Source organism: Bolinopsis microptera, chromosome 6, assembly GCF_026151205.1.
Source record: "Bolinopsis microptera isolate Bmic1 chromosome 6, MBARI_Bmic_1.0, whole genome shotgun sequence".
Taxonomy (NCBI): domain Eukaryota; kingdom Metazoa; phylum Ctenophora; class Tentaculata; order Lobata; family Bolinopsidae; genus Bolinopsis; species Bolinopsis microptera.
In genome coordinates, this window is record NC_087077.1 from 14,267,786 (window position 1) to 14,391,290 (window position 123,505).

The 123,505-nt window shown below is 39.2% G+C and overlaps 6 protein-coding genes across 7 annotated transcripts; 1 reads left to right on the forward strand and 5 right to left on the reverse strand.

Annotated features, from left to right (window-relative positions):
- Window positions 1–9,550: 9,550 nt before the first annotated feature.
- On the reverse strand, window positions 9,551–72,150 carry LOC134816485 (epidermal growth factor receptor-like). 2 transcript variants are annotated; one of them, XM_063825345.1, is made up of 37 exons: window positions 72,037–72,150; window positions 71,406–71,906; window positions 70,753–70,821; window positions 61,704–61,837; window positions 53,596–53,737; window positions 48,156–48,266; window positions 45,554–45,691; window positions 45,189–45,318; window positions 44,875–44,989; window positions 44,526–44,561; window positions 43,485–43,563; window positions 42,975–43,088; window positions 42,583–42,710; window positions 42,350–42,442; window positions 41,817–41,906; window positions 38,812–38,961; window positions 34,306–34,413; window positions 30,429–30,606; window positions 29,645–29,784; window positions 29,287–29,425; window positions 28,858–29,015; window positions 28,549–28,700; window positions 28,148–28,380; window positions 27,708–27,874; window positions 27,289–27,537; window positions 26,960–27,069; window positions 26,368–26,642; window positions 25,819–25,961; window positions 25,368–25,484; window positions 24,331–24,460; window positions 23,820–24,004; window positions 23,499–23,628; window positions 22,128–22,261; window positions 21,795–21,941; window positions 11,925–12,094; window positions 11,622–11,780; window positions 9,551–11,483 (listed from the first exon to the last, which is right to left on the reverse strand). In XM_063825345.1, the coding sequence occupies exons 1-37, from the start codon at window positions 72,131–72,133 to the stop codon at window positions 11,315–11,317; spliced, it is 5,520 nt and encodes a 1,839-aa protein (XP_063681415.1). In that variant the 5' UTR covers window positions 72,134–72,150; the 3' UTR covers window positions 9,551–11,314. The 2 variants fall into 2 exon arrangements, with proteins under 2 accessions (XP_063681415.1, XP_063681416.1); XM_063825346.1 differs by lacking the exon at window positions 44,526–44,561.
- A 5,693-nt stretch (window positions 72,151–77,843) lies between these two features.
- LOC134816345 (succinyl-CoA:3-ketoacid coenzyme A transferase 1, mitochondrial-like) lies at window positions 77,844–96,950 on the reverse strand. The gene is made up of 14 exons (XM_063825145.1): window positions 96,881–96,950; window positions 95,886–95,985; window positions 89,333–89,422; window positions 88,948–89,084; window positions 88,314–88,463; window positions 87,550–87,717; window positions 80,896–81,003; window positions 80,541–80,652; window positions 80,315–80,397; window positions 79,529–79,650; window positions 79,204–79,331; window positions 78,951–79,066; window positions 78,671–78,772; window positions 77,844–78,489 (listed from the first exon to the last, which is right to left on the reverse strand). The coding sequence occupies exons 1-14, from the start codon at window positions 96,926–96,928 to the stop codon at window positions 78,448–78,450; spliced, it is 1,506 nt and encodes a 501-aa protein (XP_063681215.1). The 5' UTR covers window positions 96,929–96,950; the 3' UTR covers window positions 77,844–78,447.
- LOC134816548 (uncharacterized) lies at window positions 89,670–94,299 on the forward strand. Its single transcript, XM_063825443.1, has 9 exons — window positions 89,670–89,795; window positions 89,939–90,164; window positions 90,349–90,563; window positions 90,742–90,834; window positions 91,057–91,194; window positions 91,381–91,564; window positions 91,849–91,981; window positions 92,345–92,464; window positions 93,887–94,299. Exons 1-9 carry the CDS (start codon window positions 89,672–89,674, stop codon window positions 94,010–94,012), a joined length of 1,359 nt encoding a protein of 452 aa, XP_063681513.1. The 5' UTR covers window positions 89,670–89,671; the 3' UTR covers window positions 94,013–94,299.
- Window positions 96,951–107,020: 10,070 nt separating the features above from the next.
- Window positions 107,021–113,833, reverse strand: LOC134816897 (uncharacterized). Its single transcript, XM_063825901.1, has 4 exons — window positions 113,684–113,833; window positions 111,367–111,465; window positions 110,810–110,969; window positions 107,021–110,651 (listed from the first exon to the last, which is right to left on the reverse strand). Exons 1-4 carry the CDS (start codon window positions 113,831–113,833, stop codon window positions 109,393–109,395), a joined length of 1,668 nt encoding a protein of 555 aa, XP_063681971.1. The 3' UTR covers window positions 107,021–109,392.
- A 2,219-nt stretch (window positions 113,834–116,052) lies between these two features.
- On the reverse strand, window positions 116,053–117,928 carry LOC134816689 (non-structural maintenance of chromosomes element 4 homolog A-like). Its single transcript, XM_063825645.1, has one exon. The coding sequence runs from the start codon at window positions 117,922–117,924 to the stop codon at window positions 116,983–116,985; it is 942 nt and encodes a 313-aa protein (XP_063681715.1). The 5' UTR covers window positions 117,925–117,928; the 3' UTR covers window positions 116,053–116,982.
- Window positions 117,929–119,371: 1,443 nt separating this feature from the next.
- On the reverse strand, window positions 119,372–121,097 carry LOC134816483 (UBX domain-containing protein 11-like). Its single transcript, XM_063825342.1, is given in 2 exon segments — window positions 119,372–120,882; window positions 120,884–121,097. Coding segments are annotated over 2 exon segments (1,236 nt in total). The 5' UTR covers window positions 121,096–121,097; the 3' UTR covers window positions 119,372–119,858.
- Between the last annotated feature and the right edge of the window lie 2,408 nt (window positions 121,098–123,505).

Below are 123,505 nucleotides of genomic sequence, written 5' to 3' on the forward strand. Positions count from 1 at the left end.
TTCTGTTGTTGCAAGAAAATGCAATTGCATTTTCCACTGCAACTCCAGTCGATTCTACCAAGTTGCGACTACCGAAGACAACACCTTCATAGTTGGACCCCTTACTTCCTCTAGGATTGATCTTCCCGGTCAGATACACTACTGAATTAGCAGGTACCGTGACGGACCTGCTACATTTGACCTTACAACGATTTACCAACTTAATCGGTCTATCGATGAACTGTTCCTGGCCGTAAGTAGTTGTTAAAAGTTTTTCCGGGAGATATATGCGTGCCTCAAGCTTCCTTAGTAGGTCGTTTCCTGCTAAGATATCCTCCGAAATTACATCACAGGCCACAAATTTGTGCGTGACTGATGTACCAGCAATTCTGACCTGTAACTCGATCTCCCCTCTCATGGGAATGAGTTTATTAGAAAGGCCAGCAACTCTTATTTGGGAAGGTCTAATGTGTTGCGTCATATTTAAACGGTCAATTAACCGAATATTCACTAAACTAACGCTTGCACCGGTATCTGCTAATACATTGACTGCAATGTCCTGGCAACTACCTCTTACTATTATATCGGGACACTGTGGTTGCACTCTAGAGCATTCCCCTCTGAATACGCCCTGATTTGTCATACAATTGTATGGATCCACCCGGACGCCTGTACAACCACTTTCTAGTTTAAAGAATTGTCAGGAAACCCCGTGTTGCCGGTCTGATGAAAATTACCCCGCTGCATCATGTTCCCACCTCTACTATTCCCCTGATTACGTGCATAATTATGGCCCCGATAATTATTAAAGCTTTTATAGTTTCCCTGATATGCAGGTTGACCATAACGACGAGAATCAGATTGATCTCTTTTAAATGTACCTGTATTTCCATTGTACTGTCGGTTGAATTCTCCCCCGGATCTTCTTCTCGCCCAGCAGTTAGCTCGTACATGTCCGGTCTTGTTGCAATTCCAGCACGTTATGTTCTTGTTACTCCGCCAGCCGTCTCGTCCTCTATCTTGCACTGCTCTGGGTCTTGACGAGTTTCTGTTATCTCCTCGCCACTTGTCCCTATTTTCCCCGGACCCAGATCTCGATCTGTCATCCCCCGCAGGTCTCTGATAAGTAGTCTCTTCTCCCTCCTCACGATTATTTTGCCTTGAAGGCGAGGGGTCGTGGATGGTTGGCTTGTCAGAAAATGTCGTTTGTTTCATAATCGAAGCAACGGGAATTTCTCTTTCGTTTTCATTCATCATCTTCTCAACGCCTTCTATTTTTTCTGCCAATTTCACTGCTTCCTCAAATGAAGCAAAGGTAGCTATATTGAGCTGCTGCATCATATTTTTGCTCCTTACTCCTCGTAAAAGAGCCAAAAGACAATTGTCTTCCGCCACTGTTACATCCAAGTAAGCTACATTCGACTTCGCTCTCAATCGAAAAACGTACTCACCTATATCTTCTCCCTGCCGCTGACGACAGTTAAGCAGTTCGTTCTTCAGTGTGGTAGCTTCGTTGCCATAGATGGCTCGCTTGTAGAGCGCACAAAAAAGCTCAGGATCTTTTTTCTCCCTATCACTCAGCTTGACTGCCCTCAATACCGAATAGGTTTTATCGTCCACACTTTGGAGCAAATGCTCATACAGTAATGGACTTTTTATCCTGGTTATTCTCACGTATGAGAGAAATCTCTCACAGTACATAGAAAAATCTTCTCCTTTTTCAAACCTCTTCAATTTAGCTGCTCGGGATAATTTTGAATTCAAAATTTTCCCTGGTCCGTCAAGATCATTTTCGCTTCCGTTATCCTCCAAATCCGAATCGCCCACTTCCAGCATCTCTTTTTTAATTTTTTTTTCCTGCACTTTGAGCTCTCCCAGTGCGGTTCTGATTTTCTCTCGTTCAGTTTTGATTTTCTCCAACTCCTCTTCTGCTGCAGCCGCTGCTGCAGCCTTTTCTTCCTTGTCACTATCGTTAGTCATCTATGCTCAATTCTCTTCGAGGGTATTGACCAATTGATTAATCAGGCTCCAGTTGATAAAAGGCTCTTTTCCTTTATTTTTTGTTCTGCAAGGTGACAAGGGAAAATACCTTAATTTGAATAAACCGTTTAAGAATTGTAATTACAATATCTCAGAGTTCCTCAAATAATATGTCAATAATTCGAATAGTTCTTTAACTGTGAACTTTAACTGCAAAATCAGTTTTTCTCAAATCAAAAAGTGTAACATCCCTTCAATATCTCCACTCTTAAGTATCCCCCGAAAGTATTAACAATCTCCCACTCTTCCGAGCAATCTATAAACAATTTCCTAAACAATCCTTCCAATAATCATAACAGAGGTGTAAAATTGAACTCTCTGATAACCAAAACAGAGATGTTAAAATAAACTCTCTGCTCGTCCAAAACTCTATGTGCTAAATATTTCCTTAACTATCCTGCTATAGCCAAAACAGAGGTGTAAAATTGAACCCTCTGATAACCAAAACAGAGATGTTAAAATAAACTTTCTGTTTCCCTAAAACTCTCTGCTCTTAACAATATCTTTAACTATCCTCCTTGTAACTAAAACAGAGGTGTTAAACTAAACTCTCTGCACTACCCTGCTGTACTAAATGTCGTACAAAAATATATGCCCTAAAATACTACCCTTAAATACTGGACTATAATACTGTCATGCATATAAACTTAAAATATAAAACCCAACGCCAATCTATATAAGAATCTAAACCGTCCATCGAGTTCCTTGTCATTAGGGCTCCACTTCTCGCGATCTCCTCTGCGCGTCCCTTCGTCTTATCTCTGTATTCTCCTCTCTCCACTTCCTTCTTTTCGGTCCTTTCTATTCATTGTTGTAATAAAGGGTTAGATTATGATCAAAATAGTTATTTTGGAAAATGCCAAAATGACCCTACAACACTTGGCTCTCTGTTCTGGAGATCGATCTGGGCTGATAAAAACAGTTTTAAACTTTTCCGTTGCTCGCAGGTTTCTCGATTTAGCGAGAATCTGATTAACAATTGTTGCACTTGCCGCAGTCACTTTAACTGGTCTCACAGCCTTGCCAGGTTTGAGCTTTCCGACTCTACTAGCTTCGATTCTGGGTTTCTCTCCGATTGCTGAGAACACTTCACTGACCACGGTGCTGAGCTCCTCATTGTCCTGCTCCGATAAACCAAAAATCATCAGATTTTTGTTTCGGTCTTCCTCCTGTACCACAGTTTTCACAGCTTTCTTGATCATTTCAGAACTGACAGGCTTCTGAGATTCTGGACAATTCGCCTGTAATACCGAGCTGAAGGATTTGAATTCAGCCTTGACAGACTCTCCGACTGACGATTTAACTGACGTCTGCAACGATTCCAACTGTTCATTTTTGCAGGCTAGTAGTTCTGACTGCAGCTTAATGATGGTCTCCTGTGTCTCGAACATAAGATGTTTAACTGAGTTTGAGGCCATCTTGTAGTCCGTGGATACGACACCAGTGAACTCCTCTAAATATCTTAATGCATCGTGCAACAAGTCACACGCAGTGTTCTTGGTCATCTTCTTCACGCACGAAGGGGATAGTTGCTTCATTGCTGTGATCTCCATCTCGTACATAGCCTTGCTGAGAAGTTCAACTGAGTCACCCCTTAACATGTTGATCTCCTTTTCACCATACTCGCTGGGCGGGATGGTCATGGTCGTGTAACACGGTGATACACAAACCACTGTAGCTGCACGTTACAATCAACAGAGATAAGCACTAAGATAAGAGAGTAAGAAAAGAGCAACGTATGCAATTAGTGTAATACTGAACTGAAAGTGTAATACTGAACTGAAAGTACAGGTTAAAATATCAAAATTACTCAAAACTCTAAACATCCTGTTACAAAGTAAATTGTGCAAGGAGGAAGACAAATGTATAGACTTTTTATTCTCTTACATAATGAAGACGGATCTGTTTGAGAAGTTTGAGCAGCATCTCATTGACTGTGGACAAGACATTGCTACGATTTTCAGTATGGAAGAACGAGCTTTTTTAGATGCAGTTATCACGACTAGTAGTCTATCTGACGTCAACAAACTAATGAATGAGAACGTGAATATTCTCAAGAAGATGCTTAAACTTGCATAAAATTATCGTCCGGAAGATTTTTGAACTTTAAAGCCAAACGTTGATAGTTATTGATTAGGATTTTGAATATAGAGCTGATGAATAAAGTTTATTTAAAGTTATCTTCGAAAATCTAAACATGTGTTTCATTGTCTACATTATAGTTTAAAATAATACATTATTGTTATAAAATATAACGTCATGTCACGATCGTGCATGATAGCATAAGGTATAACAATGGAGGTGTTTCCATCAAACATCGAATTTATTAGTATTGAGTATTGAGTATTGCGTATTCATTATGCAGTATTCAGTATTCAGTATTCATTCAGTATTCATTCAGTATTCAATCAGTATTCATTCAGTATTCAGGATTCATTCAGTATTCAGTATTCATTCAGTATTCATTCAGTATTCATTCGATATTCGTTCAGTATTCGTTCAGTATTCAGTATTCATTCAGTATTCGTTCAGTATTCAGTATTCATTCAGTATTCGTTCAGTATTTATTCAGTATTCATTCAGTATTCAATCAGTATTCATTCAGTATTCATTCAGTATTTATTCAGTATTCATTCAGTATTTATTCAGTATTCATTCAGTATTTATTCAGTATTCATTCAGTATTCATTCAGTATTCATTCAGTATTCATTCAGTATTCATTCAGTATTCATTCAGTATTCTGTATTTATTCAGTCTTCATTCAGTATTCATTCAGTATTCATTCAGTATTCATTCAGTAATCATTCAGTATTCATTCAGTATTTATTCAGTATTCATTCAGTATTAAATATTCATTCAGTATTCATTCAGTATTCAGTATTCGTTCAGTATTCATTCAGTATTCATTCAGTATTCAGTACTTAGTATACTACCTGATGGAGATCTGATATAATTAAAGAAAGTAGAAAATATATAGACAAGTCTAGATAAGAGATTGAATTGTTGTCAAATACATTACACAGATGTTACGGCTATACAATGACGTATTATTCTTGAGGCTGTAGAGTAACCATTCTGAGAGTGTTCTTTATAAATTAGATTTCATATAAAACAGTCAGTGTTACGTGACCGACTACAGTCAAAAGAATTAAAAACAGTACACTTAACATTAAATTGAATAATAATTAGGTGAAGTAGAGACAAATTTTACGCAACACACAACTGAACGCCAAGTAGTAGTGTAAGATACGTTCCGGGTGTTGTCCAAAACTGTACACTCTAGTTAAATTTAGCTAGCACATAAGTCATTATATCACTTTATCAGTACATTGTACAAAGGTCGCCTCGAACCAGATGTTCATAATGCCGATAGACAACTGATTTAATTATACGTGAACGTGTACACTATACATTTAACGACTTCTGCTGTGTGAAGTGAGCACCACACAATCACAATTAATTAAATGATTCTTTGTGGCAATCGTAGATATCGAAGTGCACACTCAACTACACTCTGCTACTAGAGTAAACAGACATATTCATTGACACTGAATTACTTCACAGAAAACAAAAGAAAAGGAGCATCTGTATGACGGGGTACACTTGTCCACGATACTAGTCAATTTAACAATAGAAGGAAGTTGGCACCTGTTCAATTGATGATTCCAAGCAGAACACCTGCTCGAAGGGATACACTTGTCTACACTACTAGTCAACTTGATCATACTTTTATTCCTATGTACGGTTATACTGTAACATGAGGATGATCGTCGACTCTTTCTACTTGATAGTCAATCAGTAAACCATCCGAGCAGGTGTTCTGCAGGAGCCACCAATTGAACAGATGACACCTTCCTCCTACAATACTAAATGCAAAAGTTATATATATATAGGGAGAAATTATAAAATCTTTCCTTGTATTTTACAAAGCATAGTTGTTGGTGATTAGTGGTGCAGTTGAATTATGTGACCCGAACCTGTAATGTAAAAACACTTCAAGAACCATTAAATCCTTATATGGTATAATTTTACTCAAATTTCATATTATGAAAGCTATAAGCATGTCTTAATGTGTGGAATAATTCTACACTCCTCACGATGCTCTTGATCTAGGAAGAATGCGTTTTGCTGTAGTGTGCCACACTCCACATGAACACATAGCGGGGAAAGCCAAGAGCAAGTCTATTAGCTCAGGATAACAACAATTTCAGGAAAACAACAATTTTATTTAGTATCAATTAAAGCAAACAAAATAATATTTTATATATAACTATCAGGACCTTTATACCAGAAATCTAAGGGGACTTGGAGTAGCAATAGAGTGGCTAGAAGGTACATATACCTTTAACAAAAATACGTCAAAAAGAATCCAGGGTGGTACAGGATCGGAGAGTGCAGACCATGTAGTTTACGCACCCACCCTTGCCTCCTAAATTCTTGGTTGGATAAGCATTTATGCGAACTTGGTCGTTTATACTCCAAGTCCCTGCGTTGTAAAAGTTTATTTGTTTTAAAAAAAAAAAAAAAATTTAACTTCATTCAACAATAAAAATATCAATATAAAAATCAAATAAATTAAACAATCGAATAAATTATCAGTTATAAATTTGATTTGATGAAAAATTTGTGATATAAGATAAATCGTTAAAAACGCCCAAAATAGATCTAGATCTAAGAGCTTTTCAGCTTATAGCACAATCATGATAGTAATAGTAAGTAGGTATGTGCCGCTGCAATTACTGTAATTTAAAATTGCTTGGAGTCCAAGTATCTTTTAAGTCAGCTGCCTGTGATTGTAGTAATAGTGCTTTGGTTCTCAGCTTTATCAGGTTAATGGAAGTTTCTAGGTAATTGCTTGAGGTAAGGATTATTTTTATAAACAATATTCCAAAGCTTGGCTGCATTAAACAAGAAAGTATTAGATTTGTTTAGAAGAATAACCGTTAAACTTGTTGCACGGTTTGAGATGTTGATGGCCTCATAAAGAGAGTATGGGCAGTGATACTTTATAATCTTAGAGAATTCTGAAATACAGTAGTATTTGAATAAGTTTTGAACCGTTAGAATTTTTAGTTTATTAAAAATGGGTTTTGCACGCTCCTTTTCGTAGTGTTTATAGCCTAGTTTTTGCATGCTGTAATTTTGAAAAGGAGTCAAATATATCCAGACATTATAGTGATAAGTTTGACTAGTGGCGTCTTATATATTTTCAGCTGTTTTAATTGAATCAAATTTCTTCCAAAATATTTATAAACAATTCCATTTGTATTCAAATTACAAGTTATTATCTTTAACAGGGCATACAGACGATGTCGGATCACCTTTGGGCCGGCGAAATACAGAGAAACGGCAGGGTCGTCTACGAGAGCGGCCGGTGAACTATTTATTATTTCGTATTTATAATATTTATATAGACATATCGGTGTTTTATTTATATCTAGAGACTGTCCGAATAGAACATGAATCATTAAATATTTCCGAAAAGTATGTTGTAGACATAATATGGTGAAGGTTTGTGGTTACGTTTTAATATGATTAAACTATTGTAGTTTCTTAAATACCTGTAACCGATTAACGTTAGTTATAACGGTTATCGTAACAAAAGCAGTCCTTCGGGGAAGTAGACCAGGCGGGATTCGAACCCACATGTTCCCGCAGAGGAAAGTTACCGTTAACTCACTAGTCTGAGGCCCCAACCGGACTGCTGCATAATCAAAATTACGAGTGTACTTATGGCAGTATAAGTGATTATAAATACCAAGCTCGTTGGACCAGGTGAGCTCCCATGCTTGTGAAACTAAATGTGAATTTGCGTGTGATGTGAGTGTGACTGTAAAATAAAAGATATAAGCATTGGTCTCTTACTTATTAAAGTGCTCGTCTGTTAAGCTAGTTGTCTCATCTCTCACTTTTCCTTGCAAAGAGAAATCTTTAGGAGAAACCGATCCAAACATTATACTTATAGTTGCATGTGACACTGTATCACTTTCTATATTAATATAGAAGCCGCATGAGAGTGCAGTAGTGATTATATATAATAAGCTCCCAAGGCGAGTCACGCGGCCGTTTCCTTACGTCAGCTGACCTCTGGCTCTATATAAATCAACATTACACATCAAGTTATAAGCAATCCACGTGATCAACTTTAACCAATCAGAAGACATACAGCCGCGTGATATGACGCTGAAAACCAATCAAATGGTCATATTTTGCCGGACTGCTGCATAATCACAATTACGAGTGTACTTATGACATTCAAAGTTATCGCGAAAGTCACGTGATTGTTTCCTACATCAGCTGACCTCTAACTCTATATAAACCGACATTACACAGCAAGGCGAGTCACGCGACCGTTTCCCTACGTCAGCTGACCTCTGGCTCTATATAAATCAACATTACACATCAAGTTATAAGCAATCCACGTGATCAACTTTAACCAATCAGAAGACATACAGCCGCGTGATATGACGCTGAAAACCAATCAAATGGTCATATTTTGACTCATGTGACAACTGTGCAGAATAAATAGGATATCGATATTGTACAGCACCCAGATCACTACTAGTATCCGTTGATTCACGATGTCAATCCTTCGCATATCGCCGATCTGCATCTGTGGTTGCGAGAAGCATTATTTGATGCGCGCGCGACCCAGTAGTGCATCGCGCTACAAGAGTATCCGTTAACGATCTTGAAGTTGAAGGGTTGACATCGTCAATCAACATGTTTGGTTACGTGTTACGATCGGTGATACTGATAAGATGAATATGAATACCTGCACTCTCGTCCCTCATGCTCATCTCCAAAGTTTAATGCTTCGACTAATGAGTGTAAGAGAAGAAAAGGTTTGACATCAGATTTTGATTTTTATAAACAAGTGGCGAGTATTATATATGGAGTAGAGCACTTGCAGTTATTTCCTATTTAGGCGACTTATTGGTTTAACAGGCGGGATTCGTTTTAATATTGTTATGTTTCCTAATTAATGTTAGAGCAAAGAAAGCTTAATAAGATAATTTAATTATAATTATAACCCTCTATATTGTAAACTATAAGTATAATTGATAATCTTAATGGTTTTGGACCGGGCCGCATTTTAGCTTGCTTGCTAGTCTATTATATTATTATATTGCTCGCTTCTCTCACGTATACTATACATGACAGTATCTCGAAAAGAGCGCCGTGCATAGGGACAGGTTGCCTCACGTTGTAGGCCCGCCGCGCGGTTGTATCATGACTTTCACCCTGATACTAAGTGAAATGACAATGGGGGTCACGACGTGATACAAGGGACAGGCTCACCAGTCACCGCGTAAGGCCGCTGGCCGCATTGCATAATGCACTATGCAATGAATGTAGCCGGTGAAATGCACAGACACAAGAGCCCCAAGCTCGCAAAGAGATGTATAATAATCGATATCATGACACATAGTGGAACTCTAACTGTAAATTTGTAGATTGCAAGCTGTGCTGACAAGTTACACAACCAATCACTTAAAATAAAGCGGGGTAAAATTGAAAATGCGAGGATTATTTGGTAAATGACATAATTACTATTGCAATAGCAATTCAATAAAAATCAAAATAAAAATTAACTTTAAGAGAAACATCTCAGAAACTTAAAATTAGTGAAACGTCTCGAACCAACTTTATAGTGACGACCATATCAAAAATATCGATTGTTACATTTAATCAGACTACTTTTGATTCACAACGATTAATTTAACACTTTCAATTCCCGGTATGATAATAAATTGGCAGACTCGATGATCGAAGTTTAAAATAATTTGAATCAAGGATCACGACAGTATCTGTACACCTAATCCTAGACTTAAAACTCTCGGCAAGTTGTGCTTACCATTGAGCTTCTCAGTCTTACCCAAACGTATGTACAAAAATATCAAATTATAGTTAGTCACTCCACTCGCGATCATCTAGATGGTTACTAGGTACAGCTAAGTAACTAAGTTATGCCCTGGTTACTTAGTAACGCCCTGGATACAAAGTAACGCCCTGCTTTCTAGTTACTTTCGTTACGTGGTCACTAGTAAAATCGGAGTGAATATCAAAATGGTGAAAAGATTTCAATTATCAAAAGATATGCCAGAAATAAATTACAAGAAAAAAAAGGTACCCTTCTTTCAAGTTTCGGCTGCTCTAAGATCAGTTATTGTGACTGCATAATTATATAATTAGGGTAGCAATATTAGTTGCTTGAAAGAAGAGTTCCAAATAAAGGGTGAAGGTAAGGTGGAAGGCTGATGCCTCTAACCCAACCCTCCATTACAAAATTTCTCTCCACTGACTCCTTCAATATTTACAATAATTTAAAATAAAGCCTTTTATGGACTTGACTACGGGTGGGTATATGATGCTGGTTTGTTTTCGTGAGCGACAGTTGTTCACCAATCATTTTGCAGAATCTAGAAATCAAAACGAATCGGCTGTCGCTGTCCCAAATAAACCAGTTATCACCAATTCCTCCATTGTAGTCGAGTTTATTAATTAACGGGGATGTAAATTCTCAACTGGACTGAAACAGAGCACTCATTAATCAACGGTAAAATACTTTAAGTAATTATAATAGTTAACAGAAAATGAGTTATTACTTACAGCATGAGAATAAATAGATGCTCCGTTTCGTAATTACAACCAACACCATCTGTGACAAATACTATGGGGAAAATAACAGAGAGGATATTATAACAACAAAACTGTGAACATGAAACGGAATAACAATATATTATATGGAAACATGATCGTGTGAGAGAACAGTTAGATTTGAAATTAAAGGAAAATTCAAATGCGGTCCGGGGGCGGATAAAAATAAGTTGGTTACAATATCAAGTTTAAATGTATTAATTAAAGTCTTTTGATTTTATAAGAAAAGTTGTGTCGGCGAATCTTTGGACGACGTATTATTATCATCAACTTCTTTCCACTGGTCCACAAAGAGAAATAAAACATATTGAACGTTAGACAAGAAGTTTAAAACATATAAGAAACGGTCAAGTTCGCTCTCGTTAAATTTAACTCTTTCACGTTTACCACCACTTCAGTGCAACAACTTTGACTTATAATGCTCGATAGTAACGGCAGCAATCCTCTGAGGCACCTCAGCCACTGCAAAGAGCATGCTCGTGGTGTGACGTATCACGCTTATTGCGTGACGTATCACGCAATACATATCGTTATCTCAGATCTCAGGTTGACGACGATCTCCGATTGGATGGTCTAAACTGGACAGATGATCAAAAAGGACACAGTTTCCACGTCCCGTCCACCTTATCTCGGTTACAGGTTCTCTGTAGAGCCTTCGCCCGTGAGGGGCACGCTGACGTCGGACAATGGCTCCTTTAAACTGGAGTAGCCGTCGTCCCGTATCCGGCCAACTCGGGGACTGCTCTGAGCGTTCCTCGGTGGTTTAGGACTGAGGTGTTTGGCGGGGCGAGGTGAGGGTGATCTGGAGAGAGAGGAAGTGTTAGAAATGGTCATCAGCTGGTTGGTGGGCTGAATTTCAACCAATTAATGTGTTAACTTGTTAGTTCATCTACTCAACCATTGTCAGTTAACTTAAACGTAAAACTCGAGAAAATGGTACCTATTGTAAGGGAATTTGTTCTTGTTGTTCTTGCTGGATTGTTTGGAATGTTCTAGAAGGGACTGCGTCAGTTCTCCCTCTAACAAAGTGTCTGCGTTCGAGTACTCTGGTTGTTGTTCGAGGTCTGCGTAGTCACTCCCGTTCCCCATCTTCACATACCTGAGGTAAGGGGAGGTAGTTAAGCGATTGAAGACCGGTTAACCGGTATAATATATATACTTAAGGGTAGATTTTGAGGATTGTGCAGTAAAAGAGGCGTGCACTAAACAAGAATGAAGCTAAAAGTGAAAGTGAAAGACTAACCCTTGGTCCTGGCTCGAGTCTGTGCCATTTCCCTCGTCCACACTGTACTGATCGGGCACCAAGTAATCCTGCACGTAATCGTGTCTGTTCTCTATGACGCTGTTCCGTGCCGTGCTGGGACTCTCCGAGAACACATCGTCTTGGTCTGCTGTTAGCGCCGGATCGTAGTTCTGAAGAGAGACTGGTAAGTTAAAGTGAAACGCAGTTACAAGGAAGCATCTGCTCGTACTTTATTTGAAAATTTGTGCTCAAGGATCGCGTCGGTGGCATCCACCTTGTAATTTTTATGGCGGAAATGATTATATCTTTCAAATTCAACATTAAATCATAAAGTAACCTTTATTTAAGTGATCTCTACTCCACCCACCCACCAACTCTCTAATTTAAAAACCTTTTAACTGAACTCAGCAACTAAACTCTCTCTTGTGCCGGATGTAAAAGAGGTGCTCGATTTAATTACCTTGTAGTTGCTGTAAGGAGTGAGCTTCTTGAAGAAGTTTTTCATAATCATAACTTAGATCTAAACAAAATAGGTGAACAAGTGTAATGTGCTGTGTGGCGTTTCGACTGCTCACAAACTAATTCTAACAATCTTTAGGGGTGACCACAACGTTGATTATTTGAACGTGATTTTATTTCCCAATATGGTCCGCCCAAACTGTACTGAAATTGACTCCATACAAAGTGAAACTAAGAACATTCATACCTCAAATAAAAAAGGGAAAATATACATCGAATAAAAACAGCAGTATAAGTTGTAGTCAGAATCACTTTGACGCCCAGTAGATTCATTACTATTCATATGAACGTTGTACAGTTGAAAGTTGAGACAGTATGGGCTGGGAGCTGGGGCGTGGGCTTGCCCCGCCCAAGCAACATTAAAGATTAAAGTTAGTTAGCTGTAACATAATATTGACATTATTTCAGTGAATTATTGAGATGGAATGGCTGGATTGACGTGCTATGAAACACGCAGCAGCTCAAAAAAAGGGATATCAATCATAAGATAATAAATAAGGACTGGGCCATAAGCTGGATTCCAGACTGGACTGTTGATTAGATTGTAGGCTGAATAGTTTCGCAACAGCTACCAAAACCGAGTAAGGAGTATCTATAGCTAATGTGTAAAATATAATGCACACAAAGAAGCCCATACAGTCGCTTCTCAATGATGTCTGATAACACAAACTTAATCACGTGAGAAAAATCACCAGGCAACCGACCAATCGGAGGACTGGTAACCATGGAGTCCGACCAATCACAAACCGATGTGCTATCAATCTAATCTTGCAGAGCTTGCGTATAAGATGGATTAAAGAGCACGTGATTACCAGAAGAAAGCAGATTGGCTGGCCGCGGACAACACTCGCAGTAGATTGGCGCAGGCGGGACCAGCTTTATATTAGTGTCATACGTGTACCGCTAGAAAACCAATCAATACCTCCTGCCGGGCTAACGCGTCTGAACAGCCAATCAGAAGACAGGAGCAGGCAAATACCAACCAATCAAAATTCTCCAAAACTGAACACCAAGAGCCAATCAGCGGTTAGAAGACATTGGATGGTGACCACTGAGAGGCCAGTATTTGACCGAAGGTGACATGAGAGTCAGTACTCAGTTGCCTGCTTGGTAATATCAGAATATTGCAATATTTTCATTTCAGGCTACCCGCGTGCTCTTGAGGGCTATGATATGTGGGTAGATGAGGTATTATTATCATCTGAGTTCATGAAATCGTTGAAAGATTGATATCAATGAACAAAACAGGCATCCTTTAAACATTCGCCGATTCCCACAAAAATGCGAAACCAATTCGAAACCTGATTGGTCAATTGAAGAAAAAAAAGAGGCCTCTAACTGTTTCCCTTAAATAAAATGACCAGATGATTGAACCTGAGCAAGCTACGAGCGAGACAGTGTGTTTAAATGCTGTGATTGAAGCAAGCGTATTTGATCACGAGATGGTTTAGCGCTCGCCGCACTAATATACTCCCCAATATGGCATAATGGCTTTTAACCAGAGTAACGGTGTAACGGTACCCCTCCATTAGCGATATGTTCAACCCAGGGTATCAGCATTAGCGATATGTTCAATTCAGGGTATCAGCATTAGCGATATGTTCAATTCAGGGTATCAGCATAAGCGATATGTTCAACTCAGGGTATCAACATTAATTATATGTTGAACGTTAGTGATACGTTGAACTTACGTGATATGTTGAACAATATCAATATGTTGAACCCAAGGTATCAACATTCAAAGTTAGCGACATGTTAAACTTAAGGTATTAACAGTTGCTCGGAAACAACAGTAATCGTTCTTCGGAATCCGCAATCAGTCAAACTGTTCGCTATTGATATAGCGCTGTAGTCGTTAAATGTGTGTTACTGTTAGAGAGTACTGCTTAACCCATATCAACCCAACCACTCTAAACATTCGAATTTTTTGATGAAATTTGGTGTCCTGCGTCCTAAGGGGCTATCTTAGATATTGCAACAGTGATTTAAAAAAATTGTGTTTTGCTTATGACATTTTTAACCCGTCCATTTAAAAGGACAGTGAATTCTGTCCCGTCCTTTAAAAAGGACAGTGTTTGGAAAAATTACTTAACGTCCTTTATAAAGGACAGCATTGCAAATAACTGTCATTTTAAAAGGACGGCTTTCAATTTTTACTTTAGCAAGATGCTATCATGTTGTTAAATTTTCAATTTTTATTCATGATTGGATTAAGCATCAATTTTTGATATCATTGAAATACAGAAGTAATTTTCCGCGAAAACATTCAATGAATTGTGGGGTGTTAGGGAGGCTAGAGAGCCAGGGAGGTGTAGTACTGGATTGTGGGGTGTTAGGGAGGTTGCACTGGAGGGAGAGGTAGTACTGGATTGTGGGGTGTTAGGGAGGCTGGAGGGAGAGGTAGTACTGGATTGTGGGGTGTTAGGGAGGCTGGAAGGAGGAGAAGTACTGGATTGTGGGGTGATCGGGAGGCTGGAAGGAGGGGTGGTACTGGATTGTGGGGTGTTAGGGAGGCTGGAAGGAGGGGTGGTACAGGATTTTGGGGTGTTATGAAGGCTAGAAGGCCAGGGAGGGGTGGTAATGGATTGTTGGGTGTTAGGGAAGCTGGAAGGAGGGGTAGTACTGGATTGTGGGGTGTTAGTGAGGCTGGAAGGAGGGGTAGTACTGGATTTTGGGGTGTTATGGAGGCTAGAGGGCCAGGGAGGGGTGGTAATGGATTGTTGGGTGTTAGGGAAGCTGGAAGGAGGGGTAGTACTGGATTGTGGGGTGTTAGGGAAACTGGAAGGAGGGGTAGTACTGGATTGTGGAGTGTTAGGGAGGCTGGAAGGAGGGGTGGTACTGGATTGTGGAGTGTTAGGGAGGCTGGAAGGAGGGGTGGTACAGGATTTTGGGGTGTTATGGAGGCTAGAAGGCCAGGGAGGGGTGGTAATGGATTGTTGGGTGTTAGGGAAGCTGGAAGGAGGGGTAGTACTGGATTGTGGGGTGTTACCGTGTTAGGGAGGCTGGAAGGAGGGGTAGTACTGGATTGTGGGGTGTTAGGGAGGCTGGAAGGAGGGGTATTACTGGATTGTGGGGTGTTAGAGAGGCTGGAAGGAGGGGTGGTAATGAATTGTTGGGTGTTAGGGAGGCTGGAAGGAGGGGTAGTACTGGATTGTGGGGTGTTAGGGAGGCTAGAAGGAGGGGTATTACTGGATTGTGGGGTGTTAGGGAGGCTGGAGGGAGAGGTAGTACTGGATTGTGGGGTGTTAGGGAGGCTGGAAGGAGGGGTATTACTGGATTGTTGGGTGTTAGGGAGGCTGGAAGGAGGGGTAGTACTGGATTGTGGGGTGTTAGAGAGGCTGGAAGGAGGGGTGGTACAGGATTGTGGGGTGTTAGGGAGGCTGGAAGGAGAGGTAGTACTGGATTGTGGGGTGTTAGGGAGGCTGGAAGGAGGAGAAGTACTGGATTGTGGGGTGATCGGGAGGCTGGAAGGAGGGGTAGTACTGGATTGTGGGGTGTTGGGGAGGCTAGAGAGCCAGGGAGGGGTGGTAATGGATTGTTGGGTGTTGGGGAGGCTGGAAGGAGGGGTGGTACTGGATTGTGGGGTGTTAGGGAGGCTGGAAGGAGGGGTGGTACAGGATTTTGGGGTGTTATGGAGGCTAGAAGGCCAGGGAGGGGTGGTAATGGATTGTTGGGTGTTAGGGAAGCTGGAAGGAGGGGTAGTACTGGATTGTGGGGTGTTAAAGAGGCTGGAAGGAGGGGTGGTACAGGATTGTGGGGTGTTAGGGAGGCTGGAAGGAGGGGTAGTACTGGATTGTTGGGTGTTAGGGAGGCTGGAAGGAGGGGTAGTACTGGATTGTGGGGTGTTAGAGAGGCTGGAAGGAGGGGTATTACTGGATTGTGGGGTGTTAGAGAGGCTGGAAGGAGGGGTAGTACTGGATTGTGGGGTGTTAGGGAGGCTGGAAGGAGGGGTATTACTGGATTGTGGGGTGTTAGAGAGGCTGGAAGGAGGGGTATTACTGGATTGTGGGGTGTTAGAGAGGCTGGAAGGAGAGGTAGTACTGGATTGTGGGGTGTGAGGGAGGCTGGAAGGAGGGGTATTACTTGATTGTGGGGTGTTAGGGAGGCTGGAAGGAGGGGTATTACTGGATTGTGGGGTGTTAGGGAAGCTGGAAGGAGGGGTGGTAATGGATTGTGGGGTGTTACCGTGTTAGGGAGGCTGGAAGGAGGGGTAGTACTGGATTGTGGGGTGTTAGAGAGGCTGGAAGGAGGGGTGGTACTGGATTGTGGGGTGTTAGGGAGGCTGGAAGGAGGGGTGGTACAGGATTTTGGGGTGTTATGGAGGCTAGAGGGCCTGGGGGGTGGTAATGGATTGTTGGGTGTTAGGGAGGCTGGAAGGAGGGGTGGTACTGGATTGTGGGTTGTTAGAGAGGCTGGAAGGAGGGGTGGTACTGGATTGTGGGGTGTTATGGAGGCTGGAAGGAGGGGTGGTACAGGATTTTGGGGTGTTATGGAGGCTAGAGGGCCAGGGAGGGGTGGTAATGGATTGTTGGGTGTTAGGGAAGCTGGAAGGAGGGGTAGTACTGGATTGTGGGGTGTTACCGTGTTAGGGAGGCTGGAAGGAGGGGTATTACTGGATTGTGGGGTATTAGGGAGGCTGGAAGGACCGTAAATAATTTATTCCAGTGTATAACGATGGCTTTCCGGTGAAAGCAATTACTGGCCAACCTGTAGCATCACAAGACAGCACCTGCACAAGGCTGTCTTCAACACATGGCTGCACTCGCAGAGTGGAACTCCGCCATCCACTGAGGAGTGGCCACTAGAATACGAGGTGGCCACACCTTAGCTTGTTTGCTGAAGAAGGAAAGCTATCCAGACTTATCAGTTATGCTAAAATATATCACTGTGGTTGAAATGTCCTTTAAAAAGGACATGTCAAACGTAGAATCATGTCATCTCAAATAGGCGTCCTTTTAAAAGGACGCCCTTTAAAAATACTGTCCTTTTAAAAGGACGTAATTTAAAAAGGACAGCGTTCACAGAAACACTGTCCTTTTTAAAGGACACCCAAAATCTACTTCATTTAATTCAATTTAAAGAAAGTCAGTATACCCCATGTCAGGGTTTATTGAATAGACAATCATTGGGGCAATTTAGAGTATCCAAAGTTTTGATTTGCCAGGACTTAAAATTTTTCAAATTTTGCCTGAATTGAGCGACATTTGAAAGTACAATTTTTGACCATGTTTGGCTCTAGCCCATGAATTCTTTGACGGTCTAGATATTTTCAAAACATTGTCAAGTTACCTAGAAGACCTTTTCCCAACTAATACAGAAAACCAAATTAAAAAATATAAATACCTTCCGAAATTACACTGGTATTTAAAAGCCGTCCTTTTAAAAGGCCCATGGGTGAATATGGGTTAAAATAGATGTCCAAACTGTGGAGATCACGAACTTGTAATTTTGTTGTGATAAAGTAAGCTTACAAGACACAGAGATCATGTAACGAGCTTCTTTGCAACAAAACAGAAAGTAAATGGCTGCACATTAAAGTGACAGTGAAAACGATCACGCGTTATTCATGGTGTATTTACATTTCACTATCATATTGAGATCTTATGTAATCTCTGTGCTAAGAAGTGACCTACAACTTTCGAGAAGTTAAATAAATGAACGATAAGTGAAGAAGCTTCAGAAAGCTGGTTCGAATCAAACTAATGCTCACCACAGCAAACTAAGTAAACCCCTCAAGCTAAGTAATAAATCTTATAAATAACATATTCATTATACACGTTCTCACAGAGCAGTGTGCCATTCGCGAGAATGACCACGTGACAAAACGTCATGTGATAATGTTCTGAGACGCTACTTTTACTACTCGGGAGTGGGGGCGAGGAGAATACACATGGCTAATGTTGGGGCATGATTCATTTTTTAGGTAGCACCTTTTATAGTTAGAGGAAACTTTTTAGAGAAATCATGAACTCTTAACTCACGAGCTAGAGTAAGCTTTTTGGAGAGTATCACGACTTATAAGGGTGGTAGGAAGATGTCACATGCAATTGTGACGGAGTGACAGGTTGATATGTTTTGACAAAGAAAATAATGAAATTGTGGATGATCTGGGAATGCTCCTGGTGCAGTCAGTGAATTAAGAGCTCTTTTGGTAGCACTCATAAATGGTATCTCAGCTGAACAATCGGCCTAAAATTCACCCAGTATGTACAGATTGTGATGCTAGGCAACAAGTCAGTGAGATGAGATTAAACTGTACGCTCTGATTTGATGACTTGGTGAGTGTTGTTCAAATCAGAGGTATGCATAATATATTTAAGGGACTTTAGAAATCTAGATTGTAATCTGCAACTGGCTTTAAGTAGGGAGGAGAATTTTCAACTTCACTGAACAGACCGACCATACTGCTTGAGAGCAGGAGAGGGGGGGGGGGGGGGGGGGGGGGGGGGGAGGGGAGAGTGGAGGGGAGGGGGAGGGGGAGGCGTGATCGTTTCCCAGTTTCCATATTCAATATCTATTTTTCAGTAGATCCAGGATAAATGTAAATGATCAACCAGATCTGTTCAAGCAGAAGATAACGATACGTTCTTGCTGATATCAGAGAGAGCAGTATAGAGGGGGGGGGGGGGGAAGATCCCACTTCTGTCGTATTGTTATGAAAGATAGGTATCGTCAAAGCGCTAAATGTCAGGTCACAAAGTTAACGTCACAAAGTGCTAAATGTCAGGTCACAAAGTGCTAAAGTTCACGTCACAAAGTGCTTAATGTTACGTCAAAGTGCTAAATATTACGTCACAAAGTTGAAAGTGCTAAATGTCACGTCACAAAGTGCTAAATGTCAAGTCACCCAACATGCCATACAGTCAGTAGAAGAGATCGATCATGGGTCCTATGTAATAGGACCCATGTATACACAGCCCCAATACTAGACCCCAATATAGGGTTAATAGTAATAAGTACTGGCCATTATGTATGGGGTTTTGTTAAATCAGTTGCTTAGATTACAGGATGTTATTCATACAAAAGAATAGACAAACTAACTGTAGCTGTCATTAAAAATAATCGCAGTGCAGTAACGTGTATTCGGGGTACAAAAGGTGAATTTCCAGCGATGGATAGTATATAGCCGGGCATAAACCCTCAAATAAAAGCAACAACATCCCGTATTAAAGTACACGCTCTAGAATAGCTACCGTATAGGTACTCCAATAGGTACCGGTCACAGAGCCTTGCAACACAACACGGGCCACATTAATCAAACAACAAGAGCGTCTACTTTTAACACAAGTAAACATGTGAGCTGTATTAGAGGTTTAAATGCTGTGTTAGAGATGTTGCCGGAATAAGGAATAATCGGTTATACAACCCTCACTTACTCAGCAAACTTATGAGTACCACAGCTGCGGGAACTTTGAGAATACCGCGTGTACCACAACGGGGTGGCAGTGTGCTCCCAGAAAATAGAGAGAGACAGAGAAAGACAGAGATTGAATTGGTTATAAGAGGGGGTTTGTAAAAAAGGGGGAAAACAGTTGGGAACAGGGGAGTAAGAATTGAAGAGGATTTGATTAAAGTTGCGGTGATTTTGCGATAAATGAGGGTTCATTAAAATTATGAAACGTGGTAAAATTAAAGACTGTGTGAGGTGTTTTACAAATTCCCTGGGTTTTCTATAACCACCAGATGGTATCACATTCAAAAACAAATCCAACTAACGCCACAACAAAAACCATCCAAAATCTACAAACAATCCACGACGAGAAAAAATATGACTCATCAAGATGATCTGGTGGGTCTAAATCAGAAAATGTATGGCCATGGTCACTAGTATGTCACACCAGCTGATGTCTCAGGTGTGCGTCTACAGGGACCAGCTCCTTCATCAAAACTACATTACAACTTGTATTATATACCTTATTACTCGGTTAGGACACATCGTCATCATGCAATGTCCCAGTTACAGTGGACATGTATACAAAATTAGCTGAGGTTACAATCTGCAAGGGTTCTAGATTCAAGGGGCCCGAATTTAGAGGTTTCGAGAGTGAATATGGGGATTTCAAGCTTTGCGGAGGATATATATTCTTTACGGGTGCAGTAGGCGATGAATGCAGTTTTATTAGTCGAAAAGATTGAAGGCAAGACAAGAGATTTAGTAGACTACGAATCGGAGTCACACCTACAATCATACCGACCCAAATAAGGGAGAGAATATTGCACAGACTGATTTGATTGAATAAAGAGGGCAATCAAACTATAAGACGTTGAGTACGGAGGTTATATCAAGTATCGTGCCCACCATTATTTTTAAACAATCAAGGTGGAAAGTTAACTTAAAAAGTCATGATAAACCAGATTAAAGTTTAGGTAAGTTTCATTAATATCATTACCTATACTTTTTGACTACCTAAAACGAAACGCGTGCAAAACCTCTGGCTTAACCGCTAAAGTATTCAGTGTTGATGAAATAAGCAGTCTAACTAAAAGTACAAATAAGGAGTAATGGCGAGGGTGGGGTCAGTCGGTGGGTTAACATATTATACCGCATTTAAATAACTAGTCTGAGAGGAAGGGGGTAGGTAGGTTAATATTCGAGTATAAGGAGGAGTAGGGGTGGGGAAGAGGGGATTAGGAAGAGGGGGAGGAGGAAGAGGGGAGGGGGAAGATTCGGAGTAGGGAGAAAAAATAGTAGGTGGAGACCTCCTTTAATATTCGGGGAATGGCAGTAATTCAAATGATTCCAAATCCATTAAATTTGTTACTTTTAGTCCCTCAAACTATTTCTAAGAAACTCAAATAAAAGAGCAACAGAAAATAACCCCTCCTAAACTCGAACCAAGCAATCAACTGCAATACGTCTGACAAAGACATGGTCTACGTCTCACCTAATCTCAAGATTGCAGCGTCACCTGAACAGTATAATCAACATGCAGCTGACAGAATCGTCCGTCTAGTACCAGACCTGTACAGTCTCTCTCACCTCTCTTTCTCTCACACGCGCTATATTAGCTCCCCCTCCACTCTCCTCGCCACCCATCAAATTAACCCTGAGTCACTCTCGCGTTATTCTAATTTTCGTTAGACTTCTTATTAGCCGGCTGGGCTAGCTGACTGATGTTATTAGCACCCGCGAACAGGGGTTATATACGTGCACTTGGTAATAAACTGGAACAGTTATTTGTGAGCCACGGGGCTCATTATTCTACAGAACTATAACCGTGTCGTCATGTGACTATTCGGTCAGCATATTTCTATTTCTCAGCAAGTAATTTTGACAGCTACCATAATATCATGTTACTATACTTAAAATGTAACTATACTTAAAATGGAGGATCTATAAATTCCACGTACCGGGCTGCTCTCTTGGGGCCGGAGGGAGGAAGTGGCGTCGTAGAGCGCGCGCTGCATCGCCATTGCCCTGTCGTCGTTCTCGTAGTTTCTGTCAACGTCTACGATACCGCTGTCCCGGTATTCTGACGTCACACTCGCGTGGGGTGACTGCAGGGGAGAGGGATTAGTTGGGTTACTTTCTACCAATCATTGGAATGTGAACAGCATGCAAACTAGCACCTCTAATTAGAATCTTAATACAATACCCGTGTTAAACTTAAAGAGAACTGTTTTTATTGAAGTTCTTGTGTCAGAATTGATCACACTAAAACAGATATTTTCTCTGAGACTCACCAGGAACGATCCCTCAGTTGAGGCTCTGTTAGTGTGAGGGGTGTGTACGAATCTGTTGGGCTCCTTCAGGAACTCTTCCATGCTGCACATCAGATCCTCAAAGTTAGGACGAGCTGTAGGCTCCAACACCCAACCTGAGGAATTACCCGATTAACTAATTAATTAACTTAGACGAGCTGTGGGACCAACACCTGGCACACCTTGTTAACCATGGTTACAGAAGTTTGATACTGTAGTGCCGAGCGTGTTGTTAAATTAAATCTGGCTCCAATACTGAACATCTTTATAAAAACCGGCCCAGCTAAAATGTACGTAGAAAATGGGGCAACCGTAGTAATTTTCTGTGATATCTCTTTAATTTTACCACATAATTTATTAATCAGCAAATTAATTATATCGTCTTGGCACTATCCATAAGGCGTTGATATTAGACTAGGACCAAGTCATCATCATTGTCGTGATGGTAAACACAGGTTTGACAGGAGTCGACAATAGTTTGCGGAAATCCAGACCTTATTGAGCCACATTGTATCAAGTCATAGCTTATAAAGGAGTATGATAACATGTAGGCTAACTCTCGTTAGTTACTCATTAACAAGCTCTGTGTTGTTCTGTGTGATTGCACCTCACGACCCACACGCGCTGAGTAGCTAAAAGGGGAGCCACCCATTTTAAACTATTTTTAGCGGATATATCGCCAAAAATAACTATAAGGTCCCCCCCCCCCCCGGCACTAGAAGTTTGCAGAATTACACACTCCACACTTTGAGTAACTGGAGGTTTGTTAGTCGGCGGGAGGAAAGCAGAACACATCTTATGTCATGAGTACTTTTAGATGTGGTGTTAACAGAGGATACGTCATATTTAATGGTCTGACATATCTACAGAGACTTCGAGTATACTCGCTCTGAAACTCTGAAACGCCCAAAACTAGGTACCGGAAAAGCATGAAAAAGTTGGAATCGGACCAAGTTCATATCCAAAAAACGGAAATTTTTACGTTTGTAGCGCAAATTTTATGCCAATTCCAGAAAAAGGAGTAAACAGTTCAAAGTTCAAAGTTTTATTGTGTATACGAGAGTACATCTTAACGACTCTCTTTGACTTTGAAGCCCCTTCCACGTTACCTTGCAAAATCTGTACTGGAATTCAAATTTTATAACGACATCATATTAATATTTGAAATATGAGTAGATGTTTTAATAGGCTTTGATCGAAACTCGAGATAAGTGAGTCTTTAAACTAAGTATGAAAATTTTAAATCATACTTTAAGTACTGATTTGATCACTGATTTAGGCCCTAATTTGAGCAATATTTTCATATAAAAAAGCCCACTTATAAAATAAAGAGCTGGTTATGAGTACACTTACATCTGAGCATGAGAGCGTAAACCTCCAGTGTACATGTTTTGGGTTTGGGTAACCGCTCCCCCATCTCTAGTGATCTGATGAGCTCGGCAGGGGGTTTCGTTCTCCAAGGTAACTGTCCGAATTCTAACACCTGGTAATATTTGTGGCGTGTTGGCTCGAAATCATTTTAAAGGTATAATTTGTCGTGATCTTAACCTGGGTCGAAGAATATTGTCTGATATTCACACTGATAAAATCAAAAATGGTTTATTTTGGATGAGTTAAGGTTCGTGGAAGAGTTTGTATTTTGTAAGTATGAAGGTATGTGTGTTTATATCATACCTCCCAAATGGTAACACCGTAACTCCAAGTGTCACTTCGTGACGTGAACTGACGATACTTCAAACTCTCGATAGCAAGCCATTTGATGGGCAGCTTGCCTCCCTCACTGGTGAACATCTGCTTCTTACTCGACAAACACTTCGCCAACCCGAAATCAGTGATCTTCACGAAAGTCGGGGTTTGTACTGAAAATATTTCCTTGTGTTTGAAATGTGATTGGTAATGCGGCCCGCACCCAAGACTCTGTGATTTTTGAGTCTGTGTATCCAGTATCGGTATTGTCCGTAGACTTAATCGCTGTTTTATGAGCAGGGTGAAAGACAGGTATTTTAGACTGAACCGTCAACAGGCCAGTAAATACAGGCCCGCCGGCAGACTTTAAAATAGAAAATATGACCAATGTTGCTTGTAAACTTTAAAAATACGACAAAAAACTGTTCAAAATTTATCAAACTTTAAAACCAGGAAAACAACAATAATTTTCCAAAACGTTTTCGGATCCAAAACTCACCCAGAACGTTCCTAGCAGCGAGATCCCTGTGAACGACGTTGTTTTCCTCCAAGTACGCCATGCCCCGGGCTATTTGTAGTCCGTATGTCAACAAGTGGTGCGATGTTATCGAGGATTTGTACTTTCTCACCTGTTAAAGAGAAATTCTGTTATTACTTTATACAATTCGTAAATTTCCTCTAAAATATGGGTAACTCCCTCAGAATGGTCGATGCTCCTTAATAATGGTCTGTGGCTCCTTCTTCAATGATAAAGCACAGACATCTGACATATGCTGCGCTTTTCAATTTTATTTTATTACAATAAAAGTTTGTGGTAGAATAAAGACGAGTTAAATCGAGAGTTTTGGCATTTCTTATTATGTTTTTTTCATCACTGTATGGGCCATGGGGTAATAAGAAACATAATATGGTCACTATATTACTGTCAAGATTAGAGACAACCCTGTCTACCAAAATATAATAACTTTATTCTTAAGTTCGCGTCATTTTCCAACCCCTATGTCCATATTATTTTTTAATTTCATATAAATGCGTATTGAGGAACAATATATTGTCGGACAAATTATCGGAAATCAGAAACTAATATGACCTGCGATATTTGTCAAAGAAAAGGACTACCGCTCCAATAAGACAAAAGCGGGCCGCCAGCCACCGAGTTATTTTCAATTTTCATTAGCGATTAGCGAAATTGACAGGCAATGATGTCGGGGAATATGTTTGAATATTCTGCAACTCAAGGTAATTAGGTAAAGTAAAACTGCGGTATGTGGCCGCGACATATTATTAGATTCTTTATTTTTCGAGGTGGGCAAATGACACGTGCGGTAACAAGGTTCCTTCGAGTTGGTTTTAGTGATTCGTTTGGGTCCCTAAGCAATATCAGGTACCATCACTACTCGGTATATCAAAACAATAATGTCGATCTAATCAGTGGCGTTAATTACAATTTCAGAAAAACGAGTTTGAATATTTGCTTTCTTCCCCAAAGTCTGAAAATAAATAGCGACTTTTCCCAGAGATTCATTATGTACTCACATAATCAAGTAGCGATCCAAGAGGCATTAGTTGAGTTACCAGCATCATCTTACCAGCGCATAGACACAGGATTCTAACGAGATGTTTGTGATCCAGTTTGCCCATTACAACTGCTTCCTGGATGAAGTGAGGTTTGGTTAGAAGGAGAAGGTGGTAAATGTGGACAGAAGTTGGTATTTTTAATGTTTTCTTGGGACAGAAAATTTAGCTCTTCTTTCAATTCTTTAGAATGGTGGCTAAATAGATATACAATGTCCCACACCACAGTATACGTCATACTGATACCAGTGAACGTAGATCAGTGCAATTTTAACCATCACAACCATTTTTTGGAAAGTTCCAGAAAATATCGAACACAGAATTTGATCGATTTCTTAAGAATTTCAATCTAATCGCTTGTCAAATCCACAGAAACCCGGAATTTTCCTCGTCAAATTACTGTCAGACTCACATCGAAGAACTCTCTAGTGCTTTCAGGATCTCCGGAATCCTTGAGTATCTTGATAGCAACTCTGAGTCCAACATCATCAGCAGTGTTCAGTGTTTCTGTTGGGTGCCATCTTCCTTCATACACTTTACCAAACGCACCGCTACCTGAAGAGAAGACAATATGTTAGATGAGATATTATTAATTAATCAGTTTAATAAATAAATCAATTTTAAGGTAAAATGTTAGGTATAAATAATACTTATAATAAACTAATATTGTAAAATCGTGGGTTAATAAAATGCCACTTCTAAAGACAGTTTTAAGAAAATCGCAAAAGTACCCCTACAAAAGTACCCCTCCAAAAGCTGCCTGTACCGATTTAAAGTTGAACTTATTATTTATTTTAATTAGCTTGATATGAACTGGCATTTACGTTTACGCACTCTAATGTTTCAATATAAGTTTGTTCTAAGGTATCTACAACTACGCAATTCTCCAAAACAAATTCCGACACCATTAACACCGCCAAACACACGATAAGAATTGAAAAACAATCTCCAGCAACATTACCTAAAACTTCTCCAATCTCAAGCGAATCCTCCGTAACTATTAGTAATTGTCCGTCATTCAGCGGATAAACCGTGTCCTCCTGCATTACAGGCTCGTATATAGGGTTAATATTGTCATGCATCTGTTGAGCGTGTTTCAGTAAGTTCATCCGTTTCTTCTGGTTTTGTTTGGCTCGTTTCCAACAGATGATCCCCACTATGACGATGATAAAGACGATCGCTACTCCCACTGCGATTGCTACTGCTGTGCTACTCTGCTGTGGAGCCATTCCGGGACTGGTGGAATATTTATAATTAGTTGTGGTTAATTAATTATGATAGAGTAATAATAGGACGACAAATTGTAGCTATTACAGAAAAAACAGAACCGCTCGCAAGTTTTCTTTTACAAAAATTAAGGTTATACAATTTAGGCTAACTCGATAAGACAAATTTTTTTAAATATTTTTAATCAAGACACTTATTTTACTTCGGTGTATTCCAACAGCCACATTGTTACACAAGTGCAACCAGCCAATTACAGGAAGCCGAAGGAACGATACATTTAATGCGAACCACTAGATATATAGACTTAACAATTGAAAGAAACATACCAGGCTCTGCCCTCAATACAACTGCAGAAATCTCCGTCCCTTTGGGTGTTACCATCATTTTCACATTCTTCTACACATCGCAGATGTTGCAGTTCATTCGTTGTGACTACCTGTTACAATTGGTCATTAATTAATTGATCCATTAAATTACCAATTAATCAATTGATGAACAATTTGATTGACTGATTTTTGCTTTTGAACATTATCATTCGACTAATATTGCAAATTACAGATTACAGATAACAATTAACAAATAATATAACAAATAACAATTAACAAATAACATGCATATTACAAATTATGTAATTATGAGCAAATCACAAACTAACCTTCTGAGCTCTGGAGTACTGTTCTGGGCACTTAGCCACACATGTCCTAGTCTGTTTGATCTCAGAAGTGGGCAGCTCGAAGTTCATGCACGAGGTACAGCTGGTCTCCCCGGGTCCTATGCAGGAAGCACATTCCTCGTGACATTCCAAACATTTCTTGTCAGGACCTTCGTAGTAGCCCAGGTCACATTTGGCTTGACATCTGTCACCTTGTTTTACGTGAACGCACTCCGTGCAGGATGAGTCGGACTGAGGAAAGAGAGGATAAAGGGGGTCCGATATTTTATCTATCTCAGGACGTTGCCCCAAGCCTTTAATGTTTCAACTTTACATACGGAATACGGATACAAAAACGTTCTAGTTGAACAATGAAAAGAATGAAAATGTATAAAATAATAAGGATCTGCTTTTAAACATACCCAGTGATCACAAGCAGCACATTCTCCGTGACACTTCTCGCAAACTGTGATGAACTGATCATCCTCTCCCTTTATTGTGTCCTTGTAACTTTTAGGGGGACATTGATCCGCGCACATTTGGTCCTCCTTGTTGATCGTGTTGTCGAATAATTTGCAGGTTGTGCAGCCTGGTAAATGGGCGTTTGTTTATAAGTGGTTCTTTCGGTTCAGATGGTACTTTAGGGAGATAAAATATATTCAATTTGTTGGCTGAATATTGGAATCATATTTCAAAATGATAAGAAAATAATAAAACATGTTCAACAAAGATCAACAAAGACGTTAATGTTCCAATATGAGGGAAGGGACTATGATTCGTTAACTTTCAAGATTAACTAATAAAATTAATACTAAATTAATACTAAATTAAAATAATTAAATAATACCCTATCTCCACTAACCTCCTACTCCCTTGTGAGCACCAGGCCCGTCGCAACCTCCCTCACAGGCAGGATCACACTCTTCACAGCGCTGGTTGCGCACGTAACTGTGCACGTTGGAACAGCTGGTCACGCACGCGGGCCCGTCGAACATGTGCTTACAGTCGATACAATGGTGGTTACCAGGACCAGTGCAAGTGTTACAGTTTTTGTGGCAGGGTTTACATTGCACTGATTCGTCATCGTAAGATGCCCTGAGGGAAATGAGTTAGGATCAAACATTAGACTGACAAAGACCGACTTGATACACTTGGTGAGGGATATATCACGACAAGATAGTGGTTTAACTTTTTGAGCGAGACGCTACACGAATAATCATGATCTAAAACAAGATATTCGTTGATGAAGGAGGTTAATCTTACCCTTGACATGTAGGGATACAATCTCCTTCAAACTCCTTGTTATTGCACGTGATACACATATCACTGTCAGGTCCCAGACATCCGTCTGTCTCATCACACTCGGAGTGACAAGGCTTCTCTGTACAGGCTGACTCGGAGATATCAACAGTAACCTGGCAGATATTATCTGTTAGCTGTTGATTGAAGCTTCGGGGCGAAAAATAACAACATAGCTGTTTTTTCATTTTTGCCACGGTGGAAATCAAAAATTGAATGATAACAGGGAAATGGCCAGCCCCTCCACTGGACCCTGATATTATCTCTACTCACCACTGAACCATCTAGTCTGGAGCCCCAGTCGACCCGATCCACATAACACAGGTTACTACCGCTCAACTTCATGGGACCTCCTATCTTTTTGAGAGCCACTAATTCTGCTGTTTCCAGGGCCGTGTTGTTGTCTATCTCTATCACATAGTCGTCCGTTGCTGAGAACATATCACGTTACACAGATATAGGATATCGTGTTTCAGATACGGGATATTAGGTTTCACAACAACGCTCTTCAAACCAGACCGTGAGATAATCAGGACTATAACTAATATATAATGCATCAGAAATTGATAATAGTTGTTTATCATGATCTAATGAGGGATATTTTCAACGAGTAATATATCAATTTCAAGAGTATTCGATCAAAATTATTTCCTGGAACGAACAAAATCATAATCACAAAAATATAACTCATAAAATGCCCACCTCTCCTTCGTCTCCTTCTGAGGGATCCTTCTCCCTTAACCTCTGCCAGTCTACGGAACATGTCCAGACTGGTAAAGTTGGTGTCGGGTGAATCTCTGATTATCAGACGCCCAGTGATAGTAACAATCTCGTCTAACGCCTAAAATGGAGAGTGTCAGTCGTAAGTGTTGCTAGAAGATTCCTCTGGCTGGGTAAATACTTAAGATCAAGTTAGGTTGATCGCGATGAGATGTTATGTCCCTTAAAAGTAAACGCAACAGTAAGATAGGCGTGCCCAAAACATATTTGGCCACAGGAATTGAAAGTTGACCCTCAGTAAACCGATTAGAGGAAAATTAAAATCTAGTTATCACATTACCTCTAGATCAGCTGTGGTAATCTTGTCTGGGCCGGTCCAGGATTGGAAGTTAATGATAACGGAACCCTCGACCAGGTTACAGTTTGCGAACTGAACGATACTGCTGCTGTTCAGAGGAACTGTGTCACTTCCTACACAATCTGAAGACGATTTGTGTTAAAGTGGCTGTAAAGTTTATTGAGGCAGTCTAACTTTTAACACAAGTCACTTGTATTATAATATAGGGCAGTTTGAGTCAGGAGTTTCATTTTCCGTACACTGGGATATTATGCACAGCTGCTGTACACCGTGTGATGATAGTCAAGGTCGAATTTAAAGTTCCCAGTCGGGTAATTACAATCCAGTTGCAGAATATCACAGCTGTAGTAACCAAGAAGTCACAGCTTTGCCCTGACTCAGGACACTACAGTTAGTGAACATATTGAAGTGTAGCAGGCAGCTTGTAGTTGCAAGGTTTGTAACGGACAGTTTGATACTTGACAGTGACGCGGTATTGTCATTAACAAAATACTGGCCGGTGCCAGCGAGCAAGTTTGCGCTAACTGCAACGTACGAAGCCAGCACTACATGATATAACAGCTAGTGTGTACTAGTGTTACACTCATGCTGTAACTTTGATAACAGCGGTCCGGTCAATGTAAAATATGAGAAATATTGGTAGGATTATTTGACTGAGAAATAGTTATTCGTTCTTTAAAGAATTGACTTTCTGGTAATGACAGTATAGTAAGAAATAAAATATATCTTTAAAATAATAGGGCACCGAAAAAGGGTTTAAACTTACTTTTAGGGCAAGGTCCGTCGCAGGGTCTGCACGTTTTATCCACCAAGGATCTCCACTTGCCTGCGGGACACTGGCCCACGCAGTTCTCACCGTCCTGTGCGTATTTGCACGTGCACACGTGGATTGAGTAGCCGGAGGAGCGACATGAGGAGCAGAACTTGTGACACGGAGTACAGACCTGACGAAGGGAGTTGTTAAGCTGGTGGGGGATGTTTTGACAGTTTTGTTAATTATAATATCAATTTGTAATAAACTGTAGTAAACTTCATTCCCACAAGACAAGAGATATTGAGAGGTATTCCTAAGAGTTCAGAGCAGCCATTTTCTTTAGAGACTATGATCAAACCAATGATTTTAATTTCTGATAATTAATTCAATATTGAAAGTCAAGTAGGGGGACCTTAATAAGGCGAACCATTAAAAATGTCAGCGAAAAGAGTCTTTAAATGGCCGCGTCTCCCAGGAGCAGACGAGTTACCATTATCCAGGGCACAAAAAGGCGGCAAGACTCATGTTTCATAAAACTAAGAGTTTCATTTTACTACTATCGTCATAGAATGACGTTTGTTATGTTATTGGATAATTTATGAAGGGCCGTTTTATAATGCACGTCTTTAGCTTTTAACATGTGCGATGGCTGTTTATTTGAACGAACTTGCAAAACAAACGCGCGTGCGCGGCGCGAACGAACCTCCAAGCCCTGGATGATATTTTTCGCGCGCTCCATTAAAAATTCAAAATCAACTTCAACATGTCCCAAATTGGGCGCGCTTCCAACCAAAACCATCACGTGACCTCAAAATACAAGCGGACATTAGGGTAATGTACATTATTAACCGTAGGTAACAATTATTTCTCGATCTTCACACATTCACTAGGCTAAAAGAACCACTAACTGCGTTGGAAAGCACGATATCAGTCGTAAATCAGCTTACAGAGACCAGATAGTTTTGTTTACATAGGGGGCAGAATTTTAACGTGTAGCAAGGCAGACTTTTACAATATATCTCTTTATATTAATGATGTAACATCAGATATGTAGAGGGGGATTTGTCAATACAAACTATGATTTGATTTGGTGAATTTCGCTATACGCAGTGAGTGTGTGGCGGGGAGAGAAAATTAAATTCATTTCACCGCCAAGTCTAGACTTCAAATAGAGAACCGCACACATCTCCCATTCCTTCCCACGGGGCCGATTTAAACGCACAATTGATGAGTAGTTGCATTAAAGAGCAACATGAACCGCTATTGACAATCAGAATTGTAGTGTATGGCTTGTTTGCCAGAGTTTTGTGTACAAAACTTCATCGTGTACTTTGCCATGTATTATCTCATTATCGTACACAAAAAAATGAGGTGGCGTTCAAAAAATATTCATCAAAGACACAGAGTCACAGTCAAGATTGGAGGTCTAGTCATGAAGGGGACCTGTAATAACGTTGAAAACCAATACGTGTGTTAGAGGGCCGTATCATAGCCTAGGTAACCGGTACAACAACCCCGACAAGGTTTAAAGTTATCTCACCCCCGGTAATTCGCATTTAAATCATATGTTCGCCGTGTGAGCGGATTTTTCTACTTTTTAGAGGCTGTCTCTCGGAAGTAGTGGTACCGGAGGTCACGATCTTTAACAGGGTTGTTTAGCAACGGGTATCTTGTTCGGGTATATTTCATTGCTCTTCCGGAATGCGGCCAATATTTAGGAACAAAATTTACTGACCAAAATTAGGTTTGGGCAAAATATGCCGGGAAAACCATTAAAGTATAAAAACTGCCGGTTTGGATCATAGAGATTTAGGTCGTTATTTCTGTTCAAAAGAATGACAAATATTTTCAAACGTTGTGACTTGTGATCTCGCAATCAAAAATTCGAAAGCTGTCGAAAATTTAACGTAGACCAAGCCTTATAGAAACGAAAAATTCTGATCTCATTATAGAACCTAGACCGGAAAATTCTACACAGTCTTGTGGCTGGCATTCAATGTAAAATGAAGACTTTTTCAAATTCTTTGGGTGGAATGGACTGAACGTCAAAAATTTGATCATATTACAAAATGTGGCTAAGAATGATATATGAGGAGAAATTCACAGAAAAAAAATACGAGGAATGAAAGTACACATTACAGTACAGTCTTATTAGCGAGCAGAACGGCTGTTTGCTTAACCACGCCAGACCACACGAAAGTACGTCACACCACGTGACAGTACGTCACACCACGTGACAGTACGTCACACCACGTGACATGACGTCACACCACGTGACATGACGTCACACCACGTGACATGACGTCACACCACGTGAAACAACATCAGACCACGTGTCAGTACAGCAAGGTGTGTTACAGCTGAGAGTTACAATGTGTCTGACGCACGTTACACTAATAAGACTTGACTAATGCCTCTGTTAGCGGTCCGCACTGCAGTAACTCCTGCACCGACTGCAGGGCTAGTTTCACATATTCACATATTCTTCTGTCACATATTCACATGTTATTCTGTTACATGAGATGTATTCGCACCAACATTATAGTCGACACATTTCAAGTTGGCGGATGAGATCAAGAAACATCTGCACTTTCTCTGATTGATGTACAGTGCAATAACACAGGTTTCATACTAAATGGCAGCCAGTCGAAGGTAGCTGAACCCATTCTGTAATGCTGGACTATGGGCGAGCTTAATCACGGCAATTGAGAAGAGGGAGAGAGGTTTAATTGGTAGTCCATCTTTCTCCCTCTATTTGGATCAGTAGCACAGCAGTATTTAGTTTGCACAGCAGTATTTAGTTTGCTGAACTATGACTTTTTGGATAATAAAGATGAGGCTTTCTTCTAGAAATTAGAAGAGATAGAACTGAGCAAATGTTCCTTATATATCTCTAGACATTATATTACAATCTCGGATCTCCCATTTAGGGAGGAGATGGGACGTTCAACTGGTTATGATTGTAAATGAATGACTCAAAATACTACCTATTTTTGTTCAGTAAAACTAAAGTAAGTTTGATACGCACAGTCCGTTATTTAAAGTTACGGGGTCAGAAAAGTGATATAGAGACAAATGGAGAGAAGAATAAGTCTGCCACTCAGGCTAGGCTAAATCTAATAGTGTCGGTATGATGTAGTGGATAGGTGGGGCAGGTGGCAGGAATGTGGGAAGTGGATTGTGGTAAATCTACAGTCTACATTCGTTACATGATATAACAGGGTACAGTTAAATCCCAATCTACCGGGAGCCCCGATATAAAGGGTGATTTACATGTATTTTATTTATTTTAGTGTAAATAAAAACCCCGATTTACGGTGATAGTTGAATTTTTGACGACAACCCCTCGGTGTTTGCAGGTCACCCCTGATATATCATCACACTCTCAATACCAGTACTGCAGTGTACGTAAAATGGTCTGGTGCGGTAGTTCGAGGTCAGCAGTGGAAATTACCCACTAATAATACGTCTAGACAACAAGGCCTTACTTTACACCAGCTCCAGTGGAATGTGAGCTAAATAATCGTACGTGATATTGAGTTCAATAGTATAATGATAATAATGTGAGTCCGATCTTACTTCAATGATGAGATTCAATTAAATATTGATAATCGTGTTAAAATAGCTTTCGGCCAGCAAAGCACAGCAGTGATGTAAAGATCAGGCTTGTCTCTGGATTAAATAGTTCTGACCGCGATTGTAGGAGCTTAATATTATTTATTTAATAGCTAGATAATTTCTAAATCGAACCAACATGAACAGTTTGATTTCTTACCGGACAACAAATAAAAAATCATTACTTCATGTAGATCAATCTCATTAACATATCGGAGGAGTTGGAAGAGGTTATGAGAGATGAGAGGCAAAAAGAATGAGAGAGTGAAAGTACCTTGACTCGCTCGCTGATTGGTCTATCGCCGTCATGTGTGGGTAGGTTGGGGTAAGGTTTGAAGTTATCTGGGTATTGATCTTCAGGGCACTTCACTTCGCATTGTCCCTGAAAGTTAAAAGTATAATTATTTATTATTCAGTAAATTTTAGTTATAATGCACGTCATTTCTCACCCAAACCACAAATAACTAATATAATGTTTTTCGTTTGTGATATGTTTTTTTCTAAGGAATCAGATAGTACAGCTGTAGAGACATTTTTATGAAAATAGTGTGAAAAAAGTATAGTGTGAAAAGTTTGGTGTGATAAAATGAGTATTTTAAAAATAACAGGAGTTTTGAGAAATAAACAGGCCAACACATGGATGCTATCCGTTTCCATCACGATAGAAGTTAGTTTGAGAAACTAGATATACAAGAACATTGATTATTAGCCGATAAATGAAGTAATGTAATAATATGGAACCTACTTGAATTAAGGAAGAAAGTATTACAAGTAAGCCCCACAACTAAGTTAGGTGTGAAGTGTGATGTGGGAGTGTTAAGTGTGTCGTCTAGTTTTAACTTGAGATGTTTGATAGAGAAAAGTTGGACAAGTTCAGCGACACGACAGCGCTTTTTAAACTCCAGTCTCCCCAAGAAACCGTCCTATACTACCAAACCACTCAAGTACACTCTCCCTAACCCTACAAAAGGGTCTAAACTCTAAAATCTGCCTGGTCACAGCCTATAATTCCAAACACACCCATTAATTTACAGTGTTTTGACAGCCGAAGCAGGTCTGAGATCCGCCCTTTATTCAATCTTCAATCTAAGAAAACATAGAGGAGGAAAATTTAATAGCCAATCTGAGAGGTTTGATTTAGAAAGCTGGCCAGAACACTAAGATTTAAAGTGAAAAGCTGCTGGTTTGACATCATAATCCTCGAGAGTCTACAACCAGCCCTTATAAAAGACACCACTCCCTCCAGTAATTCTGGTTCATGTTGATCCTTAACTTGCTGATAGAACAATACCGCCATACTTGATTTAAAGCTGAACAATGGAGCCAGTTTAACTTCAAAAGTCGGGTTTATAGAACAGTGCTAGTTTCACCTGAGTATCGATAGTGTGACAGTTACAAAAGTGCAGGAGATCGCACCACCAGACACCAACAGTGAGATTTCAAGCTGACACGCGCCCACAAGGATGAAGAACAACACCCGTTTTACTAGAGAAGTAGAACCAGGGAGAGGGAGCGCATCACTAGGGGTACCAGGGAGAGAACGCTGCGTAAATTAACGTAAAATGAAAGCTGTCCACAACTTCTGACGAAAATGCAGTGATCTGAGGTCTACACGGAAATAGGAAACAAGTCACCCAACTTCGACCAAGGTTAACAGTTTTACGATAATTAATTATAATGCTCCAATTATAATGAAGTGTTATATCACTAATCACGGTGAAGCATTCGTTTATCAGAGGTTCAAACCAGCTCAGGACAACTTATCATTCTTAGGAGCTCGTTTTAAAAAGTGGTTCAGATACTCCTCACAGAAACATCTGCTGGCACAGTTTTCTGGCACTTATTTACCGTCAACGCATTCCCCGCATTCCAGCGCAGGATGTTTTCACATTTCTCTCTCTCCCGGAGTCCGGTAACCAGGTACTGTTAGACCGACTCTTTACAAACTCGGATTTAAGCCAGACTTAATGTAGACGTGTGTTTAACTTTGAATAGAGTCTAACTATGTAGTTTAAAGTTTAAAAGGGTTTAGAGTGAGTTCTGTGCTGCATTGGATGCTGCATAGTGACGGGTTCTGTGTTGTGTTATAACAATTCTGTGTCGTATAGTAACGAGTTCTGTGCCAACTGTAACGAGTTCTGTGCTGTGTTATAACAATTCTGTGTCGCATAGTAACGAGTTCTGTGTTAACTGTAACGAGTTCTGTTTGGCAAGTGTGAACTCCGTGACTAAGATTATAAGTCCAAAATTGTGAACCACCAAAATAACATTTTGATTTGATAGACAGTAAAACCTAACATCACCATTCCTCAATGACTTCACCACTTAGCTAAATATTACAGTCATAAACCTCTTAAACAAGCAAATATCACAGAATGTGCCTCTTACATCACCACAATATTCCCAAAACTGAGTTTTAACTTTTTAACAGTTACAACATGTCCAATATTCAACACCGACAGTCATATTATTATAATGGAACTACCAATACCCAAACTTTAACCTCATTATTCAGGGGTCAGAATTTGTCCGCCAGATTCTAGAGTTAAAGTTGAAAATATAGCGTCACACTAATAAACACAGACATTAATACATTGTCCTAGTTGTGTTTCTACTAAAAATACATGCATGTAATTAACAGCGTACAAATCGGTGTACACTGAAACACACAGAATGTACACTGAAGATAAACCATCTTAATCAAATTAGAGGCGACATTTCCAGAGTGTATTCCTAATGTACGCGTGTTTAAGTGTAAAATGTGTGTATTTAAGTTTTCCTAATATTGATGTTTTGATGCAAGAACTGAGTATTTAGATCTTTTCTTCATATACATTTATATGGAAGATGTGAATTAAAGTTTTCCTAATGTATATTTTTATGTAAGAATAATATGGTAGACCAATCATGTCATACACCTAGTTTTAGTGATGATGTTAGTTGACTGTATCTGAGTAAAGATGGCGGCTGAGAATGATAAAACCCTGTACAGCCCACTAATGATGCTGACTAGCTGTGCTAAGTAAAAAAAAGTCCGACCTCACAGTGTGAAAACTGTCAGTTAGCGAGGAACTGGAAAAATCACACTTACGTCTGCGCATCCCGACATTCCACAAAATATGAAAGATCTGGCAAAAACTGGAACGGAGTTAAAAATATGGTATAAAAACACGAGTCAATCTGTGAGAGGGTTGGGAAACGTGAAAATCTGCGCAGTTCAAACTGGACAAACAAGGACTCTAACCACAAACTGAAGTGCTCTCTCCTATAAAGCGAGGGAACACACATCAGCTCCGAGAGTGCGTACTGATTGGCTGCCTCGTGACACGAGACAGGAATACAGCTCTCTGATTGGTGCACTTAGGCCACGAGGTAAGGCTTCTCCTCGCTGATTGGCGGAGAAAGTACAAGGGGTTGTCAATGCCTGGCCAGTAGTTAGCACTCAACTCAACTAATATACACGGGGGGAGGTATGGAGAGCGGTCAAACTGGCGGAGATGTCGCGCCACAATAGACAACCTGCCCAACCCTGCCCAAACCTCCTCATCAACCTCATCATCTTCATCTTTTTCATCATCTTAAGATATTATCAAACCTCAGAAAATCGTATCCGGACACTGTGGGGTTTCCTCTGTTCACGATCTAGGAAACCCTGATAGTTGGCACGCAGAGAACGAGGGCTGAAAACAGAGGTGGGGAGTCGTATGGTAGTGTTGACACGTTCAGAGCTCTGATAAATTGTCTATCATTGACCAGCACCTCCCCAATCTACTGTCACTATATTTACCTTTCTTTTAACTTTGTCTGGCATCTCATAACAGTGAGTTGGTCACGAGGTGGGCAAATCTCTCATACGCTAACCATTATTTATAGATCGGGAACTGTGATCATTGGTCACGTGATCTACCTGCTTCTTAACTTTTGTTAAAGATTTGGAATTTAAGATTATTTTAAGTGACTAATGTTTGCCTTAATATCACCCGAAAAAGAGCACTTTAAAAATCTAGATCACAGCTCAAAGTAGAACCTGGAAAACGAGCAGCCCAATCCACGGGAGTTAGAGAAGTATCTAGATCCTAAGTCAGACGAAGTGACGAGTGACGGCTCTCCAGTCTCCACTTTCACTCGTGAAAGCATAAACAAGGGAGCTCTACGTATTTTTAACATATTTAATTCAACCCAATTTCGTCAACACTCAGATTTTAGTGGACATTAAAATGTTTTAAAACCATGGTCCCCCCTCCAAACGAGTCCTAACTTGAGTAAACCCTGAAGTAACTGGTGAAAGGAACGCCACCCCAACTGTGTGGCCGGTCAGTCCAGCATATTTAATAGCTCCGCAGCTGCAGGTAATGCAGGCCAGCGGGCGAAGCTGTACTGCTGATGTGTTGAGAGGCGTTTAATGAAACCGATTGATAAAACACGGCACCTTCTTTCCAGACAGTTCCAGTGGGACGCAGGAATTTGTCAGCTCCCTTCCAGAAAGTTCCGGGGGAATTTATTGGGTATCGGCTGGATCCTTCCTTTGGCCCATTTGAGCGATCCCGTGTTGGATCCCGAATCCCATCTCCCAATTTAACAACAGAACTGATATGAGGTTTGAATGGATGGAGGGATGAGTAAGTTGTCTTTCATGGTTTGATAAAATAAGGAAATATGCAGCATCGAACCAAAAAATAATTCTCAAAAGTGGAGAAAACATAAAGACGTGATAAAGAGATAAAGGACATATTGAAAGAAAAACATAGAACGCAAAGAAAAAATTCAAAGAAGCACTAACCCAGAGTCTTCTGGTGTTGTTCTCAGTATAGGTTTCCTCCATCAGTTTAACAACCTCACAGAAGTTGCAGCCCCCTGGACCTATGAAGCTGTTGGGGCCCGTACACCCTCGCTCCATCGTACATTTATCATGACATTCCATACAGGTATCCTGAAAGATGGGAATTGTCAGCACTCTTTGGATAGTTGGAACTGGATCAAGTTGTTGTATCGCATTAAAATCTGTATTGAAATTTAGATGGAGTTCCGAAAATATGTGATTTATTCCGGATATAACCCAGCCCGAATATCCAGCCTGTGCTGGTACCGTAATCTGTATCCTGTATACCGCCCATATCTTACAAATTCTCATTGCCGTTCTGTATCCTGGACAACTTTGTTCATGTTTCTACAGACACCAGAGTTGCCAAGTTGGTCGGTTTCAGACGCCAAGGCTAACTCTGGTCTAATACCTAGTCGGGCTTCCCTCTTCTAGACCTGAACGTACCCAAAAACTGGATTTCATCGCATAGTTGGAATAGCTGGGCCACATGCAGTCCAATATCACGCACGACAGTTTAGTTGAACTGTGTCAATAAAAGAATAAAATGTAACAGCTCGGTCCAAATGTATTGACACCAGGGCGTAAAGGCACGGAATATAATAATACAGGATATAATATAATATATTATATTCCTTTATCCGAGCTGAGGGAGGGGTAGAGAGTAGAGACCACTCATGTCACGTGACTTGTGGAGGCTAGTCTGAAGAACTGAACTATTAGAGAGTGCAATCTTCAGCACTCCTTCACTAGCCCTCAAATTATGGAGTAATTTTGTCCTGACGGCTTTGCGGATAGTGCAACAAAATACGGTACGTCTTGTAGAATTGGCTGCAGGAATTGTGACGTGGTTTTGTTTCTTTATCCGGACTTACCGCCGCGAGTCTACTCTTGCTTACTCGCCAAGTTGGCTTCTGGTAATTGGAGTGAATATTTGCACGCGCCGAGCGCGCAATTGCACGTGCACAGTGAAGTAAACAGAAACCTTTCCATGACACGAAGGGAAATGGCTTCCCACAAGTCTAGATGTAACTGCTGTTTTGTCGCATTTGTTTACCGCGGTTTTTAACATACTTGATTACTGATAAGTGATTACTGTTAATCGACTTGATTTTAACTGAATTTTCCGGAATGAAATTAACGATTTTTTGTGACTCTCACTTTTATTTCAGTTCTGTTTTTAACAAATGAACCTCATGAGTCATGACAAGGTTAAACCATAATATCAACTCTACATATCGAGCAAGTCACGCGTTTTACAGAATACAGATTATTGTAGCCTGAAATTGAGCGAAATTTGTCCAAAGTAGACATTCCCACAGTTTCTGTCTAGATATTCGTGTTCTGATAACACAAATAATTGCTGATAAAGGCAAGTTTAGTACGATCAGACCGCATGATATCGGAGTAATACGATCACTGACTCGGGCACCTTGTTTACCGTTTACATGTGTTAGACGTGTTTAACATTTAATAATGTCTGTCGTGACTCGTGTCAATAACTTGATACTGTCGTTACGCCTTAGACGAGCAAATGTGTTCATTTCGCTGAAAATATTGTAGAGAGTGTGAATTTAAAAGTTTATTTCATTAATTTCAAATGCATCACCACCGAATAAATAAACATGGCTCTGAGTATGAGTAACACTGAATTTAGGTGGGCATTGAATTCACACGGCCGCCACACGTTATATATGTGTCAACTTCCTAGACGCAAATAGAGATACTGAACATAATTTATTTAAGTCTAACAAAATAATCTAGAAAAATCTTTCGAACCACGGGATAAAATGGGCGAAAAATAACAACCTTTCAAGCAAAAGTCACCGGAGAAACGGTAAAACCAAAGTTTGAAAAAGGTGAAAATTGGACTGCAAAATGTACATATCATTTCTGGGCTGCTTTTTGGGAATTATTCAAGGTATTTTTAATGAGGTCCTGGCAGCGGATAACAGATCTCCCCTGGAAGCTAGGCCAGATTAATCTCAGGAATTTAGTAATTCTAATTCAGTAAGCGGTGCACAGTGTTACTCAATGAGGGAAAATGGCGGACTCTGGAATTTGTATACCCCTCATTAAAGTAAATTGCTAGTTGAGCTATTTCTGAGCTCTTCGTGCGTAGGTCCAAATATATCAAGCCCGACATCAGCTTTAAAAATTACTCGTATGTTTTCTTCACAAAACATGAGGTCCCCAGCACCATTTATACCACAGATGTCATCAGGAACCAGAATAAACGGACACACCCAATTTCACTACCATTGAATATGGAGTGGGGGTTCCAATGCCATTTTTAACCAAAGAATTTTGGGAATTTCTGGAATAAATGAAGAGTGGCGATGACAACACCCCCCTTGATGACAACAGTAAGACAGATAATAACTGTTAACATTAGATGAGCTGTATTCCCTGGTCAGGTTAATTAAATTAACTGGATTAATGACAGTTCAAGGCTCAGGCTGATAAGGAGAACTTGTTACAAATGGTCATAATATTACTGATGTATTATAATATTACTAATTATATATTACTAATATTACTGATGATTGCAGATGCCTTCCCCAGAAATGTCTGGTCTTTTCATGGGAAGGCATTTGCAGTTCTATAAGTAATTATAATCTAAGAGATTTGTGACAACATTAAAAAAATTGTTTCCCAATGCAACAGAGCATTTTCATTCTGATACAGTTGGGACCAGTTTATTAAACTCTGCACGTGGTAGAAATGTTGCTAACATAATTTAAAGATATCACATACTTAACAAGTTAAGTTTAACGAAGATAATATTAGACAGTTGCAATGGCCATCATTCTAATTCTATAATATATGAGCAGAGCTTCTTCAGACACAGTCCTGATCCTACTTGATACTAAACAGGTACAGGTGATCTTTGTTAACAGCATTAACAATTACCAATTAATGAACAAGTTAATTAATTATAAAACGGAGGTATTATAATTACTCACCAGTTCATTAGTGTACTTTATATCTGGGCACTCATCTACACAGTACGGTCCGTCCTTGTAGTTTCTACATCTCGAGCATTGGTTAGACTCCTGCGAGATTTCATCGTTACAATAGCCATCACCATGACAATTATCCAGTTACCAAATCAGCAAATTATCTAATTATCTGATTATCTTACTAGACACATCTGACTGGTTCATGTCAAGAGTAGACGTTACTTTCTGAGTGTTGATTTAATAAAAGTTCGTTTTTGATAAATAGATTAGGCAATATTGCCCGTTATCAGCAACAAATACTGAGATATCTAAAATCAGTTCATTCATTGGAAATTGGAATCAAACAAAGTTCATTCATAAAAGTTTACCATCGGGACCAATCTGATCAAAACTTTACGGGTAACTCAAATACTTTAAATTCCAGATCAAAAAAGTACGTAGCAATTATAAGCTATCGTAACCATTAGTTGAAGTCAGTTAATTGATCGATTAGTTAATCAATTACCACTCAATCAATTAATTATCAGTTAACTGACCGGTCCAGTACAGTTAGAAGTAGGATCGCACTCCGTATGACATTTCTTGCAGTTATTTCCATCCTCATAAAGCGCAATCCCCTGACCAACCACCTGCGATAACATTGAGTCTTAGAGAAATATTTCTTGGGATATTTGAGAACTTCTGATAAATTTTGAAATCTGTTAATTTTATTTTGTTCAGAAATTGCACCCCCGCAAAACGTAACAGTTAACACGTTACAAAAACTCACAGCAGGATCGTTACAAGTGGTGAGGCACTTCCCTTCGAAGGAAAGTCTGCTACACTGAACACAGTTTTCAGGTCCTACTCCCCAGCATCCCCCAATACAGGTGTCGTGACACAATTTCTCGTGTGCTCCTGTAGGTATGCGGGGTCAGTGAAGGCCAGGGGGGAGGAATGTAGGAATGGGGGGGGGGGGGGGGGGGGGGGGGTAATGTAGGAACGAGGTTATTGGGATTAATTAGGAATGTCAGTGGAGAGAAATGGCGACAGAAACGCTAAGATAAGGCTTGCTTTATGATTTCTGTGATTTCTCGAGTCAATAAAGTCCTCAATGTACAAATATCTACCAATTTTGAAGCGCAGAATATATATACATAAATAAGTAAGGAGTGAACTAACGACAATATGAGGAGTTGTAAGTGATGATAATGTCAAGTTGAGGGTTGAGGTCTGGTTTCTTCATGATCCCAGCCAGAGCTTCCTTCTCGGGCAGGTAACACAACGCACTACCGTCTGTAAAAGTGTACATAATTGATTGGCTATTTATCTAATTGATTAACTGATTAATAACTTGATCAACTAATTATTAATCCAGTTTGGTGATGACACTAATCATGTTAATGTTATAGACAACATTTTTCCTTTTTCAATAGACTGTGCGGCGCGGAGGGTTGAACTTTTGTCTTTTATCTTTTCGAAAGTACAATTTTTTCTAATGTGGACCATGACTTGAGGTGACGAAGTAACCTGTTGCACCAAACTCAAAGGGCATTACTATCTTTTGGGCAGATGTTTTAACACAATAACTTGGAAACTGGATGAGAGAAATTTGTAAATCTGGGAAAACCTTTAAAAATTTTCCCACCTCAGCATATTTTATGGCAAGAAGCATTGTTTGTTTTTACTCACTGGCGTATATGATAACCATCCCATTTTCAATGAGCTCCAGGGAATTCAGTCTTAATTCTGTCAGCGCATAGTCTTGGAACTGAAAAATGTGATTGGTAAGTTGATTGTGTTTGATGAGGTCTGTACTATTGATCCAAGGCTGTAAAAAAGTGTTAAAATGCTTTGTATAATTAATCGTCCATATTAAACACACAAATATGTGAAAAGTTTACTATATTTAGTAAAATGGAACATCTCCCATGTTTGTAAAACTATTTCCCTAATCTTGAACTTTAAAAACCACGCTAACTTAGCAAATCTTAAAGAGAGATCTCCCCACTATGACATAACACAGACCTAATGTCAAAATTCAATCACGAAAATGTACAATCTAGTATAATATAACATTGAGAATGTTCGATTATTATAAGTAATATAAAATGTGCTTCAGGAATGCAAGGTATTTGGAGAACATTGCCAACAATCCGGAGTGGCTGTCGACTGTCGTTTCGTTAATTAACATATCCCGCCTAACAGGACCGAGTGTATCGGAACATGACAGGATCGGACGCTCACTCTTTAAACAATCAATAAAATACTGGCCAGTCTTTGTTCATAACTAAACAGTAAACGCGCGGAGTTCTTCTTTTACGTGCCTTCATATCGAAGACAGCCACAAGGGCTATATTCCATCAAAGTACAGTTATTAAACTCAAATCATCGTAAAATTGAGGTGCTGTGAAATCTGGAGTAGTCAACAATTATAACAATTATAGTCTCTGCTTAAAATGGAACTGGATTTTATCCTTAGAATCGAATATGGGGATCCTGGGACGTATTAGTAGGCTGGAAATCGAACGTATAAAGTGCATGAATTGAGTGGGTGAAGGAGAAATTAAGAAACAATTTCAGGAATGAATATCGCATCGAATGTAGAAGTTGTTCATTCCCACATGTAATAGATCTAAACACGTATTTCCCAAAAAGACTTGAACTAGAAATAGTTTGAGGAGAAAGTGCTAGGCTCTTGAGATGACCATCTGTAATCAAATCATGTCTTACCAGCTTCTTAGAGATATGAGCTTGCGACATATCAACCTAATAGTTTGTGGTAAATATAAACTAGCCAGATAGGCGGCTTGCGAACAAACCAGACGGCTTGCTAAAAAAACTAGGCGGCTTGCCAACAAACCAGGCGGCTTGCTAGCCCACCCAGCTACGCAGCTTGCTCAGCAACTTGAGAATTAAAAGTCCCAGAAAAAAATCACAAGCCCGTTTCGCTCGACACAGGAGTATACTATCAAGTTGATCAGAACAGAGCCGAAAAAGAGCGGGAAGTTCAAAAGTATTGCGGAGTAGCGTTGAACTCCCGGCTCCTCCCGGCTCTAAAAGACAAAGTAAAGGAACTGACCGCTTGAACTGTGATGGCGGCTTGAAGGTTGACACGGCACCCCTCTTGTTCATCTTCACATGACTCGTAGGAGTAGGAGGACTTCAGGTGGATCCCCCTGATCCTCTTTAGGTTTCTGAGGGGAGTTGTGTGAACTCTGGAAGCTTCTAAAATGTTCGTAACTTCTATTTTACGACGTTTGTCAAATCGTCGTAAATATTTGTTTTCAGAATCACAGATAATTTTCTGTTAATCCTGTATTACAAAAAATATATTTTTCAGCTCAATTTTCTACTCATCTTAACTCTCAAGGAATGTGAAGAATTGCCACGTACCTGAGAAAGCTGAAGTCAGAGAAGAGGTTGTTGGTGTGAATGCTGAGATACCCAGTTATCTCCTCTACTGTACTCAGCGCTTCCAGAGCGTCACTCGCCATCTCTCCAAACTTATCCGTGAACTTTGAGTCTAAAATATAATAATTGTTCTAGAAGATTCGTACAAAGTTTCGAGAAACAAAAAGATTTGCATTTAATGCACGCAAATATTTTGATTACTTAATATATCATAGTCCGATTAGAAGAAATATTAATAGAACGTGAGCGTAGTCTGAAATATGATTCCTAAGAACTACAATTACAAATTAAACCGAATTTCACACAATATTCCAATATTTCTACAAATTCCAGTGCACATTGCATACCGATATCGATGCTACCCTCGATGATCGTGCAGTTCTGGTATTTGTTCTTGAAGGCTGCAGAGCACCTCTTCATCTTAGGCTTGTACTCGTTACATCTGCCTATACCCAGCTCGGATACGCTGGTAAACCCGTCACACCCTGTAATAATTTACTTGTTATTAAATATCAAGGTGTAACAGTGTTACAAGGTGTAACTGTGTAACAGTGTTACTTGATTAAGTTTTAGTAGTATTACGATATGATGCGATGTTAATTGTTAAATGGTGTTTCTTTATTTTCTTGTAACGTAGTTACATGTTACAGCTTTATTGTTACGATATTAGACACTATGGTAGAGTGTAGGAAATTGTAATGTTACATGTAAATTGGAGACATACACGTTAAATTGTGGGCTTGAGAAAGGCTACAGTTAAGATTTTAATTAAGATCTGAAAACTAGGCTATGCTAAGGATTTGAGGCTCTAGCTTTAAGGCTATACTAAGGATTTGAAGCTGTAGCTTGAGTAAAGTCAGCTCACTGTGCAAGCGTCATAAAGCCTGCTGCTTAACAAACGTATCACTAGCTTTAGAATGTGGTTACCATAGTATGCAAAGCCGCATGGTGGTGTTAATTGTTAAGTTTTGTTGTTAATTGTAGTTAGGTTAGAGTTTGTTGTAAATTGTAAAAAGCCTGCAGTTCATTCGCGTAGAGCTGTTCGGTCTGAGATTACCATATTATTATGTAACACTAAGCTGAAAAAACTAAGTTTTTACAGACTGTGCTGATCTGAAGCGACGTAAAATTTCACTTTGAATTTTATTGTTGAGGAATTCTTAGAGCAAATAAGCAAGGTATATCGTACTTTGTAGGGCATGATAGCAATCCAATACGTCTCCTATTACGATAATCACTTTGAGAATGAAGAAACACCTAAACTCAGTCTATCTATACAATGTTTCGGAAGATTGTTTTGGGCTAGCTGGAGAATTCCGACAAGTGACCCGGAGTGTCCGACAAAGGAAGATAGCATTCGTAGAGTGTTAAATAAATAGTATTAAACCCTGCTTGTCCAGATTTTAAGGGGCCACAAAGTCGCGGGTTCGCATTCACATAACAGTGTGAACTATGCTGTCCTGTTATAATTTATTAGAGGAAGAAGCAGAAAAGTGAAAATTTTAGTGTTTTTCAACCGGTCGCTGCCCGCTGGGCAACTTTTCTGATTTCCTGAGAACCCAAAAAACTCCGAAAAATTGAAGAAACCTAGCGTGAGACACGAGTAGAAAGACCTACAAGTTGGACCTTTAAAAATTAACAATTTCGCATTCTTGAGCTAAATTATGGTGTGATTTATTATAGATCAGCTTTATTTAATTCTTTAAAATTTTCAATCCATGATAATACAAACTATGACTGATGTTTACTCACTCGACAAACATACCCCTAGACGTGGATTTAAAGAATGCAAAACATTTTACAGTAATTCTGTAAATTAAGGGGTACAGTGTACACTTGCCCCTCATGCAGCCCCAACCTAGCTCCAAATATCCTCACAGAACGTTGCAAGAGTGGAGATCAGAGTGGAGTGGAGTATTTAGCAGGTGGAGAGTTCATTGCACTTGCGTGCTGGGCTGACACAACTCATTAGAGCTTTGTACAGTGACACACACACACAAAGATGCTAACTAGCGCTAAAACATAATAGTAATATTATATGTTGGTCAATGGAGAGAGACTTGTCAAAATTGTTTTCTACAAATAAATTGTCTTCAGTTTTTCATAATTTGTATACACTATGCAAAGGCTGAGTTCGATTAGGGATTTGGGTTATTTATTAGGACTATCTTGTGTTACCAGAACAGGTTAAATTTCAATGATTAAGAAGTTAAGAATTTAGGAGTGGCTCACTGGACTTTAAAATAGTTTTTACAAGGGACATTTTAAAAGTTTTAATAATATTATTTATGGACTTAAATCAATTTCGTTTAATAATATTTACTTTTGAATAAGAGATGTGTCGACCATAATCCAGTTACCAAGAATATAAAACCAACTCCCAAAAGTCAATTTATGTTACCGCCCATTTCTTTTCATTGACGTTTTTGTTAAAATAATAAGATGTCATTTAATCGAGTCAGCAACGATGTAAATCATTACCTCGTTCACCTTACTGGGATCAAATTTCAAGCTGGTTGAAATCAATAATACCTTAGCAGATTTGTGGCTTATCTTTAAAATATCATGTGAGAAATAATTGGTTAAATTATCACATTAGTATTTATACACGTTTAAAATGTGAACTTAAAAATTAAATTCTCTAACGTCGGGAGAAGTGTGGAAGGAAGTAAAGACTTTAAATTTAACGAGAATCAAGGTAAATTGTAATATTATCTTTCTAAGTTTAAAAATATAGTAAATCCCATTAATTAAATAACGAGTTATTTTAAAATTACGATTTAAACCAAACCAATGGAGCCAGCTGCCAGAACCCTAAAACTTAGAATATACTTACCGAAATACACAATTTCGCGGTGGAACACGTAACTTTAAATTAGAATTATAAAGAAAGTTTTAAACTTAATAAACAATATTATAGGTCATACAGACTAGTAAAATAATACTAACGTTTAGGGCACCCTTCAGAAGGACAGAGGACACACTTGTTGGTGTGGTGTTCCGTCATCAGGTGGTCTGAGCACTTCTTAACACAGTTCCCTTCCTCCACCAAGAACGGGTCTGAAATAAAGCAGCGTTAAGGAAGGGTTAGATAGGACAAAGAATTATAGCGGAGTTGATATAACTCAGCGGAGTTACTAACTCAGTTAAGATACAATTCTATCTTTTACGAGACATATTTATGTTCGACATAATTCCGGTGACCTAAATGATTTGGGAACGAAAATATGGGAATTTTTTCCGAAAACCGCCACATTTCGTACCCTAAATTAAATCATGGTAGTTGAGGATTTTTGTTAAAGTTTAGTAGTAAGGTAAATGTGAATCATCGTCGCATCGGCATTCATTTTTAGGATTTCTCGGATAATGGCGAGATATTCGTTTAACCACTAATTTGAGGCAATTTAGGATATTTCGTGGATATTACGCCACTTCACTATTTAGTCTGGATACACTAACGGTATTGAGATAAATTCACCAGACTGACATTTGACAAGTGATTATTTACTTAGACGGTAAATTGTCGCCATGTTTGTTAAACCAATGGAATTTCTCGATACAAAATTTACTCCTCTAGACATTATTGAGTCGTGAATGACCACACGAAAACAGTAATAGTTTTGGGTAGTAGTTTTTAGTGATTCTAATTTCTGCAAGTAATAATAAGAGTTTTAGTGATTCTACTAAAGTAATAATAGTTCAGCAGTAATACTAATAGCCCTATCTACCAGTTGGTCTGATTTCACGATTTTAAATTCACACGTGGCTATTAGTTGATAGTTACGCGTTATGTTAATTACATTAATAATTATGTGAATTACACTGGTCAATCGTGTAATAATTATTAATTGTACATGATTTTTGGAGCGTGGAACGCGTTGGAATATCAGAATGTGTTGGATGTATGTACACTCTACACTCACGACTCTACACCAAGGTTCCGCCCTCAAAGAGGTGGTATAGACAGAGGTAACATGTTATAACAGGTCCTCTAGGAAGCGAACACAGACACTGGACACGTGACATTTAACACCTCCATTACCCACGTGGGTACATTCCTTTGGTTCGCGCGGCATTTCAGGTATTTTCAGGTATTTCAACCAGCATTTTATCAGGAGTTCAGGAATTTAAACGGTGAGAAATATGTCTCGTTCCATAGTAAAACCGTACCAGGTTGATATAGTTGGTTATCTCGAATGTTTGCTTGAGTTTGCGTGCTGTGGTAGAATGTAATGAATGTAGACAAGTCAGTGTCCGAGCACTTGGAATGTGGCCAACTGGGACAGCCGGAAAACACTCTGCTCCCCAATACGTGACACGGATAGACCCTTCTGATTGGCTGGCGAGCACGGGGCTTGCTTGTGATTGGCGGAGAGCGATTGGAATGAAGTTGAGGGTGATAATCATGTTAGAGCTGTGAGTGTAGGTGGGTTGGCCAGTGGGAAGCGAGGTGTGGGGAACGACAGCCAATCAGTGGCCAGTACAGAGATATGACAGCCAATCAGGGGCCAGTACAGAGATATGGCTCAGACATATTAATCCGGGTGACAGATCTTTACAAACCAATTCACAGTGACCTTCTAATTCTAAACAAAAGACTTCACAGCTCTTGAACTTTGAAAGCTCTTTGAAAAGCTCCGGTTACGCAGTACATTTACTCCAATTTAAAACCACCGAACTGGCTGATGGCAAATAATTAGGCTGACAGATTTCGTGGAGTAAAAGAAATAAGCTGAAAATTAGAACAATAAATTTAGGTCGTGACACCGTTAATTCGTAGGGAACAATGATTTAGAATGGATTTAGTGTGTCACACGATCCAGCACATTTTGAATTGAAACTTATCACAATATATGCACAATTCAGAAGGCAGGATTAGGAACTTTTTTCCCTACGTTTTATCAAAAACCCCTTCACAAGACACATCTTATAATTGAAACTGAAACTGGTGTAGCCATGACAACACGTACATACCACGTGACCAGCACACCACGTGACACCAGTTGATCACATGACATACAAGCAGTCAATTAGCGTTAATTGAGAGCGAGCTGGTAAACGGAGGAACAGGGATTTGCTGGTTTTAATAAGTTTATAACCTACACGGGCTCTGTGAGTGGGTGCCACTAATAATATGTCATTATTGTTGTGAGTAGCTGTGGTAAGAGGAACAGAGAGAGAGGTTGTCAAGGTACCGGGATATTATATTGGAGTTTAAAAAGTTACAAAATAGTCGTGACCTATTTTGTAATTTTAAATTCTGGAGTTACACGGAAATATTTGATCGAGTGGGTCAGTCAAATTCCTCGTACCAGTTATCTCGCATGATACCCTTGAACCTTATTTTAATATCAAAATGGTAGACCGCTGGCCCTATAGGACGTGTACTTGTCTAATCGTTCAACACAAGAATCACACCAAGTATTATGATTATATCAAATAAAAGCTGTAGACTACTTCAGTGTGTAATGCTTTGTATCCAATAAAACCATTATATTGTGCACATTTTATGCCCAATAAAATAACACCTGAGCACTTCGTACACACTAAAATCACACTTGGCAGAGTTCCAACTTTCCAAGACTCCGAGTCTCAGCGTTCACAGGTTTCCAGTTAACAGCGTGGAACGAGTGCAACAAGATAACAGAACAGTTAGCATGAACAACTCCATAATATTGGATATATACGTATAGTTATGGACACGTTCATTTGAGTTTGAGGATATTGGTAAATATAAGTGACCCTATTAAAAGGCACAGTGTAGTTGACTTTGTCACACTATGAAATTACTTAAACCCTTGATGGTTAGGATAATCGTCTCATCCTCTAGGCTAACTTTGTCACATAACGATATCTTAATCAGGTGATAAGATATCGCTTAAATACGGCCGGCACGGAAATGGTTACATTGTCACACTATAAACATGTGACGGAGTAAATATGGACCCCTTGCTGCCGTTTTTGACCAAATTTTTGAGTGTCTAGTTGATTGGATGGGTACATATGACCATTACCTACATATTTGACGACTTTTTTCGTTAGATGGTGCATTCAGGTTTACTCTGTCACACATTAAAGAAAATATGTGATGAATGTTTAGGGCACCCTGATAAGCAATGCTGAGTAGTGTAAGTTTATTTGATGGCCTGGAAGTGCTGGGAATTGTTATTATATCATATAGTCGTAAGGAATTAAAACACAGAAGGCACAACCAAGCTTACTTTGTCACATAATCTTGATAATATCTGAACATGTGTGAAATTGAACAAATAATGATATACCTGCTTAAACCCCTTATATTATACGTACTATGGATCAAACAACACTGCTAGTACCATGCACCAGTCACATAAATCATTATCAGGTGGTAATATGTTAACAGTGTCACAATTAAACTACCGCTACATGGTCAAAAATAGGGTAATTTCGTCACAACAAATTATTATAACTCTGTTAGCTCCTTGCTGGCAAAATAACTAGTTTATCGAAATTTTTATGATGATAAAGTTACATAGTATTCTAATAGAAGTATAGTTCTTCAAAATAGGGGCAAGACATGTTTACTTTGTCACATCAGTTATTATAAGAGTTAGGTAATCGTCATCATGATCAGATTAAAAGATATTTTTCGTAGTTTGGATCGATTAATACTTTAATATACCTGTAATAAATCCTATGCCAATTTTAACACACTATCTTGATACTGTTGGGGCAGGGAAAGTTAATTTTGTCACATTTTCAATGTCTTTGACAAATTAATCTAAATTTTAAAAATTGAGTTCTTATGTTCTGGACAATATTCTTCCAATCGTTTCTGAAAGAATGTTGAATTCTAATAGAGTTATAGATCTTCAAAATAGGGGCAAGACATGTTTACTTTGTCACATCAGTTATTATAAGAGTTAGGTAATCGTCATCACATTAACATATATTTTTTGTAGTTTGGATTGATTTATATAGGTAATAATTAATAAAGCAGCTTATGCTAATTTTTACACACTATCTTGAAATTGTTGGGGCATGAAAAGTTAATTTTGTCACATTTTTAGTGACTTTGACAAATTTAACCTAAAATTGTTAAACTTAAGCTCTGATGTTCTGGACAATATTCTAATAGAGGTGTAGAATATAGATCTTCAAAATAGGGGCAAGACATGTTTACTTTGTCACATCAGTTATTATAAGAGTTATTATAAGAGACTATTTCATTCTATAATCATTGTTTTTAATCTATTTACGATTTCGTATAATTTTTTGTGACAATGTAAACATCAACTGATCTTAACTTGCATCAACTACATTGTCATCATATAAAATTTTCCCGCCTTTCAAACCAAAATCAGATATAAATTATTCGCCCAAAATTTTAAATTTCATATATTGTGACAGAATTAACCTCATTTCCCAATAACCAAGTGCCTGTATTAGCTAACTATTCAAAACAACATATTTTAGGGCTATGCTTGGTAAAGCAACCCTAAAATAATGAGTTGAAAGGGTTTTTAGGACACCTCCCAGTAGAATAGAGGTATGGTATCATGAGTGTGACAAAGTTACCCAAATATTGCCTTGTAACCGTTCGATCCGTGCCCATTAACCAATGTTGTATCATAATTGTTAGATAGACCTAATTTACTATATTTCAGACCAAGGAATGATAATTAGACAACTGCAGTTAACTAAGTCACACAAAATGTGACATTTGAAACATTATAGTGCCTAACAACAATAGATTTTCTTTCTGAGCGGTGCATATGGGACTATGGGTTACGTGGCTAACGTTCAGAACTTCTGAACGTGCTAGGTTAATAGATGTCAAAATTAAGCCACTATCGTCAAAAACGCTATTATTTTTGTTTACCAATATCCTCAAACTCAAATGAACGTGTCCTTATACACATATCATTCACATAATATCATAACATATTACATTCACTGTTACTATACAGGGAACTAGCTGCTCGACTAACTATGATAACCATCTATTATAGATCTAACACTATTCTGTAAACTTATTCTAAAGTTACCAGATTGTCCCTAACTCACAGGTCTCTCTAAAGTACCTTGCATTCCTCGTGGAGCCTCAGAGAAAGTTCTTAATCGCTTGAAACAGCGATTTAAATCGCAATACTAATGAACTGCTTGAGAGAAGACAGAAATTCTGTCACGGAATCACTACCCAAACGGAACAAGTTTGTCGACTGTAGCATATCACCCTACAGCTCGATTTAGTGAAACATAATAACTGACAGCTTTGCACATCATTTTCTTTAATACTGGTGAAAAATATAATTTTCACATGAGAATAGAAGACAACAAAGCGCTTTGTGTACTGGGACGAAACATTATCGTGCTATGAAGTGAAACACAAGGAAATATTTTCACTTACTGGGGCATTCTTCTAGACATTCGTTGCCGAGTCCGTAGAGGACATCAGGGTTATCCACCATTTTGAACTGGCCTCTGTCGTAAATCTTGGGTGGTGGACAGTTCGTGACACATTGTCCTGCAGCGTCGAAGTTCTTGCAACCCTGAAATAAAGTTAGGTAAAAATCTTGGAAACCTCCAGAACTTGTACCGTCGGATTTATAACTATAAAGTGTGTAAACCCTGTATTTTTGGACCAATGATGCATGTCTATCGTCTACTTTAAGAATTAAGACAGATCCATGTGTTTCTTGTTTGTTATCCGTACAAAAACTGGTGGTTAAAATCACGATATTCAGCTGGTTACCGTCAGATGATATAAAGTTTTAAAGTTCGCAATATCTTAAGTTTCTCGTTCTCAATGTGTCAGTTTTTAACAAAACTAGGCTAGTGGGACGTCACTGATGATCCTATTAATTTGTTAATCTGTGACAGAATATTTGTGTAATGGTGCGATATCATCAACATTGGTCACTAATAACAAACTGTGACGATCTGTACCACGCTTGACAGTGTTTAACTCGTAAACACAAAGGATCTCAAAATTTCAGTCGAAATGAGTAGTAGAGCATGCAGAGGAATTTAAAAAATCTGTTGTGTTGTCTGTTGGCATGTACACTCCACCATCATCCTGCACCAAGCTATCTCTCCAAGTACATCGTCAACTATTTGGACCACTGCCAAGAACAAAATACTTGAGTGTCGGCCCCACGGGGCTCCCTGCTTGTATTAATTTTATCAAGAGCCCAATCATTGTAAGATCGCGGACACTGACCTAAGTTACTCCCACTCCAAAACAGAATCCTCCCTCACAAGGTCTAATTCTTAAAGCGAGAGAGAACTTGTTCCAGCAGCTTTTATTCGAGGATTACAGCTAAGAATGTTGCATGTGAACGTATGACTGGATCTGGCTTGAGGACTTGCATTCTTGTGGCACACGCAGCTCTACACACACAAGCACGGGGGCAAGTCACGTGGACGGTAACGTGGCGCGCAGAAAGTCACGTGACCAAAACCCCGTCAGGTGGCAGATAAAGTTTATCTTCAGAGCTGCAAGAGAGACCGGGAGAGAGAGAGGTCTGGAAATGTTGGCGAGCGCTGTGAGCGTTATACTTCAGCTCTACTTCAGTGGACGGTACCTGCCTTTCACGTCATCACTTGCCCAGCTCGCTTGTTTTCATATGGACGCGAATGTTATTGCTGTATGCTAAATAGCTAAATCCTGAGCGAGAAAGAGCTGGACTTTTTCCATAAAGTGTGTGGAGTCAGGGTGACGGCAGAACCAGTCGTGCTCTCAAACCATGTCCTACAAACGTCGCCCTAGCTAAAGATCAGTGAAGCGGGGGAGAGCCAGTCTGCGCTTGTGCAGTGAAACATTACGATTCGGCGGTTTGGTGAATGTCTGCGTCGTTAGATCACGACCAAAAACAGCAGAACAAATTTAGAGTGAGGGTTACTTCATCTCTACTGTGTTTGTTGTTTTAATAGTTTCTTAACAAGGAGGATATTCCGAGATATGACTCAAACACCCACATAATATGAACTTGTGTCTTAACTCAATAGATGAATAACTGAATAACTTTAAACCAATGCAACTCCATTAATTTGAAACATCATCCTGGCATAACTGCATTATAATATAACTACAAAATGCCACCAGAAACTAACTTAGTGACCAGTTGATTGAGTTACCAATCTTTAGTTAATCGCATTTGTGACTATTGTTCGAATTACAAATATGATCACGTCGGATTGTTTAGATGGTTTCGATAAATTCTGGAGAAAAATGATCTGTTAATTGATAACTTCACAAAAACTTCGTAACATTATTGATTATTTATCAACACATACGTACATGTCTTATATCATCCTTGCACAAATAATCGCACAAAGAATCCGTGGTGATAAAACCAGACTAATCATGAATCCAGAATGACTTTTGGTGCCATATGCGGTGCATTAAAAGCATTAAAAGCTCGTAACTATCCCGATTCCCGCCCTTGACGATTAATATTAGTTTAAAGATAAGTATTGGATTTACCCCTAACTACATGTTATGCTGTAGATATAATAACAGTCTTAAATCATAGCTAGGAGCCCCGGAGGCCGGAGCAGACAGCAATCTCAAGTCTCTCGTCTTTGTAACATATCTTATCAGCCAGTAACCATAACAACTACAATAATACCTCACTATGCAGTATACAGCTGCAGACGTTGTGTTATCTCTACTGTGTGAGCATACTCATTTACTGCTCTTATCATGGAATGTGGCAATTACACGCTCTACAGATTCCCAGCGAGCTCTCGTCTCCCGATCTCACATACCTGAGATTGCAGATCTCTTTGTGCACGTGCACGTGCGCAAACCACGTGTAATCTGGTCACATGATGTGAGGGAGTGTTGTAATTGGTTGAGGCTTGTCAGTATTTTCTGCAACGCTTTCAGAGCCCTACCGTGGGGTTTTCTAAACAGGCACATCGATTACACGGCAAAACGCAGCTGAAAACTCTCTAAAATAAACCTCAGGAATGCCAACTATTTCAGTTTACCAGCTGCTAAGCCGCTTAAACAGTTAAGTATCGTTACTATTGTTCAGATTCATAATCGGCACGTTTTCCAGGGTTGGGTTTGGACAGATAACACAAAATTTGACAAAGCCCAATCAAGGTTGAAGTTTACCGCCAGCTGCATTACACACGACATGTCACAAGCCCGAAATCCAGCCTTGTAAATTCCATGAACTTATCAAGCAACAATTTACACTATACTTGACTTGGCCTTTATTGCTAAGAATCTAAAGTTCTTCGGGTACAAGGCAGTCACAAGTCTCTTAGAATCGATATGAGTGTGGCGAAATGAGACTGCTTCGTTTACCAAGATTCCGAAGATTTGGCAGGAATGATGAAAACCGAGTTACAACAGTCTGTATCATCTTTCTTGTAAATTCCAAACAGTAAACTGGAATTTTGGACCAGAGTTACCTGTCTGCTTTTTAATGCAGGGAAAACAAGGCTAACCAAATTGTTCTCTAAGACCGTCGTCCGTCAAGTTCTACCTTGCACTTCAGATGTGGATCTTTATTGCAATATTGTTATTTCAGGGGTGTAACATTCAATAAAATACCAAGCACCCAACTAAAAGCTCATCCTCGGACCCTGATCACACCACTCTTACATGTCCTCAAACCACTCTTACATGTCCTGAAACCAATGGTGCTTGTTTACAGATGAAATGTGTTTATAAATAGTTAGTTTACTATTTTGCCGACAGTTACCCTTCACCACCCCCTAATATCGAGATTGCACATCTTTACTACTTGCTAGAGTGCTAGACACACAAATATGGCTCGAATACGTCCGATACGTGATGATAGAGTACAGACCCTCTGAGCATGAGAAGTATTGGTGAAGGAGCACAAGAGACTCGTCCTTCAGCCACAACCGATAAAACACACGGGTATTATATTTACCATGTTGTTGTGTGTACTTTCCAAAATACGGGCTAGTACTACGAGTTCCGATACTCCTAATAATACAGCTAGCCGATCATGGTCAGAACCAATCAGCACCCAGTTTCGGAGTCACGTGACGATATTTGACCAATAGGATAGCTTGGTGTGACCGATAGAAGGTCACGTGGGCCAGATAACCATGCTCAGTTTTTGTAAGGGTTCCCTTTATCACCGGGTATACAATCCCGCTATGCTACACTAGTGTCAGCGTCACACATCAAACCGGGACCTGTTCAAATAACACGTATACAGGAGAGATAGAGAGAGAGAGAGAGCCTCTCAAAAAACTTGTGCGAGTGACAGGATATATCTCTTGATGCCAAGGTTTAAGGTAAATTCTAGACTGCTTCAACCGGTAGCCAGCTTGCCCTCACAAGGTATAGGTATTAGATAGTCAATGTCAGAATCTGTTTCCCATCTGGAGACTACCACAGAATTGATGGTAATAACCCTGGATAATCACACTCACACGGTTTAGACTTTATGTGACGTTAACAGCCTTGATCCTCGTTAGAACTTAGAACAGAAGGGTTTGTGAAATGAACCTCTGAATAAAATTCTTCAAACTCTTACAAGACTCTGACGTTTCTCTTGAGTCTTTTTGCTGGTACAAGAGTCTGACATGATTCTTATAAAGAATCTGACATGATTCTTATAAAGAGTCTGACGTACGGCCACAGTTTCGTCGTCACACTACACGGTCTTGCTATAAAGCTATAAATAGACATTCTCTTAAAATATCACACACTTTACTGGGATGACGACATTCCTTGAGAGAGATTAAATCCCGTTACATAGGACCCAGTACGGCAGTACGCGTTACACCGGGAAGATACTAGATAGTCGAGAGTCACCCTTTTGAGAGTTCAGACTTAAGTGCTTAGTCCCGGACTAAACTTCCTTTACCATAATTTACATCATGTCCCCAGTCGTTATTTCCGCGTTACTTTACGGTATTGGTAGTCTGATAGATTTGTCAATTTAGGTCAGAGCACTCAGTAGGGAAAGATCTAGAACAGCGAGGGAACCTGGTAGATAAGATGATTTGACCTGAGTGAGAATCAATCTGTTAGGACGAGCTAAACCAGTAGGTACCTCAACAGACAAATATATGCCGAAAAGTGCCGTGAAACGTGCCGAAACGTGCTCCTCTCAAATTCCAGAAGGTGCACATTCTTCGATCTAACGGCGTGAGTGGGAGTAGGAGAGTGTCGCGGAGGAAGGGTCGGACGGCAAACGTTAGAATGTGGTATCTGTTAATTTAACACAATACTATATCGAGATCCGGATCTGTTACTTCTGGCACATATCATCATATCCAGATAGTTTGTAGCAGGCATATACAGATATTCTGTAGAACATAAATATCAAGATATTCGTAGCAGGCATATACAGATATTCTGTACCAAACGTAGCAAGAATCAGGACTTCTTGTGATATTCAGCAGGTTCAATTGACATGGATATAATTTTTTCAAAATGCAGGTACGCCCACGTGCCCTTGAATAAGCGGTCTGAATGGCTACCTGTACCGTACTCTGATCCCTGTAGGTACCACGAAGCACATTATAGGCAGCTTATAATATATAAAAACAAAAATAATAAGCTAGATTACCCTAGCATGTAAAATTACTGTGTTATTAACCACAGTGCTGAGTACTGATAGAGTCACTTTAACCCAACCTCCAGGGTACCCTGTTAGTCTTACCGATATCCTGTTACCGATACCCTGATACCATGTCACCGCTGCAGGTTCCAGGGATTGCGCAGGTAATTAGAAGACCGAGATAGCGAGATAGAGAGAGAGTATGTTTTGCTGTTGAAGGTGTGAGGATGTAAATCCTAATCTAGGTGTGGTATCTGTCAAGATACAAGGAGAGAGAGAGAGAGAGAGGGAGAGAGGGAGGAAGGGATGTGGGCTGATATTGTACTACTGCTCACTTATATCATGCTCTCTTTTAGAAAATCTTTCCTGAAAACTTATCCCCGGAACGTCTACACAAATGATGATAATGATGATGGGAGTGTACCGTGTACCATGTAGTAGGGAGCTGCAGTAAGAACCTTGTTTGTGGAGAGCAGAGGTATGTCGGAGTGAGAGAGACAATATATTAGAAATGTTGATGAAATGATATCGTTTCCCCGTATTAATAATTTGCTGTCTTCTAACATGCCTGATAAAATGGTCCGATAAGAAGGACCACACCTTTGGCAGGGTACTTACCTTTCGGAGACTTTCTAATTTGTCATTAGTTCACGCTACATTCACATATATTGAGTTATTGGAAACAGTTTCTTACTCGATATACTGGGGAATGTGATATCAATTGCATCTTGATATCCAATACAGATCCTATTTTAGTAGTTTATATAGTAGAAGATGACACTGAATTGACTCTCTAAAACAAGAATACATTTCCAAAGTGTTGAGGAGCTAAGAATGCAAAGCTCGTGCTCAAGTATCTTAAAAATACGACCAAAAGAGATTTCTCAAAGAAGCAGAACTCTTCAGCATTGCAATTCTCAATTCCCTGCCCGGATTCCTACATTCTCCTCCTCACTCATATCCTACTTCTCCCCTGATTTCCGGCGTGAAGACGACCCTACATACTCAACCAACGTTCAGCTTACACCACGACTTAGACTAGTCTAAAGAGGTGGCAAAGATCAGGGTGTCCTATTATCATGACCTATCATCAACTGTTAAGAGAGTTAAACAGGAGCAGGTTCATAATATCTTCCATCTCACTTCCTCCTTACTTCATAGGTCGGTGTGCTCACTTCACCTCATCTTCAGAGGTCGGTTAGGCAGGCTGGCGGGGGAGAGGGAGATGCTGGAGTGAGGGAGCAGGAGAGAGGGAGGCGGGAGAAGCTGGAGGTGTGATATCACACTGATTGTACTGAGGAGCTTGTACAGTGGAGGTGATTTCCAAAGAACGTGCAAAACTTGTATAATGTGTCAACTGTCCATGTCAGTCCGCTACAATCCGGTTAATTCGTGCAGAATTAGGAGTTTTTACTGAGTTTGATGTTTTTGTACAGCACTAAAGTTATATATCAGTGGTAGGAACCATGGCTCCTGTCATTCAATTTACTTGATAATTTTTCTTTTTTTTCATCCAAATCTTGTTACAGCATTCCAAACTCATGTAAGATCAGAGACTAGACAATCAAAAGAATAATGTATAAGCAGTTTATACTTTTATAGTCATCCCAAGCTCATTTTTAGCGGGACAGGCAGTAATCTTAGCGAGTGCGTTTACAACGTAAACAGGGTCAATCTGTGATTGTTGTTTCAGCGTATTCTACTAGCATGTTCATTGTTCGTACTATTGTCCTCAAGCTAGTCGCAGATTCTGAGTCAATATCTTCTCAGCTAATATCTAACATAGCACACTTAATTCCTGCACGTAAGACACATCCTTCAATCTGAGCGAGATACGTGGCATTGTGATATAAATCCAGTCACATTATTTGTGACGGGTATTTTTGCAGCTTTACCAACTGTAGTGAGTCCAGGAAATGTTATCAGCTAATTCAAATACACTCACACTGGGAAACTGTACAAGATCACCCCCGCAAAACGTTCACACTCCCAACCAAAACAAAGTTCTCAACCGAAACCTAAACAATCCCAAGCAGGATTAGGTTACACATTTGACGGGAGCTGTAGTGGCCAGGGAACGATATATCTTAATTACTCTGCTGGAGTAGCTTATAGTTGTAGTTGAGTAGCTTTGAAGGAGCTGGTGCTGTTCCCCAGGGAGATAGAATAGCTGGGAGATATGTTAAAAAGTTAACTTCCAACAGGGGAATGCAGTATACCTTGATGCAAACGTCAGCTAGCTAAAGTATGGCCTGGTAATCTAGTCTGAAAGCACGGAAAGTAGGGCGGAAGTGAGGGTGAAGGCAATATTAGAGTTAGTTGGAGGACTGGAAACGTCTTGTCAGATCCGGTCAGTTATAGGCTTTCTTGCGGGTCGAGAATAGATGTATTAGCTATTTATACGGTAGCGGGGAGATATTTGCATTATTTATGAATTGTTAGGTATTCAGATCCCGTGGTGCGGCGCGTCCTCAGATCTGGCATCCGTCCAAGAATTTCAGCAATGACGTCACTTTTCCGAACATTGCATTTGTGAAGTGACGAGTTTTGCTTGACGCCTGGTCTGAATATGCATTGCTCAAGATTTACCTACCATTATAGCCTGACCATCATTATCTTGGAATGTGTTAATCCAGAAGCCGACATATGTACAAACATCCTCATTTTTCTATAAATAGATGAGATTTTACGATCATGGCGACTGGACTGGTTTTGCTTTTGACGAACATAAGTACTCGACGAATTTACGTTTCCGCCTTATGATATTTTAAATGGCACAATTGTAAAAGATGAGAAAGCTTGGAAACTTATAAACTTCTTGTGACTTTGCGACCATTTAATCGCAACATTTAATCTTGAATGGAATATTCAATAAGAAGAATGAACAATTTTGTGATCAGGGTAAACTAACCAACAGAAACAACAGAAAAAACAAGAAAGAAGAAATACTCACAAAGCAGTCCGCGTTGGTCATTCCAGTGCACCCTCCACTGCATTCCTTGTGACAGCAGATGGGGATGTCTGGGGAGTCGTCTGCGAAATAACATCTTCCTCCAGGACATTGGTCCTGACACACTTCCATACTCACTGCGGGGGATGAGTCATTAGTGATCAGGTCATTAAGTCATTAATTGGTTGATTTGTGAGGCTGAGAGATCAAGTAATTGATTGTTTGGTAGAAGTATAGATTTTGTATTATTTATCTTAAATACTGAACAGGGGGACGGGAAATACTGTCATTCATCAGATATAACATTTAATAACACATAACTACAGACAAAAAGTAAGTGCCGATATCTTATTATGAAGCTTTACAACCTCCAAAAACTAGATACGTAGCTAATTATATGGTGGCTGCGTGTTGGTCTATATTCGTACCCCAACTCCACTGCACAAACCAACAGGTTCGATCAGAAACTCTGCTTAAGATTGATATCTTTTGAGCGCTTTTTCAGTTTATATAATTTCGTTTAAAACTTGGTGAAACCTCAAGCAAGTGGATCGCTAATAATTAACACCTGTCACATCCAAATTACTCAGAATCACGATGATTAAATTTAACAGACGTTGAAGTAAACGGGTGACAAACATAATGATAAGACCATCAATGTAAGATATATCACTCTGTAAATTGACTGGGTCCCCAACAAGGCTATTATTTGACAAGTTAGTCATTAATATAATCAAATTTAGGGGGAATATTGGCAAATGCGGTTGACAATTGCCGATTCATTGGCGAGGTGAAGGTTCAATACATATAGATCACGTACCTTGCAACTGTGCATAAATTCGCAAAATTGAAATTTCTGCTCTCGGATATCGAGAGGCATTCAACCCAACAATCAACATGTGTAATTCTTTACCATAAGTTCACCAAATTACAGTTGGGGTGCTATTCGCGTTAATGTTTACACCTATAGCTACGTGAAAATGACGAATTCAAATCGCTCAAAACATTGCCTCAAGAAATGTCAAAATCTAGGTCAGCCTAGCAAATGAACTGAGGTAGAAACAAATATTGACACAATATGACGGGTAGAGCTCCACCAACAGAGACAATATGAGCCAGGAAATGAACCCTGCAAGACACAATGAACACTGTCAATATCAAGCCACGTGATTTCACCCTGTTTCATACACTACATTCTACAACATGTGCAGGTACATGTATATCTTCACAATTGCAAAGTACTAGATGTAACACCAAGTATAAACAGGGCAATACTAGTTGAACAAGGTAAAACAACTTGTCAGACAAACAGGGCAAACATGATGTGAACTCTTCTGTCACAGCACTTATTTGACATTTCCTACCCAATTTTGCACATTTACACGAGTTCACGGGGCCTTCTCCCGAAAATTGCGGGCCCTTCACAGACATTTCGTAGTCCCCCCAACAAGTAGCACTATATTTATGGAAGGCTGATATAACTAAGGAGTATAATCGTTTAGCGTAGTGATTCCGCACGGATAGGAAAATTAAATGGGTAAATAGGAATGTCCATTCTTGTAAAGATTAAGGTAGGCTTCAATAGAAATGTCAGAATCAGTTGAGACGTTGTTATTTTACAATATTTTAAGGATTTTTTGGCTGTTTGACAGTGAAATGGGGTGCAGGAAGCTGTATTTAGTTTAGTTTTAGTTGAGTGTTTTGGCAGCGAACCAAAGAATGGCATGTGTTTAAATCTGTTTTGAACATAAATCTCGTTTACATTTTTGAGAGACTGAGCAATGAGTTAGCGCACTTTTTAGTCGGCCGCTAACCTAAAATATTCGCTAATAAAGCATTATAGCTGATTTTCTAGACGCACATATAATATCTTCCTGAGAATAATTATTTGTCTACAACATCTCCAGACATTTCCCAAGTTCTATCTCTCCTCCACAACGTTTCCTCCGCTTGTCTAGTAGATGTTGGCGGCTCCACACCACACCTCAAAGAAAAACAGATTCCTCCTCCAGATTCCACAAGTTCCAGGATCAAAGATTGGCATGTTATTAGAGGTAATTAGAGTGTAGCGCGTAATTAGGGGAGTGTAGAGTCAGAGCATGATAAGGGGAAGGAAAAACAAGGCAGGACCGGTCACTCAGGAGGACGAGGCGGGATTAGAGGGGCTAGCTGGAAGAAGGGCATCCTAATTGAACTTGCTTATCACTTCCAATTACTTGTTATATAATAGTGAGCGGGTGTTTCACTGTACTTCACACAGATATTATCGTGTGTTAGGGGACTAATGTCTGGCAACTACAGTGTTTATTTGTATTATAAACTGGGCAAAGTTGCAAGCCAAGGAGGGGGATTTGTGTGGGTTTGGTGGAGTTAGTAACCATTCGAGTACCCCAGTAAATTGAAATGACCCTTGAAGCACTGGAGGTCTCAGAGTACAGTCAGAATCTTCCCAAGAAGTCAGGTGTGTTAGGACAGCAAAGAGAGGAAAAGATTTGACCGGTGCTTGCCGCTTGGCGGAAAACTAGACGAGAGAGGGCTTGGCGGGAACTGGGGGAGAGGGAATAGGATTGTTAACAAGCAAGGACGGGCCAAACCATCACACTACACCACACTACACCACACTACACCACACTACACCACACTACACCACACTACACCACACTACACCACACTACACCACACTACACCACACTACACCACACTACACTACACTACACCACACTACACCACACTACACCACACTATAACACCACACAATATAACTGTGTGTAGTGTGCATGATCATACTCCGGACCATGTATAGATAGACGCCTAGAGGGACGATGGAAGTAGGGATAGTCCGAACACAGCGTCATGGCTTGGCTGGTTTTACTTGGATTATGTCCCAGCTTGTTGCTAACAATACTAGTAAATGCGTCACTTTACTCATTACGTATGGGAATTTTTTAACTGCTTGAAATTATCAGCTTGAATAACTACTCCAGGTTCGATTAATATTTAATTTGAGATTTAGTCGGACTGTCGAAATGCCTCACGTATCTTTCTTGGATTATTTAACAAATTCTGAAACCTTTTTCTAAGAATTTAAAGATCAATATTTCTAAGGTTTTCTGCACCATAGACACGAACACCACACAGCACCACATTGGTACAGATATGGATCACCCAGTAAGTAAGTAAGTACAAGAGGGGATATCACAGAGATAAGGACCCGGGAGGACAATAGGAGAAGATTAGTTAGCAGCAGCTGCTGAGTAAGCTCAGCAAGTTAGGAATGTAACGGGAACATACCGATATATCATCTATATGGTATAATTATCCTGCAAACTGCACTGCACAGATTTCATTATTTATAAATCTACCAGTCATGCTGCTGTTTCTAGCTGAAGGTTGCTTTATCGTTTTAATCTACATATATCTGTTCACTGGTAACTGGTTACTTTTTAACTGGTTAAGTAGCCATGCTTTCGTTTGAATGAAACTATAGAAGAGCTAGTCGGTGGTCACGCACAAGGCCTGGTTACTACATCTTATCAGGCCTGAACTAAAGTACTTCAAACCTGCTGCCGCTTTCTACTTTCTTGATGCAAACACCACACTTTACAGGGCCAAGTGCTAGAGTTAATTAAATTTAAACACAACATTGTAACTTGAAAAAGAAACCTTTAAGTGCCATGCCATGAACTGCAACTTGTTCAATAAAACACGTGCTGTTATTTAGAAGAAGAGAAAGAAGAGGTAGAAGGAGACAGTTGCCCATTCCCATGGCAACCTGTCAAGGTTGTGAGACTAATCCCGGACTTCACTCCAGTTTCATGTCTGGGCAAGTTTAACTCCCCCTTTCAGTTTTCACCGTACCTAGTCTCACCCGCTTACCAGACAACTTATTTACCTGTTACTTCTTCCTTAGTAGTTGAGTACCGGCAAGCTTGTTACCATCAAGTGCAGTAGAGCATAATTGGGAGTTAAGATCAGAAATGTACCGGTGAGTTTTGGAGATTTTGACATAGCACGTACTGTAGCTGGATGAGATCAACACAAAGAATCGGCTACCTACTGAGTTACTTTTCTGATGGACCTAATTCTGACTTAAAATTAACTTATGCTTATTGCTCAAGTTTACTATGGCCCTGTGACAGCTGCGGAATTAGGTTCACATTGGAGTAACTAACTCTCTATTTTCAGGAAATTCTGAAGAAGTATCGTGTTGAGAGTGCGAAATATTAAAAGAACGTGCGATATCTGACATTAATCGGCTATATTGACCGATTCAACCAACAGATCACTTTAAGGAATGGTACATTATTTTTCCTAATCAATTACAGACAAAAATATGCCAAGTTTTATTCGGATTTTCAGGAAAACCGGCATTTATATTGCTATAATATATTATAATGAACCATGATTTCTCAGTTACTTTTAGATTTTATACGCACAACCTGTTATTGTTAATTAAGATATCTTTTTATATCATTTTACATTGCAGTGTCTAAAACGGGAATGCTTAAAATATTTAAAAACAACTCAGCACAGCCAGGCGCTTTTTGCAGATAACACGTTTTAAACCGAAATCAAATTAAAGGCATTTACATGTAGTCTAATTAAGTACAGTGTATAAATGTTTTGACTGCCATGCATCCAGGAACAGTCGCTACATCGTATTATAGTGTGTACACGAACTAAAAATACTGGGTATACATAATAACATGTTATATCATAACATTATATCATATTATACCATGATAATAATATTATGTTCTACATGGTATACCTATGTTAGGAGGTATACGAATGTAGATTGTATTGATATTATAGTGTTTGTGTGTTGGTTTTACCGCTCCTCCGTTATGATATGAGGAAGCCCTGTAGTTGCTATAGTAATTCTCTGGATCATACGGCGGGACAAAGCGTGGCGGGACAGATGGTAGAGTGCTGGAGGGTTTTTAAGTTTGGGGCATGTTATGTTATGGGACATTTTGAGGGTTATTTGTAAATTTTAATTTTTTAGTTTTATGAAATATATGAGTTGGTATTATATTATCTGGTCTAGGTATTTCAGAACAGAACATAATCAAACCTAATATTCGTGAATTAAATGGCCGCTATTTTTAAAAAAATTATTTACCACGATAATTACCCTGGAAGGCGAATGAAACCGAACATTATAACTGTATTATTATAGATGACAGATAATTTGGCAGTCAACTTAAAACAAACACACCCCTCACTGATATCGCAAACAGAGTAAAAATGGGCACTGATCTAGTGATCCACGGGTTTAAGTAATAAAGCAGCATACGTGGCATCATAATCGTCGGATACACTTAAAACCGCTAAAACTAACAACTTCAGCAAGAATCAACATTCAACATGAACTGTATACCGACCGAAAATAACCTTCAGTCTTATTAACCAACATTATCTCCCAAAAACGACTCCACTAAACAAAACGCCCAAACACCAAATAACTAATCAGCAGAGAAAAGGAACGTTAAACTAAAAGACAGCGCTAAAATAGCTCACCATTACCGGGATGAATGATCCAAAGGCACATTAACAACAATCCCACAATAATCCTTAATGCCACCTTATTAAATGAGTGCCCTGGAACCCGAGGTGGCATGGCAACCGTACATTAAGGACCTGTTAATAAAACTAATAGAACATCTTACACTATCTGCTAGCTCAATGGTTCCTCCCCCTCCTCCGCTAAAACCACATCTGTCACTCCCAAACCCTCCCCCTAATCTCGCTCAAACTCCCGCTCCTTCACCAACTTTCTCGCATGTTCCCCCAACAGGAAGGCATTCCATGGGGCTAAGGAACCTGTCCAGTTGGATCATCTAGGGTTACCAGTTGGATCGTGGAACCGCACGATATTATTATCGGCAACTCTCCAATAGTATGTTAAGTGGCGAGGGAGAGAGAGAGGGAGCCAGAGGGAGCCTCAGTCTCTTACTTTTACCAGATACTATAGTGTTACCTGTGATGTAATCCTAGGTGTCTAGTACATACCTTTTTCTATTAACCCCGTCAACTTTTGGTATTTTAATGAGATCTTCATCGCATTAACCGTGAAAGGAGACTTGTAACAGTAAAGGGGGTGAGGAGCTCAAAAGAGGGGTGCGCTGGGCGGGAGTGGGAAGGGTTAAAGTTACAAGATGACGTCGTGTCAAAGCAGTCATTAGTAATGGTGCCGTCATCAGGGCAGAGGGTTCCAGAAATAGTACCAACATTTTCCAGTTCATATATCAGAGGCAGAAGGAATATTATGTGTTACCGCAACACAAGCCTTATCAGTGTTACATCTCCGTTTGTAACGAGGTATTAATGTGACAAAACATAAAGTTGGGTGCCGTGTAATGTAGGTTACCACCTCCTCACTACTGGTGCAAAAAGTTGATATCAGTAGCTGATACCGTCACCAATGTCGGTACGTGTTTTGTAGTAAAAACGGTAAGTTTCTAGTTCTTACGGGAATCTAGTCGTATTTTTAAATCATGTATCAAAGTTTAAATGGGTACTGCACATACATCTCAGTATTTAGGTTGCGGTGAAAACAAGGCTACAGCTATATCCGCGGAGAATCGGGTCTCTACTGTACAAGTTCACTGTTAGTTTACAATTGATCAAAATTCTAAACAATACTGGGTATGGTTATACTTTTAGTGTAAATTTACACTAATCCCAATTAATGTGCAGATAGATCTCTTTGGTAACGATAATATGTCGTTACTGATCAAGTATAATGTGTGTTAAAGTATCAGATGTGTCATTTAACTGTTGTTAAAAAAATGTTAGAACGCTCATGGAATGTTCTAGAGCCACTTTTCTAATTTTCTGACTCATGTTTTATCTGTCACAGTTACAGGGCAGGATAGTGGATATATCTTTTAAATTTGTGGGGATGAAAAACCTCTTCACGTTACGAAATTCCGGTTTTTCTAATTCCTGTATCTCAAATTAATAGATTACATCCGAAGTAGTTGACCGTACTAAAGATTCGGATTCAACTCATTTTGGAAGCCAGACGTTTTCGTCTACATTTTCGGACGAATTGGGGTACTCTCTAAGTAAACTTAGATAAAAGAACCGACCTTACCTTACGATGGAGCGGGCTGGAGTTAAGATTGAATATTTGATACCCTTATTAGACCATCCCTCTGACAATGATCGTGGCTGAGATCGCCTGGTACCGGCTGGAAAGTGTAGCTAAAGAATGCTCGGGTGTGTACGGTGAATAATCTAGCAATCTTTGAAATGTTTAGCTGCCCACCTTCGAATTTGATATGGTCTGATAATTAGGTTTGTTACATACCAAAACACGGGGGGAGTGGGTCAGAGTGATTTCACACTCCCGAGAGAGGTGGATACCTTGAATTCCAGAACTTTACCCTACCCTAATAAGCACCGTATAAAACCCCAGTCAATAACATAAGTCACCAATTCAACTTAATCCCTCTTTTTTTCAAGGTCAATTCCCTTTAAAATTAAGCGAGGAGAATTTATCATGTTAGATTGAATCACCAGAATACCCGGAAGTGTGTGACCAGGTTCTAGTTCGTGACCTCAGGCCAGGTTATTACCTAATAACTGTGAGATTAGAGCGGTGAAAGTAATGTGTGATCGGTCCCCGACCATCAATATATACACACACACGCACGCCGTGATGTTAGCTCATACGCTATTCAGGGAGATATGGGTCCTTTGCTTGCCAATTTCTCTGTCCTCTCTTGTACATTATTCCCTTCCTAACTCTCTCGCATGCAATCAGACTTACGCTAAACACTCGATACTCTGTGTATACTGTAGTACAAGGGCTCTTTTTCAGGAGCTTGTCCCTCAATCAAACCAATCAACAAGTCTCTCAATCAGGAGCAGTTTATCAAACCAATCAATGAGAAAACGTAAGATATAAAAGCACAGGGCAGGTGGCAAACACATTAACCCAACAACACAAAGGAAAGGTACACACAAGCTCGGTAAAGTGCAGGCGGGTGGTGTTATTGTGCAGGCGGGTGGTGTTGTTGTAGTCAGCTGTAGTAGGATGCAGTACAATAACAAACAGGTTACAATCCTCGCTCATAATTATGTGGCATAGGAAATACACGACCTTGATTGGGAGGGGGTCGTTAATTAGAATAGAATAAGAACCCGGTCTGAAGAAACCAGGAAGCGAGATAACGTGTCAATGGTACATATTATTTAATTTAGTGAATATGTTGCGTGCAAGGTACTGAGCTGATTGGCAGATGTTTCAGTCAGTGTCACTCCATGTTACCATCTTTTATAACCGAGGAGAAGTAAGGGCTTTTTACAAGATGTAACGATATCATGATGCGAGATGTTAGGGCCATGGTAGCGCAGTTGGTTAGAACGCCTGTCTTACAATCGTTAGATTGCGAGTTCGAATCCCACTGACTGCCTGGTCGTGGGGTGAGCGTCGTCGACGTTCAGCTAAGGATCATGAGTGGTCTATGCAGCCCCCCGGTCTACTCAGCCGAATACTCGAGAAATCGGGTGTGAGGGTTAAATGAGGAGCTGCACATTGCAGCAAAGTCTCGGGCGAAGAAAGTATGGTACACACTACCTTAACCGTCACTGGCCAAAAAGATCCTTCGGCTTCCTGTAATTGGCTGGTTGCACTTGTGTAACAATGTGGCTGTTGGAATACACCGAAGTAAATAATTATGAAAACTTAGGATATGTTCGGGTTTGTTACGATTATCTAGATATGGTTTGTAACGAGATGTTACGATATATTTTTGTTGATAATAATATGTTACGGTATGTTATGGTATGTAACGGTATGTTATGGTATGTAACAGTATGACGTTTGGTTATGAGACAATATTACCATGCCACAAGACGCTCTTTTACAGAGCAAACCTTTTAAACTAAAATCCATCTTGTGGATATTGATTTTCATAATGAGCCAGTTTTCTGAACAGGATGAGTTACAAACATGTCATGCTACAAACAGGATGTGTCACACCCAGGAGATATTGTAAGAAACATACAGTGTTACAATACTTGTTCTATTTGTACTTACAGTGCTGACAGTTAATAAGTTCAGGTCCCCAACACCGGCCGGGATGCTTGCAGTCAGGATGACAGGTGTCTGGAAAAATTGAAAATCTTACTTTGGGTCAAATCAATAACAAAAATAACAAGAAAACCCAAGTAAATATGTTAACAATTAAGGGGGCCGGGGGGGCCGGGGTCTTCATCAAAATTATCTCGAAATCGACTTTATAGTTGTTTCTGATAGAGGGGAGTGATATCTATCAGATGCTTTTGGTCCCATGGAAAAATATTGTTCCTAGCCGAAATTATCGTCGGTATAAGGTCAGCGCTTATGTGTAATTGTATTGCGCGAGCGATTTTCAATCGCAAATTCTGAAAATCGAGTCTAAAAATCTATCTTCTCCCACATTTTTTGAGCAATCACCCCGAAACTTTCAGGATATGTTCTAGGGACCATTTAGAAGAGAATGATCATACACAATTTTGAGATAGGCCTTTAAAGATTTTTATTCAATTTTGAAAATCTTGGACCTCGTTTTTTTACGATTTTTTGAGGTCCAAGATTTTCAAAATTGAATAAAAAATTTTTAAAGGCCTATCTCAAAATTTTGTATTTGCCCCCTTAAGCAGTCAAATTGATAGGGTATCAATTATATCAATAATGTAAAGTCAACTTACAATCCGTCAAGTTAAAATCCGTATTGTTAACAAGAGGAGTAACAGTAGCAGTAGCATTGTCCGACATAATATCATCCCAGAGGATCAGATCGCTGTAACCGGTCAAATTATTGCTGTTATTCTCTATCAAAACATCTCCACTGGAAACTTCTCTGAGGTTGTCAAGCCCTGCACGCCACGTTTCATTAACCAAAGTTACAAACAGTGCATATCTTGGTTTCTTTTGTTTTGGGATAAGGTTCTGTCCTGATATGATATGGAGGTTGGGGAATGGCAGGTATCGCATAGTACAATTTATCACAGCAATGTAACCCGTGATCTTTTTGACACTGCTGAAAAAGTGTAACTTTGTTCCATCAGGATCCTTGATGTTCATTAATATCAAATTGCCGATTATTGTTTCACATCCGGTAAATTTTTCAAGTTCTCTGATTGTCTCATGATGTTGTAGTTCTATTGAGAAAAATGACCTTGACGAGTCATCGTTGGCACTGAAGCAGGCTGAAATGAAAAAGTTTCAACGAATGTTTATAACCTAAATTAAATGCTAGAAAAATAATATCACTTTCTTAAAAAAGGCACTGGAAATTTGATCAATCTAATGACATCTCAACCAATATTAACCACTTACTTGAACCAGTCCTGTCAATGTAATAGACAGATTCACAGAGAGTTACAAGAAGGAGAAATAGAGGGAAGAATATAATTTTAACTGAACAGAAATGCATCTCATTGTTTCATGTCTAGGGTGAGGTTTTAATTTATTGAAAAAAACATAATAAAACAAACATATTAACAATACACATGGCCCAATAAATAAGGGTTCGCAGCAGTGGCGAAACGACTGCCCCCACTACCCCGCTATGCAGGGGAGGGGGGCATCCCCTTAGCTTAGGGGGTCGGCAAATCGTCATTTGAATGTGGGACAATCTTGAAAAACTTAACTAAAGTGCTAACAAAATGCGGGTTTTGCTCTAAAAACACACTTTTTTTAGAATTAAAAAAAAAACTTTATAGCAAAGGGGTGGTCCACAGGTACGTTTCGCCACTGGTTTGCAGTAAATGCAGTGCCACAATTATCAGGGTTTTGCTGTATATTAAATTTCATTTTTTTAAACCGGATGACACAGAGTGTTTTTTTGTAACCACTATAAAAATATACAGGGTGGGCCAAAAGTCAGTACCCATACGTTGGCCTTAATAGCTCCGCCGTGTTTTATATTTGAGAGATGTTGCTTTGCAGATGGCATACTGTACTTACTGGTTCGAGGATTCCGTCGTCAAAATTTGAAAATTCGAATATTTTAGACCACGCCCATTCAATATTAAAACACCTATATTGTTTTCTCTGGACATGCTGAACGCCTAATTTTTTCAGAGACGGTAGATTATCAAATGTTGCATATGATCTGAAAACATGAGGCAAAACGGATTAGAAATGACGAAGTTATCAAGCATTTTCTGTATCTCGTTAACAAAATTGACTGGGTGATTATGTGACACCGTGACACGACACCTTAATTGGGCACCCTTAACAATTCCCATAATGTTTAACGGGGTAGTTAACAGGGTCACCTTATCACGTGATTAGGTAAACCAATCACCTGATCACACGTAATGAATAAACTCGTTATGCTTCATATCTCGGTCATCTGAGAAGCTACAGTTCTAATTCTTTCAGGACAAACGTAATTCGAATGGCCAAACACAATTCAATAACATTTAGCTTGATCTGACTATCCAAACTATCAAATAAATGTGAAAATGAACCTCCATTTGAAAAAAATGAACGCGAATATTTTTCGAGTTGACAAATTCCTCGAACCAGTGTTGGTAGTAAGTCATACCAGAAAGAAGTATTTAAATTGGGCACTCAGTGACTGAGCTATAAAGGCCAACGTATGGGTACTGACTTTTGGCCCACCCTGTATATAAACATAATGATTATTGGAGGTGTGTTCTTATTATCAACCATAGAATAAATATCAGCACTAATGTAAGACTGTGTGTACTTTTCCTCTCACTCATTCAGGATCCGTTTTCTCAATCACAAAGAACTGACTGACGTTGACAGTGAAATAAAAGGGTGCTAATGATGTGGGCTATTGGTCCAGTGAAATGGGAGCTTTTCAAATTTGTAAATAGAACTTTCATTCAGGAATCAGGGGGTTACTGGTTTGAGCTTTGCTAATGCCATCAATCCCTGAAGTTAATGACTTCATTATTCATATGTCAATCCCCCTGGCAACTGAGCTTAATGTTTGCGCATTTAAAAGTACTTAACAAGTTAAGTGTACTGTGCACAATTTCCATTTATGAATGATATCAGACTGTATATGCAAGACACATTTAACCTGGGTTTAAAAAATATCCTATGATTAAGGTAAATGACAATTCCGAGAGCATGCACTTGCACTAAGCTTCACTAGCACATACTTTACCCTTGGGGCAATGTCTGCACTAGGTTATGGGTTCAAGACCGACTTGTGCAGCCATAAAGGCTAGGTTAATGACTTCTATGGTTAATGGTGACTGAGGCTTATACGAGGAGTGAACTGTCAACTAGAATCTTCTTAGGGTTCTCTTCCATAGAGCACTGCAAACAATAATAATATGCTACACTATACTAGTCGAGTGAGCTCCTTTGGTGCAGGAAACGGTACAGAGTCTCAGACTCTCATGTTTGTCCTAAGACTCCGTTGAGATCTGCTATGGATTTGTTTTTGATTGAAATAAATTTTCGTGCACATACAGAATGAATGGTTAATAATTTAATATATATGTAGACCAAGGTCTGTGCACGGGATGCTTCCTGGAAGAATCCAGTTCTTTTAGCGGGGCACCCTACCTAAAGCCAAGTTGAGATATAATAATCATATTCCTAGAGATCAGAAATCGAATACCAATCAAATAATATGATATATAGGAGTAGTAACCATATTTACTATGCAAAATGCCCCAACCACATAGTGTAAATTTATATAGAATTCAAATTCCATATCATCATTAAACCTCAATAGTCAATATAATAGCCCAAGCAAAATTAAATAACTTCTTATATACCTTACTGTCATACTACAAATTAATTAAACATTTGAAATCTGTTAACCAGAGAATAAATTTCTAAACCTAATGAGAGTGAAATAATTTAGATGCAATAATGAATGCCTAATGTGAGTATCATCTGTCAATGTCCTTGTAAAAAAGTCTGTAAAAGAGATATGAGTAACTAATATAGAAGAAAAAACAGGAAGTTGTCGTCTGTTGAAAAATAAATAAAATATCTAGAATATAAATTAGAATATAAAATAACATTCAGTCAATGTGTCGTCAATAAACTGTACAATTATCAAATGTTAAAACTGGGTGATACAGTCACCAAAAATAAATACTAAGTATAATAAGTAAATAAATTAAATGTGGTCTATAAAACTACCACTAGGTATAATAGGTCAATAAATTAAGAGTGGGTCAGATGAGCAAACAGCACTGCACCTACTTTCAAGTTGAGCTTGTGGACACGAATCTAAAATTTCAAGCTAAACGCATCACAACCCTATATAATATGTTTATAAGTGTGTTTGTTAAAATTGTAGAAAGCCAGGAACTAAATCTTTAGCAAAAGATTAATCTTTCGAAAAGATAAGGTTTTACTAATTTTTGTGCTTAGAAAGTGAGATTTATTGTAGCATTTAAGTTTTGCTAACCTTGCTACTATTATGATAAAGGATGAACTACCAAGTATGTTGAGGTGCAGTAGAGCGATATTGGACTATGTTTATTTGACAACAAACACCTTTAATTTAGTAATAACAAGGGAATAAGTTTTCCTATTTAAGCTGTTTAGTTCACAGAAAAGCATATATGGACTGCTTTAAATTTATATTTTAGAAAAATTGTGTTTCAGTAACCATAAAGAACCAGTGACTTTATGTAACTGCATCTTCAACCTCAGTTTCATTTTGAAACGTCAGGTGACTGGTAAAGTCAAATATTTTGTTCTATGAACATTTACTCTAGTATTTTGAAGTGTAGAAATTGTTAAGATTTTTAATTTTAAACTAAGTTATTAATGTTTTATGACGCTTTAGCGGGGTGTAATTTGTTAGGTGGGTATTTAAAATTATTATATTATGTATTAGTCTTTTGGGAATTTAAGTTTTTGATCTTTACTATGTACTATTTATTGTTAATAAAAATGCTCATTGTAGCCAGCAGTTAGCAGCAGTGAGCAACAGTTAGTAGCAGTTAGCAGCAGTGAGCAGTGAGCAATAGTTAGCAGCAGTTTCTTTGCACTATAGTCCTCCTGAGTGTTGTAGCGCGATGCGTTACTGGGCCGTGCCGCGCACTCAATAATGCTTCTCGCAACCACATGCGCTACTGGGCCTCGCCGAGCCTTACTGGGCGGCGCTTTAATTGACGATTTCAATTCATCGCAGTTCGGCGCGGCACAGTATCGCATCTCGCCGATCTAGGACCGGATTGGGGATGTCGCTGTGAGAAGCCTCATTGAGTACACGGCGCGGTACAGTAACGCATCGCGCTACAAGGCGGCGCTCAGCCTGTCATTCCGCCGAATTCTTTATGTTTATGAACATAATAGCCTGGGGTCCCCAGGTAAGCCGAGCTGCGAAGAATTGAAATTTAACTGTCAACAGTCAATTAAATCATGCTGCATGCAACTATTGGATTCACCTAACTGTTAACCATGTGCTTTCGCGCCACTGAGGGCGCGCTTGTTTCACAAGGCAGGCGCGCGCTACTGCAAGCGCAAGAGCTCTGGATAGAGCAAACTATTGGTTACCTGGGGACCTCAGGCTATCATGTTCATTAACGGAATGACAGGCTGAGCGCGGCCCAGTAAACTATTGGACATGCAACATGCAAGAAAATTCTCAACTTCAATTTTATTCCGCTTTCAACTGATAATTGATAATATTAATTCTACAACATTTGTTTGAACCATCATCAACGTGATATCGATATGTAATATTATATGACAATCGACGTGATTTGTTTGACACACGCTGTAACCCCTTTTGAGCTTCGCGTGCACGAGAAGTATACAGCGTGTAGCAATGATTTGTAGCACGATGCGTTACTGTGCCGCGCCGCGCACTCAATTATGCTTCTCGCTAGATTGGTGAGATGCACTACTGTACCTCGCCGATCATCAGCTGCGATGAATTGCCATCGTCAATGCAATTAAGACGTGATATGATAAGTTGAATTGTGACACAATTAACTCTGAACTCGTCGCACATTAATTCGGGCTGAGTGAATTACGACCTCCATCGCTCTGAAAAAAAGTGCGAATGCTCATTGGATGTTAGAGCGCACGTGACTAGCCATTCACGTGATCGTTCAGGACCAGCTAGAGGACGGGTTGAAAAAGTCACGTGACAGTCGCGAGTGTAGACTGTAGAGTGATTAATCATTATCCTTTTATGTAATAAAACAAGCGCATTACCCAGTTTGAACGGCCAAAATGCCCTACTCCATACTCGGCGTCAGTCAGCTGCACCCAGAAACCCTTACTGGATGGGGCCTACTTTCGGTTTTTTGTAACATATTCGTCTTGTAAAAGTAACGTTACCTCCGATCCCCAGGAGGAAAATTTGAGACAACGTATTTATTGAGTTATCTCAACTTTAACTTTGCGGATTCCTGTACTCTGATTGGCTGATCAATTGTGTCACGTGGTAGCTGCTTGAACATTGGAATGCGCCACGCGTGCAAATCATACTTAATGTCGCGCGCGAGGTCGAGCCGTCTGTTTAAATTAAACCATGACCAACTCTAGTACCACCACCAGCCAGTAACTTTTCCTGGGTACGTAATCAGTAATACGCAAAGACCCGTGGATATTATATTATATTATATATATATTAGGCAAATGTATATGATTTACTTAAATCATGCAATTGAAGTTTTTCGAATCTTTTCTTCCAACAGTTTTGAGTTCGCTGCACACAATCTGCAATCGTGATAGGAGTGAAGCGAAAAACTTGTAGGTTTACAACCTACCAGGACGCGCGCCGAGTTGAACTCGTCGACGGTCCGTGAACGACCCCTTATTGATTATTTAAAACAATTAACGGGTAAAACTCGTAAAATATTTGTTTCAAGACCGTCGATCCGATCGTACCAGGAGAAAACTTTGTTGCCATGAAAATTTTGAATATGTTCATTACCAGTAGGACAAATTTTCGAATTATAGCTTTCCGCGACTCAAATTTCACTGTTTTAACTACATTGACATTGACGGATGTTACTCGTCTAAATTTCTTCGAAGTAGCGCGCGCCGGGCCAGACTTGATACATGTTTCGCGCGCGAAAAGTGGCATGCAACGTATGTCAAGGCCAGACCATTAACAATGGTCAACCATTGACCATCTAGCAAGGTCACTGTGGATAGCATAAGCACAAGACACGATTGTGGTACTGGAAGTTCTATTCCCAAATAAAGCTTAGCACTTAGATAAACGGAATATCATCAAAACATAAAATGAGATTTTGGAAGATTTTTGAAGAGAAGCTTTTCTGTCGTCTCCGCGACCCAAATTTCACTGTTTTGTACTATGAATTTTAGCTATATAATTCAAATTTGAGTATCTAATTAAAACATTATTATGATAATGTATAAATCGATCACAATTCCTTACAGTAGCTTACTTACAAACTTCCATGAATATCCATAAAATATTCTGTACAAAAATATGGTTTAATCCAAACTCAACTTGAACTATACTTAGCTATACTACTATATACTATGTTAAACTTGGTCATTTCATCTTATAAATAAGGACCAACAAAAATAAAAATAGACCTCCCAAATATTTTGAAATAAAAATAATTTTCACAGTATGTATTCACAAAAATTTGCTGCAATACTTGTTCCTTCGAGAACCAAGTTAAAAAGATCATACTATACTATCTGAAAACAATAAACAGTTACCAGTTTATAACATAAAGTTTATAATATACAGGTCAGATAGTCCGTTACATTAAAGTGGGTGAGGGGTTGGAATTCCATAGCTCATTACATCTTGATTTGTTGCAAGGGCTTTAAATCTGGAGATACCTGCAAATACGAAAATTTGTTACCTAAATCACAATCAATTTATCGACCATTTAAATTATTTTATAGATTAACAGTCGAATAACTAATGATTAATCACATCTTATAATGAATCTGGAGGAATTGTAGTTATATTCAATAATTATTTTCACAATTATGATGTTTAATTAAGAAACTTAATAACCTCGAATGGGGCAGAGGTTGCTTCTTTTATCGAATCTAACGTCTCTCCTTCTGCTATTTCTTCCAAAACTAGCCCGACGTCTTTAACAACGTTAAATACACACTGAAATTAATAATGATTTTCTCTACACTGCAAGACAATACTGATATTAATCGCCACCCTCATTGTTGAATTACAAATCAGTATTCAAATTCCAGAAATTTCACCACAGTTTCTGAAGAATTTAAAACATTTCGGAGGATAGAAAGGGCGAACTCTCTTACACAGAAAGAAGTTGTACCTTTTCAGTGATGATCTTGTCGACAACTTGAGTCCCTGTGAGGGGCAAAGTGCACTCTGGAAGAATCTTGTGAGATCCACGTGCGGTGTGTTCCATGGTAACTACCACCGTGGTTCCTACGAACAGATCAGAGGTTATCTTCAAACAGCAAACTCTGATCTAACATCAGCTGTCGATAATTCAAGCACACATTCAGAGAAAACATTCTGTCCGATGTTTGCAAAATAGTAACGGAAAGCTCAGGAGTACTAACCTGGAGATCCAACGAGGTCCATAGCTCCACCCATACCCTTCACCATCTTACCAGGTATCATCCAGTTAGCTAGGTCACCGTTAGCGGACACTTGTAGCCCTCCCAACATAGTTAAATCCACATGACCCCTAGGAAGATAAATTCATAAAAAAATCCAGAAATCATACGATAAGGTAGGAAGCATTTTAGGGTTATTGAACAGGAAGCTGTTAGCTAATTACTGCTTCTATGCAAACAACTTTTTGTTTATCTTGGCGGTTACTTCTTCGATAACAAATACTATGGCCTATAACATGTTACAAATGTTTTACTAATCAGTAATCACCCTCTGATCATTCCAAAGGATGTGTCGCTAGAAAATAGACTTGATCCGGGAAGGAGAGTTACGGTCTGTTTTCCAGCGTTTATCAAGTCTGGGTCCTGCTCACCAGCCCTTGGAAATTGTCCCTGAAATAGATTGCAGACTTTAATATTAATTCGACGAGGTAAACACATGTGTATGCCTCGAACACATGGAAGGCGCCTCAATAATTATGCGAGCGCTGCGAAGCATGCAACGACGCGACGCACGTACGGATTTTGTGCATGATCGATCGAATTAATTAAATCCGGCCGTCGCGTACGACGCGACGCGATCCGAGCTAGCTATATATATAGCTTAGCTTAGCTAGGCGCGTTAATTGATGCGCATAAATATTATCCTCAAACTTATTGAAGCGCGTTCCATCGCAAATTTGAGAAGACCTTTTTTCGAGGCGTGTTTTCTATTTATATATTTGGATGTTTAACTGGATGTTAAGAGGGTCTAGAGGGGCATCATTTAGATAAAGAATAATGAATAATCCAGCATAGATGATATTCAATTCAATTCTTTCCAATCGAAAGTAAGTAGGTAAGTACATTTTTAGTCCGAAGGACTGTTTGTTTGTCTCCGGATGATATTATTTGTAATGTATGAACTGTAACCCTATTTTCTTCATGATACATTCATTTAGTAAAACTTTAATCACTATTTCCATAATTTTAGCTCTTATTCTCATTTGCCATGGGATGATCGATGATGTCCCTAAAATTAGGTACGCTGTACTAAACACGAAGCAAATGAACTAACCAGTCCAAGAATTCCATTTTCACTTTGCAATGTTACAGTTATGCCAGAGATGTAATTAGCTGCCATCATTGGAATACCAATACCTGAAAATGGGAATAGTTTGAAAGACACTCAAACTCAACCGAAAGTAATAAATTGGTAATGTTTTCAGCAATGAGAAAGATTAAAATCATATCAGTGCTACAGGAAGTATAATTTGATGCACTATTGCAAGGTTCGAACGTACCAAGGTTAGCAAACATTCCATCACTGAATTCCAGAGCGGCTCTTCTTATGATCCTATCTTTGGGGGAGTCGGAGAGTTTCTTTCCAGGGTCCTCGGCTAACAGGGTAACTTTCTGTGGAGTGAAAATATTGACACTTCTTATTTGCTTCTAAGTTATTACATGATAATAGAGTAAAATAGCAAAATCATCATCTATGCTATGGAGTAATTCATGATAATAGACTGAAATAGCAAAATCATCATCTCGAATTGCTATGGAGTAATTCAACTTTTCTACAATCTATGTCACATTTGGTGACGTCATAAAACAAAACTCTTATGTCTGAGTCCAAGAAAACACCATTCAAATACAAACCTCAATTCGTTTCTGATGTCCAGAACGCTGGATTATTCTGTCTACAAAGATACAAGGGACGTGTACATCTTCTGGAGGGATTGATCCCAGTGGTACAATCTCTTCTACCTGAGGAGAAATAATTATCGTAAATATTAATTTATAGCCAATTAGAAATGCCTGGTTATCAATTAATTGAAGGTAGTAAAGGTCCGACTGATAATATCGCAGAGTTTCTAGTTTAATTCTTATTTATCTCGGTTAGCCAACCTGATTCTTTGTGAAATTATGATTTATACTTTGTGACATGATTCGTTCGTAATAATCATAATCATATTTTCATTAATATATTATATTTCATATTTTCATTAAACAGATATATCCGAAAGAAACAAAACTATGAGTTTACGAGATATTAAATTTAAATAATCACAGCAGAATCTAATGAATTTAAAGAACAAATGTGAATCGCAGTAACAAACATAAGATTCACATGCAAAATCTATCACATCGTATAATGTAATTTTGAAATCACCTGACAAAAGCTAACATAACATATTATAATTTAATTTCAAGATCATTTTTCTTGGCGGCTACATTTCTGCTAAAAATAGATTACATATCTACAGTAAATTACAGTGTCTGTATAAGCAGCCAGATAGGCTGCAGAACCCAGATTTTACAAGACAGCCTGAAAAGTGCCATCACCAGCAACCGACAAATAGTACATCTGTGTGGTTGAGTTTGTATCGCTGTTACCACATTGTTCTGAAATCATCTCCTCCACCATGTTTTCATCCTGTCTAGTATCAGAAGTGTACTGCTGATCATTTGAGCTAGGTTGAGTGACAGGACTACTAGAAACATGGGTAGGAGAGAGATGATGTACGTGTAGATCACGAGGTTGTTCACCCACTCTAAGACGGGACAGGTTACCTGGTGTTTCTTCTGAATTATTTCCTGTAGTCCTGTAAATGTGGGAGCAATACACAGCAATCAGCACAAGACCTAGACCGACAGCAGCCAATATCATCAGAAGTAAGAGAAGTTGGCTCATTTTAGTAGAAGAGTTGAATGGGTTCATTGAGACGCACACAATTTGAAACCAAGAAACATTTCACACAGGTAGATAGTAGATAGTAGTCCTGGAGAAGTGGGATGTAACAAGTGCCCAGATCATTGCCAAATCACGCTGAGGAACTCATTAAATTCTAAATTGGGCTCACAGTTGAACAGAATGGAAAAAGGAGGAGCAGTTTAATTGAACACACCAAGAATCAGCTCACGTTACTATGACCAGGTGACCTGGTGACCAGGTGATAGTTAAGTAGAAATGTTAAACTAGTGAAACTGATAATCAAAACAGAGATGTTAAAATGAACTCTCTCTAGCAATCTCTGATCAATTCCCAAACTATACTCCTTGTAGCCAAAACAGAGGTGTTACAATTAACCCTCTGATAATCAAAACAGAGATGTTAAAGTCCGTCACAGTCACGTCCGTCGCAATTTGAAAATGGCGTCACGCAAACAAAAATTGAGAAAATCTCCAAGAAAAAGGCATCTCAGAAATCCCTAAACCTTCTTCTATCATTGCAATTCTAAATTAGAGACAATAGATAACTTTTTGAGATAGATTTGGGCACCATCTGAGTAGACACCCAAAAAATGGTCATATTTATGTCACAGGGGTCAGGGGTGCTATCTCAGAAGGTAATAATCCAGTAGGGGTCTGAAATTTTCACACAACCTGTAGAAAGGTTAAATGTGGACTAATAAACAGTTGGAGCTGATAAATAAGGCAACATCCCGAGTACAACATTCGTTTGAACTTTTAAAAATAGCAAAATCGTGGTGTCCGTTACGGTGGAATTGCCCAATAAACTCAAGCCCAGCAACTCTAGTTCGAATTAGAATCTACTTGAAAACGGTTATTATAGATCTGATGGAGACAAAATTTGAAAAAGAATCTTACAAATTATATTGATAGTAACCCAAATTCTGATCTACTGTCACTGATTGATAACTTATTTCAAGTTTATATCTTAGCAAATCTCATTGCAAAGGTTTAAAAATCAATATAATATACAGATTGATAATAATGATAAAAGTTTCAGGGTTTTCACCCAAAAAGATCTTTATACGAAGGAGGGCTGAAAGCAGCAATTGGTCCGGTGGAGAGCTGGTTTGTGTGTACTGAAGGCTGGTCTAGTGAAGGCTGGTCCAATGTCCCACTGATAGCTGGCACACTGTGCACACTGCTAATTGGTGTGGAGACTGGTAGGAAAGAACCATCTTCATCCCTATAATAAAGCTGTGCAGTAGAATGTTGTGCTGGGTCGGGATAGTGCTGGGAAGCACTTGCTTCCTGAGGAGGACTCACATGAGGTCTGTTCGAGCTGCCGAAACCATTTTGAAGCCGAACAGTATGGCTGCTTGTTTCATCACCTGGTATAGCGAAGGGGCTAGAAGGAACATGAGAGGAGGGGCTAGAAGGAACATAAGGACTCTCTGGAGGTATTTGTCTGGAATCGAGATTGGTATTAGAAATATTTGCGTAAACATTGGTACCAGAACCACTGGCAATCTCCACTGGAGAATGTGTGTAACGATCAGTGTTAGCGTTCAGTCGAGCTGGTACTGGATCCCTGATATTTTTCCAAGATCTAATAATATGGGCGCAAACTTTGATGATGAGGAAAACTGTGATTCCAACACCAAGAACTAGTATCGCCAGAAAGCCAGAAGAAGTGTTCATTCTGAGATGGAGTACAGATTACTGAGAGTCAGAGTTTTGTCTAGTCTTTAACTATTATAAATTTGGTACTAAAAGATTCGTCTTCTCAAGCGGATTACGATTCTGTAAAAATTATTTCAAAAAAACTGATACTTTTTTGAGTTATAAGCATTTTAAGCCTTAAATCTGCCATGTTTGGCCCTTTTTACGATGAATTTTACGAAGTCGTTTGAGGCCACATTTCATACCTTTAACTCAAAATTGAGAGAAATCCTGTTCCAAAAAGTTGGATATGATCATCAGCTACACTCACAAGAATTTTTGAAGCGATATCTTATGACCTGGATGAATGGTAAAATATACAACTCTGATTTTTACAAAAATTTCAATTTTGCTTCTCTCGACCTTGTTTGGTCTGTAACTTCGTCATCTATATTTTAATTATAAAATCCTTTGAAGGGATTCTTGTACGCAGTGTAAGTAATGTTCAGTAAAAAAAATCAGCCATAAAACTTTTAAAATGGCCGAACTATCGGTATTACAGTGTCAGACTTCTCCAAATTTTAAAAATTTTTTGAAAAAGAAAAATATATTTTTTCTCGATGAGGGACTATTTTTAGAAAATTTTGAAGGTTTGCAATCTTATTCTTTTTGTCTATTTAACCATGATATGAAATAAAATCGATACATGTGGACAAATAAACAGTTTAAGCTGATAAATAAGCAACATCTCGAGTACAACATTCGTTTGAACTTTTAAAAATAGCAAAATCGTGGTGTCAGTCACGGTGGAATTGCCCAATAAACTCAAGCCCAGCAACTCTAGTTCGAATTAGAATCTACTTGAAAACGGTTATTATAGATCTGATGGAGACAAAATTTGAAAAAGAATCTTACAAATTATATTGATAGTAACCCAAATTCTGATCTACTGTCACTGATTGATAACTTATTTCAAGTTTATATCTTAGCAAATCTCATTGCAAAGGTTTAAAAATCAATATAATATACAGATTGATAATAATGATAAAAGTTTCAGGGTTTTCACCCAAAAAGATCTTTATACGAAGGAGGGCTGAAAGCAGCAATTGGTCCGGTGGAGAGCTGGTTTGTGTGTACTGAAGGCTGGTCTAGTGAAGGCTGGTCCAATGTCCCACTGATAGCTGGCACACTGTGCACACTGCTAATTGGTGTGGAGACTGGTAGGAAAGAACCATCTTCATCCCTATAATAAAGCTGTGCAGTAGAATGTTGTGCTGGGTCGGGATAGTGCTGGGAAGCACTTGCTTCCTGAGGAGGACTCACATGAGGTCTGTTCGAGCTGCCGAAACCATTTTGAAGCCGAACAGTATGGCTGCTTGTTTCATCACCTGGTATAGCGGAGGGGCTAGAAGGAACATGAGAGGAGGGGCTAGAAGGAACATAAGAACTCTCTGGAGGTATTTGTCTGGAATCGAGATTGGTATTAGAAATATTTGCGTAAACATTGGTACCAGAACCACTGGCAATCTCCACTGGAGAATGTGTGTAACGATCAGTGTTAGCGTTCAGTCGAGCTGGTACTGGATCCCTGATATTTTTCCAAGATCTAAAAATAAGGGCGCAAACTTTGATGATGAGGAAAACTATGATTCCAACACCAGGAATTAGTATCGCCAGAAGAAGGGTTGTGTTCATTCTGAGATGGAGTACAGATTACTGAGAGTCAGAGTGTTTGCGACTTATTTACGAAATTACGCAATCACACATATGAAATGCAGCATAACTTCAGTGAGCAACAAAGAAGGAATCAAGATAGGACCAGTCTGAGAAATACCACGCAAAGGAACTGAAAATGGCTCAGAATGTGACTGAGAACGTGAGGTGTGAGTGAGAATGTGAGGATCATGTTATTAGTGTGTAATACATCACTAGTTATCATGTTTCATTTAACCAGCCCGACCACCTGGCGTGCGTTTACAAAACTTGGAACTTTTCAAAAAGAAGGAATATGAAATGGAAAATGTGTTTTAGATTAACCGCGGGGTAAAGTAACGGGATGGGAGGCAACGTAAGACTATGTAACGAAGATAGGATCTCTTTTTATTTATCAGTTACTCCAGTGTGATATGTAAGAACAGAAGGTATCACATTTCCAGTGATTTAGTTTCCCCAGTGAAACCATCACCTGCTACACAGACGGGTCACGCACAGACTCAGGTAGCGGGGCTGGTTATATTATCACCACAGACAACAACAACACTACACTAGATGAAAGATCATTCAAGCTTCCTGATTATTGCACCGTTTATCAAACAGAACTCACTGCCATCATCGAAGCTTGTAAATATCTATCAACTTACACAAACACACATATCATCATATGGTCAGACAGTCTCTCCTCTATTCAAGCTATATCCTCACCTTCAACGAGGAGTAGAACTACTAGAGACTGCTACGACACCCTCAATACACTCGGATCCACTAACACCTTAGAGATCAGATGGATAGCAGCACACATCGGATTGTGGGGTAATGAAAAAGCAGACGAGCTGGCCAAAAATGGCACAACCAGTGAATCCACTTTGAATTGCCCAATTCCACAATCTTACATCAAACGCCTGATCAACGACAAAGTCACAAAACTTAATCAAGAATCATGGATTACTAATGGTCCCAGACACACTAAACTGACACTTGGACATAAAAACATCAACATCATCAAAAATCTCAACACTACACTCAGTAACAACAGACAAAATTACAGAACTGCAGTGCACCTCATCACGGGACATTGTGGCCTCAACAAACACCTACACACCATTCACAAATCAGACACAAGTGCTTGTCCTAAATGCGGCGACGGAGAGGAGACTGTCTCACACTTTCTCGGACAGTGCCCGGCTATTGCCCAAATAAGAGGTCAATATTTCCGGGACTACTACCTCTCTGTCAATGACATATTCGACAACCAACACATCTCCACCATTGTCAACTTTACAAACCACACTAAACGCTTAGTGGTGCCGGAGGAGTTGGACCAGACAGGTGTAACATAGCGACTACTTTAACGCCGTCTTGTTTCGCCCCTCTCTTCCACACTCAACCACCACCTAACCGTTTATCTATAACACACCCCACAACACTTACCATCATCCGTGATTACACATCTTGATTCCGCTGGCATCCTCCCACAGGACTGCCATACCCCAGAGGTAGGCAAAGCATCCATATGCTATCCTCTCGTGGGCCAACCAGGCCCAGCCTCTCTTTAAAAAAAAAAAAAAAAAAAAAAAAAACAGGTTAAGGGGGGATGCCCATTTGACAAAAATTTTAGGAATAAGTGGGCATGAGGTGGCCCCCCCCCCCCCCCGGCCCCTCAGTTACTGCCTACTGGCTTTGCCACCTGGTCGGTACTGTCCTGTCAGTGAAATTAATAGAGCTGGGTCTCCCAGCGGAGAACGTTAAATCACGTGTCTTGTAATCTATGATCACGTGACTTTTAACTTTTAGGTCACTTTCGCTATCAATTTTGATTGTTCTGGAGTTATCAACAGATATTGAACCTTATCTTTAATATATAACTAGAAATGAGATTTTTGTATTGTTATTCAATATCTTGAAATTTTTTTAGTACACGAAGTTTAAGTATAGTTATATTGTAGATATGATAAGAAGCAAATTATAAAACATGAATGCACATATCACTACTTTTTGGTGCAAGACCAAAAAAGGTATTCAGTTATCAGTAACTCATAAATTTAGCGGCTGATAACAAACATCAAACTATCATGATAAAATGGATCTAATTGTACGCCTTTTACTGTACCTATCACCTTTGTTCTTCTTTTTGTTGTAAATATTTTGATTGCAGGCTCCAGTTATGTGATATAGATTACTGTAAAATCACTATACAGTTACATTATAATAGTTAATTAACAATCCTATCAATAATCTCACCTCAACGATAGTAATTTTGCCAGCAGAGGCCATTGGTTGGTTGAAATTGTTAGCAGTTAGTCTGAAAGTAAGGTTCCCTGCCTCGTCCGCTTTGTGTGCTTTTATCAGAGAAAAATCCCCCGTTATAGCTTCCTCCATGATGTAGTTCCTCCCGTTAAATACACGGTCCTAGGAATTTAGTGACGTCATCACAACATTATGCGAAGTTTTGATATTCGTTCCGTGAAAAATAAGGCTGTAGATCAGCTAAGGAATTTCGAGTTTACAAAGATAATTATTTCAATTTGTTGCTTTAATGGTGTCCTGCTTCTGAGAAGTTACTGCCACTAACTCACTGAGTCACTGTTCTATCTTATCAAGTTAGTTCCCGTTAAATACATACAACTATGATAGGCACACACTTTTGCTGTCTGCCATAATTTACAGTTTACACGTTTTAATGAATAGAGCTATGTGGGCCAAGTATGTAAATAAACAGATTATATTGTTGTAATAACTTATTGTCAGTTTTGGACTAATGGACTTAGAAACAGATGAAAGTTACGAATACTATCTCTATTTAGAATATGTTTACCTGTTCTGTGTTCAAACGTAGAAACATTGATGTCACAAAACATGCTCATTAATGATTAAGTCAGAATACACAACAAAACAGTTCAAACTTATTTGTTAACTTATTTTAATTTATTTGTTAACTTACTTTAACTTATTTGTTAACTTACTTATTTGTTTATTTAACAAATAAGTTAATTAACATAATTCACCTCTCTGGGTTCAGAAGTAATCTGTACAGTTCCATCACTATTATACTTGATAGGGCTGCCTCCCTTGTGTATCAGAGTGCCGTATCCTGTAGGTGTAAAGAATGCTGGTACTCCTGCACCACCTGCTCTAATACGCTCTGCTAGTGTTCCCTGGTGGATTATTTTATTTAAATTCAAAACTATTTTAATTTATTTAAATTCAAAACTACATGACATGTTCTACAATTACATTTACACAAGACCAAGATATCTACAATGAAGCAACAGCATGATTTCTCAAGATTAGGGAAATATTAATGAAACTCAACACTACCAGATTGCAGCTGGAGTGAGAAAAATGTACGTAAAACATTATTAAAATATATTTCGACTGAACCAAAATACGGCGGTAAAACCATAATCATGATAATAGATAATGACGTTGGTGCCGACCGAATACATAAAATACAGAATTGAAATTAGTAATGTGCTAATTAGTTAATTGCGGTAATACCGTTATTTGTGCATTAATTCCTCGATTCAAATTTGAATAGTTCATAGTTGGTTATGATAATAAACTTAATGCAGGTCTATCAGTGATTATTATCGTTAATTAACTCTTATAATTATAAAGGGTATTAATTATTTTAATTACCTGAGGTGTGAGCTCCACCTCTAGCTCCCCAGTAAGGAACTGTCGCTCAAACTCAGCGTTCTCTCCCACGTAACTACTAATCATCCGCTTTACCTGCTTGTTCTGCAGTAACAAACCCAGACCGAAATCATCAACTCCTGCCAAAGGTTATTACGATTTCTCGTATAATTGTAACTTGAAAGACGTTCATACTTTGGAAATGGAGAATTGTTACTGTATGATTTAACGTTTTACAGAAGTAGTATATATATACGTCTGCTAAAGAGTCTTAGTCTCACATTATAGCATCACAATTTGGAAATTGACTGCGACGAATAGGTAAAAAGAAACATCATAATATCAAATCCTTTAAAATTTGGAACAAATTCAAAGATCAAGGAGTTACCTGCATTGTTGGATACACATGTGAGATCTTTTACACCTTTATTTTGTAACCCGTCTATCAGATATTCTGGTATTCCACACAATCCAAACCCTGTGACAGATTAAAGTTAATTCAATGAAATAATAAGTTTTATTTTACATTCCTTTAATTATAAATAAAATAAGAGCTTAATCCACGAGTAATAATTGATCGAAAGATGTTTCTCGTAAATAGTGATAGCTGTAAGCTGCTATATTATTTTAGATCCATCGTATTTTATTTCTGAGTAATATTTGGCTAAATAATGACTTGTTTGCAAGTTTTCGGTCATTACAATTAATAGCTTGTACACGAGGTAGAATGTCGAGCATGGTGAAGTGGCTAGCCACGACTAAGAAACCTATGAAATGGGAGATGACTCCGACGCAGTGCTATTCTAATCTACCAACTAGTACGCCTAAAATAATGTACCCTACCCCTCTAGGTAAGGTAGTGTTTTACTTTTGTTAATAGTTTTACTTTTGTTCATATATAGTTAGTATTTCACTCGTATCAGTATCTCATTTTCATCTATATGTCGTTTATATCTGGATCCAAATTCAAGTTCTTAAAACATATCTATTTCAGTTTACTGTAACCTAAGTCGAAATGTCCGAGAGCACATGGAAGAAACAGACTTCACAGCACTGACACGAGACACAGCAGATACATTATATCACACAGCACTGACACGAGACACAGCAGAAAGGTCAGTTGACTCGGCAGAAAGGTCACCTGACTTGGCCAATAGATCACATGAACAGGATGAAAGCCCAAGGCCTATTTTCAACACTCCTTGGTCAGCAGCTACACGGTCAGACATCACAATTCACAACCGCAGTCTTCAAAAATATCACGTCACTTATATTCCAACGTTGATCCCCAATCGCACTCTTTAAAATTTACAACGATACAATTCTAAACCGCAGAGGTTTATGTGATAAGTAAGTACTCCCGTGCCGTACTTAAAGTATTACACAAAAAGTGTCTCCTCCCAGGATAAACGAGAAGAAAAGGAGACCAGAAATTCGAAGAAGATCAACAGTTACTTTCAACGATAAGACTGTGTACCACGAGTACAAAACTAGAGCTAGAACTCCAAGTCAGGAGGTAGGGGGTAGGACAGGGAGGGAGACGAAGAGGGAGACAAGAAGAGAGGTGAGGAAAGAAAACAGAGCTGTCGCTGCTTACGGAGGAAAGGGTGAACATCCAGGTAGGTGCCTGAAGTAAGGACTCCCTTTAATAAAGAATGTTCAGACACTAGTGAGGAGTAAGTACTTGTAAGTACTTGTGGAATGCACACCGGAATAGCTAGATATATTTTATGGGGCAAGTAAGCACGGTTCACAATGCTGATTCACATTATAGCCCTGTAGATGAGCTGTTTTCAGGTGTGATAACGACAGTGGTGGAGATGACGGGGGAGGAGATAAAGTGTGAAGATTGTTATGTGGTCATATCATCCTACTCTTCTCTTAAACAGGGTAATGGTTTTTAACTGTAAATATTTCTAACTTGTAGTGTATTTCAATTTTACGATGCAATATATTTCACAGAACATAATTGCACCATGCTACTTCAATATCTGAAAATAACACAACTTCTACAGCTGAAAGAATTGAATCTTACAATATATACTCAGTTCTGAAACAAACGTTGTAACGGCTGAAAAGCTGAAACTAACTCCCACAATTCTATATCCCCAGGAAGATGGGGACTAACCCCAGTTTCAGTAGTACAATCTCTAACACATCGTGATGTCTGCAGAACCCACACCCTCATGTTGTTCAGAGAAATGGACGTCCTCTCACTTCTCAGACATCCTTATATAGTCCAGTTGCTGGGTAAGTTATTTGGTGACGTCACATGGTTTGGTGACGTCACATAGTTTTAAGCAACATTACAGAAGGATATTAATTATCCCATTATACGAGGATCTCCTTCCATAAAAGAAAGCATCAAGAATTGAACTAAAACTAAAATCTCAGATGAAATCTAACAAATGTAATAACAGTTTCCTTCATCTTCAGGAGTCTGCTCAGGGCCCCAAACACGTGATGTACTGATGGTACTAGAACCATTTCCCAGAGGTACACTGTACTCAACACTACACAAACAAGGGATAAAACTCAGCAAGAGAGAGATAGTGGATGTCATCAATAACATCTGCTGTGCACTAGACTACGTTCACAAGAACGGATACATTCATAACGGGTGGGCAAACTTTGGGGTCAAAACTCTTTTTATTTTAGATCGGGCCAGGTCTGGTTCACGGAACATAGGAAATTGTGAAAGATGATAACCTGGATGACTGGTCTATTATAATACCTATAATGGAACGTGGCACTGAATATATGAACTGCTGACCTTGTTTATCTAAACTTTTAATCATGGGCCAACAGAATTATTAAACATCATTGTCACATCATCTCTCTAGAGGATTCAAGGGTTTAACAGACTTATCATATTACAGGGTCAGCAGTCAATCCATATTACAGGGTCAGCAGTCACTCCATATTCTTGGGAAAAGAGGCAAAACTTGGTAACATGGGCTACGTTCAACCAGTCCTAAATAATATGACGTTTAATACTGGTCACTTCTGGCAGTGGAATGATGTATGGATCAATGAGGTTGGTTGTAGGATTTGTTATAATCTTCTCAATTTCTCATAGAAACACAAAAGTAAAGCAGATTATTCTGAGTTACAATCGAGAACATGGTAGACACAAAAAAGCTAGGGATACAAATGGTTCTGCATAGTATTTTAAAGGAACAGTAATTATGAAATTTTAAAATGATCATCCACCCGAGAAACCTGATAGTACACAGTTTTCAATCAACTTCAGGGGGTGTAACGAGCAGTAACGAATAATTTTTCCTGTAAGAAATTCTTCTATTTTACCCCTCCACTCCCCTCCCCCCACCCCATAACTCTACCCCTCCCCCCACTCCTAACAGTTGGACAGTACCTAACAACATCCCCTCTCTTACAGGAGGAAGTAAGTACAGTGAGTGACGTGTACAGTTTGGGGTGTGTTATGTGGGAATGTCTCACTGGGAAAGTTCCTTGGTCTGGTCTCTCCCGAGAGAACGTCATACTGCATGTCTGCAAGGTAATAGTACCCTGTAGTACACGGTATATTATAGTTTACTGTCAAGTAATAAGTTGATGTCTGCAAGGTAGTAGTACCCTGTAGTACACGGGATTTTATGGTTTACTGTCAAGTAATACTTCATGTCTGCAAGGTAGTAGTACCCTGTAGTACACGGTATTTTATGGTTTACTGTCAAGTAATACTGCATGTCTGCAAGGTAGTAGTACCCTGTAGTACACGGTATTTTATAGTTTTCTGTCAAGTAATACTGCATGTCTGCAAGGTAATAGTACCCTGCAGTACACGGTATTTTATAGTTTACTGTCAAGTAATACTGCATGTCTGCAAGGTAATAGTACCCTGCAGTACACGGTATTTTATAGTTTACTGTCAAGTAATACTGCATGTCTGTAAGGTAATAGTACCCTGTAGTACACGGTATATTATAGTTTACTGTCAAGTAATACTGCATGTCTGCAAGGTAGTAGTACCCTGTAGTACACGGTATATTATAGTTTACTGTCAAGTAATACATCATGTCTGCAAGGTGATAGTACCCTGTAGTACACGGTATTTTATAGTTTACTGTTAAGTAATACTTCATGTCTGCAAGGTAGTAGTACCCTGTAGTACACGGTATTTTATAGTTTACTGTCAAGTAATACTTCATGTCTGCAAGGTAATAGTACCCTGTAGTACACGGTATTTTATAGTTTACTGTCAAGTAATACTTCATGTCTGCAAGGTAGTAGTACCCTGTAGTACACGGTATTTTATAGTTTACTGTCAAGTAATACTTCATGTCTGCAAGGTAATAGTACCCTGCAGTACACGGTATTTTATAGTTTACTGTCAAGTAATACTTCATGTCTGCAAGGTAATAGTACCCTGTAGTACACGGTATTTTATAGTTTACTGTCAAGTAATACTTCATGTCTGCAAGGTAGTAGTACCCTGTAGTACACGGTATTTTATAGTTTACTGTCAAGTAATACTTCATGTCTGCAAGGTAATAGTACCCTGTAGTACACGGTATTTTATAGTTTACTGTCAAGTAATACTTCATGTCTGCAAGGTAATAGTACCCTGTAGTACACGGTATTTTATAGTTTACTGTCAAGTAATACTTCATGTCTGCAAGGTAGTAGTACCCTGTAGTACACGGTATTTTATAGTTTACTGTCAAGTAATTTAATTAAGTTAGAGATGATCCTGATAATCTGATGTTTCTATTGTGTTAATAAACTGGGCTGAAGTCCTGGAAATTTTGGTGCTTATTCCGACCCTAATGTATGTACATATTTTTCACATGACGTGATGATTGTTTCCTCCCACTTTCTTGATCGAGAAATTATGAAATCTTTGAGCACTGTTTAAAACACAAACTGTAAAGATAAGCTGACTGTAAGAAACTGAAGCTGATTGCCTTAAATTCAACAGGGTAAAAAGCTGAGGAGACCAAAAGGAGACAGCACCCTTGCCAGCATCACGATGCAGATTCTCGGCAAAAAGATAGTGTCACTACAAAAGATCGTGGAGCAGCTGGAATGTGCCATCAGGAAATGATGTTTGTGATTATGGAGTGAACTTAATTTATTAATTTATAAATATGTTTTTCTTTGTTTTGTTCTGTATCTAAAGAATTTGGAGAGAGCTAACTCTTTTTGTTCGTTTTTGGTTTTAAGTTCATTTGAACTTTAATTGAGGTTGACCTTTCATAATGATATTCATCATGTAAAATAAAAGGAAAGTAAATTGGAGTGATTTAATAAACAAGATATCACATTTTTCAGTTTGCTGTATTTATAAGCGTTTTCAAATTGAATGTTATTTTCATTTAGTTCTCACTAGTCATTTGCGTTGTTTCAATTGTCTGTCGAGAGCCGTTATGCTCCCTACTAAACACTACGAGTCAATCTCTCTGAGTCTGACTCTACCGTCATTAAGGCCACAGGGGGGGGTCGAGGCTTCAAAAAATGCAAAAAAACATTATGCTTTGAATCAATATATATTTTTGTGGTGGATACTTTGCCACCACTCATTTGTCTGTAGCTATTTTACTTTTTTTTATAAATGAGGTTAACCAATTCTTCAAATAACCTCATTTTTTTTGATAAATCGATAATGGAGGGCAGAAATATTGATGCCATTACAACTGAAAACTATAATAAGCTTTGTTTTTATTGTTTTTGTGTTATTTCAGCAGTTAAACTTTGAAAAATATACGAATAAAGGCAAAATACTCCAAAATCACATAACATAAAAAACAGTTTTTTGCCTCTCCTGAAAACCTCGAATTTTTGACTTCAAAATCTATCTTCTCCTAGAGTTTTTATCCATTTCACCTCAAATTTGGAACTTATGTTCCTGACATAAATTTAAAAGTTTGTTATGTAACGATTGTTGTAATTTTGCTCCTAACTCTTTTTATGAGGTTAACCATTTTAAATTTTGTAACCCGCACTCATGGTTAACCTCATATCTCAGCTTTGGAGCAAGATATTATAAATCGTTACATAACAAAAACTCAAAATACCTTGAAGAACATTGTTGCCAAGTTTCAAGGTTCTAAGTCATAAACTGAAAAAGAAGATAGATTTTGAACACGATTTCATTTAAAGTTTTCATTTACAATAGAATTACAGGTAAACCTCAAAATTCAACGCGCGATATCTTCAAATAGGAAACTTTGTTTTCGGTAAGGACAAAAGCATTTGAAAATTTAGATCGAGCTCTACAACATATCTCAAAATCTCAAAATCGACCTCGGACCCCCCCCTGTGGCCTTAAAGCAGCAAGTGGGCAGGAGATAGAGCAAGTAGATGACTTTGTCTACCTTGGAAGCAGAATAATGAGTGCGGAGAAGGACTTTGATGTTAGGAAAGCAAAGGCATGGGGGGCCTGTCATCAGTTAAAGACAACCTGGAAGTCTGAAATGCGCAGGGACTTAAAGATCCGTGTCTTTCGAGCAACGGTTGAGCCCGTACTCCTGTACGGCTCTGAAGCTTGGACGATAAGCCAATCCATGACTAAGCGGATCAATGGATGCTACACTAGAATGCTCCGGATGGCCTTGAACATACGTTGGCCACAAATCATCAACAACAGTGATTTATACGGCAACATCCCCAAGCCATCAGCGATGATAGCCTCCAGAAGAATGAGACTGGCTGGACATGTAGCCAGGCATGACGACCTTCTGGCAAACCAACTTCTGTTCTGGGACCCTCAGCATGGATACAGGAGACCGGGGAGGCCCCACCTTACGTTTCTGGACATGCTAAAGAAGGACACCAGCCTTTCCTGTGTTGAAGAGATAAGATCTGTTATGCTTGACCGCGACGTGTGGCGAGGAATTGTAGTTGCTCGGACCAAGAAGCCGACTTAAGTCAGTAAGTCAGTAAACACTACAAAATGTTGACTAAACAATGATTGTCACCTCCCACGAGAAGCTTGTCTCCATCCTTAATGTCTCTGATAGCTTCGTCTACAGTATCGCAAAATTCAGCATGGCATGCTCCAGTCGTTGAAATTAGTCTCTGAAATGTAAACGGTCAGATAGTGTGGCTTGTTTTACATAACTCTGATGGAAGGGGTTTTCTAATCTATTTGGGTGACTTTGTGTTACTGATCCCTAAGTTTTTCAGCATCGTTACCTAGAGCTGCAGTATCAACATCATCGAGAAGTCGCTATGATTAGTAACTTTTGGCAGTATTTTGTTGCCATTCTTAGACTGATACCCATACGAATCTAAGATTTTTCCATCATTCAGAAATGAAGTAGCCTTATCATGAGTAATGAGTATCAGCATAATTAGGGAAGCCATTTGATACTTTCTTATTGTTTTCATTACATCTGAGAAATACTACTTGACTACTTCTTAATTTATCAGTAGAAAATTTGAGGGACTGCTCAGTTTTGACCTCAAGAAGTTCCTCTTGCAGCTTTCGATTGGATGAGAAAACTTTTTAACTCCTCAACGTCTTTCATCAAACTTGTCAGCAGTTTTTCTGACAAAGAGGTTCATCTGATTGTACAAATTGAATACCAACTTTGACATAACTATTTTATTTGGCTTTTCGAATATTTTAGCTGAAAACTCTGTTTGATCTTAACAGTTCACGGCTCCTGCAAGTTCCAAGATCCAATTATTAAAGTCCAGATGCGCTTCAGTAAAAAATGTCGAGAAAGCTGACAATCGTTGAAATACATCTAAGTCTTCCATCATGTACTTGTACTTGTATTAAGTTGAAAGGCACTGTACAGTTAAAATGTGGCGATAAAAGAAGGATAGGAGAGCTCGGATAATTGGTGCGTAACAAAATGTAACAATTCAGCATATTATTGTATGTATTCAATGTATAAGATATGATTGTTTAAGTATTTCGAAGAAAAAACCGTCTGCAACTTTCTTATCTACACTATGTTCTCACCTTAAAAGAGTGCTTCTTTAGTTGTCTGCTTAAAATACTTCGAATCATCCTGATGGGTATAGTCAAATTAACGGACGAGTTTGAGAAGCACTTTAAACTATTCAAACAATCTGAATTTAAGCAAAAATTGCGCTTGTCAAATAAAAGCAAAGTGATGTTTGTTACAAAAATATGCATCTTGATTTTCAATACTTCTACTGGTGATTTACAGTGACGTAACGTTGCCGTTGAATGATATTAGCAGGTTATTATTCCTTATCACATTTGGCCAGTAGAACTGCCATTACTAAATAAACTTAAGGTAAATATAACTGAACTCTATAATAAAATCTCCTAAAAAAGTGTTATATGATATCCTGGTTATATTAATCAAATCACAAAATATGCCTCCCACTGGAATTCATGTCTTTGATTCATGTATATTTATCCAATATTTCAAGGGGGAACATGTGCCGACTGTTCGTTCAATTAAAGTTCTCGTCTGATAAGAAGACTGATAAAATAACAGGTGAGATTTAAAATATGAAAATTTCAACGGACACTAAGTTAAAAGTAAAACAGAATACATTACAAATTCTTTTTGGGGCAGGAACCGAGAGTGCCTATTTTCCCACGGTTTTTCGACTGTTGTCACTTATTGTCAAACTTGTCATTTCCTGTCATTTCCTGTCAAATATTGTCGTATATTGTCAAATATTGTCGTATATTGTCCTATACTGTCAAATTTGGTCACATTTTGTTAAATAGTGTAAAATAGGGTAAAATATTGTCGTATGTTGTCATATATTGGCACATATTGTCAATTCTTGTCGTACAATTGTCATGACATTGGGCACTCTCGGTTCCTGCCCTTTTTGAGAGAAATCATAATTAAATAGGAACTAACGGTAAAATAAATTTAACACAGCAATCTTTTTCCGTTTGTTCAGAAGTTATAACTTTATAATTGAATAGGTATTAACGGTAGAATCGAATTAACATTTCAATCAACAAAATTCTAATTAAAAACCGGAAGATGCCTAGTTATATCGTTGCCTATTCCCAGAACGTTGTGCCCCAGAGCATTGCGCTATGGAGACTCGTGCAGCGTGATACAGCAGGGTCAGTGTTAGAGTTAGGGGCTAGGGCTATGGTTGGAGTTAGTGTTAGGGTTAGGGTTGGGTATTAGAGGTTCTGGGATAGGACGACGTTAACAAAACATTTAAAAACCGAGTATTTCATTAAAGTTATCAATATTCGAAATTTAAGGGAAAACGTTTGGCAGAGTCAAATCTTTTCCAAACGCAAGTCATATGAAACGGTAAAATCAATTGAAATCCTTTTTGGCCAATGTAATGTAGCACGTCTCAAATCGATTTATTGTAAACTTGTTTATTCTGTAATAAATGGCATAAAATTGAAATTTTTGTTTTTAACTGAAATCATGTAATCTGAACCACAACAATAAATTGTACACGAAATTAATTTTTCATCAGACAGGTGAATCATGCAATTACTCAATTAACATGGTGGAAATTTTTTTAACAGTAGGAAAATATTTTGCATCACTTCAATAATTTAGTGAAGGTGGACAAATTATGGAAAATAACTTGATTTTTTTGGATTTCTAAAAATCTATGGCATGCAGCTACAAGACTACGACAGATGGGATCCAAGGGATCAAAATCAAGATCTCTCACAAATGCACTGATGTGCAATAAAAAGTCTGTACTGTACTCCTCCGAATGGTCCAAGTATGATCCAACAAAGTCTAGGACCATCTGCATAAGATTCCTCACTCGTTCTTCATCTGTGGAGCAGCCTTCGAACATGGGTGAATCAGGTTCTAAAACCTCAAAAATCTTATGTGGACAATGGTGGCAAATTGCCCAAGTACCCCTTAGCTGATCAGCAATAGCACCACCATCATAATATTGCTCTCCATCTTCCAATTCAAAATCCCCTTTCACGGTATATTTCATTCCTTGATCTGAAATTTCTACAGTTGACCAAAAAGATAAATTGGACTCCACAATTCCCCCTTCAAGCACTGTTGGACTTACATCTTCTATAGCATATGCAATAGCCTTCCTCATCATGGGATAATGCATCTGATGATAAATGTTTTCTTTATCTTTAGCATCATGATAAACTGTTCTAAGCTGGATACATCTCTCCATGATCTTAGGTAAAAAAACAACCAATTTCTTCATTATCTTCTTATTGTCCTCAACATGAATTAATTCAGACATAACTTTGAGATATACCATCATTGTATCGTGATTCTTAAATGTGGTCAAAGCTTTTCCTATGCATGGTACTAACTCTGTTTCCAGAAGAGCTTTTAACTGGGAATTGATGCATCCAAGTTTATCATCATAGAAACGAGTCAGTCTCATAGTTACAATTAGGAAAAGTCTTCCAAACTCATGAGCAATAGACAAGTCGGGTGATGGAAATGATTCCAAGTTGAGATTACTTGTTGCAGTTATGTACTGAATAAGGAAAGGAAAACTAGCGATAACTTGGTCAATCAATGTCAAAAGGTGTTCATTAGCGATTTCCTGGACTAATTTACCCATGCTGTTGGAAATGCAACCTATGACCATCAAATGCTGCCTTTCCATGGAGGTGTGAAATTGCTGTATGACACTTACCCAGGTTGGTATAAGTTTCATTTTCAAAACTTCATTCATAAAGTCTTTCTCAAATCCGGTCCATTTGTTCATAATCAGACAAGAGATGTTAGTAGAGGCCATTAATAAGGACTTCCCCTCAGATGAGAGTTTGCAGTTGGCCTGTCTCATCGATTTTATAAAATATGGTATGACTGGACGAAAGTTTTCGATTTTGATGAATCTTAACTTTGATAATAGGCTTAATGACAATTGTAAGAGCTCAGTGGTTTGTGAGATGTTCTTTTGACCTGAACGAAATTCCCAAAGACACAAGTCTGAAAGACTCTTGCACAATCTTTGTCTCTTCAAGAAGATATGATCAATTTCATTATTGCCAATAATCACATAATTCTCTATGATTTTTAAAGCTCTTAAAGCAGTTGCTCTATCTTTTTTTGACCCTCCCTTCCAATTCAAGAATAACACCTTAATCAACATTGGCGTAATCAATCTAAGCTCATCAACTATCTTCTTACATGGACTGTTGTAGACGGTATTTTCATCAATTTGTATCACACCAAGAAAAACATCAGTGAAAAGGAACGAAATTTGAAGGACATCCTTGTCTTGAATATTCTGAGTAATAAGCTGAGCCATTTTACGCACAGTTCCATCCTGCACATGTGATCTAACCATGGACCGACAGTAATCTGTTCCTAACACTCTGATAAAGTATGAGTAGTTAAGGAAGGTATACATGAGAATACGATAGCAATCTCCTAGTTTATCTGCAGCATTAACTACAATAGAGATTTTTTCGAAAATTTTTGACTTGTAATAGATACTTCTCTCGTATATACCAGTATTTTCCAAGTTTAAACGCACGTAATTTGTTAGGGTATTGAGAATTCCGTTCCAACTTTCTTGTTCAGTTGCATCAGAGAAAACTTCAATTCTGATTAGAAGATTAGTAAAAATTCCCTTTTCCATTAGCATTACCAATGATTTGTAATGTATACTTTTTGGAACTTGAATCTTGTTCTCGACAAGTAGATCCAAAATCCATAAGATCTTCTTGAAACATGTAACATCCTGCTCATATTTCAGACAGTCACTAAGCTTTTGAGCAATTCTAGAATCTTCGGCAACCTCCAAGATGAATTCTGAGATTATAAACCAAATTATATAATATCATTTCACTATATTAAAGATGTATACGTAATATAGTACATACTAGTAAACATGTGATCACAGGGAAGGTTCTAATCACACCCATTAACAGGGTTATAATCAAGAATATACCATACACATATTATACATGCATGGCGAACAGTTTTATAGAAGGAAAACATCTTTAAACTTTTTAATTAAGTGTTAGAAACCTTTTCTTCGCTCCTGGTATTGAGACGGTGGGGCTTCCAGTGCCTGCTTGGATCCAAGGCATCTTGTCAAGTCTCTAAAGCCTGAATCCAATCCAACAAACGGACTCTGGGAATTTATAAACAGCTGTATGGCATCCTGTAATTCTTCACTTGTAACATTTTGTGGGCATCCACATTCCATTGTTTCATACTGCAATTAACTAAATCAGATATCGTGTTTGAAAAGATACATGGCTACGGTAGGAATCATTTAGCCATATTTATATCCTTGAACCACACAATATAAACTAATTCGTGTTTTAGTGTAGACTTTTTGTCACAACAAGACTGCAACCTATAGTAACATTAACAACTACAAACAGAACCCTAATGTCTACAAACAAATTTCTTCTAGTCCTAATATGAGCCTAGTCTCTAAAAACCTAACTGAACTAGCGTTTCGGTGTGTGCAAAAGCTTTCAGGCACGCGCATTCCTTGCCCGTTAGTTACCTGACCTTCCAAAACCAAACTAGCAGTCAAGGACAAAAAGTCATACACCAAATGGGCATTATATTATTATTATATTATATATATATGGGCATTATATTATTATATATTATTATATTATAAAGTTATATTTTTTATTAAAAAAAAAACTTTTGTTTTATTAATATATTTTATGAATTGTTTTACATTTTTTTATTCTGTAAAATGTGCTAAAATTAAATTTATTCTTTCAAAAATGTCTTGTTTCATTGAGATAAATTAATTTCAATCCTGTAAGAAGACCTTCTCTAATCTAAAATAAACAATAAAACAGAAAAAAGAGTTTCCTTGTTTATCAAAATTTTTGATCGGCAATCTGAATTCTGAAATCAGCTTTAGGTTCATACTTCGAGTGTCATATCATGAGTTGTGTTTTATTTTCTTCATCAACGATTCCTGTAGCTGCCTCTACTATGTTTTACTTTGACGGATGTTACTCGTCTAAATTTCTTCGAAGTAGCGCACGCTGCTTTCTTCTCGGAATGGCCCGATGGCACGTGCTACGAAGTAGCGCGCGCCGGGCCAGGCCATTAACAATGGTCAATGTTTTACTCATGGGCCGAGCTCAGCCTTTCTTTGACATATATTTAAATTATTAACAAATTAATAAATTACAATTTAAACTAAGTAAAAATATGAATAAAAACCCCTTAATATAAAACTGAGGAACATTTATAAAACCTTTATAGTAAAAGTAGCCAAATGACAATAATCTTTGATTTGTTTTTCTTGACCATTGTTAATGATCTGGCCCGGCGCGCGCTACTTCGTAGCTCGTGCCGTTTCGAGAAATCACCTGAAAAAACAACCATTTATTATAACTATAGTAATGCAAACCTTGATAAGCTCTGTGAAGAAATTGAAAACGACATAGATACATTTTACCACAGATGTGACTCTTTTGAATCCTTCATGGATCTGTTTCAAGAAAAGATAGATATATCTTGCAAATTGGATTCACCAAAAACCACCAAACGAAATAATATAACAAATCCATGGATCACAAACGGCCTTATCAACTCTGTGGAGAAAAAAGCCAGACTTTATTTTGAATGGAAAAAAACAAAAACATTGTTAATTCCAGATGGGGATCTGGAAAGACATAATGTTTACAAGGACTACTCAAAATATCTTAAAATTGCCATAAAAACTGCCAAAACCAGGTATTATGCTGAAAAGTTTGAGAAAAATAGCCATAACTCCAAAAAAACCTGGCAAATAATTAACGAGCTTCGTGGCAAAAAGAAGAATCAGCTAAAAGATGACTTCATTATAGATGGAACTAGAGTAATTTGTAGGCAGTAATGAACAATTTGGTTTTCGAAAAGGCCACTCAACCTCACATGCACTCCACAAATCAGTTCATTCAATCACAACATCAACATCCAGTGGTAATCATGTTCTAGGAATCTTTATTGACCTAAGCAAAGCTTTTGATACTCTTGACCATGGCATTCTCCTGAGGAAACTGGAAAATTATGGGGTTAGAGGTCTAGCTCTAGGACTTCTAAAAAGCTATTTATCCGATAGATCACAGTATGTTTCATTTCTCAACACTACATCAGAGACTATGAATGTAAAATATGGAGTTCCCCAAGGTTCCATACTAGGCCCTCTACTTTTCTTATTATATATGAACGACATAATAAACTGTTACAAAGGCGATGAATGCAAATTTGTGCTCTATGCTGATGACACAAATATATTTATCACTGGACCGTCCAAAGAAGCAACATACTTGAAGGCCAATAAAATTCTTGATTTCGTATGCAAATTCATGAGAAGTAATCTCTTACATATAAATATGTCTAAATGCTGCTACATACATTTTCTACCTGCATACGAATCTGATGAAACCTGCGCCAGGGTTAGGCCGTATGCCAATGAACATGACAAATCACAAGGAATATTTATAAATGGACACAAAATTGTCAAGGTTAGCAACACCAAATTTCTTGGTGTAGTAATTGATGAAAAACTTAGCTGGGGCCCACATATAGAATATCTAAGAAAAAAAATTAGATCCACTACAGGAGCACTTAACAGGATCAAACATTCAGTTCCAGGGGAACACTACCAAAAAATATACTCTGCATTATTGGAATCACATCTTGCTTACGGAATAAGTGTTTGGGGCTCAGCTCTCAAAGACCAACCAAACGATAAGCTGTTCATAACTCAGAAACGTTGTATAAGAATCCTTTTTGGAGACCTAAATGCATACCTCGACAAACATGCCACTTGTGCACGAGCCAGACCTTATACAAAACAGAGGTTAGGAGCTGCTTTTTTCGAAAAAGAGCACACCAAGCCCATTTTTAATCGACTAAAATTGCTTACTGTTCAAAACTTGTACAAATACCACTGTATATCTGAGATATTTCGAATTATGAAATTTCGCACTCCATACTCGTTGTATTGTACTATAGACTCATCAAAACGTGATACAAGCAATGTCATAATCCTCCCAAGAAAAACCAACACGTTTCTTGATATAGCCTCCAAATTGTGGAATAGCATACATAAACGGATTCTAAATGAGAATGGGGAAATCCTCACTACTTCTGTATCTTTGGTTAAATTACGCTGTAAAAGTATCATCCTTGGATCTCAATCCATCAACAATAATAACACCTGGACTTACCACAACTTTCACATCGCCCCTCACTCAATCACAGACCAAACCATCTCATCACTCACTCACCAAATTGCCGACCCAATATCTATTGAAGTGGCGAAAATTTTCTAGACAAATGATATTTCGATATTATTGCTGCAGCAGATACAAATACCAACATTATTATATTCCGAAACGTTTGAACCTTTAAATTAACTAGGAAAGTCAATCCTCAGATTGACTTTTACTGTTTTAAACAGATATGATGATATTAACTTAATTTATTATTATTATTATTATTTTTTTACATACTCCTTCTTAGTGTGGTGACTTGGGGTCCATAAATATAACAATACAAGCTGATAAACCAAAAAGAACAACTGGGGTAGGTAGGTAGCCCTGGTGGGTGCGTAAACTTTACGGTCTGCTCTCTCCAAGATCAGCCTGCTTCTCCATTTTACCGTGAAGCCTAATTTCTAGTTTTTATAAAATATACAATGCAAGTGCAGGTTTACTAATCTTAATCTACTTAACAACTCAATAGCCCAAGTCACCATACCCGTAGTATATTCCATGGTAATAGAAGAGCTTTAAAGTTTTTCAAATTGTTGCTATAATTGATTTAAATAAAAATTTGTTGTTTTCTTGAATTTGTTGTTTTCTTGAGAAGAAAGCGGCGCGCGCTACTTCGAAGAAATTTAGACAAGTAACATCCGTCAATGTTTTTCTAAATAATTTATCAAATAGATACAAAATAGTTTATTTAGAAGAAAATGTATCTAGAAGAAATATATATTTCACCTTAATATATGAATTACCGGAACCATGCCAATGAAATGTTAACGGGTGATACTCGTAAAATATCTGTTCCAGGACCGTCGACGAGTCCAACTCGGCGCGCGTCTTGTATCACGTGGTGACCCCCACTGTCGCTTCACTATAGTCTTCGACGATACAGGGGGAGCCGCGCACTTCGTGCGCGGCGGGTCATACAACGTATGACAACGCGCGTCCTGGTGACCTGGTAGGTTGTAAACCTACAAATGAAATGCTGCAGTAGCTGACACAACATTAATTACACTTTTTCCTCGCACTAAAATTTGAAAGTACAATATTTACATTGCGCTTTCACTAAATCGCTCGCCCAAATTAAATTTTTTAATTTCTGACGAAAATAATATAATTTGGCTTATTTTACATTTTGCACGCTGATTCCGAATCACGTAGGGTGAAGATGCTTCCCTGCATTACAGGCTAGAGTTATGGGCAAACAAATGTTTTGGTCACGTAACAGGCTATACTTAGTTATATAATATTAAACAAACACGTATTCGATTGTTTAGGGCGAGCTTGATTCACGATATCAATCCTTCGCATTTCGCCGATCTGCATAAACATTATTGGGTGCGAGAAGCATTATTGGATGCGTTACTGGGCCGCGCTCAGCCTGTCATTCCGCCAAATCTTTATTCGGTTATGTTAATGAACATAATAGCCTGGGGTCCTCAGGTAATGGATGCGCGGCGCGGCCCAGTAGTGCATCGCGCTACAAAGGGTGAGCGTGCTAAATCACTTTACAGTCGATCTTCGAGATTGTTTTATAAGGGGTCGTTCACATATTACGTAATCAATATTTTATAGCAATTTTTACCCCCTCCCCCTTCCGTAATCAACCGTAATCAAAACCCAACCCCCCTCCTGATAGCAATATTACGTAATCATGGCTTACTCCCAGCAAACCTTACTGGCTAGCAATATTACTACAGGGTGATCGCCTTTTCAAAGCTTGTTGAGCTCGGCGCGCGCTCGTAAGTTCATTGCAGTTGCACGCTTCAAACATTCCAAAGATGCAATTGTACCGCGTACCACGTGATACGATTCAGCCAATCAGAGAACAACAATCTGCAAAGTTATAGCTGCGCAGTTTTATAAGGCCTAAAATATGACTTTTCGCGATAATTCAAAATCTACGTTGTTTTTAAGTTTCCCCCTGGGGGGAAACGTTATTTTTACAAGGCGAACATTTTGTTGAAAACCAGACGTTTCTATTTCTTTTACTTCCAAAGTTAGGCCCCTACCAGTAAGGTTTCCTGGGCTGGGCCGCGCTCAGCCTGTCATTCCGCCGAATCTCTATTTATTAATGAACATAATAGGCCAGGTAAAATCATGGCCTGACCCCTCCTTGTTTTTTCCCCTAGAAAACACTTTTCTCTACGTTTCATGTTACCCTGATCATGCTATCATGATGAGCCGAAATCATTGTTATGATATCCGGCCAAGCACCTTCTAAACTACTTACTATTATAGCCGGATATTCGATCAATTTCTAAATTTGATCACTATTAGACATCAGAGTGAAATTGAGTGGAATTTGAATTAAAATATTGTCAAATTGTTATTATTCTAGAGCGTAAAAAAGAGAATTTTGATTACGTAATCAACGGCCGAACCCCCCCCCCCGTAATCAACCGTTAGCATTTGGAAACCCCCCTCCCCTGATTACGTAATATGTGAACGACCCTTAAGGGCCCCCGACAGTTGAAACCAACTTCAATCGCAATGTATTTTCGGACGCTGATTCCGAATCACCCCCCTATATACTATGGCATATGGTTAAAATGCTCAATCTGCCCTATGATAATTCGATTCACAATATAAACTTGCGAAGCTAAGCTACATGTGCGACAAGAGCCGCGCATATCATATGCGCGTCTCAAGATAATGTTGAAAGGATGATCTCTTTATTTGAAATAGTTCTCCGCGCGTAACCATAACACGGAGAATTGCTGCCAAATTGTCTGATCGGTTAGCATCTAGGGGTAGAGGCGAACTATGTCAACACTTCGCTGGTCTAATTTCCTTTCCGAAATATCAGGTAAAAAACAGAACGTCTGTCTTGCTGTATTTACAACTCATGTACGTCCACAAACGACAATTTCAAGCCAGGAATATTCCAAATTTCTTACACACGGAATATCTCACCGATCAATCGTCAACCAAGTAAAAAGGATCATCTTTTATAAAAGAAATTAACATTGGAATGCTGCTAAAAATGGAACAAGTCACGATATAACAAGCTGCTGAAGAGTTGTAGCAATTGCTTACATTCTACGCCCGATTACCAAACTTCCGTTGCCAATTAAATGACTTGAATATAACTGTAACCGGGCCTCCTTTGAAAAATCAAAGGTCGTGACTCTTAATGTTTGTATGTATATGTAAACTCGTACTCCAGAGGTAATACATCTTGTAGATAGGTCAAACTTTCAAAAATATCTTTATTTGCAAGAGATTAATTTCCCTGCTGAAGTCAGGTTGACCAATCCAATAGTGTATTATTACAATATATATCTGCATGCAGTACTGTGGTGGTAACACTGTACCATAATTTAAGATGGACATTATCATTAGTGATCAAACTTGCGAATTAGCATTTTGTAATAAAATAAATTTTCTCAGAAAAGAAATATTTCTTTAGAAATAGCATCTTAATAAAGCTATAAAAAGTGTCTTAATTAATATGGTGTGTTCAACACTTTTCCTACAAAATAAAAAATTCTTTAAATCAATAACTAAAATTTTTAAAAGAAAGTTCAAGCAATCACATAGTTTTTAAAATAGTGGTCCACTGATAAAACATTCGGGGGATTAAAAATACTGCAGTAAATCAGGCTGTAATAAGTATCAGGAAACAATATTGCCTCGAAACCCACTGCCTTGTTATCATTATGTAACCAATAACCAGATTCATAACTTTCAACACTTACTATCTTTCTTCGAGTCCAAAACGTCCAAATTTAAAGCCTCCGATCATCCCAAAAAGTAGTTTTCGAACCGGTAAACACTTTTATAATTTAACGTAGTTATGACTTCAGAAATATGATCATGAACATGATAATGTAGCAGGAATGAACATGATAATGTAGCAGGAATGAACATGATAATGTAGCAGGAATGAACATGATAATGTAGCAGGAATGAACATGACAATGTTGTAGTAATGAACATGATAATGTAGCAGGAATGAACATGATAATGTAGCCGGAATGAGCTGTGGCCGTGTAGTCGGTGGTTGTGAAGCTGAGTGTAGTTGGAGAGTGTGAAGAGTGCATGTTATCTGCCCCCTACATGTGAACAACTCGCCATCATCTCGCACACATATCATTAGACACTATCAGCAGTATTAAAGAGCGATACGTTGCAGTGTATCGTACACTTAGCTTGCACACACACTCCATTATAAAATATCTTTTAAATAATCGATCCGATGGAGCTGAAGGAACTCATGCTTTAACAACGTATTTACCCAAAATTACCAGCTAAATTTTGTCACAATGTCACAGTGAGGAAACATAAATTTCAGATCTCAGATCTTGGACTCGAAGGTGATCACCAAAAATTCCTTAAAACTTGTTAATAAATTAATGCAAAACAATTCAATGATGTTGTAGACAAAGCAACACACAAACCAGATGTTACAAGTTTAAACACAACACATCACACTTGAACGTGACGATGATAATATATATCGGAATAATAATCTCTTTTCAGGAAATAACGGTGCTGTAAAATTACTGGGTCACACGAGTTGTGGTTAGCCAGTTTGGAGATTCCAGGATTAAGCCAGTTCGAGAGCAACAATTTAGTCAATTCTTTACTAGTATTAAGTACAAGGAGCAATGTAGATAATTATGATTAATAGTGCAATATTGTGTCTGCAAACTATTTTATCTGCAAAGTGTATATCTGCAAAGTATATTGCTTTGAACCGATTATGTAGTTATTTAACTTGTCGCAAGATCAAACCGAACTAAAACAGAATCCCAAAACTAACTAACCCATTTCAGGAGTAGCCACTTAAAACGGAGCCCACCCTTAGCACTAAGGCTGCAGTTTTAATATCGTTCAACGAACAAAACTGAAATTCAAGAAAATAAGACTCGTCCTCGGACGGTTATATTGAAAATATCTAGTAAGACCATAAAGAATAATTTATGGGGGATTATATTGTATCCGTGTCAGTGTTGCCAAGGTCACATCTCTAATGTCACGTGCAATACTACACAGTAGGTGGCGGTCACGTGACACACTCCAACACAACATCGTTCCAATGTATACCATTATAATACTGCCGCAGTCACCAGCTCTTATCATCATATCGCATCAACAATACAGTCACTGCAGCCCCTATTACGATTTTAAAATAAAATCAGTGTTAGTACGGCCAGTGAACACACACACTTATACACACACCTGAGCTTGTGTACCTTCCACGATTAAAAAAAGGGTGCGGGAGTAATAACACTCTGTAAATATCTTTCACTTTCACTTTCAGTCTAGCGAGCTGAAACAGAGTCCTGAGCATGTGACTAGGTCACGTGTCCTGGCGATCAGCCAGGTTTTAGAGGTGGTTGTAGGGTGGTTATCTGGGGTTCATTCTTGATGGTGGCAGTTAGCTCGTGTAGGTTGGGACTGAAGGAATGTGTGGTAGTTGGCATCTGGTGATGCATGTTATCATGCTGCTGCGCGGGACGGCGCATGTTGTCATGGTGACGCTGCATGTTGTTCTCGTCACCAGGCAACAAACCAGCAGGTGATGGGTGAGGTGGACGCGGCTGCACTGGACTCAACTCTATAACCTCGTGTTTGGGTTCCACAAGGTCAGGCATCCTGTAGGGGTTGTACAGTTGGGAGTGGGATAGAGCAACTTCCATCGGGTCGCTCACCTTGCAGGAGGAACCGGTGTCGCTGCGCGTCGTCATGACGCCAGGGTTCAGGGAGCTCAGCACGCCGGAGATGAAGAAGTTGTTGCCTTGCTCCTGGTAGGTTGTGGGTGGCATGTTGCCAAGATTGTGGTGATGTGGGACTTGGTAGTTCCAGTTAGCGATGTTCGTGCTCCCCGCAGGCACGCTTGCTGATCTCTGATATGGTGTTTTGAGCGGGGGTGCCTGACCGTCAATCTCACGCTGATAGTTGGGAGTTTTGGACTTGCGTGACTTGCTTCCTCCACTGTTACTTTTGCTCTTCTTGCGTGTTGGAGGGTGGTAGAGTTCCATGTTTTCCAGCCCTTCTGCGAACATTCCATTCTCTGTTTCATCTAGCAGTCTGTTCAGCAAAGGTTTCATGCGCAGCACAATTGCAGTGCTGAGTTGCATGCTCTCTAGCCGAGAGATATAGCTCTGACCGTACCTTGCACCAGTACATCTGTTTAAGCGCTCACCAATATCAGACTGGGTCAGCTTGTGTGCTACTCTGCGCGCTTTGAACTCCTGAACGAATCGCCGTGCCTCTAGATCCTCCGTCGTGGTCATCGTACCACACTTGTTGAGGGGCGGGAAATTGTTGGCATTCTTCTTGCTCTTGCTGGAATGTGGTGGAGTAACGTGGTAGGGTTGAGGGGATATATATTCGTACTGTGGCGGGGTTTGGGAGCCATTGGTTTGTGTGTGTTTCTCTCTGTTGTAGAGACTATTGAGACTGATGGGCTTGCTCCAACCTCCCATGGCGTAGGTGTAGGAGTTGTCCATATCTCCGATGGAGTCTATGATACCGTCCAGGGACATTTTCTCAAGGTCCCCAGCTGAGAGGTCCAGCGGTTTTATGTATAGAGTACCGCCGTTAGAGCTTGTGAAGATGAAGCTCTGAGACTCTGAAATTGGAAGATATTTGTAACTATTTCAGACTAAGATTAAACAATAAATAGAGCTTGGAGGGAAATCTGTACCGAAAGGACCGTGGCCGAAATGCAATTAGACAGGGAAATCGGCTCCCCGACTGCGGTCGACCAAATTATAAATTATTACTCACTCATTTCATCTCCCATAGGGACTATAGCAATCTTCTCACTATTCCCATTAGTTGAGCTACTCGGCTCCGCATTTGCAGCAGCTTCGTCAGCTTCAATCTGAGCTCTTAAACGGCAATTCTCTCTTCGCAACACTTCTATCTTGTCTCGTAGCTGTTTCTTCTAAAACATTTGGGTGTGTTAAAAGCTGGGAGTGTTTGTAAAAAGACACTCTTATATTATAATACCGGTCAAACGGAGCTAGCTTGAGCTGTTTTAATGAGATGTCTCACTAATGACCCGGCCACGCCCTTAAAGTTTACGACACATTATAAAGTCGCGTTTTCTGTGGTCACAACTTTTTAACAATTTTTGGATGCAGCTATTTTGGGATATAAAATCAAATCTTAACATTCACGGAGTTTTTAACTGCATTCGGATAATACGATAAATTAAGCCTTAAAATCAGGACAATCGAGGCCGAATTTTCTAGGAAATTTTTCAAAAAGGAAAGAAAGCACAGAAATATTTCACCTTGATAGCAAGTAAACTGAACATGAAACACAAGGAAATATTTTACCTTGAGAATCTTATTCTCCTCTTGCAATCTGTCCACTTCTTTCTGCAGCTCCTCCTCCTCCTCTCCTACCTCTCCATTTTGAGGTGAATGTGCAGAGTCCTGAATAAAGTTAAAGTTTAGCAGGTTGAAATAATTAAATAAATAAATTATAATAGCTCGAAAATACCAAAATTTTAAATTCAATTTAAAGTCATTTAAGTGTGTCTTGAACAGACTCGATTTCATGACGTAAGTATTTAAATAGCTAGTTAGAATCATTACTAGGAGTCGGTCGTGAATAAATCAAATCGTCCCAGTACAGCATACTGCGCTACTAGCACTCCTAAATATAACTTATATATAACATATTTATGATACTTGGCACTGCTTTCACCATCATATGCTGACATATGCTATTATTATGATGATTATTTATGTAGATATGTTCTTTAAACGACAATATAATATGTACTAGAGTTGATATACTACTTTTACTTTTGCAGACATGGGAATTGTGGTACAATATTGAATACGCTAGCATAGTACGCTCAATCGATCTCCGAGCTGCACTCAGATAATATATCCACCAGAATTTATGATAAGCATCTCTCTAGTTCAGAATCTGTTCTAAAATAGTATGTACATACTGCAGTTCTGCACAGACCACTGATGATGTTATTATGAGTGGATAAAACTGGTTATAATCCGTGCCTTTATACTGCATAACTATTAGAGACTTACCGCAACTTCTTATACTTTCTATAATATATAAAGAGAGCTAAAGCAGCTTAAAGATATATCATAAACTGCAAACTGAGTACTAAGCTGCAGCAACAACAGTATCCAAACACAGTAACTCTCAGACAATATGCTCAGTAAATAGAGTATTGTTTTTAATTGCAGGATAAAATTGATGAAAAAGTTAGAGCCAGAAGGACGCTGAATAATCAGAAAAGCACGGAATGATTAAATCAGCTATTCTTACATTCTTAATGATAACGTAACGGACCTTTTGTCTGTCTCGAACATGTTTAGAAGTAAGTAATAAAAACTATTAAACATTTCCATGAACTTCAAATCAAAATGAAATTAAGGACCAATCCCTCCCATGTCAAGGGTCAGGGGTAAATTAAACTATAAAATATTTCTATGAACTCAAAATTAAAACTATTAACGCCTTCCATGAACTTGGTGCAGTATAACAATCATTGGAGACCGGCGAATAAAATATGTTCCTCGACATACTTGGATGGAAGATTGAATATTAATGGGAGATGAGCTGGGATTAGTAAAAAAGTTGCCAGCCACATCTCATAAGATGTTACATTAACCTGGATGAACTTCAGCTCTACGACCAGAATATGGATGACGGAAACTTCTGAAACAAGATATGAACAACACACTACCAGGACTCAGTAGTGGCTTTAATTACAATTGGAACCTGCACGGTACAAGATAGAAACCCGATTAAAACTAGAGCGGAAAAAATTAAGTAATTAGTAATTAGTGGGGAAAAAATTAAGTAATTAGTAATTAGTGGGGAAACTAATTAAGTTAAGAGCTGCCATGATTAGTACTCCAGAGTGTCAGTATGCTGGGTGGAACGGGCGATAAAGTCTGGGAAAATTTGAAATTGAGACAAAACGAGATTATTAGTCGGGAGTGAGATTACAGTTTACAAGTCTTTTGAGTTCAGATAGGTCTACTGGTATATCAAAACAGACTAGTCCTGATGTTGGGATTCAGATTATGAGATTTCATTATCACCTCATATTTAGTTATTTAGACAAAAGGAAAACTAAGTAACTAAAGTTCAAGGGTCATAAACAAGGACTATACCTTTTATTGAATATGAAATTATCGAGTTTAAGCCTCTAAAGGGTCAGTTAAAAGATGAGATCTCTAAAGATTTCAGATGAACGCGGGTAGAATGGAACCAGCTGCCCAGTGAAAGGAATCAGCATATTTTACATTTCATCAGCTCCCAGCTTAACCAAGAGATTGAAAGTGCAAACATCAGATTCTTTAAACACGTTGACTAATAAAATCAGTGTGATCTCTGCTGTATTTAGCCGCACGTTACCAGTTCTCCGTATTCTAATTTCAACTGACAATAAAGTAATAAGATGTAGCCAAATGCAGTGGCCAGTCGTTACAATATAACATCCACATATTACACACTAAACTTTATACTAATAATGTAACGTAAAGCGAAGTTGGGCTCTGGGATCTACTAAGTCATGAATTTTGTGCCAAAATTAAAATACTTTAAAAGATAAAAGATTGTGTAATTTTTGCTATACTATAAATCGAACTTTTATAATAACTAAATACTAACCCCATTGGTAAGAGTTATGTCAGGAGTAGTGTCACCGTTCTCAGTTCCCTTCATGGTCGAATCAGAACAGAGAGGCGCCAGCGAGCAAGCGGTTACTTCTACAGAGTATTCTATTACGTTACCGTACGGAGAGCCCAGCCCATCTATCATGGACCTAGTCAGAGAGAGAGGATCAGTTTCACTTTCGGTATTACAGAAACAATTTCATTTTGTGGTATATTATCGGAGAAACATTTTCATCATCGGTCTTAAAAAAGGAGTTTCATTTTAGGCATATTTGGAAAACAGCCCGACTTTCCGCGTAAAAGATTTTTCTTTTCAGTGATTATAAAACAACTGAATCATCACAAATGGTTGGGCCCATTTAATTTCTGCTCATCATTACTCAACACGATCAGCTCGATGCCAAAATACCAATTGCCATTCCATTTAAGCGATTAATATTGGAAAAAAGAGCTATTTCCGTTGCATCTACAGCTCTCTTGGCTCCGTTAAGGGGCAATTAGTTCATGGAGCTCTGTCATTAAAACTAAAGCACTATTATAAAGGAGTAAAGGAGGCCCTAACATAGAACAGATTATTAGTCACCATCTCGTGTGAATGGGGCTCATTAGCTGACACACTCATAATGGGGACAAAGATGAGTGTTGAAACAATGATCAAACAAGGCCAAATTTTGTAGTGAGCGAACCACCACCATCTCTCAGAGATTGTTTCTTGAATCATTAAAAAGCAGTGACACACGCCAGATCATTGTACAATGTTCGTTATAAAAAAAGGGTAAAACAATTAAATTAAAAATCAAATAACATTATAGATATCAATCAAGAACGCGGAGAATGTGTCAAACCAGTAGATCAGGTTGAGGATGAGTATATAACCTTAGGTAACACACCACCCCCTCCGTAGGACCGTTTATCTCGGTAATATATTACTACCCAGGCTCAAACATATTGATATATTGGCCGTTACCTGTCACCTAGATAAGCAATAGCAATTGAGAGAGGGGACAGATCAGGTAGAGTAGTAGCAGGTTCTCAGTCCAACACCTGGCCCCCTCCCCGGCTAACTGTCCCCGTGGTAATGATGACTACAGGTCAAGTAAAGATGACGGGTCATCAGTAGCTTTTAAACTGGGCAATGTCGGGGTCAATTCAGGGCTGGGAGGAGGGATCTGCAGGGAGGGTGAGGTAAGAGCCCAAACTGTACACACTCTGTATTCCTCTCTCGACACTTACAGGGACACTGCAAGTGGGCAGCAGTGTTACAGTGCAAGTGGGGAGCAGTGTTACAGTGCAAGTGGGGAGCAGTGTTACAGTGCAAGTGGGGAGCAGTGTTACAGTGCAAGTGGGCAGCAGTGTTACAGTGCAAGTGGGGAGCAGTGTTACAGTGCAAGTGGGGAGCAGTGTTACAGTGCAAGTGGGCAGCAGTGTTACAGTGCAAGTGGGCAGCAGTGTTACAGTGCAAGTGGGCAGCAGTGTTACAGTGCAAGTGGGCAGCAGTGTTACAGTGCAAGTGGGGAGCAGTGTTACAGTGCGAGTGGTGAGCAGTGTTACAGTGCAAGTGGTGAGCAGTGTTACAGTGCGAGTGGTGAGCAGTGTTAAAGTGCAAGTGGTGAGCAGTGTTACAGTGCAAGTGGTGAGCAGTGTTACAGTGCAAGTGGGGAGCAGTGTTACAGTGCAAGTGGTGAGCAGTGTTACAGTGCAAGTGGGGAGCAGTGTTACAGTGCAAGTGGGGAGCAGTGTTACAGTGCAAGTGGTGAGTAGTGTTACAGTGCAAGTGGGGAGCAGTGTTACAGTGCAAGTGGGGAGCAGTGTTACAGTGCAAGTGGGCAGCAGTGTTACAGTGCAAGTGTTGAGCAGTGTTACAGTTCAAGTGGGCAGCAGTGTTACAGTGCAAGTGGTGAGCAGTGTTACAGTGCAAGTGGTGAGCAGTGTTACAGTGCAAGTGGGCAGCAGTGTTACAGTGCAAGTGTTGAGCAGTGTTACAGTTCAAGTGGGCAGCAGTGTTACAGTGCAAGTGGTGAGTAGTGTTACAGTGCAAGTGGGGAGCAGTGTTACAGTGCAAGTGGGGAGCAGTGTTACAGTGCAAGTGGGCAGCAGTGTTACAGTGCAAGTGGGCAGCAGTGTTACAGTGCAAGTGTTGAGCAGTGTTACAGTTCAAGTGGGCAGCAGTGTTACAGTGCAAGTGGTGAGCAGTGTTACAGTGCAAGTGGGCAGCAGTGTTACAGTGCAAGTGTTGAGCAGTGTTACAGTTCAAGTGGGCAGCAGTGTTACAGTGCAAGTGGTGAGCAGTGTTACAGTGCAAGTGGGCAGCAGTGTTACAGTGCAAGTGGGCAGCAGTGTTACAGTGCAAGTGGGCAGCAGTGTTACAGTGCAAGTGGTGAGCAGTGTTACAGTGCAAGTGGGCAGCAGTGTTACAGTGCAAGTGGTGAGCAGTGTTACAATGCAAGTGGTGAGCAGTGTTACAGTGCAAGTGCGGAGCAGTGTTACAGTGCAACTCAGGACCAGCTACATTCCAAACTCTTATGTCTGGGCACAATTTTGTTACATCGACCTTCTAATTTCGGAAAGGTACGTTCTCGGCAACATGTCAATTTGTTTCGAGCTTCACAGCCTTCGAGTTTACAGCTGGAACAAGCCAAGTTCATCTGACAGCATAAGGATGGGCCGTGTGAATTTGATAGTTACATAAAATAATACCTTCTCGGATACAATTACAAAACCATATAAAGGCAATGTTACCATGGTAACACAACCAAATAAGGTAATATCCAACAATCTCGAGCCTAGGTAGAACCCGACGACATAACAAACAGTGTCATCAAACAAGGATCTAGAATGGTAGAAAGGTCTGCTACTCAAACTCTCAAACAGAGAAACTAAACCAATATTCTACACCTGCCAGAGTGCTAAAAATCTGTGGTATGTTTTAAGAGGGAAACCTTTTAAACATAGCGGGTATTCTATCACAGTTAAAATATCATTAAAAAGTGATTATCTCCCGAGAGCTGTAGGTCTTTGGTCAAAATGGGAATATATCGTCACTTTTAATCAAAGTTTGTGCCCGCGAGGTCGGGTAGTAGTACGTGTTCAGAGCATCAACTTGTAAATAAAATAAGTTAAGAAAAAAAGCAGAGCACTAACTGAAAATAAATTCAAATTAAAATAGAGTTATTATTAAAAAGAAACAATGTTATCGTACAATTCCACCGTCATTCTTCAGAGAATAAACGGCCACCCCAATAACGGATCATATTCTGATACAAACAAACAAACTTCTGAATGAAAAACTCGGCGCTACTTTCCTCTCCTCTTGATATTCGGAATCATAGCCTTCGTTATATTAAACTCATCTATCAAATCATTCCACTTCTGGATTGTCATGGATATAACGACCTGGGAAGGATTGACCGCTCTGGTGGAACCAGGAGTGCTGGTAACAGCTCCATTGTTAACATCAATCTTCACAACGGGCGTGTTATCGTCATCCAGATAAAGTTTAACCTTGCCATCCTTAACGAGGAAAGAAAGATGAAACATGTTCTCTATGGTGGTAGGAAAGGAGGTTGGATCTGTGATAAACTCAAAGAACGGCACGTGTTTATAAGTACCCTGGTCGGGGTCGGTTAGTTTGTGGATTGCTTTAAGAACTCTCTGAACTTCCTTAGTCGTGCTCTCTTCCTGCTCCTCTTGTTGGAGTTGCTGAGGTTTCTTCTTCTCTGCTTCAGTTGGTTTTCTCTGTACATTCCTCTCTCGAGCAGCCCGGTGTTTGGCTATTGATTCCATGGCTAAGGGCCCGTATATCAGATCAAGTTTAGCTGTTACATTGAACATGGTAGCAGCGTATTTGCCAAGTTTGGACCAGTCCAGCTCCGGCTTCTCTCTCTGAGACCCTCTACATCTACCATCCATAAAAGTAACAAGTTTCTCAGCGAATATGTTCCTATCAAACACGGTCATGTTGGTTTGAAGATTATCTGCCTGTTCTAACCCCAGTTCTGACGTGAGTTTTAAAACATTGCTGTCATACACCGCCTCTCTCGGGTTTTTCACTCTACTAAACAGAACGTTCATCTCCTCCAGAGTCTCCAGTAATCCGGTAGATTCCGGACGGACCAGCTCACTCCGCTTCTCCTTTGTCTGGAACAACAACTTCCGGTATCTGAACCGAAGATCTGTAGAGTCGGCCTGGTCTGATGAACTGGCGTCCTCTGCTCCGTTACCATTACTCTGACTCATCACCCTATCTGGGAAACAAACAGAGGGTTAGTACATACTGAGAAAATAGGGTCATATTTATAATAATAAAGGAGTATATTCTAGAGTCACAGATATAATAGGGACATTCTGTAGATACTTATCTTCAATATATCATTTTAAAATGGGGGCCACACATTCCAATCATTAGATTAGTTGAGTTCGACACAGTGTGCATGTTAGGAGCAACCACACTGAAAACACAAACACTCACTGCTCAGTATTGTGCCACACTGCTCAATATTGTGCAGCGCGCTATTTCTTCACGTTAGCAGATCTAATCACTGTTCTGGAGAACTCTGCTTATTCATCTTGTATGTTTTCTCTCTCCCTCTCCCTCTCCCTCTCCCTCTCCCTCTCCCTCTCCCTCTCCCTCTCCCTCTCCCTCTCCCTCTCCCTCTCCCTCTCCCTCCCCCTCCCCCTCCCCCTCCCCCTCCCCCTCCCCCTCCCCCTCCCCCTCCCCCTCCCCCTCCCCCTCCCCCTCCCCCTCCCCCTCCCCCTCCCCCTCCCTCTCCCTCTCCCTCTCCCTCTCCCTCTCCCTCTCCCTCTCCCTCTCCCTCTCCCTCTCCCTCTCCCTCTCCCTCTCCCTCTCCCTCTCCCTCTCCCTCTCCCTCTCCCTCTCCCTCTCCCTCTCCCTCTCCCTCTCCCTCTCCCTCTCCCTCTCCCTCTCCCTCTCCCTCTCCCTCTCCCTCTCCCTCTCCCTCTCCCTCTCCCTCTCCCTCTCCCTCTCCCTCTCCCTCTCCCTCTCCCTCTCCCTCTCCCTCTCCTTCTCTCTCTCCCTCTCCCTCTCCCTCTCCCTCTCCCTCTCCCTCTCCCTCTCGCTCTCCCTCTCTCTCTCTCTCTCTCAACATGAAAAGTCAAGTAGAAAGCTTGTCTTGAGTATAAGACGATTGTTATAGATACACTAAGAAAGGAACCAAATTAATTCAATCCGACGACTGCCTGCGCTATTTCTCTCTCTCTCTCTCTCTCTCTCTCTCTCTCTCTCTCTCTCTCTCTCTCTCTCTCTCTCTCTCTCTCTCTCTCTCTCTCTCTCTCTCTCTCTCTCTCTCTCTCTCTCTCTCTCTCTCTCTCTCTCTCTCTCTCTCTCTCTCTCTCTCTCTCTCTCTCTCTCTCTCTCTCTCTCTCTCTCTCTCTCTCTCTCTCTCTCTCTCTCTCTCTCTCTCTCTCTCTCTCTCTCTCTCTCTCACACTGAACGCTCAAGGTGTGTATTATGACTTATATAAACTAGGCAGACACCTTCTCAATATAATCGCCATATCGTGGTGGCATGTGCCGCAATCAAATCCTACACCGCACTCTATTTTCTTAGAGAACGTTTGGCATATAGCGAGGTCATGAGATCAAATATTGATGAGATAACATCTTGATAACATCTTTTTATCTGTAAAAGGTAATCTTATAAAAAGTTGTGAAGCGAAGAAAATCATTATTAACGTCATACTCATAAACTTGGATAGAATCGCTCAACTCGATTCTGGGAGGATATAATATTATGATGACGTCATAAAATCTGTGATTATTCCAAGTACAGTAGCTAAAATTCAACTTCTACTAAATCAAATGTACCGAGTACCAATAAAATTGATCTTTATGGCTGAAAACATGCGGGAAAAGAACGTTATAAAATATCTCTGAAAATCGTTTAAATTATAAATCACTCTTTTAAAGCTAACATCAGCAAATTTACAATGCCCTTACACAAACTCTAATAATAAATAAAAATACTGATTTGGCATGCTATATACGGCTATATAACTGATAATAATTTAATATGACATATGACATTCAAATCACAAACTAAATTTTATAAATAAAACATAAAATAATATAAATCACTTTGTTATATACAGGTTAATAAATTAAAGAAATATACACAGACCAGTTCCTTGATTTGGATACAAAACAGTAAATATTTACAAATCTCTGATGTGTAAAGTAGCGCTGGGGACAAGCCCAGCCTCTTCCAAACTTTCACTTAATCTACTAAAAATCTTGTTAGGAAACGTGGTCCTGATCTCGTACAATCCCGATTTGTGTTTCTTGATAAATTCCCTCAAATCTCCGATAGTGTCTGTGTACTGTAGTTTCACTATCAATGTTTTGGTTCCCCCATCAAGTTTGACCCTGAGAGTAGCCACGGGCCCCGAAGTGCCCTCTCCAGCTTGGATCTGCTTAACAACTGCTGTCTCAGCTACCTCGACTTTAGTTGGAGTTGAAGTGCTCCCCACCATGGCACTCACTGATTCCCTGATGTCAATGATTTTACCATCTCTTATAACGTTTGGAGGAAGCTTGTTCAAGAAACGCTCGAGAGAAGGTTTCTGTATTGGGTCTGATGTATCAGTAGCAACATCTTCAGAGTCCACATCTTCACTGTATCCTCTGATAGCTGCCAGCTCTTTAGCTCCCTCAGAGAGACGGTTCCCCTTACCCGCAAATGAAGCTTGTTGTCTTTTATCAACGTACTGCTTCTCTCGAAGATCGGTCAGTTTAATAACCATGCCGTTAGGATACCTTTTTTGCAGTTCAGAGGGAAAGTAGCCTTCCTCTAGATCCAGAACAAACTGGCGGGTTTGGGGCTCTGAAAGGGGTCTGAAAGGGCCCTGGAACATGTAAATACCATTAGAGTAAAGAGTAAGAGGTATGGGGTCAGGTTGTACCACCCTGGTGATCCCATCTGGTCCTCTCTCCACCATCCCCACGCCATCTCCAGCTAGAATGTTCAGCTCGTGGACATTGTGGACTATCTTGTTGTAGTCTGGAGCCGTGTCAGTGACAGACTCTTCCTGGTTCCACGTCGACTGTACCGATACTGACTTCTTCTCTTCCCCTTCTAAATCCTCCTCAGTTTCTTCTGGAATGTTGTCAGGGGACTCGCTGGCTCCCACCCAGACCATCCCGTAATCCGCCAGAAACTCCTCCATTTCCTGGATCTGTTTGAAACGCTCTCTCGCACTGAGACCGCAAGTGACCTACCAGCCTGTCTTTAGCTTTCTCCTCATTCAAGCTGACTCTGAAGTGATGCAGCTGCTTATCTTTCTCTTCTAACTGTTTGGTTTTGGTTAACAGTTCCTCCTCTACCTTGCGGAGCCGCACCGCCATGGTACTGAGGAGACTGTCGTCATGGCCACTGTTCCCAAACCTTGACATGGGGACCTAACGGAGAGAGAGAGAGATTAAATATCATTTAGAGCTTAAACATGAACAATTACAACAGCTTTTTACTTTGTATGGATGTGAATATTGTGCTAATGTGTAGGGAGAAAAGATGGAGTCGATCCGTAGCAAAAATTAAATTTAGCAGCCAGAAAAATAATTACAACAGTGAGCCCTAAAAAGATAACACAACGCCTGTAAAGAAGAGGGTAGATAGAAGTAGAACGTAATGAGACTGGATATGATATGTAGTTAGCAAGGTTACCATGGCAATGCTAGAGGTCTGCACACTCCAGGACCGGTATCCATGCTAACGTTGAGCTAAACTGTTTAGGAAGGTAAAATGGTAGGAAGGACCTCGACAGTAGATACACATCCACGTCATGTAACCCTAACTTACACCCGGTATTTGAGTTATTTGGACTATTCCAGCTATTTCCACGCGCGGAACAGGTTAAGTGCCGTCTGTAGCGATGTCATTTACTGGACACACAAGGAGCAGGAGCACGTGAACTATAAACTACAGCAACGTGAGTCTTATCAATATAGAAGTGTACACAGTACATCTAGATATGTGTATAGTAAACGTGCATACGACCAGTGTATACCACCAGTAAGTTGTACAATGATTACACAGAAATGTTGGGAGTGTGGGTGATAAAACAGTGACACTTGACCAGCGAACAAGGCTGGAACTGAACATTTAGTAATGCGTTAAGAAGGGGTGAACCCGAAACTTGGTAATGATGGTAACCATGGTAATCATTACCAAGTAATGACGGTAACTACGAAACCGCATACGGATCAATTACAGATCACTTACAGATCACTTACAACTACCTTCGTCCTTCACATCTCACGAAAATCCGCGGTTACAGTACATGGTAGAACCAAGAAACAACAGTAATCACCGTTTAGCTGATTAATATAATACGTGGACATGAAACATAATACCTGAACACTGGTACAGTTCTTAATGAAAAAACCGAGGTCGAGGATTTAGACCAACTAAATTTCTACTTCGATTACTAGTGATGAGATCTCATGAAACCAGTCAGCCAAGTTTTCTTGTATCCAGCTACTATAAGAGGGACAGTGAATATCTGCTTTATTTTTACATTCTGTAAACACAGCCCCTAGCGTTGGACATAATATGAACAGGAGCTTAGTATCGGAAATATTGAGTACAATATGCTCTTGCCTGGAAGAACCATCGCAGTTCTATGGAAAATAATCCAATTTTACACCGCTGAACAGAATTGATACAGGCAATATTAACGATTTAATGAGGCTTTCACGCAGTGAAGTCAGAATTTAATTCTACAGTGCTAACTCTAATAGTAGTCCTTCTGGATCACAGTACACTAACGCAATGCTTCATTATCGGATCATTTCAATTTTATATAATCGCTGTAGTACAGTGTACATGTTTGTAGAGATCAGCTGTACGTATACCACGTATATTTTTATTGCAATGATGTTTGAAGATATATGTAAGCTCACTTTAGTGTACCCTTTAGTATCCTTTTCTGGAGTAAGTCTCATACTTTCTGGGACTGCTATTCGACCTTAAGAGGAATAAACAAAAAGCAAAACAATAAATAATGGCGGCAAGAGCAATAAGAAAGGAACAATACACTCACAGACAGGCGCAATACACTCACAGACAGGCGCAATACACTCACAGACAGGAGCAATACACTCACAGAAGGAGCAATACACTAACAGACAGGAGCAATACACTCACAGACAGGAATAATACATTTTATCCGTTTTGATCAAACTTACCATTCATTACATCAATGTTATAGACTGACAAAACCCCGGCGGAGGTTATACTTCTACAACGTTTTCAGCTCTGATCATGCTATTTTCTAGTGCTGGAAGGACGGTGCTAGCGAGTGATCCAAACTTCCTTATCTACCTTTTTCATTTTGTCACTCGTATTTGCTCCTATGTGGGACACTTGCACTGGGACTCTAAATTGTGAAACTGCCCACATCGTATGTGGTCTCTCACAGGCTCTAGTGCGCCTGAGTGTGACTGTAATCACTATAACAGGGAACGATAACAATAACGACACAATAATACGACACAACAATATAAGATAACACAATGAACCGCAGTGGCCCGTTTAGTGCCTATTATAAATCATCACATCTTGAGGAGTGAAATAAGCCACTGTAAACCAATATTAGAGGTGAAGCACCACAAAGAAAGCAAGTTGAGTTGGGGTACCAAGAGAACGGTTAAATATATATAATATTATGAGATCAAAAGAGTTTATCCCAGCTTATTATATATAGTGGTTATGGAGGTTTATGTTGCAAAAGTGTCGGGCATGGTGTAGGCCTGTTGGCCTCGCGTTAAATTTAGACTTAAAAGGTAATCTTTATAACGATTC

Excerpts from the sequence above, each read along its gene's own strand:
- LOC134816485 (XM_063825345.1), bottom strand. The coding sequence starts at position 72,133 with ATGCATTTCTGTTCAGTTAAAATTATATTCTTCCCTCTATTTCTCCTT. Across the intron at positions 27,070-27,288 it reads AGTACTCCAGAGCTCAGAAG|GTAGTCACAACGAATGAACT; the intron begins GTTAGTTTGTGA and ends CAATTGTAACAG. Across the intron at positions 21,942-22,127 it reads CAACTGAGGGATCGTTCCTG|TCACCCCACGCGAGTGTGAC; the intron begins GTGAGTCTCAGA and ends TCTCCCCTGCAG.
- LOC134816548 (XM_063825443.1), top strand. The coding sequence starts at position 89,672 with ATGTCGAGCATGGTGAAGTGGCTAGCCACGACTAAGAAACCTATGAAA. Across the intron at positions 90,564-90,741 it reads AGGAAAGGGTGAACATCCAG|GTGTGATAACGACAGTGGTG; the intron begins GTAGGTGCCTGA and ends AGCTGTTTTCAG. Across the intron at positions 92,465-93,886 it reads TCATACTGCATGTCTGCAAG|GGTAAAAAGCTGAGGAGACC; the intron begins GTAATAGTACCC and ends TAAATTCAACAG.
- LOC134816345 (XM_063825145.1), bottom strand. The coding sequence starts at position 96,928 with ATGATTCGAAGTATTTTAAGCAGACAACTAAAGAAGCACTCTTTTAAG. Across the intron at positions 81,004-87,549 it reads GCAAAATTACTATCGTTGAG|GTAGAAGAGATTGTACCACT; the intron begins GTGAGATTATTG and ends ATTTCTCCTCAG. Across the intron at positions 80,398-80,540 it reads TGGAATGTTTGCTAACCTTG|GTATTGGTATTCCAATGATG; the intron begins GTACGTTCGAAC and ends TCCCATTTTCAG.
- LOC134816897 (XM_063825901.1), bottom strand. The coding sequence starts at position 113,833 with ATGATAGATGGGCTGGGCTCTCCGTACGGTAACGTAATAGAATACTCT. Across the intron at positions 110,970-111,366 it reads AGGAGAATAAGATTCTCAAG|AAGAAACAGCTACGAGACAA; the intron begins GTAAAATATTTC and ends CAAATGTTTTAG. Across the intron at positions 110,652-110,809 it reads CCCTATGGGAGATGAAATGA|AGTCTCAGAGCTTCATCTTC; the intron begins GTGAGTAATAAT and ends TTCCAATTTCAG.
- LOC134816689 (XM_063825645.1), bottom strand. The coding sequence starts at position 117,924 with ATGAGTCAGAGTAATGGTAACGGAGCAGAGGACGCCAGTTCATCAGAC.